At 40.8% G+C, this 144,179-nt stretch overlaps 1 protein-coding gene across 2 annotated transcripts; it reads right to left on the reverse strand.

The window, feature by feature from the left end:
- Window positions 1–4,266: 4,266 nt before the first annotated feature.
- Window positions 4,267–81,844, reverse strand: SLC1A3 (solute carrier family 1 member 3). 2 transcript variants are annotated; one of them, XM_025867380.2, is made up of 10 exons: window positions 81,615–81,841; window positions 79,713–79,992; window positions 60,401–60,538; window positions 21,177–21,381; window positions 19,126–19,168; window positions 15,052–15,344; window positions 12,193–12,426; window positions 11,437–11,631; window positions 8,341–8,475; window positions 4,267–6,505 (listed from the first exon to the last, which is right to left on the reverse strand). In XM_025867380.2, the coding sequence occupies exons 2-10, from the start codon at window positions 79,891–79,893 to the stop codon at window positions 6,301–6,303; spliced, it is 1,629 nt and encodes a 542-aa protein (XP_025723165.1). In that variant the 5' UTR covers window positions 79,894–79,992; window positions 81,615–81,841; the 3' UTR covers window positions 4,267–6,300. The 2 variants fall into 2 exon arrangements, with proteins under 2 accessions (XP_025723165.1, XP_073747092.1); XM_073890991.1 differs by lacking the exon at window positions 8,341–8,475 and having other exon boundaries at window positions 81,615–81,844.
- Window positions 81,845–144,179: the final 62,335 nt, after the last annotated feature.

The raw sequence follows: 144,179 nt of genomic DNA on the forward strand, positions 1-144,179 counted from the left end.
GGTGTAGCAAGTGTGGATTCTGCCCAGCACTGTGTGCAAGTTTGCAGGCAACCACCATTCTGAAGAAAAGGCCTTTAGGTTTTAGGACAAATGAAGCTATTTTTAGTCTAGTTGTTTTAGTTTTCTAACTCACTTGTGGACTTTCTCGAGTTTGTTTCCTTCCCACTTCTTTGGCTAATAGCTCACCATCAACTTAAATGACACAATGCTTCACAGAGGCCCTGCAGTGCCAAGGCAGTGGAATTTGGTGACACTTTTCAGACTGGCCTTGCTGACAATCTGTGAGTGCTAAGTTCTCCCCAGGGCAGACCCATCATCAGTTCCTTTCATGGCTGAGCTGATCCCTGGATGGTCTTTATTTCCTCCTGCCATGTCTGCAGGCTCCTGGCTGGCTGCCTTCAGGCCTTTTATGATCCCTTGAACCTGCAGAGTTGAAAAAGAAATTCACAAGTTGTCATTTGACACCATTTTCCAGAGACTCAGTGCTATCTTTAACATGCACATATGTGATGATTGGGAAAGAGTTTATGGCTTTTAGGGGCATATTTTGTCCTTCTGCAGTATCCATGGGGCCCTGCTTTTCATATGCTTCAGCCTGTGGTTTAAAGAAGGGGCTTTTGTGGGAATGATGCCCATCCTTGGAGGCTGGAGTTTCCTAAAGAAGCTTTGAAAAATGCCTCATTCCCAACTTTACAATGACTGGAAAGTGATGGTCTTTGAATAGCTCAATATGAAAAAAATATGGGCACTTTCCTAAAAGGAGCACCCCAAATGAAAAAAATGTGTTCACCATTGGAAAAAAAATTTTCAGCCCTGTAATGGATTCCAGAAAATTTTTTATGTTGGGGCAAGGGGTGGTGGGCAAGAGGAAGGAGTGAGGAAAAAAAAAACCAACAAAAAAGAATGAGAAGAAAAGAAAAACAGATGTGAATCTTAAAATATTTCAAACATAGATATCTGAAATACTGTTTAATGTATTTAAGACTGTTCTGTGAAATCTTTTTTTTTTTTTTAAGAGAGATTGTGGGGTGGGAGATGCAGGGGCAGAGGGAGAGAATCCGGAGCAGACTGCCTGCTGATCGGGGAGCCCAATAAAGGGATTGATCTACGGCCCTGAGATCATGACCTGAGCTGAAATCACAAGTTGGACGCTCAACTGACTGAGCCACCCAGGCGCCCCAAGACTAGTCTGTGAAGTCTTAAAGGTGATTGATCAGGCTTTTTAAATGGAGCCACCAGATTTACAAGCACATAATGAGTGATAATGTCCCCAGAGCAAATAAACAGCAGGAAATGTCCCAGATCTGGACTGCCTTTTAAAGCAGTGTTTTTGTTTGTAGAGAGAAATTAAAAGTTAGGATGATTATTTTTAATAAAATCACACAAACTTTTATCTACAGCATCACTTCATTGAGGCAAACACAAATTGTCTTGAATTCTTCATTTCGCTTATACGTTGGTTGTTAGATTAACAAATAAAAATACAGGTTGCCCTATGCAATGTTTTGGGATGAACTTACACGAAAACATTGTTATTTAGTACTTACACTAAAACACTGTTACTTATCTGAAATTCAAATTTAACTGGATGTCTTGAATTTTATTCAATCACCCTGTATGTGCAGATTCAGTAAAATGTGACTTTCCAAACTGAAGTTTGAGACAAGAGCTTTGCGGCTGTGATGAGGGAAGATCAGCTGGAAAATGTTACCACTTTCTGAGTTCCTGTCTGTGCCTGGGAAACATAAGTGATGGAATGGAAAGATGAGAACTCGGAAGAGGATAGCAAAAAAGACTTTGGGAGGGGAGAGAGGCAGGGCACACGGAGACAACACGGAGAATAATGCCCAGAAAGGAAGGGGTTCCTGGGAGAGACTCTTGGAGAAGCAGGATGACTAGAAAGAAAAGGGAAATGTGGGCACTGAAAAATTTTTAAACAGCTTGATGGCTTTCTCATATGTATCCTCCCTCTGCTCTGCAGACCTTGGAATTCCTTATGTGCTTATCAAGCGAGTTCTCTTTAAGAGGAAGTTCAGTCCTTGCCCCCCAACCCCCGCCGCCCCGCAACGAGCTCCAGGCTCCCCCTGGTGGCTGTCGTGGGTATCGCCCCCCCCAGCCCCTGCCTCATTTATCCCGGAGAAGCCTCATCTCCCACTTTCCCTCTTAGAAGCTGCCCATCAGCTTCCTTCGCTCTTTCTGTCTTGCCCTTTTTTATGTCGGCTTATTCATTCGGAGCTTGCCTTCGGCGTCACACTTCCCAACTGTTCTGGCCCCCGGGAACAGGCCACACAGAGCTGGTCATTGTTGCCCCAGTTCGGGGACCACCCGGGTGGGAGCAGAGACTGCGCGCCGCCGCGGAGGCCGGATGATTGACAGCAACCTCGGGTCAAGTGCCCAGCGGCCGCCCGGAAAGAGGGCTCCCGGCCCCCCCCCCCCGCCCCCGGCTCCCCTCCCCCGCAGGATGCTCTTCCCTGGGCTCCCAGCGCTTCCTCTAAGCCCCCTTCAGATCCGCGCAATTAACAGCACTAAAATCCCTGTTTTCAGCATGGTGTGTATGAATAAAGACTTACAAAAAAGGGTTTTATTTGGAGAGTGAAACTATTTAACTTGGGAAAGGGAACCCTGCTGGGAGCGAGCCAGTGGTGCTGAAGGGATAAATATGAGAAAGGGAACACACCGACCCCCAACTTCTCAAAGCGGAGGATTTAAAAATTTTGTTAGAAATGTATTTACTTACCAGAAACATTTTTAAAAAGTTCACCCGAAAAATTTTCAGTTAAGTTTGTGAACAGACATGTTCCCTTCTTCATCATCTTCTGCGCCGCCCCACCCCCCCACGCCCAACAGGCCATACAGTCACACCTTGACAGAGCTGCTGTATCCCTCAACCCGTAATGGCGCCTCCGCAGACCTCCCACAGGCTGATGACCAGCTTCTCAGGCTTGCACTGTGGAGGGGGTGGGGGTGGGGAGCAAAATCCAGCTTAAGCGGCAGAAGTGAGAAAAAGGCTGGTGATTGCGGGAGGAAGCACTTCCCTGGATGCTTTTGTGTCCAGAATGTCCTACAGGTGTACAGATAGGGGTCCCCTCAAGGTGGCCAGAGCTGGTTTGTTTCCCTCAGACTGTGAGCAGTCTCCTTCCACTTCCCCAGCCAACTATTTGAAGATCACAGATGCCTTGGAAAAAAGTTAGGATGTACTGATCAGTGATTTGTAAATTTTTTGGCCAAAAGATCCTTCAGACTACCCTGACTTTTGTGTTAGCTTTCCTCTTCCTAGCTGTTTTCCTTTTGCGTGTTTCTCTGAACAATATTTTGGGAATCTGAAAAGTATATAAGTGAATCTAAAGATCAGTTTGGTGAGCATTAACTTCATCATGATATTAAATCTTTCTATCCAAGAATGTTGCATATCTGTCCGTTCATTGAGGTCTCTCACAGTCTTGCAATAAAATTTTATATTTTTTCTCAGTAAAAAAAAAAAAATCCTTCACAGAAACAGATGGAAATTAAAATGTCAACCCCAGAAAAAAAGCGAACACACAAAACCTTCCCCACAATTTCAAGGGCTATGCAAACTCATTCAAGTCTTCACAAGGATGACCTAAGGGTTTACAGACCCTACTTAAGAACCTCTCCTCTGTTACCTACAGGTAGAGAGAGAGTCAGATTAAAGAGTCTCCAGACACAACTTCAACCTGGGCATTCCATATTATCGTCTGCCAATTCTTTATTAAAAGCCTGAGGGGAAAAGCAGTAGTCCAAAAGTTGTTCTTTATGAATAGAAGGAGTTCCCAAGCACAGGGGCTGCTTCTGAAACATCCCTTGAGATCTTATTTGGCTCTTTTCACAAATGGCAGCACAAATCACATAGATAAATCTACCTAGTTTGAAGGCCAGACAGGAAATTACTTTTTTGGAAGAGCCAATGGTGGTGTTACCCTTTTCTAATCCTCACATGGAAATGATCCAATTTATCTGAGAAATTTATGTGGACAAGTTAAGTGCAGGCCGACACAGCAAAGTGCTTCCTTCACCAACTCTCCTTTCCGGCCCCAGTTCTAGGAGTTGGGCAGGGAGAGAGCACGTATCCTCATTTGTTTTCTGGTGCCCGGTTCCCCCAGCTGGTCCTTCCATGATGTTACCGAGTATCGTCTAGAAAAATCTGCATGGTATCCTCTCCCAGCATTGCCCTGAGCTCACTACAATACTTCCAGGGATGGAACATGGATTTTCCTTCAGGGAGAAGAATAACAACAACATACACAATTATAATGTAAAACTAATTTTTTTCTTTATTGAAAATACATCTACAAAGTAATGTTTCTCAGTCCCCACTGGGTGCATGCAGATGCAGAGCCTGTGATGGGCTGGCAAGAGGATCATCCTAGAGGACTTGTTTTCCATAAGAAATGGTTAGTATAAAAAAAGATCACACTGTGTAACAGAATTAATTTGACATCATTAATTTTTTGCTCTACTGGTGTCACGAGAAGCCAGCCATGGATATTAACTTTTGTAGTGTATTTCCCAAATAGAGCCTCGGCATTAAATGGTTACTCCACCACAGCCTAACGTTAACTTTTGTACACATACAATGCTCACGATCTATAGAAAAAAATATCTCTAATTGTATATCGGAGGGTGGATGTCTAGATTTTCAGTCTGTTAGCATAATTAAGTCCACTCTTTACCACTTTAGGTTGGAAACTCAAACACAGCTGATATTGTCTGATAGCTCTACTCCAGGTCTTTGAATGAATACTCCTCAGGAGGTAAAAAATGAATCTCCTCTAAACCTGGGAGCTGTCTCGCCTGCAACTGATGCCCCTTCTGGTTTTTTTCTTAGAACCACACTGGCAGTGTCTTTATACTGATTCATCTTCTACCATTTCTCTCAGGGACACAAAATAAAACCAAACCCCACTCCCGCTGAAGGGTTTGAATGATTTGGTAAGTGGAATTCCAACACAAAGAGATATCTTGTTTCTCTCATTCTGAGAACTTTTGATTATAGTCAAAAACCTTTTCAAATCAGAGACCACCCACCCAGCTCACGGACCCTCTATTAGAGAGAGAGCTCATTCATTTGACTTCTTTTAAAAATATATGAGAAGTGACCTTCTATGTTGATAGGCAGACTTCCTTGGGGGATGATTCTGAACTGAAGAGAAAAAGCACTTCAGGTTTAAAAAAAAAAAAATGAACCTCTCCATTTTAAATTCTTCCTTAAAGATGATCTATAATCTTGGTGTTTTAAAATCCTGTCTATAATGTCAACCATGCTCCATTCTTTCCTACCTGGCTCTTTAGTGTTCCATAGTAAGACCTTGGGCACCCTTGCTAGTTGCTAGTCTTACATTTTACTTCCTAAAAGTCTACAGTCAGTTGAGGAGTGGTGGGAGACACCCTTCCCAGAGCAGCCCCTTCCGTTTGGGAAGACTAGGAAAGAAGGGAATATTTCCCCTGTTGGGAAGAACTGAGCAGAGTTTCATGGATTATTCCACTCCTGGAATGGCCTCCAGCCTGGTGACTTGCATAACTGACATTTTGGACACAACACCTGGTAAACCGTACAGCCAGCCCTCCCCTACTTAGAAAGGTTCATTCCCAGTTAAGTGTCCTTTCTGAAAGTCCCATGCTCCATGGGATGACACTCGCTATGGGATGTTCCAAGGGGGAATAGAGGGCAGTCTCTTCCATGACGTCACAGGATGTCTGGGCCAGAACAGACCGTAAAGGCGTCCAGGGAGCTCACTCATTTTCTAGACGAGAACACTGAGGCCTGGAGATGAGATGGGACTTGCCCACAGCCACATGGAAAGTTCACTTTATGAGACTCCGCACAGCTGCTCTGGCTGTGTATTCATGCTGCCCTGCTATTAATAAAATCAGGATGCAAATCAGAAGAGAAAGGGGGAAAAAAACCCCTTCTACTCTCCCATTGATAACCGATTGTAGTTTATCAAGTTGATTTGATACTAAACCTGAATTGTATTCCGAAGGATTTTTAACTTTTGAAAGTTGATTTAAAAGCATGTTTTAGCCCACTATTTGTTTGACTCTTCAGCTTATAAAAAATCACATTTACAGTTTTGTGTGCCACAGAAACTTGTAAGATCTGATCTGACTTGCAAAATCCTCCCTTGCTTTTGGATGAATGGTTCCCAATCCCATCAGAGCCCGCAGGAAAAGGGAGGTAAGGGGCTTCCTGGAGAGAATGAGTTGTAACAGATGGAAACATTTTATAATGGTTTGCAAATCACCTGCTGCTCAAGAAAACATTTTTGTGTGTGTGTTAGTCTACATCTTGGTTTCACTGTCAATGGGTTTCTCAGTCTCACTTTCCTGGGCAATCAGCTGATACGGTTTCTTCATTTCATTCTCTTCGATCACGGAATTACCCATTTCCATGTCTCGGTTCTTCAGTTCGTGTCGTGACAAGTACTCCACAATGCCCGCTCCAAGGGAGTCTCCCAGCACGTTGGTGGTGGTGCGGAGGCGGTCCCTGGGGTGGGGGTGGGGGGGCAGAAAAACGGGGCTTCTGTGAACATCACGTGATTTCAGCTCATACTTTGAACCGGCTGCTAAATCTTTAGAGGCATCTTTTAAAATTCGGCTTGGTGTCTCCACCAACTGCAACATTACATAGCAGACACATAATGTTTATCACAGTAGTTACTAAAAGTTATAAGGACACATAGATGACCAGTGTTCAGTTACTATGTATGTATGTGTGTCATGTTAGAGTACCAACCGTGGGGCATGACCCCTCCCCTTCTCCTTCTATTTAAAATTTCTCTTTGCCTCTCCTACAATTCACTTTCCTTTATACCAGTCATTCTCAAAGTGTGATCCAGAGACCCCCGAGGGCCCCTGAGGTCAAAACTATTTTCATAATAATGCAAAGATGGTTTTGGCCATTTTCATTCTCCTTTTCTGATGAATGCCTAGGTGGGGTTTTGCAAAGACTACAACACAACACAAGAGATACCACAACAGATTGAATGCAGAAGTAGTTAGCCAGCTGTCTTGAATTAAGCCAGACACTAAGGAGATTTCCAAAAATGTAAAATGGTATCCCTCTTGTCCCTAAATTTTTGGTTTGGCAAATGATATTTTTTTTCACAAAAAAATGTCATCTATGTTAAGATGTAATGAGTTTATTATTGTAAACGCTAAGTGAATTTAACACTTTTTAAAAATTTTCTGTTTTCCTAATATAACTATTGATAGCTCTAACCCACATAGATAAAAGCTTTTTGGGTCCTTGATAATTTTTAAGTGTAAAGGGGTCCTGAGACTAAAAGCTTTGAGAACCACAGCTTTAATACTATAACAGTCCTCATGGTAGGTGAGTGCTGACTGTGGCCCAACAGTGGGCTGAATGCCAGGCATCGCTGCACATAATCCTCAAGCACCACGGGGAGGTGGATGACATTATCATTTCCATGTTACAGAGCAGGAAACTCGGATGGCTGGGGAACCTGCCCAAAGTCACACAGGGCTGGGACGCGAACACACATCCAAGTGACTGTGGGACTCATGCTCTCAACTGATTACCCCCTCCCTCTTATCATGCCTCGAGCACACCCCTCAACTCTTCATAATCCTTCCAGTGAAGGCAACATACAGTTGACTCCAGCACCTATAGTAGCCTTCTAGGCATTCACTTCGGGCATCCTGTGGAAAAGTTTTTTGCAAGTGAAAGGGAATGTATGAGAGAAAAGATGTCAGCTAGAAGGGCGAGGAGACCATGGAAGAGGGATGGGCCCCCGAGATTAGGGTCTGAGGGGATGGAGGGTGTCTTTCTTGGAACTTTCCCCAGAGCCCAAAGTCAACTCTACTTAATGATGCTAGTGCTCTTCCCACTGCATGACTGTCCCTCTTCCTGCCGGGTTCAGATGGGAACATCTGTGCTGCATTTACGCTATTGGAATGGGAGGCACAAGGAGGAGGGCCTGAGCCAGTGTGTGAGGCCTGTCATTCTGCTCTGGCCACCGTGGGGATGTGTTGCGCAATTCAGAAAATGCCTGGCTGATTTATGTTGGTTTTGCAGACAGCCCGTTTCCCAATCGCTGAATGGCTTTGTGGAGTGAGAAGTGTAGTTGCCAGATGTGCCCCACGGACTGCTACGGGCGTGCGTGCGCGTGGTGTCTGGGCCTCGGTCTCTAGATAAGGGCAGGGACTAGGGTGGCAAAGACAATTTAATCACAAGCCACGCTGCCCCTCTTGGTGGAGCCCTTTTGGCAGGTGGGCCAAGCTGCCTGGTACCCTGGAATACCGGGGGGCGGGGGGGGACGCTTGGGACAGCAAGCCGGAAGGCAGTCCAAGCTGACTCACAGGAACCAGTCCACGGCGATGATGAGCGTGATGTCGTCGGTGGGCAGGCCCACAGACGTCAGCACGATGACCATGGTGACCAGGCCCGCCTGAGGAATCCCTGCTGCCCCAATACTGGCAGCTGTGGCTGTGATGCTGTTAAAAGAAGTTCCAAAACATAAAACATTTGTACACGTCCCCCCAAACAGAGAGTATGCCCGGCAAGCCACGCACGGCGGTGCCAGTGTCTGACTTGCCAAGTGAACAGAAGAGGCTACGCTTTAGAGAAATTGAAAGGAGACTGTGAAAAAAACCCCACTGAGCTAACACTAATATTAACTAATATTTATCAAGGGCTTATTAGGTGCCATCTGATATGCTAAGCCTGCCTTATCTCCTTTGATCCTCACAACAACCCTTAGGAAGTCGGTCCTATTATTATAGCCATTGTTTAAATGAAGACACTGGGGCTAATAGACTTTTTCACATACCTGAAAATGTTTTATAAGGTCTAAAATATTGTATTGCTACAATAACAATTTGTTTCCTATAATTCCTCTATGCAAGTCGAGGATTGTAAAGATACTGAACTTGTATGATTAATGTGGTCAGGAAAAAAATTAAATTTATTAATTCTAAAGCAAAATGATTTATGAACAAAGTTCTGTACCACTATAAATATTTTTTATGGAGGTAGTGTAGGCCCGGTTTGTAAGGCACACAACCTTGTCTAGGACTCTGTTAAATACCTATTTGATATAGTCTGATGTGAGGATGTGAAAATGTTTTATAAAGAGTAAAATATTACCTAGGTATAAAGTAGAATTAATAAAAGTAAGTCTGTAGAAGAGACTATTATGGTTCCCTTATATTGTTCCTCTTCTATTAGGTCCTAGAATGTTTAGCTGGTCCATGGCTGCCCAGAATGAAGACTACATTTCCCAGCCTCCCTTGGAGCTTAGACTAAGTTCTGGTCAATGAGATATGGATGAAGGTGATCAAGTGCCTTGCAGACTGTGCCCTCTTCCGCTTCCCAGTGGCTTAAGATTTGAAGGTGCTGATAAGCCATCTGGGCCTTTTGGATGAGGGTAATACCTCAGGGATATTGGAATCAAAGCCTGGGTCCCTTACACTGTATAAAACACCTACCAGCCTTGAGAGCTTTGAGAAAGAAAGTCACTCTTATTGTTATTATAATATTTTGCTCTGTCACATGCAACTGAGCCTTTTTTATAACTCAGGGCTTTTCAACCCAGTACACCAAGGTATGCCCAAGAATAGGTTATGGTCACTTGAGATATTGATCTCCCAGCCCCAGTGTAGTTAGACCGTGCTCAGGGCTCCCAGAACCCTCAGACCAGTCACGTCTGGCTGAGATCAGCCTCATTTTTTAATATCGTAACGCATCCTACAGCTATTATTATTTTCGAATAACTCAAAACATATATACAGAGTGTATATATATATGTATAGTATATATAACATAACTTATTTCTAGATACACATATAGGTACACATACACACACACACACACAAAGTGGGGGGACTGACAGAGATTAAAACTAGACTAAAGTGACATGAAAACCAAATGCAAGCCATAAATCTGGATTTTATCTTGGTCTAGGGGAAAGAATTATAAAAGGCAATTTTGGGGCAACTGGGGAAATTTGGATATAGATTGGATATTCTGGAAGTATTTTAAAGAATCTTACTATTGTGGTTTTGTAAAAAATGATTCTTATTCTCAGGAGATGCATGTTGGACTATATACACGTAAAATGTCATGAAGGCAGAGAAAGAAGCAAAAATGGTAAATGTTATCAATTATTGGATCTAGGTAGATGTTTGTTGTAATATTATTTCAACTTTTCCGTTTGTAAGATAATTTTTATAATAAAGAGTTGTGAAAAAACCTGACTTATTTTGATATCCGAAATAAATTGCTAATAAACACACACACACACACACACACACACACACACACACACACACACACACAGAAGAACAAAGTCCGAACTGGCTTGTGAGGCTTAAAGTCTCCCTTACACTTACTTATTGGTCTATTGTGCATAACTGACTTTCAGTAAGCAAAAACGGGATTATAATCGCATATGCATATACGCGGGCTATGTCCAGAAGAATATAAAAGAAATTAGCAAGCAACAGTGGCTGCCTCTGGAGAAGGAACCTAAAAAATTAGGGGAAAGTATGGAAAGGAAAATTACCTTTCACTAGACACCTCAAATATAATAGTTATAAAAGTAGTCCACAGAAATAAAATTCTCAACTTGTTTGTCAATGGGGTCTCTTATCTATTTTATACTGCCTCAAAATTAACCTAAGAGAAAATGTTAATCCAGTTTTTCAAGTGTATTTTAATTTTTTTGAAAGATTTTATTTATTTATTTGACAGAGAGAGAGCACAAGCAGGGGGAGCAGCAGAGGGAGAGGGAGAAGCAGGCTCTCCGCTGAGCGGGGAGCCCGACGTGGGGCTCGGACCTAGGACCCTGGGATCATGACCTGAGGTGAGGGCAAACGCTTAACCGACTGAGCTGCCCAGGCGCCCTATATTTTAATTTTTTAATACTGGCAATAAAAGCTGACATGTCTTAATTCCTTTTAAAACTGAAGTATAATCTAACATTTTTTTAGAAAGAAATATCCATACTATGTATTCTGTAGATTCTAAAAGGAAAGAGCTAGGTGTTTTATCGATGGTATATTGATAAGTCAATCCAGCAACAAGCAGTACGTATGGCATGATTCCATTAATTATACAATGAGAGTGTGTGTGTCTAGGTGTAGGAAAAGTTCTTTATACCCCAAACATTAACAGTGGTGACCTACAGAAAGATGGGGGGTGATGGTGGCAGGGAAGCACATTTTTTTAACTTCTACATTTCTATATTATTAGAATTTCATTATTAATAAATGTATATATCTGTAATTTTAAAAAATAAATAAAAATATCTAAATATCAAAAATAAATCTACTGCCACAAATCCCCAACCTCCTGTTTAGGTTTGATCCCCTTTCCAAACAGTTTCTTCATCCAATCCCCGATCACCGTCTCATTTAAAGTCATTCTTAAGAAAATGTGTAGAACTTTCTTCATACCTGATTGTAATGATCTGTCCAAAGTTCAGCTCAAAGTTGTTAACTTGAGCGATGAAAATGGCAGCCAAAGCCTCGTAGAGGGCGGTCCCATCCATGTTAATAGTGGCCCCCACTGGGAGCACAAATCTGGTGACACGTTTGTCCACGCCATTGTTCTCTTCCAAGCATTTGAAGGTGATGGGTAGGGTAGCAGAACTGAAAATGGTTAAAAAAGGGCGTGTCAGCTGACTGTCCAGATCTTTTAGACCATGACTACGTGTTTGGTATTTTGGACAGAGATCCTTCCTCTCCCATGTCCTAATTTAAAGGGAACTAAGTCAGCACTTGTATAAAGAGGGGAACAGGGTTAGGAGAGCGTGGGTTGCCTCCCTGGGTTATTTGGCAGCTCTCCTGCTCCTGGGGTCTTCTGTGAGGCATTGTTTGTGATTATTCCCCTCTCCCCACACCTGTGCTGAGTGACTCTGCCATCTTTCCCTCAGGCACAGGTCAGCTGGAAGAGAGAGATGACAGTGGGCAGGAAAGGAATAGCTGATTTCCATTTGTCTCCCCAAAGGGTATACGGCCAACCATTCCCTGAATCCCAACTAGGTCTGATGAGCACCTGCGTGAAAATGCCAATTCATATGCCCTGAAGTTTGAAACCCAGAACCATCCCCGCCCCCCCAACCCCTCACCACCACTACAGGATTCTGGATCAAAGTTAAGTTTGAGATACATTTTCTGATGGGGGTAAGCCACACCTATGTACATCCCTACCTGGAGGAGGTTCCGAGGGCTGTGATGAGTGCTTGCAGCAACCCTCCGATAAAAACCCAAGGGTTTTTCCGTGTTACCAAGAAGTAGAGCAGGGGCAAGACAATGACGGCATGAATGAGCAGGCCAACGATGACTGTCACCGTGTACATGGCAAGCTGCCCCCCAATCACTCCCATGTCTTCCATCTCAACAATTTTCCCCGCAATCAGGAAGAGGATGCCCAGAGGGGCGTACCTGTGTAGAAGCAACACACGCACGGTTGGAAGTCTGATTCCCGAAGAGCTATTCCACAGAAACAACCAAGTGGCAAGAAAACATGACAGAGAGTTGACTGCCAAACTTTCTGTACCTAGGATACTATTAGAACTTGCAGAAACTGTGAAGTTCTTTTCTTCTTTCTTTTAAAAATATAAATAGCACATAATAAAGCTTTCCTCTCACTCAGAATTTCTCTAGGTCACATTTTTTTTTTCTCCTGAGCCTATGAAAAAAGACTGGTACAGAGGTTTTTAAACTCACCTCTTTTTCTAGCTCACTCTCCTTTCACTGCACCTGGGGTCACTTTTGTGGTCCTCAGATGCCACCCAACTCCCCCTGCCTTTTGTTCTCCTTCCAAGTACCCCAAACAGCCAGAATCCACTGAACCAATATCCAGACTTTTAGGAGCATTTCCCACATCAGAGCTGATTTTCAAGTTAAAGCAAGATGCACACAATGCCATTTCAGTGTTTTAGATTTGTAGTCATCCTTCTTAATCAAAGTCTGTTTTTATTATTTTTTTCCCACATTACACACCACTTACAATATTACTTAGCATCAGTTTTCAAATCAACTCTTAAATAAATTTACTCTAAGAATAAATTTTATGGGAGGAGCTTGGTGGCTCAATTGGTTAAGCGTTTGCCTTCGGTTCAGGTCATGATCTCAGGGTCCTGTGATCGAGCCCTGACTTGGGCTCCCTGCTCAAGGGGGAACCCGCTTCTTTCTCTCCCTCTGCCCTTCTCCCCTGCTCCTTCTCTCTCACTCTCTCTCACTCACTTAAGAAAAAGAAAAAAAAGAATAAATTTTATGATATGGTGCAAATGGAAAACTAGTACCATTTGCCATAGATCAAAGGCAACGGTATAATAAATTCAAAGCTACTAAAATTAATAACGTGCATGTACATACTACCACGATCAGGTTATGGGTGTTCTAATTAAGTAATTATCACCCACAGGCTGCTACTGACATTTGTGATCTTCCCCTGGCAGACTGGCAAGAAAGAAGAACTGAGACACAAAATAACTCGTAGGTATGACAACCTTTGTTGCATAAAGGTCCCTCTGCCCCGCTTTCAACTCCCTCTGTCTGACGTGCATAATAAAGCGCAACCAAACTCACGTTACCAAAAATAGAGGGGCCAATCACCCTTAAGGAGAAGGGTCTGCTGGGAACTGTGGAGGTCTTATTTCAAGTTGAAAACATAATGCTTCTTTTTAAGAGTCCTTTCAAAACACAGGCCAGGAAATTATAAGACTACCTGTTTTCAGAAAAGTAATAACTCAACGTTGAGTGTGCAGGCGAATGTGCAGCTTGAAAAGCTACACGTGAGGTTCATTCAGCAGCCTTGAATGGGTTTCTTTCATAAAAGACGTGAAAGGTGGAGGCATTTTAATAATATGAAGATAAATGTCCACTTTCAGCTCTGCCAGGATTTCAAAGGAGGGGCCCCAGGATTTCAACCGAGGGCTCCTGTGGAGACCACATTCTGATCAGCCTTCGTGCCCAAGTTCATATCCACCTCGTACAAACTCCTGAAAAATGGATTTCTCTGGGCTTTGGTGGCCATAAAGACAAAGGATATTTTTAATCGTGTTGGTGAGTGCTTTTCTTAGAAGTGGATGCCTTCCTCCTTCCAGTGTCTAGAAGGAGTCTGGATTAGAAATAAAGGATAAAGGGAAAGCAACCCCCACATGAGGCCTAAACCAATCAAAGGGTTCTCTCCCAGCTGGTGAGAATTTACTTTCCAAGGTCAATGTTCCTCTGTGGATTTAGTCTTTTCCTTTGTGCTCTCCTCTCAACTTTATTTGAAGGAAGTTTTGTTATGACTTGTGGATTGGCATTCTGTAACACTTCCCATGAGTCCCTCAGGCAGGCAGCAGGACTGCCATTTTACATTTTACATTTCTTTCTGAGGGCTAAAAACGGAGGAGAGGAGATCTCACTTTTTCTGATGGTCAAGGGGGCCTCTAGGTCTGCTTTGCCCTCTACTGTGAATGCTCTTCTCTTGACCCTTTGTGTGGCTAGTTTCTCCTAGTCATTCAGATCTTAGCAAAAAAGTCACCTCCTCAGAGGCCAAAATCCAAGGCAAATTTTGTGCTTCCTCCCCAGTCACTTTTTATCACATAACGTAAAATAAAATCTGCTGCTTTATTTTTTTTTCACAGCACTTGTTACTAAAGCATTTGGTTGATTTGTTTATTTTTCTATATCCCTTAAAAGACTGTAAGTTCCAGGACATCCTTGTCTGTTTTCTTCATTGCTATGTCCAGAGTGCATGGCATTGTATGCCTGGTATAGAGTAGACACTTATAACTAAATCGATATAAAATGAAGGAATGAGGAATGGTATCCCACCAGCCCTGGAGTAAAGAAGTAGACACCTTGTAAGAACAAGGAAGCAAACTTATTAAGAACAGCTTGCAGATGGGATCCAAGGCTACTACAGGCCCTGAAAATCATTGATTTTCTTGTGCTTACCCAAGTGAGGTTGTTGCCATTGGCTATCCTGCCTGGTGGCATCTTCCTCAGTACAGAACCCATGTTGGTGGCAATAAGCATCTGTATACAGCATAAATAGCAAATGGAAATACGTACCACATTATCACCGCTACCAATCTCATGATGGCTTCGTTAAGAGAATCAAAGAACTCTCTCAGGGCTTGCCCCTGCTCTTTCATGTTGCCAATCACAAATCCAAAGCACATGGAGAAGACAACTAGTCCCAGGGCATTGACCCCATTCACAGACCCTGGAACGGGGACCAACTCCTCTGTGATCCTTGTAAGAGTCTCCATGGCCTCTGACACATTGTTTATTACGGCGCCCACGAGTGTTTCATTGGACTGGATGGGCACTTTAAAGCTTCTCTTCTCATAGTTGGTTTTAAACTTAAAAAAGAAAAGGCACAACAGGGATTAGAGGTGATTTTTGTTTTCTTCTTTTTACTTGCCTGTTGTCCAAATTTTCTCTAATGATATACATTACCTTGCATTCAGAGAATAGTGTTATAGAAGGTATCTAGCATCTATCTAATGTGTGACAAACCTCTACTACTTCCTCAGCACAGACAGACAGACACACACTCAAATATAAGACAAATCCTAACAGGAAAGAGGTATCTAGTTGAAGAGTCTGAACTAAGAAGAGTCTGAACTAAACATACACATGTGCTTTTGCTTTCTTCTGAAATCCTAATAAAATGGCTAAAATGGGCTTTTAAAAAACTGTAAATCCAAATGTTCACATAGTCCCTTTACTATCTATAGGATCATGCTATGGGATCATGGACAAATCACCAAACACCATTTTGGTCTTACATCTGGGAAACAGAAATAACCACAGTGGTTCTACCTCACAGGGTTGTTGTAATGATTAAATTAAGCATAATATATGAGAATACCTTGTAAATTTTAAAGTACTACACTAAGTTTGGTTAATGGTGCTCAGTGACAAAGCCCTTTGGGGACTAGACTTAGCTGGAGATTTCAGTGAATATTAAAAATTTAAAACCCCCCTTTGCACCCCTAAGTTTATAACAGCATTATCTACAATAGCCAAATTATGGAAGCAACCCAAGTGTCCACCAACAGATGAATGGATGAAGAAGAGTCCACACAATGGAATATTATTCAGCCATAAAAACAATGAAATCTTGCCATTTGCAATAACATGGATGGATCTGGAGAGTATAATGCTAAGCAAAATAAGTCAGAGAAAGACAGATACCATATGATTTCACTCATTTGTGGAATTTAAGAAACAAAACAAAGGAAAAAAAAAGAGACAGAGACAAACCAAGAAACAGACTCTTAGCTATAGAGAACAAACAGATGGTTATCAGAGGAGGGGGTGGGGGGTGTAAGAGTTGGGGCCAATAGGTGATGGGAATTAAAGAGTACACTTATCATGATGAGCACTGAATAATGTATAGAACTGTTGAATCACTATATGGTATACCTGAAATTAATATAACACTGTATGTTAACTAGATTTAGTTATTTATACACACACACACACACATATATTTATTGTTTATACATATACTAATTCTAGTATACTAGTATTAAAAAATTAGTGAAATTTAAAAAAAAATTAAAATCCAGAACAATGGCATTTCTGACAATATCAAGGTGTTTCTGGTAATATCAATAGATGCTTGATTAATAGTTGAGGACAACAACCCAGTTCTCAAGTCTATAAAGGAATTTCTCTTCTTACTCAAGTTAGTCTTTTCCCAACAGCTTCTGCATAGATGTCCCAGACAGAAGACACAGAGTATGTAACTGCGACCATATAAAACAATTAAGCCCATCCATCTAAGATTTTAATGACAGTAGAATTCCTAGCCTTTATGTTGATAGTAGTAAAGGATCAGAGAGTAATGATGTACGGATGTTGACTGGATCTACAGTCTAGGGGAAGAACGCGCAGCTGTACATGAAGTGCTGGGCCATTTCTCTACCAAGAGTGAATGGGAGACTTCTTTGTCCAGTGGGATCTCTAAAGCAAACAAAATAAAATTCCAACCCCATGGAGGCCCTCAAACAAGGACGTGGCGAGCTGTCAATATTATGGACACATCCCTGAACAATCACTGATACTGCTGGTAATTCTAAGTAACAAAGAAACTGGCCCGTTTTGGTCTCCTGTTCCAGTCAGCTCTCAAATCTCTATTTCATTTGGATGCTTAGGCATTTTATGGATTGTCTAGGGTAGAGTTCCCATCCTGATTAGTCTTTCCTATGGCTCTAACTCTTTCCCCTTAGACACAGTTTGTAGCCTACAGAAATTGCAACCTCATTTGCATTCTGGTCTAAGACAAATAGATCTGGGAGGATACATTTGCTTCCCTTTCAAAATCCTGTAAATGCAATCCAAAACCAAATACAATAAATCTGCTCGAGTCAGCACTTTCCCCGGTGCTGCTAGAAATCAGCATTTTTGATGTTGCCCAGTGCCAACTGACTGACTAGAATAGTCAGCCCCATGGTACTGGGGTTGGCTGGTTGGATTGAAAGGGGTTTATTATTTATGGTTATTGCAGGTTTTGAATAAAGAAAGTTTGATTTTGGCTTCTTAGACTTTTTTTTTTTTTAAAGAGAGGATTCTGTTTTAATTTTGCAGTGTGTGCACACATTACCTATTAAAAATAGTCTATAACATGTGGTATGTCAAGGGTATGTGCTATGGTGAGCGCTGTGAATTGTGTAAGACTGTTGAATCACAGACCTGTACCTCTGAAACAAATAATACATTGTATGTTAAAAAAAAAAAAAAGAAGAAGAAGATAGCAGGAGGGGAAGAGTGAAGGGGGGGAAATCGGAGGGGGAGACGAACCATGAGAGACTATGGACTCTGAAAAACAAACTGAGGGTTCTAGAGGGGAGGCGGGTGGGAGGATGGGTTAGCCTGGTGATGGGTATTAAAGAGGGCACGTTCTGCGTGGAGCACTGGGTGTTATATGCAAACAATGAATCATGGAACACTACATCAAAAACTAATGATGTAATGTATGGTGATTAACATAACATAATAAAAAATAAAAAAAACAAAACAAAAAAAATAAAAATAGTCAATAAAAATTTAAAAAAAAAGGTGGGGGAACCATAGGGTGACTTGAATGTATAAAAGTTAGTCCTCCATGGGGTTGGAGTTTTATTTTGTTTGCTTTAGAGATCCTAAGCAAAAGGGTTAGGGAATTACAACTAGGGCGAAATGACACCATCTGGAGAAATGTCCAGGAACTATTATTTAACCCAGAATGTCTAACTGTTTTCCTTTTAATACTTTGGGCAACAAAGCTTTTTTATTCAGGTGAAGTTAGAATGAACTTTACCCCCTAACAGTAAAGTTGTATTATTAACACAGAGAGCCAAGCATTGCACGTATATGGGCTAAGAGGAATTGGACCTCACTATAGCCTCCAGGCGGGTGTTTCATCCCTTTCCAGGAAGCAGAATGTAGGAGCAGAAAAAGGATAGAATTTGGAGTCACACAATGGTTCTGAATTCTGGATCTACCATTTATTACTTGTGAGATCTTGTGCCTATTAAATACTCCTTCTGAATTATCATCGATGAGTTGCCTCATCAATGAAATGAAGACAATGATACCCATCCCATTCATGTGAGGACCAAATGTAACATTAGTGCTTGGCACACAGCAGGCATTCGAGAAATGATGATGCCATTTCTGATATGGTTCCTCCTTTAGAATCCATAAGGCCCTTAATAGACTTTTAAACAACAACCTACTGATTTTTTAAATTAAACCCAGAAACTTGAATAATATCCCTAATCTTTAAAGCAAGTTGAAAATGTGTCTTATACTGGAGTTGGTTTGCTTGGTGGGCTTTTGTGTGTGGAATGTGGGGGAGCATAGAGAGGGAGGGAGTGTCCTGATTGGCCTTCTTAATAATTAACAGAGACTCAGTGAGTTTTTTTGTATGCAAGACTTAGAGTATCTGGCAACTAATTACCTTCAAAACAAGGTAAGACCTCCCCACCCCCTTCAAATTCCTCAGAAAACCCTAGTGCTTTCCATCTGGTTGGCAAAAGAGTGTTTCTTATTGCAGAGAAATGGAAAAAAAAAATAAACAAGAGGGTCCCACTCTGTGTGGTAGGCCAAAGAGGAATTTCAAAAGTGATTTAGTGGCTATAGAGTGTTTACCTGTTTAAAGCAGGCTTCCACCAGATTTGGAGGGAACATATTCCTGCAAAGAAAATAATGGTCATTTGAAAAATTTCTCAAATAATAAGTTTGCTTCGTAAATACTTTTTCATTGTGTCCAAGGTAAAGATTGTATTGAACTAAGCAGCAAATGGATAAAAAGAAAGGTTTTGGTGGATTTTATGACTTGAAGTGGGACATACGGTTATCCCTATGTGGGGCCCACGTTCTTCTTTTTCAGGGAAGTCGCAAATTCAACTCATCTGTCCTTTTGTCAGACAATGGGATTTTTAAATTTGGTCATTATCTCGTCAAATCCTGCTCCCAGGAAGAACCAAAGTGAGAATGGAAACACCTTTGGTTATAAACATTCTGGTTAATTGAGGTGTTATTTAATAGTGGCCCTTTTGATATTGTGCCATGTGTCCAGGGACCAAATGTTCTGAATCAAATGTCATGGTCAGACTGTGGAATTTTGTTCTCCATAAAGTCCTCCCAAAGGCCAGCTGGGGGATGGGATATTGACTCCGAATTGCTGGAGCTTTTGAGGCTCTTTGGTGACCAATGGAAATATGGTTCACAAAATTTAAAATTGTGGTCCATGTGGCAAGGTTTGTCACTTTCTTAGAGCAGTGTTTTGAGTTCATGGTGGAGGGGGCCACAATCTAGCTGCAGAGTCTCTAACCAGCTGTGTGAACTTGGCCAAGTCACTACACCCATTTAGGTCTCTGCTGATTTATCTGTTGAAGAGGAGATTGGAATAAACTATCATTAGGGCTCCAAGGTTGAAGACTTTGGGCCAAGGAGACATGGCCCAGGAAGTTGCAGAGCCTGAGATTCCAGCAGTTGTGGGCTATCAAAGTCATGTTTTAAGGTCATCAACTCTTGTCCCTTTTCTTCTCACTGCCTAGACAATCCTGTTTCCTTTTCCTTCCTATCTATGCTCTCTGGGTCTGTTTATATAAATCTTGATAGAAATGTGAGTTCAGGAGATGTCAGGAAAAATACTCGAGCCAAATGACTAGTGGGGATAGGCTACTCACACACCTACCACTGGGGCAAGGAGAGGCAGAAACATATAGCACTCTGATGGGCCAACCAGACTTGGGGTGACAAGATCCCAATTCTTCAAACAAGGAGTAGAAATTATACAGAAAGAGAATATAATAAAATACTCCTAACCTAACCTACCTGATGGTAAAGTTCATGGAAAAAATGGTGAAAAGCCTTACAGCTTCCTATTGCTGGTGGTGCTTCACCATCCCTTGTAGGTTCCCTTAACCCTGCCTGTACCTTTCCAAACCCCTTTCGCTGATTCTTTTGAATATGCAATATGCTTCCTGCCAGGATCTGACTGACGCAAGGACAGGTGTGTAGAGAGGGCGAGCAGGAAGGTGCCGGGATCCGCCTCTGGTTTACTTCACAGTTCTGTGTGAGATGACTCTACCATCAAGTCTGTTTCAAGTATTAGATAAGACTCATTTGCAATCAGTGTCTGGTTTGTACACAAAACAATGCTAAAGAAGCCATCCTTTAATCCTTTATTGCTGGTCTGCCAAATCCTTTCTTCATGACTAGTAGAAAAGGAAGACCTTAGAATGGGTATGATCAGATGATCCTTAAAGTCCTTTCTGGACAGAAACTGTCGTGCCTAACGGATGATGATACAGATGACAAGTTCTGCATTAAAAGAGTCCAATCAACAGGCTATAGTTGAATAAAAACTAGCCTTAAACTGCAAGACAGTAGGGTAAGACTTATTAATATTCCCAGGTAAGCTGCACAGCGGAGAGAACTGAGTGATCAGATTCTGAATCCTAAAAGCAAGGCGCTCAAAATCAACATCCCCTCTCTGCCCTTCTCACCTCTTTCCCATTAGATTAGAAAACAAAACCTGTAACTTCTGTTAGAAAGAAGTAAAAATGTGACCTTCATTTCAAGCCCCGCAAGGCTGGTTGAGTTAGACAACTATTCTGCAGTCTGACTAGCTGCCCAAAAAGCGAGGCTGGGTGTCAAAATATATCCAAAGGGGTGGGCTTGCAAGGACATACCTGATCAAGTCCAGGAAGGCGTCTGCAGCAGTCACTTGAACAATTTTGCCTTCTCTGTGCATGTTTTCCTTTGTGCCCTTCCCGGGATGGATGATGATGACAATGATTATGCCAATCACCACAGCAATGATGGTTGTAGTCATGTAATAGACTACCGCTCGCATTCCCATCTTCCCTGACGCCTTACTATCTAGGGCCGCCATTCCTGGTGAAGGCAAACAGAAGGAGATTTTCAGGAAGTCAGTCCAAAGAAGTCTCCAGAGGAAGGTAACGGGGACAGTAATTCCTTCTACACCCCCTTACCCTCATTCCACCCAGCAATGGGATTTTTACATAAGTTATGAGAACTTGGCATCAGATTTCATCAGGGCATCATAAAAGGTGAAGGAAAAAAGCCAAAGAACGGCCAGTCATCAGCCATGGCAGCAAACATCTGATCACCTGTTTCCTGACTCAAGAGTTGATTTCACGTGGCTCTCTAATGATTTAAAAGGGCAATCAAATTCTTTCCTAGGTTATTACTGGTTCGGGAAGCTATGAGTGTAAATAGTGAGTAGTGTGTGTGTGTGTATCTGTAGATGAAGAGATGCTCAAAAAAAATTTCTGGCAGGATAACCTGAGCATATCTCAAGTCACTGTGGTGACTCACACGGATAAACTGGCATTAAATTATTTTAAAAGACTTATTATTTTATATGTGTACTTGGGAGTCTTTTCTTTGATGTTTTTACGCAAAATGTAAGCCATTATTCTGATCACCTAACAACTTATCATCAATTTGCATTTAAATTAGCCATTGGATTATAAAACCAAAGTTCTCAAATAGTTTCTCTGTGGTTTCATTTCATCTCATCTCAACAAAATTAAAAAAAAAATTCTCTTTTTTGGTGGGGTTCTTCTCATGTTTCCACCTTCTCCCCTGGGCATGGAGTACCTCATCTCATGTTAAACATCTTCGCCCTCTCGTTTTCAGAACATCTTCAAAGTCTACCTCCGGCGAGGTGTTATCCTAGGTAAAAAAGGAGGTGTGACTTTCAAGATTTCCCTTCCTGCTCTAGCAAACGGAACATATCTTAATGTCTCTTGGGGTGGTAAAAAATTGGAAATGACACAAACCCCTCAGAAGATTAGATTATACACAGACCTGTAGCCCTGAAACAAATAATACATTATATGTTAATTAAAAAAAGATTAGATTATAATAATATGGGCTCTGCTGTTTCATTAGCTATTTCTTCACTTTTCTTCTTTCTTTCCCTTCCCTAATCTCATGGAAACACTAAAATCCAAGGATAGTATAATCCAATCATAACTAAGGGACTATTTTCTTTACTATTTAAAAATTGCATTTTTATAAATGTATTAGAAGGTAATACTGTACTCCAATGATCAGTATCAGATTCTAATAGTGATTTAATCTTTTAGGTAGTGACTCTGTTCATATCAACATATTTAGAGTAAGGTAAAATATTAAAAAAAAAATAGTATCCATGATTGGGCTGGGTTTGCCCCCAAGATGTGATATAATGGTAATTCCCATGAGAATTGAAGCCAGGGCTTTCAATTTATAATTTCATTTATATTTGAATCATCTCATTCATAATTTTCATAATAAGCACTTACTTAGTACCTGATATGTTCTTATTTTTAACAACAACCCATAACACAGATTAAAAACCACTTAAGGGACTAAGGTCTTAGTCAACACCAAGTAAAATGGAGTGGGTACTTGAACTTTGCTCTTATGTCACTAATTTTCATATACTTTCTGCCCCTGAGGAGACCAACTGCAGCTCCCACAAAGGAGGCCAACTTTGGCTTTAATGCATGAACTTAGCTTCTCTTACCCTTGCCCTGGGTTTCTTGAAACCCAGGGCTAAGTATCCATTTACTGGGATGGTGCCACTTCAACACTTTGCCAACCTTAAAAATGGGCTAATCTGTTCTCAAATGTCCCATCCCCCCATTTTCATCCCCAGGTCTGAATCACATCTCAAATATCTTGGCTTCCTGCACTTGCAATAATTTCTCTCAGAAGGGGCCCACTCTTTTTCCCATTATTGCCTGAGCTTGTCACCACTGAAGCCTGAAATTCTTCGGCGGCGAGTGGTGTGGGCACAATAGGCCGGATATCTCTGCTAGGGGTTACGAGGCAGCAGTATTTTCTTCCTCCGAGATGCTTTTTTTCCCTCTCGCCTTCTATTCTGTGGTGCTGTTCCGTTCTCACGCCAAGTCTTCTCTGACGCTCCTGCCCACTACTCCCGACCTATAGCTATTCAGAGAGAGCGCTAAGTGGTCAAGGCAGAGCACTGGAAACCAAAGTGGCAAACAAAGGAGGAGGCCTAAATCTCCCTCCCTCCCACTGTGGGGGTAGGGATGGGGGGAGTTATCCCAGAGTCCACAGCTACAAGGCTATCAACTCGAAGAAACAAAGATTCTTATTTATAGGATTTTTTTTATTTTAAAAAATGAAAACCAATATGAAAGTATTTTCTCCACACCTTTAAATTCTGAAATAGCTGAAGACAACCACCAAGGCATTGTTTTTAGCAGTGAGCCCAGAAGGAGAATTGATAGTCAAATGAGAGGCCTCACCAACCTCTACATATTGACCCTTCTCCTTTGCAAGAGAATAAAGCAACAGCTGCTATTATTTCAGCCAAGGAAGGAGGGGTGTGTGTGGGGTAGGGTGGAGTATCGTCATGAACCAATTCTCCATGTAGGTCCGTTCCCGAGAGGGGGCCCTGGTGTCCCACATGGGCTGCTTGCCTACCTCTGTCCCTGGTCCTCCAAGCCCTCCTCCCCACCTGCCAACTCTGACCACTCCCCTCTTCTCTGACACAGGCTCGTAAAACTAAAGGGACCACCACGAACAAGGTCACACACTGTCGTGAGGGCAAGAACAGGATGGATGTGGACAATCTGCCAGACACAGGGCCTGAAAGAGAATGGTCCTGATAATGGTGGAACCAGGAAAATGGAGGACGAACTCCGGAAGACAAAACCTAAGGTGAGCAATGTCTCTCTTCCTCTCCTTAACTTCCCTTCCTCTCTTGCTCTCCGTTACTCAAACCCAGTGACCATCTCTGTGCCCTAGCTTCGCAAAATCCGAGACAAAGCTCTACGCCAGACTACACACAAATGTCAGAGTGTCTGGGGGCGAGGGAAAAGTACTAAATCACTTTGTGGAAAAGGGAACTTTGGCAGGAAGGGCCCTAAATATTTGGGAAGGGAAGATTTTAATTGAGCCTTGTCACTTCAAAATGGAAGAAAAGGGCACCGGGGCAGGGGAGACAGGCGGTCACTTGGGTGTGTAGGTACTGATGGGAGTGTGTTACAACAACTATGTGTTTGTCTAAACATACATTGGAGAAACACATTCCAGAGCAAGTAGTAAAGATAATGATCTAGGCTGGTCTCTTTTTCTTCATTTGATCTGGGTTTAGCTAAACCAGACCCATTCAAGACATCTTGACATCTTTATTATGAAAACAATCTGCCATCAGAATTGAGACCCTCTTGAAACCCAAGAAATACTATATTGCACAATTGCTACAAGTACCCGGGCTGGTCTTCCAATTATAATGACATGTTTGTTATGTTTATATGTTTTATATATTTTGAGTTAACCTTTGTGCTAGTTCCCTAATTTGCTCACAAAATCCCACCCCCAATCAATGGCACATACTCATCTAATTTCATGACAACTGGAGGTTGTAGATGTCACTGATATCATTTTAAAGGTGAAGATACACAAGAGCAGAGAAGTTAAGTAACTTGTCCAGTGTTGCACAGCTAGCAAATGGCAGTGGCAGAATTCGAACCTGCACTCCCAAGGGATCACCCTTTCCCCCTATACCTCTCTTTTAATGGACAGGCTGGAGGAAAATTCCATGGCGGTAGATAACTGAAAAAAACTCTAGCACATTACTCAGCATTCCCTACCTTCAGAGGAAGTGCATTACACTGGTCACCAGAAGGACTAACTAGAGAACTAACCAATTAGTACAAATTTCTCATCATTTCTAGAAAAACAGCCAAGAGCATGTTCTAATGGAGCATGGAGGATCACGGATACTTGCTGGCTGTGGGTACATGAATCTTACTTTCCTTTCTAAAAACCAACCCATCAAAACCAGTCATCAAGGAAGCAATCCATCGATCATTTCATGTTCACCGATGAGTTAAGCATCTAAAAGGGGTTAAACAGACATTTTTTAGAATGTAAAAGATAAAGACTTTGCTTCAGAAACCTGGGTATTTTAGGCAGCAGTCACTTTGAAGAGAGAGGAAGGAAGAGAAGAGGGTTTCTTAATGCATATAGGCAAAGATGCATTTACTTCTTTATAAAAACAGTCTTTTGGTAATCAGTTTGGCATTAACAAATACGTACAACATTTGTGGGTTTTTGCAGGGATGGAGTAGGGAGGGAGGGTCTCATAAATATGTAAGTGGAACTCTCTAAGTCTGTATTGTAAATTAGATTTCTTTTGGTATAATATTTGGTATGACTTCTTGGATAAATGAAATACACATTCAGAGAAGTATAAAAGGATAACATATAAATAATGTCAGGTTCTTTCTTATTTGCATGGATTTTATTCTCCCATCTGCTAAAAATCCATGTCTTACCCATTCATGTGTTTTACTCCACTTCCCCCAATAATTCTTGTCTCTGGTTTTGAAAACTGAAATTTAAGGACGAATCCTTCTGTGATGAATTGTCTTTCTACTCATTCTCATGGTGTTTCATTGTTCTTCCAGGGACTGGACCAGGCCCAGAAAGAACAGAAAATCAGCAACTGCTGATTCAAGAATATTGTCTGTTTCGGTTTTTGTTTTATTTTAGAGGCACTCCTTCTCCACAATGGGCTTCTCAAATGCTCATGTAATGAAAGCCGCCTGTTCTCCATCCTCCTAGAATTTCAAGATGGGCAAACTTACAACAAGGAAGTCAAGGATGAGCTCCAGCATGTCATTTCACTGTAAGGTGCTGATTTTTTTTAAGGAAAGTTAAATTCTAAAAATACAATATACTTCCTATTTACAGATTGAAAAATGAACTCTTGTATCCTAAAGCAACTGCCCACTGCTGGAGGAAAGGGCACACTGGAACCCTCAGAAAGGACGGTGAGCAGAGGGTCAAAAAGCTCAGAGGAGAGGGAGGGAAGGGAGCGGGGGGGGGGGGCGCGGGGAGCAGTGGAAGGAGCAAGCATATAATAAATCATTTTAAATCTGTCTAAAACTATATTACGTTTTTCTTCACTAAAATATTTTCTTCTGGCCCCTTTATAGACTTGATCGTAAAACAAGTAAAGTTCTATGATTCTATGGGTTGTAGAACAGAAGAATCTTTCAAAGTTAGGTTTGCTAATGATTGTATCACAATTTTGAATCACAATTAATAAGCAGGATACAGCCTCAGAACTTAATCTCAAAGACAATAGTTAAACTACTTAAGGCCAACCTCAGGCATTTTTGGAAATGTATTCTTTTTTTTTTTTTTGCTCAGCGATTAAGAGTTTAGGCTCTGAGGTAAGAATACCTGGATTCCACTTCTGGCTCTGGTAGCTTATGACCTCTGTAAGCCTCTGTTTGCTCATCTGCAGTATGGGAATACTGACAGCCCTCTCACTGGCTTTTCACTGGCATTAAAGGGACTTCTGTTCCGAAAGCACTTAGCATAGAGCTTGGCACAGAGTAAGGATTCAACAAATGTTAGCTGTTATTATTAAGTAAGCAGAAAAGTAATAAACAAGCTATTCACTAAGTATTATTTGCCTTCTTTAAGCCTCCATTTCGTCTAGACAAGAAGCTAATAATATTTATACTGCAAGCTTAGGGAAAACTTACATGAAGAATCCAGACAAAGCAGGTTCTTGATAAATGCTACTTACTATCACTGTATGTCTCTCTTTACTAAAATTTTAGTGCCAAGAGAGCAGAGCCATATGTTTTATTCACTAATGTAGCATTAGTGGCTATAGAACGGTGCCTGTACAAGAAGGCACCCAAGAAATATTTGTTGAATAGTCATTCTTATCACCGCTGTTGTTGTTATGCTGGGGAGAGGCCACACACTTTTTTTTTTTTTTTAACATTTAGGTTAGGTTACTGTGAATTACAAGTACTAAAGTTGCTTCTGTTTAAAATACTCTGAAATTCGGATTTGTCAGTTTTAGTTGCTCTTCCCCCAATTAATCCAAAATCGGTTCATTCTATCTTGGAGAATGAGAGACAGCCCTGGTGGGGAAAGAGCGACTCAGCATCACCTGGAGTTTCATTTCCAGAGCTGGGCATGAGGGGTGGGGTGGGGAGGAGGTGTCACTCACAGCAAGGTGTCCGGGATGGTCAGGAAGGCAGAAGGCTGGCACACCTCTACTACTCACCACCAGGAGCACCCTCCCTCTTTCGCTTCCTTCTCTCTCTCCCACTCCTATATTATTTTCCCCCTTTTACTACCATGAGGCAGTCTCGCAGATGAGCCTATATAAGTAACTGCTGAAGTCCTATCCGTCCACACGTTAACAGAACTTTGAGTGAATAAGTGAAAAACACACCGAAGGGAATGGAAGAGCAGGATAGGGGTCTAACATGTGCTTATGATGCGGGTCATGAAATCAATTCAGTGGGTTATGACTAGTATTGTTTTTCATTAATGAAAGAGAACAGAACAGAAAATACTAAAGGGTAGCACCTGTGGTAAAGGTAAGAGTTTGTGAAACTTTTTTCAGCTGTGTGTATGTATTGTGTGTGGCTGGGTCACAATGTAAAATACATTTGTGTTTTTTTCCCTTTTTTTGGAGGAGCACCTAGATATGAATACACTTGTATTTTATCTGTAGGTTCTAGTAAAAAAAAGTAGTTTGCAAACACTGGTAGATACCCAGTTAATAGTAGCGGCTTTACAAAGGAACCATGAGCTATGGTCTCTCCTTCCTGTCATCCTTGCTTCCTATGACTTTGGACTGTCCACAGCACCCAAGGATTTATTTCACCTAGCTAGTAGAGACCAAGGAAATAAGGGGGCTGAAGTCTAATATCTGGTCAGTTGAGTTGAACAGAAATTCTGTAGACGTTGTAATGAGGGGAGAAGTTTGAGAATAGATTCGCTTCATGCAATTTTGAGCAAAGAGGCATTTACTTTAATCAGTGATTCTTAGTGAAGAAGAGTTAAACCATCTCCATAAGCAGATGAGAAAAATTTTGTGGAATTCACAGTCAGTTAAATCACAAGTATCTTCACAGAGGTTTTCGCCCTGGCTTAAATTTCCTTCCCATATAGCTGTTTATAATGTCACAAAACTTGATATTTCATTCGCCTATAATATCACTTAGTTTTATGAGGTTATATTGCATAAGAATGACAAAGAATCTTCTTTACGAATTTATTGCTTGTGATAGCATATAATTTGTCAGGCAAATTGATTTTTTAATTTGACCCTTAAAACTGTCAACAAAAATCTTTCTTCGAGTTCCACTGTTCACTAGTAAAACGAAGTGTGGAAAGACAAAAAAGAAACATTCTATTTTGAAAGACTGTTAAATAGAAAAATCCCAGGGGAGCAGACATATTATTAGTGGCATAAAAAGTCCCATAAATCACCCTTTATCCTCAGTCTGGTAGGACCAAGCACACAATCCCTTTTCTCTGGTTATTGCTGTCCTCCGAAAATGAACCCTCATATGGGGAAGCAGTGAGGGGAAACTGAGGCCCGACTTTAACTGCTGCTACCTCCGATATCAAAGAGCATCCAGTGGCCTCCTTGACCTTTGGGGTGGAGAATGTTTCTCCTGGGTTACCAGCTGGTGAGGTCCTCTGAGTGGTCAAGTTTGCTTTTTTCTACACTAGTCTTAACCATCCAACAGACTCTCATTACAGCCTACCACAGCCCTGCAGTCACTCCAGTGATGCGATCTGCCAGGGAACCCACCACGGGGACTTCCTCTCTCTCTCAGCCAAGGTCTCAAGAAAACCTCGGAAGAGCCAGCTCTGAGATTCACTTCTCAGGCACACAGCTGCCGGCGCAAGACCCACCAAGAGGTGATTTAGATACCCATTTACCCTTCACATCAGTCCATCCTTCGCTCACAGTATTGGAATGTGCTACACAATATGCTTTTCTGAAGAGGAACCAGGGAGTAATTCATCTTCTTTATGTGTGCTAAGCAGAGCAAGAGGGAGAGGCGAGCGGGACCCATGATGAGCTGGGGAGTAGTGATTAGTAACAGCTGACAGCCTCAGACCAAGACCCTTTCTTTGGCTACCTCATTGTAATAGCCGAGCACAAAGGAATGACTGTCCTCTCGCCAAGATTTAGAAACCCAGGACCGCAGAAAATAGCAGCTAAAAGAAAAAGCGTGGGTTGGGCCATGGAGACGAGGGGCTGATCAGACCAACTCTTGGTTTTACCTGTGAAGCTCGGCTTTGAAAAGAGACCTCTATCATGGGCAAAGATAAGATGTGCCAACACACAGTCGGCTGTCAACCAGCCCCCACCAGGACCACCGATGTGACCGGGGAAAGTAGGTGACTTCACTCACAGTAGAAAGACTGTGTGGGGAGCAGCAAATTGCTTCAGTTTAAAGAGAGGAAGTTCTTTGAGGGCCGGAGCTCCAGCCCCCTCTGCCCTTTTCCCCAAAGAATCATGACTTACAACCAACCACTGGATGAGTAGTTTGCAGTTTCTTTGCAAAGCAGCTCTCTTTACTTTGGGTTGAATTACTTGCTGTGGAAAAGACCTCTACGTTCTGGGTCCCATGCGACTTTCTTAGGAAGATGATGGTCAAGACAGCCTGTTTTCCAGCTGACAGAATGCTGAGCAGGACTGAATTCCACAACTGGGCCAGACTTGTCCAAAGTTAATCAAAAGGCATCTCAAGCTGACTGCAGAACATGTCAGACTCAAGGGGTTCCCTTTCTTCCCACGGAAGGCCTGTCCCTCACAGGAGAAAAGGAATTGAAAGCCTCATAGACATTGAAAGCAACACATGGACATTAAAAACCAATTCGACCTGGCCCCGATTCCCAGGAGAACAGTTGAGACAGGAGTGTGTCTCCACGCCCTGAAATGAGGCTGGGAAGCAGCAAAGATTCCTGGGGCCAAAGGAGCCATCCCCGCGGTTGCAACCCAGCATCCACCCCATTCCTTGCCATCAAAAGATTCTGGAACCATAAGCCAATCTGGGAACTTGGAAATGGACTGAGGTTAAGTTTGTGGCTTGAAACTGAAATTAACATACTTTAAAAAGATACATTTCTTATATAAAAAAAAGAAATGATTGAGGATAAAATGCGTTCCCTTCAGCTATTCTCTAAATTAAATCCAGGACATGGGATCTTATATACAATATACAAGAACAATTTTTTTTTTTTTTAATTTTACTCCACGTTCTGGCCAGTGAAGAGAGCATGCCATTGAAGTCTTTGGGGGACAGAGCTGGGGTTGATAGAGCTGGGATGATAGAAGGAGAGAGAAGAGGGAAAGCGTGGAATGGAGAAAAAGTTCAGTGGGTGCTTTTATCTCAGTCAGCATATTTCTTGGGCTGTGGCCAACACACCCCTTTTCAGTTCTGATTAATTTTCTCAGCATTTAAAACTTCATCAGTTGTTCTTATCTAATCTATAAAGGAATAGTCGCACCCAGGGAGTGGGAGATTATGCTCCCAGCTACCTGACCCGAACAATAAAGCAGTATCACTTCACTGAGTGAAAAAGACTGTCGCAAACTCTAGACGTGGTTGGCTTCCCTTACCTCTGCCTGAAGTGTAGTAAGAGAACATTTTCTCCCTGAAACAGGAAAAGCTGCATTTTTGGCCCCTGGGCCAAGGGCGACAATGGAACGGAGTTATTCCTCATATAGCCCACCAGGAATGGTGCGAGACTGTTGCAGCTTTTCCCTTCCCCTGAACAGGGAGTTGTTTCTGCTTATTCTACCTCAGTCTTGTAACACCTATGTATGTAGTTTCTATGTGCTTCTCAGTTTCATATTTTGATGCTTTTTTCAAGGGGTATTCAAAATTCCTGTAAGTTCTCCAAAGAAAACTACGGGCAGCCCTTTCTCTCCAACTCCACTTACCCCGAACAGACTTCAGGGATCCAGGAAAGTGGCAGAGACAGAAAGTGAAATGGTGTTTGGTTGAATTGAGACTGATGTTGCGTAGGTTGGATTGTAAAAATTATTCTTTAACTTGGAAAATGGGGATGGGGTGGATAACGATGCAATCGCCAGTGCTTGGGGAAAAAACAACTACTGGATGGGTCTTGAGTAAAATCTGGTAACAATAGATGGCAAAACACCCCCCAAACCAAAAAAAAACCCCCACAACAACCCCAAAAATCCACCACCAAAAAACCCATCAAAAAACGAGAGAGAGGGGAGTGAACTGGGGACATTGTTGTTAAAAAAGGGATAGGAGATAAAAGATTTATAAATAAGGTAAATGAAAGTAGGGTGCAAAACTGAATTCAAATGAATGATCTTTCTTTAAAAAAGATTTATTTGTTTGACAGAGAGAGAGAGCACAAGCAGGGAGAATGGGAGAGGGAGAAGCAGACTCCCCACTGAGCAGGGAGCCCAATGCAGGGCTTGATCCTGGGACTCTGGGATCATGACCTGAACCAAAGGCAGACGCTTAACCGACTGAGCCACCCAGGCGCCCCTCAAATGAATGATTTTAAATAGCCAGGGGCGCCTGGGTGGTTCAGTTGGTTAAGCATCTGCCTTCGGCTCAGGTCAGGATCCCAGCGTCCTGGGATCGAGCTCCCTCTGCCTGCCTGTCTGCCTACTTCTGATCTCTCTCTCCCTCTCTCTGTCAAATAAATAAATAAAATCTTAAAACACACACACACACACACACACACACACACACAAACAGCCACCACAGCCCCATCACAAATCATGGAAAGAGGCAGTAAGGTAGTGAAGTTATATTAAGGGTAACTTGTTTAACAGTGGCTATAGTCATAGCTTCTACAATTAAAATAGTTTCACTGATTCATGCGTTCATTCAACTTTTATGAAGGAACTTCTCAACGCTCCGGCCAAAGACATGATGGATGGGGCCCTCATGTATTTAGTATAATAAGTAAGATTGCAAAATATATTTTTGTGAAACAGCCCTGAACAAATAAAATGCATAAAATTATCCAGCAGCATGATTTGGAATGGAATTGGGAGGAAAAGCAGGAAATTTGTTGGTCTGTATTGGAAGGAAATAGTTGTAAAAAACTCTAGAGTTTACTTGGTTTGAATCCTGGCTCCCTCACTCATCAGCCTGTGACAGGTCAAAATATATAACCTCTCAGTGTCTCAGTAAATGAGGGATAATAATGGTTTACTTCATAGGGTCGTTCCAAGGATTAAATGAGTTTAACGTGTGATGCTTTAGTGTAATATCTGGTACATATAAGTTAGCCACAATGATGATGATGTGTTTGTTTTTGTTTTATAAAAATATTTTTAACTCTGAAGGGGTCCTTGGAACACGACTGTAAAATGTGAGAACTCAGTCCGTAAACTCTACCTTGCTAGGCACACGCTAAGGACTTCATCTCATTAAATCCTCCCAGGCTGGGATAACAATGGTCAATCCCCATTTACAGATTAGGAAACAGGGAGGTTCAATCACTTGCTCAGGATCACACAGTTAGTAAGTGGCATTGCTGGCATGTGAACTCAAGTCCTTCTGCCCCCAGAACCCCTGTTTAATCCCTACATCGATAGGTCTGGTGATTCTTTGTAAAATAAAGTCTCCTTTGCACTGGACTTAAATCAATTGTTGACTTGCATTTGATTCACCTAATAGGGGCTTCTGACAAAAGTCTGTCAAATTCATATTTGAAAGGATGCTATACATCCCAGCCAAAAACGATGGTGCAAATATTGAAAAGTAAAACACTGATGATGAGTGGCTACCGTCAAAGCACTAAAATCAGTCTGACATCTTATTGAACTGCGGAGTTCTAACATGCCGGCTTTATTCAGAAGTTGAATCAAAGAAGAAAGAAAGAACACTTAACCATTGGTAATTCCGCACTGCAAAGGTCTTGGGTAATTCCTAGAACTCCCACGTCTCTTGGCGAAGCTGCAGATTCCCCCACCCCCACCCCCATTTCCTTCAGAGTATCTGTTTAAATTAAACTTTCTCTGAGCCTAACCACAATGGTGCTCACCATCTCCTCAGCCAGCTCTTCACTGTTGGGTAGCTTTCAATTTTAAAACAGAAAGAAGCTCAGAAAGAAGCAAAATCTGGTTCCTTATAACCCTTTTCTCCTGAGATAAAACTTTCCTTCTGGAAGAGCACAAAGTGAGTCTGGTTCACATTTATCAGAGGGACCTTGGTCTTCTTTTCTCCAGACTAAAGACTCAACATTTCTCCAACTGATCCTTATGTATCATGACTTCCAGACATTTGCCAACCTGTAATACCTCCCATGGCCTACCAGTCAGTGCCCTCATACTCTGGTCCAAACCTTCTTTGCCCACTTTTATTGCCTGCTAAGACCTACCCCATTCTTCCAGGCAACTTAGTATATTCATCATTCCCTAGCCCAGCCTTGAGTTTTCCTGTCTCTACATCTTTGCTTTAAGGCTTCCTCTGCCCTCGTCCTCATTTCCTGTGGAAATCCTACCCTTGGTCCAGCCCCTGAATCCCCATAGCCCTTTCCTTGTGCTTTTTGGCTTCCTAGTCTGCTTTGTTCTACAGTCATGCGCGTACCTGTCCAGCTCTCCATTTACATTTTCAACTCCTTGAGGCTATAGACTGGCAATGTCTCTTCAAATCTTTATTCCCCACATCGGTTAGCATGTTGCCTGCCCCAAACAGGAGCCCAATAAACGTGTCTTAGATTGGATTCGACACCCTCTCAGTAGCTACTTTGCTTTGTCGAAGTCACTCTTGAATGTGCTCGGAATTAACAAATCACTCCCGGTGTAGTGTGTACCAGTGCAGAGGACGGTGAACTATTAATAATTATAACTGACTAGATTCATTCTTTTTTAGCCACCACATCCTATTGTTGGGTCATATTAAGCTTTTAGTCACATGAACTGGTGCCAAGCTCAGCCTTTCCCCATCCTGTAATTGCGCAAGTGCCTTTCGAATCTAAAAGCAGAAATATATATTTACTCCCCCCCCCCCAGCGCTCAAATTTATTGTGTTGGTTTCCACCCAGCACTGCAGCCAACTGAAGTCATTTTGAATTATGATCTTAGGCACATGTGGTAGCAGCCATTCTTTTGGGGTTTATGTCATCTGAAAACCCAATGTAGATGCCTCCTAGGTCTTTAAGTTTTTGATAAAAATATGAACAGGACAGAGCTTTTGTAAGAAGTACAACAGTGCTCTTCACTAGGTGTCCTTCCAGCTTGATACGGGGCCTTAAACACTCTTCAGGTGTGAATGTTCAGCCATTTTAAAATCGACTTTGCTATTTTATTAAGTCTTATTTTACTTTCAAAAGTATCACAGGAGACTCAAAACTTTTGAGAATGACCCAAACAAACAGTAACAGGAATTCCACAGCTAAATGTTATAGGAAGGGAGTATTTTCACAATATAAAGATTCCTCATAGTGCCTGGAACAAGCTGTTTTGTGGGAATAAAGTAAGCCCAACTTTAACTTTAGGAAACAACTCTCTTTTCCTAAAAGAATCAGTGGTATCAATCTAGAAAGGTATATACTGATAAATATCTTTTTTCTGCGAAATGGGAATGTAATATCATTTGAGTAAAGATATAAACACATCAAGAATTAGTGCAAACATAAGTTATTCATATGAGAAAGAAATAACATAATAATTATTTTAAGCTTCAGGAAAGTTTATTGGATAGTTCACTGGAAAAAAATTCTGGATGTGCTCTCCTGATCATCGAGAAGTTCCTTATTTGATTATATGCCTTTAATTCATCTTTGCTTTTACTCCTTCCATGGTAACACGTCAGCTTGTGATTTTCCAGGTTATAGCCTTTCCATTATAAATATACACGAAGGCCCATATTTATTGTTATACTCTCAGTGGCTAACACAGTAGGGACTCAATAGGTATTTGTTGAATGAATGATGACTGACATAGTCTGCAAATTCAGCAGGTAAGACTAAGCAAGTGTAGTCAACCCACAAATCAATGAGTTATTGAAGTAACATCTACTACAACACAAGCTCATTGCTGCAACCAGTGCTGGGATGCAGATGTACAAACAGTAGCTCCTATCCCTAATGGAGCAGACAAGTCATAGTCTCACCAAATAATCAAATGTTCAATCACACCTGACGTAAAAAGTTAAGTGCAAAGAATGGGAAAATTGTGGAAAATATTTAGTTCATGTGGAAAGAAGACTTTACCATAAGCTGTAAAATTAAGGCAATAGATGCACTTTAGTATTATAAATTGATCCAGTACAATCTAGAAGCCACACAATATTAGGGGCTGTGTGGCACTACAGAGAGGGGGTTTGAGTGACAAACGGATGTGAGTTTGAACACAGATTCAGCTCCTTGCTAGCAGGGAAAACTTGGGGACGTTTCCTTGTCTGTAAAATGGAGACAGTAATATTAGGATTTTGTAGAAGGGATAACAAGTATGTGTGTTCAATGCCTGGCATGTCTTTTATACTCAATAATTGTTAGCCATTATTATGGCAGGTAAAATAAAAAAATGTCAGTGACCAATCAAAGAATAAATAAATCTGCAATCCAGATGATCATTTTATGACTTCAAGGTGAGAGTAAACATGATTTGAATGACGATGTCAATGATCTCATACATTTTCAGCTTCAGATATAAGCTACACATTATGTGGCTAATTATTGAAAAGTTACCATGTGCCAGGCTCTGTCCCAAGCTCAGTAAACCATGGAGCATTGCCTCTAATTTGCACACATCTTGATGCTATGGAAACTTGATTGTAGAGAACACAATCCCACAGGGAATCTGCGAACCACCTTGGAAACCAAGTCTATTATCAAAAAGCCAAAATTAAATGCCTAAAACTGGGTCTAAGTCATGGCTGAGGACCTCCAGGTTTGGAGAGTGAGGCCAAGAAACCAAGATTTGTCCATGTGATGTATACAATGATACCACTGGTTAGTGGTGAGGCTAAAGCGGAACGAAAGCTTCACCAGGCCTTCTCTTAATGCGACACAGTTCAAAGCTTTGCTATAGCACACCAACACGAAACTAAGTTTATAACAAGCCACATTTTCCCAATCTTGGAAGGTTGGGAAAGTGGGTTTTTTGGCAAGTGGGTTTTTTATTCTAACGTAGAAAATATAGTGACTTCAGTTGCTTACTCAGGCTCACCCACAAAACAGTTTTCTCATTCAGAAACGCAGATAAGCGGCAGTGGGCATGATGTAGGAAGCAGCCAAGTCCGCTGAAAGGAGGTGAGGTTACATGCGACAGGAGTTCTGAAACTGGCTACCACTCAGTGCCGAAGGCGACATGGGCTCAATGAGGATGCCTCAGATGGCCTGGGCCACCACTAAGGAAATGATCCTCTCTGGGCAGACCCTCCATGCACAAGCAAGGAAGGGCCTTGAACCTGACACTCACCAGCAAGGAAGCCAAAAGGGCCTTCGAAGTTGACGTTCATAGTATGGATGCAGAATCTGAGCGGCAGTATTCGCTCACATTAGCCTAGTGCCTACAATTCACGAGCAGCATGCTCACAGCCACCATCTCAACCGAGCTCTCGTCAGGATCCCCCATGTGGCATGGACAGCCAATATTTCGCTTACTATCACCACTACTATTTCCACTCCATAAATGAGCCCTGAGTGCCAAGGCGGCTCCCCCCCCCCGCCCCCACCCCCCCACGGCTCATCAGTACCAGCGCCGTGTACAGAAACTAGTCCTAAGAACCAAATAGAGATCAGCACAAATAAACAGAGCCAGAGTGAGCCTCCTCTTTAACTTTTCAGTGTAAACATCACGTCCTTGTGGAGGAGGTGATCCAGGCTCCGGAGGCCGCGTGGGATGGCTCGGTGACTTCCTTCCTCGGCACCTAGCACAGCCCAAGGAAGGGAGCTCGGTCCTGAGCGAGTTGTCAACCTCAACCAGACAAGAGCGGCTGTGCACCCACGCAGAGCACAGACGCCGGCAGGACCAGGAAGGGAATGAAGCGTGAAGACAGACGGCAGATGCTGTGAGGACTGCTTCGTGTGGACGCGGCGAGAGCGCATGACCACGGGAATGAAGGACACGGGGCAGTGTGTGCCCCCTCCCCCGCAGAGGTGTATCGATGGGCTCACGGAGGCCGCCGCACAGGTGCTTGCCTCCTGAATACTTGCGGAGTAACTCTCCAATGAGTAGAAATGTAAAATATTTCAAGTAGGGAGATAAACTCTGCAAAGATGCGAGGCACACGGGATAAACCGCCCACGGGGGAATCAGTAACCAAGACAGCCAGACACCCCCTTCATCCACCACTGAGTGTTCTGAAGCCTGAGGACCTTTCCACCGGCTCCTCCGACCCACTGTGGATTTTCTGTAAGCACAATTTTCTGTATGCTCCCTAGCGGCCCCTACAGGGGCACCCGAACCCCCTCAGAGGTGGAGGCTGACCTTAAAGCAGACTGACAAGAAAATATTAACATTTTCCTTTCTCTTGGCTCGCTTGAGATAAATTTATTGAACCCTTATTGTATGCCAGGCTTAGAACTACAGATGGAAACACAACCTCGTGCTTGCTCTCAGCGCTCACAGGGCAGGCGGGGCAGGGGTGCAGGGGGTGGGGGGAGCCTCAGACGGGGGAGGGGGCTGCTGAAAGAAGGGACCGGTGTGTGGCAGAAGAAGAGAAGGGCCCTGGAGAAGGGGATTTAGGGAGAGGTAATAACTTATTAGCCGGGGTTCTGGTAACACTTATCTTTGCTGTCAGGGACAGCTTGAAAAGTACATTTAGAGAGAAGAAGCAGTTTCAGTGCCAAATCAGATCTGCCTGTGCACGTTTACCAGACTGGACCTTGAGAGCCAAGGATTTAGTAGTGATGTTGTCAGAACCCATAAACGGGTTAGGAGAACTGGTGAGGGGGTAAATGTGGAGTCAGAGGTTAGGTATTTATGTGAACACTGGAACACATCGAAGGCATACAGGCTGTTGAAATTCTAATTATGAGACATGAAATAACCCGAATTTTGAAAGCTAGGACCCCTCACAACACTGCCAAACACCTAGCATCTGTTTAAATCTATTAGGAACCATTTCCTCAGGGAGGGAACGTGAAAGAATTGGAAGCAGCTGCCAAGAAGTGTGCTTGCAGGGGATGCCACATTCATGCCATAAATTTACGTGTGACCTTATTCATTAAGTAATACCACTGACCATGGACACGCCGCAAAATGGACGATGCAATCGTCCCAAACCCATGTGAGGTCAAGGCTTCCAAGAGGTCATAAAACAATTTAAGAAGTACCTCTTAGAAAATGCACTAAAGAGCAAACTAGCACACCAGTCTGACTGGTCACATTTGGTTTCTGAAGCTGAACCTGTATGCTCTGCAGTGGACGCATTGCAATTTTCAGGATGCTCGTCCTATCCATTTCCAAGCCTGCAATTTACAGTAGCTGGGTCAGTTTCTCTAATTCAGCCTTTAGCGGGTTTAAGTATTTTGTTGGTGGGTTCCTAAGAATTGTTTTTGGTGACATTTTCTTCCACCGTGCGCTTCCTCACAGAGTCACTTTGGAAGGAGAATAATCAAGCCACGTGACACAGCTGTGTTAGTAACACGTAGCTATATTGGGTTACTTTCTTTTTACTGAACATTTTAGGCCCAGTTTTGCTCCCTGCGTAACTCTGGGAATTCTCCAGAGGCGGGCAGAGACGTGAATCTAGCTCTTTGTTATTTGTAACTGTACACCTGTTATTGATGCAGAGGATGAAAAGAAAACACCAAACACACATTGTTCTATTTTTAAGCCGTTGTACTCAGTTCCAGGGGAGGGAAAGATGATGCCCTTTCTCCCCTTGAAAGTTACCAAGAGCCAGCTATTCTGTTGTAGTGAAACTTAATTTCCCAACTTTCAAGATAGATGATCTTAAGGACTGAGGGAGAGAATATGCAGTGTGTGTGTGTGTGTGTGTGAGTGCTTGCGTGTGTGTATGTGTGTGAGCATGCGTGTGCATACCAGTTGGAGTTAGAGGTGCCAAAATAAATCTTTCCTCACATCCGGAAATGCCTATCAGGGAAGAGAACTAGCTGGCAACCAGAAACCTCTCATGTAATGCTCCCTGTTTTAACCGGCACACACTCTCATGTCCTGGGGCAGAATTGCTTGCATGTCATGCCTTTAGCAGGCACTCCACTAAATGTGAACTGAAAGACTGAATCAGTGAATCTTTCCAGGAATAGCATGGCAAAGCACTCTGCCTGTTTCAAAAGCAAGCAAGCAAGAAAAAAGCCAACCGCATAAATTGGCAGTAGGGTGCAATATTTCTCTGTCAAGAGTCCAAATGTTGGCTTTACTGTTCAGACACTGCTCAAGGAAGCCGTGTAGTAAGTTTCAGGAACAGCGAGGTCACCTTGGAATTTTAACCCTTCTTCCCCTATTATGTGCACATCTCCAAAAAACGTTATGTACTGTGTAACCCTGTTTTACACGAAAATGGAGGCTTCCCTGAGACTTTCTTAATTGAAAACACTCTGGGATCTCAGAAAATGATTGTTGCCAGCCTCTGGGGTTGGAGAACCAAACAAAATGGTTCCTTGCTTTCATCAAAGTTATAGTTGGGTGGAGGAAGTGGGGAATGACAATGGGGCCACCTGGTTATACTTCAAGGGTAGGAAAGGTTTCCTGGAGAAAGTGACATCCCAGGGAGGAACTGAGGGTAATGGGGGCGGGGGTGAAGAGGCTGGAGAAGAGTCAATGCAGGCACAGGCCGTGGAAAATGAGACAGAAATGGATAAGCAGGAGCCATACAGGACACACTCACAAGTTTGACCTTCATCCCAAAAGCAATGTAAGGGGTAAGTTCAGAGTTGAGTTTTAGTTAGACTATACAGTCTTCATGTAAAAAAATCGGCAGGGGGACTAAGCAGGGGAATTGTTACAAATTAGGATTGAGACTCTGTTGGACTAGGGTAGGGGACGGAGGTCTTGGTCAGAAGTCAGAGTTGGGGGAGTAGAATTGACAAGCCTGGGGGTGGGGGAGGAGCCGGAGGAGGAGACTAAGCTTCTGGCTTAGCTTCTGGTTTCTACATTTCATTTTGATACAACAACAACAACAACAACAACAACAACAACAACCCTTTTTAATAGTTTTCCTGCTCTTTCTTTCTAAATTGAAAATTGCTGAATTCCCCCCTCCATATTTATATTCTTTTACCAGGAATAAATTTATTCTATATGAACTCACTAACTTCATAATAATGAATCAGCTCTTTAAAATCTTAGTAACTTGGGATGCTTGGGTGGCTCAGTTGGTTGAACACCTAACTCTTGATTTCCGCTTAGGTCATGATTCCGGGGTTGGGGGATAAAGCCCCACGTTGGGCTCTGTGCTGGGCATGGAGCCTGCTTGGGATTCTCTCTCTCCCTCTTCCTCCCCCCGGCCCCACCATGGTTGCTCTTTCTCTCTCACAAGGAAAAAAAAAAATCTTAGTAACTTGGAAGGGACCAGTGGGCCCTTTCAAAGCCAGGAGGAGGGTTTAGAATTATGAAGTCTTTACTGGGCCTTTAAGCTTATTTTGCATACAGTTCTAGTTATGCATATACCTGTTAACTCATTCTGTAACTCTTGTCCATTTTGAGAGGAATGAAATAATCCCATCCTCAAAGGGTAGCCCTGCCTAACTTGATATTCTCTGGCCAACTGAGTTTTATCAGCTCCTAAAAGCTGTGGTCACTAAGATCCCTTCAAGGCCTCTTTCTGCTACAGACTTTTAGAGCTGGTATCTGTGAATCTCTGGACCTGAAACCATGGTCTGAGGGACAGAGAAAGATGTCACACAACACTAGAGAGAGATTATCTCAGATTGTGGAAAGTTAATTTTACATGACAAACAATCTGATCTCTTCAACAAAAATTTGCAAAAGAAAAGGATGGGACAGAGAGAGAGAGCGAGAGAACCTATAGGTTAAGAGATTTAAAAATACAAAACAAATCCAACCTAAGATGTAGCTTGGTTCAAACCAACACATTGTAAAAAGAGAGGGAGAAAAGAAGGGGGGGGGGTATTTGAAAACCCACTGGTTGATATTATTAAGAGATTACTGTTAATTTTCAAACTAATGATAATGGGCATTACGGCTATGTTTAGGGAAAAGAATTCTCTTTTTAGACATAAATGACTTCAACGGAAACCAGACTTTCCCTCACACTACAGAAAGTCCTGAACCTGTATCAAGGAGAGAAAGCTTTCACTCTCATCCCAGAGCTAGTGGTCAAGGTAGAAAGAGTGAATAAGTTCACCTCACATTTAATCTTATTTCCCCACCTGCCTCTACACTAAGAGTTGCATTGCCCCAGACAAAAACAGAAAGGTAGACTGATATTCCAACTTTCACGTTTGCCTAACAGTTTATTCCTGAAGAAACTGAAAGCGAAATCAATGATCCTAAAAGTTTGAGTTAAATTTTAAATGCACTAAAGCAATCCACGGTGGAGCATTTTATAATTCATTAGTTTTGGAAAATGCACAGTTATTCTCAATTGGGAAGGCACATCTTTCTCAAGGGTTGGGATCAGGGAGGGGGGAATGAGTCTCAGGGTATCAGAAAAATCTTTAAGGTCCTTTTAAACTACAAAGGTTTACATAGCTCCTTCTGCTCTCCCCACACCAAAAAAACAAAAACCAAAAACCCACAAAAACCAGAGAGATTATATTAGCTACTATTAATTATTAAGAAGAGTGATTTTTAATCCCTCAGGTATGTTGGGACTGAAAAAGTTTTGAGAACCTTTGATCTGGACTTTCCTTTAGGGTATTTTCTCAAGGTGAACTATACCTTGATCTTTCAACAGTCAGAAATTGTTTTAGAACAAATCTGTTGGAATGAAGTTCTTGAAAGAGATAGGAATATCTTTCTTTTTAACAAATAACGAGCTACATTAAGGTGAGAGCCCTGCTCTTTATGTCACTTTTCAATCTTGATATTATGAACCAACAAAAAAGATAGGATTTTTTTTTCTTTGAGAATCTCCCAAATAGGAATTTAAGCCAATTGCCCATTTCTTCATGATAGAGATAACAAAATACAGAGCATCCTATACCCATGAGCTAATCAGATAAACTCATTCAGTTAGGATTGACTTGGTGACTTTTATAATTAAACATGCATAAAGACTATAATAACTGAACTGTACAATTAGGGCTGTTCATTATACGTAGCAGAAAAGTATATATTTGTGGTGTTTCTTTTGAATGGTTTTTGTTTTCATATTTTTTCTTCTACTGAAATCTTAGTAACCTTTGAGCCACAGGTCATTTATGCAGTTGGAGTCTTGAGAGATCAAATCCTGCACTTCTGACGTTCAGTCTTTTGGCAATGTATGAGGTTGAAAGGAATAAGAGAGAGAATTGCCATCTGTAAAGACCAGTAACACGCTGGGCCTGCTCATGCTTCAAGAAGTTCTTTTCAAGTCCCTTTCCCAATGAGGCTGCACTTTTTGAATGTGGATTTCAACTATCTGTACATATGGGAAACTGGTATCAGTAGCTCCGTGTCACGAGGACAAGGGGTTTATCCTATAAGAACACCGTGATTGTGAACAAAGCCCGTAGAAACTATAAATACCTTCCAAGGGTAACCAAAGCTTCTAAAAGCCCAACTTTCAGACTGCACAGAGGGGGAGACAGTATGAAATATGGTACAGAGTACATTTGGAGGGTGTTCAAAGATCTGATTAATTATGGGGACAAAAATGGTAGATTTTGCAGGCTCAAATTAATTTAAGAACTGTGTTCCAAATTATATTAGTCATCACTAAAAATATCTTATTGACACAAACCTCAAATTCCTTGGAAAGTTTCTAAGTTAAAATTTTGAAACTTAAATTTGTTGCTCAGAGTGGCATAGTCCTACGTAGGTAAAAAAATCAAACATAGAAATCTTTTAAATTTTCATCTCAACATGGAGACAGTGCAATGATTTTTAAAAGCTTAATAATGGGAAGGTATTTAGAAGATACTATTTCTTGCGTATCTATGTGTTTGGTCTTCAAAATAAAAAAAGGATAAATACAAACCAAATGGTAAGTTTGAAGTTGATTAATGCCTGATTAAAAGAAAATTCTAAGTGATCACACAGAAATGCAGAATAGTTTACATTAATCCTAATTCTATAGAAAATAATAGTGATTCAGATAACAGGACTCTAAATGCTCACTACTAACTCATAGCTCTCAGAGCCCAGTTTAGCCTCCTCTGCGTAAGGGTTGGGATAAATTAAAAACAAGAAACAAAAAAGCCATGAAATTACTGTGATAATTGTGATAAAAAAGAAACTCCTCCCTTTTAAAACATAGTAATGGTTGTCACTGCTGCCTCTTCTCAAAAACTGATTTTAGTTGTAAAAATAAAATAAAATGGATGATTGGAGTCTGGATGTTTGTTAAGAAAATAGTCTTTCAGTCAAAATTTGACCACAATCTCTGCCTTTTTCTGGTGCTGACAAAAATATCTTTCAATGAAAGAATCGTTGATTTAATCTTAACTTTTATATGTACTCTTTCGTGTTGAGTAGACCAATGGGTAGATTGGCAGGAATAATGTACCAAAGTAAAGTTGATTAAATTTGCTCTAATATATTTGATCTCTGTTCCTCTCTCTCACCTTTTCTGAGCAAAGTTGGAAATTTTGAATGCCAAAGAAAATGTTTACTTAACAAAGATACTTTGAATTTGAGTGTATGTTGATTGAATGTCCAGAATGAAAACATTTATTTGGAAGGATCGAGTATGCTCTGCTCCAGAGAAATTCATGGCAGCTAATTTTGCCTTTTGTACATCAAAAATAATTAAATTATTTCATTCAAGTTCTCTTAAAAAGTTGCATTATGACTGGCATGTGGCTAAAAATAGAAATTGGTTAACAGTGAGTGTTTGTTGAGTACTCACAGGACTCATAAAGTATTTTAAGAGGAAATGATCAACTTAGATTTTTACTTGAAATGACCAGGGAAGAACTACACATTTCCAATAGGGTAATCGAAGAAGACGAATGAAAATTAAAGCTTAGCTGTGCCGAATCATGAAGCTTTCTTTGCATCTCTCATGTGAGTCTGACGTAGGCAGAGTCTAATTCTATTACAACTCTCACAAATATGTATTCTATAACATGGTGTCATGTGGGATATATATTTTATTAGAATAGATACATTTTGGGCTGTGGACAGAGATGATTTCAATGAGAAACATACCATGGGACCATTTCTATCCCTAACTCTTAGATCCCAAAAGCACAATGAACATGGGATCTCTGCTTCCCCCACAGACACTGTTTGTACTCCACCAAGGCAGGAATTACTTGTACCTGCAAAGTTTCAAAGAATCTTTCTTTCCTTCCTCAAAAATTCCTCTCTGAGCATTATTTGTGAGTAATGTAATTTCGATTTCTCGTAATAAGAAATATTGAAATACAAAGTTTTCAAAGACTTAGGAACCACTCAACAGAATTTTCTCCTTAAAGAGACCACAAATATGATGCCACAAATTGTTTTTCTTCTAACATCCAATTCCCTGTCCCAATAGGATGGTTAAATTGTCATTGTCAACGTGGGCAAACTGCAGCACAGCACGACGCTGGGGGCACCTACTGAGGAGCTTGGCCACAAAGCTTAATCAGAGTGGAGACACACTGTCTGCCTTCATGCAGCTTGCATTTGGAGAGGACACTCTGGCCCTGAGCCACTAAAAGCAAATCACAGGGCTGAAAAATAAAGCCGACACACATACCAGAGTGTGTTTTTGTCCAACCACAGGGAGCAGACATTACTGGACCATGTCTAACATTTAGATTTCCAAAAAGCTTGGGATGTTTTGTTTATTTTTTTGAGGGTTTTAATCTTATGCTCCTTGTGTGGATTTCAACACAGAAAGGATAATCTGAAACAGCAAAATAAACAGAGGAAACCAATTGCTAGTGAAAAAAATCCAGCCCTTGCTATCAAGGATAGTTCATGTAATACTCTATTCGTGTTCTTTAAAATTCCAGAGTTCCCTTGGTTAGAACAAAAATCCATCCTGTGTCTGGCAGCAGTGCCAACACTGCCCTCAGGGATAGTGGCTTCAAAAGACCAACTAGCTTTAGTTTTCCCTTAATAATATACCTTTTTTTTTTAAAAAAAGAAGTGTTCAGTGGCTTAAATTTAGCTTATACCAAAGAGTTTTGGGGAGCTTTCTTTAATGGACAAAAACGAATGACTTATAATTAGTCCGTACATTATGTCTACCTCCATAAAAGGATGTCAACATCAACCCAAGAAGTTGCTTGGGCTGTAGTCCTATTGGGGCATAAAAATTAGCAATAATCAGGATCATGACAAATTAGCTCATCAAGTAAAAGTAAAACTTGCTGCTGGGAATTCAAGAAATGAGATGGAAGCTGAATGAAACAATCCTCTAACTGAGAATGGTCAGTTGGCAAACATCACTTTGGCTCTCACTGATGGCCAAAGGGCTGTAGAAGTTACTCTTCAAAGATGCAGAGTTAGGATTTGGATTTGAGGTCTTACTAGTGCTTTAAAAAAGGGAATGTCTTAAAAACATAACTTGAGGGGCTCTTGTAATCACCCAAATGCAGACACCTAAGGAATGCAAACATTTACTTTCTGAATTGAACATAATTGACCCTGGAATTATAGCTCATTATAAAAAGAATGATAAGAAATATGTAATCCAATAGTATTGTAAAAGATCTGAACAGAATTTTCACCACTGGGGCACGGGGCCATTCCATAAATTGAGATGTACCAGGCCACTGAGGCAGCTCATAAAATCTACTTCCCACTCCAGTATCAGCACTGCAGTCTTGGCATCCACATTCCTTGAGTTGGGGGCCTTGACCATGTCATCCAGAGGTTCTTTTGCTTTAGTCTGTGTCTTCCCCAACCTCACCCCCAACCACCTCCTCAAGGCAACCACAGGGGCAGCTGAGGAATATGTCAAGTTAGAGAGATTATCTGATCGTGGCCCTCAAGAACTTACATTCTGGCTAACCCAGGTATCTATACTACACATTTCAAAAAGTGAAATCCAGGCATAGGGAGAAAGCTTTATGACTCAAGCAGTGTATGATGTCCATTGAAAGCTTTGTGTAAAAACTGTAACCGCGGTAGTTTAGAATGTTGAGCAAACAACCACTAAGAGTGTGCCTTCCAAAAGAATTGACATTAAAATGTTACAGCTCCCTTATTAAAAAAATTTAATTGTGTTAAAAATAATTTGACATAAAATTTATTATCTTAACTCTTTTAAAATGTACAATTCAGTAATGTTAAGTATATTCACATTGTTGTGTCACGTGGCTTATTTCTAAAATTAGCTTTATTTTTATTCACTATAACTCAAGAAATTAACACATTATATTTTAATGTAGCAAAAAGTTATAATTGATTAGTCTACATATATTCTAAAGGATTTCAATAATATTTTAATATAGCTAACGATTTAACATTTGAATTTTACTGTTTTTGGAATGAAAATGCACAGTTATAATGCCCAGACTACATATCTTATGACTTCAAAAGTTTTAACTAAAACATAGATTTTTACAGGTAAAAGCAAAAGCAAAAAAAAAAATAGCAAGGCTGACAAGAATGTAGAGTAATTTGAAGCCTCATATACTGCTGGCAGGGATGTAAAATAGTGCAACTACTTTGGGAAATAGTCTGGTAGTTCTTCAAAAGATTAAGCAGAGTTACCATATGATTCAGCAATTCTGCTTCAAGGCATATACCCATGAGAAATAAAAACATATGCCGATAAATGTTCATAGCAAAATTATTCATTATAGCCAAAAAAGAGGTGAACAGCCCAAATGTCCACCAACTAATAAATGGAGAAATACAATGTGGTACATCCATACAATGGAATATTATGTGGCCATAAAAGGGAATGAAATACTAAGACGTGTGACAACATGGATGTACCTTGAAAGCATGCCAAATGAGAGAAGCCCATCACAAAGGACCATATATTGTAAAATTCCAGGCATATGAAATATCTTGAAGAGACAGATCTCTAGAGAAAGAAAATAGATTGGTGTTTTCTGGGGCCAGGGAAATGGGGTATTTAGGGAATGATGGCTAAGGAGTGTGGGGTTTCTTTCTGGGGTGATGAAATGTTCTAAAATGGATTGTGGCGATGGATGCCCAACTCTGAATGCACTAAAAGCCATTGAATTATGCACATAATTTGGGTAAATTGCATGCATGTGAATTATATCTCAATAAAACTATTAAAAAATAAGTGCCTTCTTGAAGGGGGTACCTGGCTGGCTCAGTTGGTAGAGCCTGTGACTCTTGATCTTGGAATCATGCGTTCAAGCCTCACATTGGGTATAGAGTTTACTTAAAAACAAAACCAAAAACAAACCAGTAAATCAAAACAAACCATATTTATGGTGCGGCTAGCTGGCTCAGTCAGTAAAGCATGCAACTGTTGATCTTGGGACTGTGATTTTGAGCCCCACATTCTGTGTACAAATTACTTAAAAATAAAATCTTAAAAAAAAGTGCTATCTTGAAATAAGATAAGCCTAAATCTATCAATACCAATGAATAATTTTAGAGGCTTCATAGAAATAAAAGAACCCCCCCCATGGTAAAAAGGCTTATATCATTTTGCCTATCTATCTATCTATCTATCTATCTATCTATCTATCTATCTATCATCTATCTATCATCTATCATCTATCATACTGCATCCAACATGGGGCTCAAATTCGTGACCCCAAGATCAAGAGTCTCACACTCTCCAACTGAGCCAGCCAGGCACCCCTAGCTTCCATCATTCTAAGGAGCAAGGGGAGGTTAGTGGTGGATGGCAAAGTTTTGCAGCAAGAGTCTCTAGCAGTTGAAAGTCTGATACATGTTGTTATGTAACACTCTTTCACATAAGGAAAGCATGCTTATGTGATGTATGCAGCACTTTTCAGGCACTTGACCTCACTTGGTAGTTGTTAAGTTACTGTTCAGGTATTTATTTAATAGGAAGTTATATAGAGACTTCAAGCCATGTTCCCATTGAACATCTGTGTTGTGTTAAGCTAAACCCAAATATTTTCTGCTAAAAGCAAATGATACTGGGTGCTTAATTCAGAGGGAAAAGTGATGAATAAAGTCGATAGATTGAATTCTCTCAGTTTAAAATTTTTCCATCATAAAATTTTTTCTTTCTTTTCTTCCCCCCCCCCTTTTTTTTTAGAAAGAGAGAGTGCACGCAGGGTCGGGGAAAGGGGAGAGGGAGAAGGAGAGAAAATCTTAAGCAAGCTCCATGCTCGGCATGGAGCCCCACGTGGGGCTTGAACTCATGACCCTGAGATCATGGTCTGAGCGGAAATCAAGAGCTGGATGCTTAACTAAGGCACCCAGGTGCCCCCACCATAAATTTTTCTTAAGACTTTCTTAACTTCTAGTGTTCTGAATGCTGGCAGATAAAAGGGTTTGAAAACTATGAAATACTATACCTAAACTTAAAATTGCCAATCATGCTTAGGTTAATAGCTTATACATGGAAATATGTTTATAGTTTTGCCCTTATACTGCATGAGAGCCATATTGTCTTATAGTAAATGTGCTCCTATATCATACAGAATTTAATATGTAAACATTTTTTAAGGTACCCATAAAAGTGTTATGAATTTTCACTTTGTTATTTCTAGATATGATTAAGAACTACTACACTGCCTGGCTCTGAAACTGTGTTTGGGATCCTTGCCAAAAAGGAACGCTTGCAGATATGTCATTAAGCATACGTCCCAAGATAAGACTCCCAAACTCAATTCTAAAATAAAAAAAATGGCAAGATTCCAGTATAGAAGCACTAATGTTTCCAACTTTTCTTAAATACTTAGTGTGTAGGTTAAGTGTGCTGATATTAAGGATTTTTTTTTCTTGTATGTATCTCTATATTATAATTTGGGGAAACTTTTGTGACATACTTTTTGGTAGATAGCTTTAAAATAATGAAACTTCACCTCCTAGCACAAACATCCTTGAAAACATTGCATTCGTATTATAGCTTACCTAGAAATAATCTAATATAAAAACAAATTTTGGAAAAGTTTTAAATGAAAAGAGTTACCAACAGTTGAGGCACTGACAGACTTTTTTGAGTTAGAAGGACCTTGGAAAAAAGAACAAACATACAAAGCTATGTGTGCACATACACACACTCATATTATGCTCTAATGAAGATTGTGCCCCCAAATTTCATAGTATAAACATCTACTGCATCATCCCCTACTAAAGACATATCTTGCTCTGGTTGCAGAGGAGTTTAGTAATCGATGTAAAGCACTGGAAGTGGAGTTTGTACCATAAATGGAAAGAAAGTAAATTGCTTGGTTGACAAAACTTTCTTCAAGTGATTGACAGCTCTTGGAGTATGTGTGTATGTGTTGGCGGGTGGCACAGGACATTAAAGAAATATAAAATGTGCTAAAATCATCTTAAAATATTATACCTATCTTATGTTTCCTTTGCTTTTAGAAATGTAATGAAGTATCTGGCATTTGCTTCAAAATAATCCAGTAGTGGGACAGAGCAGAGGTTGGGGAGGCAGCCCAGGGATACTACAGATGAAACAAGACTGTGTGTGTATACATACAGATATTTTTGCTGGAAAGTACTGATAAGTTCCAGCAATATGGATGTTGTCTTAGCAGGCTGGATCTAGGAGACCTATAGTCAGCTTGATCTTATGGAATATTTTCTGAAACATTAGCCAACAGCTCCTGCTGACTTTTTTGCTTGTCTCCAGAAACTCAGACACTGGCCACCTTTCCTCCAACACCCCATGAAAGGAAACTCCCTTAGTAATTTAGGGGAATTTTCTTTCCTCTGAAGAAAACTTGGTTGGAAACTCAAGCAATTGTTGAAAATAAATAAATAAATATACAGATGGCAAAACCTCTTTCCCCACATGAGGAAGTTCAGGAAATGGACGTTTAAAGACAGTGTTACACTGGTATTGTAGATATTGATGGGTTCATAAAGCAAGTGTGATCATGGGTTGTGTACTGGCTTGCAGCCTGGGGATCTGACATGATGAGGTAAACATTGTCTTCATGAGGAAACTAAAAAGAAGTTTAAAACCTAAAAACCTAGATTCTACCCAGATTCAAAACTGGCTGGATTATTCCAGCAGATCAGTCCTCCAGCAGAAAGTAATACTACCCCAAAACCTTCTTCCTGCTTATCATGACACGCTCTCTAAACATGAAACAGAGGGATAACGGGGTACTTAGCACGCCTGGAGACATACAATCCATGACGCTGTCACAGAAAGCCTTGTCTGGCTCTAGAAACTCTCTCTCTGTGTACATGTGTGTGTATGTGCATGCATATGTGTCTTTCTGTTGGTAGACACTCCAGCATCTTTTTTCTTGGCTTTCTGGGATACAGACTTTTATTTATTTGTTTGTTTATTTAAAATTTTTATTTGTTTATTTGAGAGAGAGAGAGACAAAGAGAGGAGCAGAGGGAGAGGGACAAGCAGACTCCACACCCACCGTGGAGCCCCACACGGGGCTCAATTTCACGGCCCTGGGATCATGACCTGAGCTGAAATCAAGAGTTGGAAGCTTATGGTGCAACCACTCTGGAAAACAGTATGGAGGTTCCTCAAACAGTTGAAAATAGAGCTACCATACGATCCAGCAATTGCACTACTGGGTATTTACCATGAAGATACAAATGTAGGGATCCGAAGGGGTGCGTGCACCCCAATGTTTATAACAGCAATGTCCACAACAGCCAAACTATGGAAAGAGCCAAGATGTCCGTCGACAGATGAATGGATAAAGAAGAGGTGGTATATATACACAATGGAATATCATGCAGCCATCAAAAGGAATGAGATCTTGCCATTTGCAACGACATGGATGGAACTGGAGGGTGTTATGCTGAGCGAAATAAGTCAATCAGAGAAAGACATGTATCATATGACCTCACTGATATGAGGAATTCTTAATCTCAGGAAACAAACTGAGGGTTGCTGGAGTGGTGGGGGGTGGGAGGGATGGGGTGGCTGGGTGATAGACATTGGGGAGGGTATGTGCTATGGTGAGTGCTGTGGATAGTGCAAGACTGTCGAATCACAGATCTGTACCTGTGAAACAAATAATGCAACATATGTTAAGAAAAAAGAAAAAGAAGAAGATAGCAGGAGGGGAAGAATGAAGGGGAGTAAGTCGGAGGGGGAGACGAACCATGAGAGACGATGGACTCTGAAAAACAAACTGAGGGTTCTAGAGGGGAGGAGGGTGGGGGGATGGGTTAGCCTGGTGATGGGTATTAAAGAGGGCACATTCTGCGTGGAGCACTGGGTGTTATGCACAAACAATGAATCATGGAACACTACATCAAGAACTAATGATGTAATGTGTGGTGATTAACATAACAATAAAAAATTAAAAAAAAAAGAGTTGGAAGCTTAACCGACTAAGCCACCCAGGTGTCCCCAGATAAGTGTTTTATAACGGACACAGGTTCCCAAACATTTTCAGGGGAAGTGGTTCTCCTAGAAGAAGTCCATTCAAATCAGAATCAATAGACTGGGTGTCTCTGTGTGCTTGGGAGTACTTTCATGGTTTGCTCTATATATTTCTATATGGTTTTGCTCATACAAATGGTAAGCATTCATTTTACTTAAATGATTTTAACTAAAATCATATGGAATAAATCATGCTATGCCTTTGGGAGCATGTATTAGTAGGGGCGAGGGAAAAGCCAGAGAATGCTTCCTGGAAGACAGGGTATCTGAACTCCTAAGGACCTGACATAAGTGGTCATACCCCCAAAGAACGATTCTAGAAAAACTGCGAAGTGGTGGTCCTTAACCCTGGTGCATAGTAAAATCCTCTGGAGAGCTATAGGGAAACATCAATTCCCAAGCCCCATTTCAGACCAATTAATTGAAGAATTTGGGGGTTGGGGGAGGGCGGGTGATGCCTGGGCACTAGGTCCCATGTAGTGCAATTCACCTGAATGGGACAGTACAGACTCTCAGACTGTGACCTCCAGAAGTGAGCGGTGCATAAGATGCTGTCTCACTGTAGAAGCACCCACTGCCCCCAGCCCCCACCCACCACTTCCAGTCTTTGAGCATAAATCTCCAGTCAGAATTCATCAGGTAACTTACTCTCCCGGAAGCCATTATGACATCAACAGAAGAAAAACATCTATTCCCAACACCTCCCACCCCAGACCTATAGTTCCAGAGTGGTTTGAAGGAAATTACCAAATTGGTAATATAAGGGGGAAAGTTTATTTTTCTTAGAGAGTGATTTAATTTTACAGGAAGCTTTTAAAATTTCTTTCTTTTTAATTTTTTTAAGGAAGCTTTCAAAAATTTCCTACAAACCAGAACTGATAGAAACCACAGACTAACTTGAAGCTTCTGCAATTTACAGATAAGAGTTCCCAACTCATGCAGGCCCAAGCCTTCTGGAAGGTTGCATCTGACAGAGAGCCTTGAGCCTGTGGCCTCTGATCTTTCAACTCAAGAGCTGTTACATTTTACACCACAAACATGTTTCCACAAACGCTCAGTTCTTAGGTGACCACAGGCTGAACTCCTCTGAGCTACTGGTTTGTTGCAGCTGATACAAAAGCTTGCCCAAACCCAGCCAGTGTGAGCAGAGGGTTGGGTCCAGGTCAGGGTCCCTACCCTGTCATGTGACATCTGGAGCACTGGGTTCAATTCTGGGAGTGGGCTACAAGGGAGGGCAGCCAGGGTGGTGAAGGGCTCGGAAGACCTGGGACACTTAGCTTGGGTTTAGGTGTCCTTTGGACTGTTGGAAAAACTGTCATCCTCCCCTGCTCCATATAGCACAATTAGGACCACTGTGAGAACCTTACAGGAGACAGACTTCTCAACAGTTTGGACCATCTGAGAGTGGAACGTTCAGGTGGCAGCTGACAGCCACCTTCCAGGGGTGTGGAGCGGGGGGTTCCCACTGTGGGTGCCAGGCTGCCCCCTATCACCTCTGTGTGCCTTCCAGCTAGGAGAGCCTCAAGTCTCCAAGTCTCCCTCCTGAAAGGGACAGTTTCTGTGGTCAAAACCCTGTCAGGAGACTCTTCTCTCAGACTTCACATCCTTGAGGCCACATTCCCGGGGCGGGGGAGGGGAGGTGATTTTTGTTGGGAAACTCGCAGGGCCCCACCCCTGGCTCTTACTACATTTCATGGGGAAAGAGTCAGGTGTGAGGAAAACAATGAGCAACAACCACAACAGATGCTCCTTCTCTTCCGCTGACAGAGTTGTGTCCTGCTAGGGAGCACTAGTGTCCTGAACCCTGGACAGTCCGGAAGAGGGATGGTTGCATTGCTCCCGTGTCCTTTGTTTCCCACCGGGCTCTCCCTGCCTAGGTCACCACTACCCTGTCACACGGCAGTCCCAGGCCTCTCTCCCAACCAGATTCGAACTCCTTAAGCTCAGGGGCCTTGTCTTCCTCGTTGTGGTATCCTCAGGTCCTAGAAAAGTGGCTGGCACGGGAAAAGTCTCCACAAATGTTTACTGAATGAAGTTGTCTGTAACAGAGACATAGACTTTTTCTGAGATAGCTAGGCTTACGTGATTTTGTCTACATTCCAACAAAACCCCAAATCCACTAAAATCTTTTTAAATAAAATGTAAAAAATAATTACCCAGATTTCCTTTCAATATGATGCAAAAAAAGAGAAGAAAAAAAAAAAGCCAGGCGATCTCTACCCCACAGACGGGTCTTCCCATTATATCCTATGCCCTCCTTCTCTCGATGGACATTCCTTGCCTCCCTTTCCATGTTTCTGAGCAGCTCTAGAAAGAAAATAAAGCAGGACCAGCCTATTGGCCTCAAACGAGCTGCGTTGGGGCTTCTTTCCGGCTGACTTGTTTCCAGGCCACCACGAAGACCGTGCGCGTCTTGAGACAGAGACTCGGTTTGTCTCAAGTTTTGGTTTGCGGGGCAAGGCTCTGCTCACAGCGTGTGGAACCTGGGGCCCTGTGGATTCTGGGGTACCACACACCCGGCCCGAGTTTCCCAGGAAAGACTGCGGAGTTGTATAACCCATGAAAATATTTAGAACTGTGCAGCTGGGATAAGGGGATCACATCCCATGCTGGAGGGCAGAAACCAATCCGCTCCAGTGGTGAGGAAGGCATTCTCTCCGGCTCCCGTGTTGTTACTTGATTAACTTCACGGTTTCCTAAATTGACCTTTAATGGGAAAGTGATTATGGCGAGGATCACAGGCAGGACACAGTCTGGAGGCTTTGTGCCATGCCTCTGAATGGAAACTGGGTTCTCTTGCTCTAGAACTTGAATTTACACAAAGCAGACTACCAGGACAGCTCTTACTGATGTTACTATGATGGCCAAAAGTTACCGCTAACGGAGCACCTGCTCTGTGCCAGGCATAAATCCTCACAACACAGGTACTGTTACCACCTTCGTTTTACAGAGAATGAAAAGGAGGCCCAAAGACTCTCCTCCCCACCTACAATAGACACTTTTTTCTTCTATAAAATGTATGCATGGGGAGAAGGGGAGAAGTCTACAGTCCCTTTTCTCATATATAAATGCCTGGAGTATTTCAAATAGGGCTTAGCTATAGCCCAGGCCTGTGATAATCAATAGTTTAAAATATGAAATTTTTCTTAAGTGATTTTAGCTTTCATTTTTGCAAGCCCTTAATAAGCCCTTCACATGTCCAGGTAATCGATTAGGAATTGTCTCGTTCTTTTTTTTTTTTTTTTTTTTTTGCCCTCTCATGTTAAAAGAAATGACAAACCTTTAGATTATTCTTATTGTAACTGCCATTTTTTTCTGAAGCCAGAGAGATATACTTTGAGGTACAACACTTACTGTTCTTTTATTTTCTCAGGCAAAAGAGCCCTTGTTGGTGACGGAAGCTTGTTGGCCTTAACGATGGTTAAGTGCTATGTTCCACCGACTACACTGGTCAATAGATTGGGGAGGAAGCTGCCTACGGAATACGTGGCATGTCTCAGAGCTTGTCACATGGGGGAGGAAGTACAGGGAGGCAGGTAATGTTCTGTTTTTCTGGATTTAAAAATACTTGTTTGTTTGATTTTGGATATAAACGGAATTGTTAGTTTCCCAAGGACAAATGGCTTCCAAAGATCTTTTGTCCTTGGGAATGTTTAGGCAGAAGCTGGACAGTGACTTGGAGGAGATACGCCAAGGCTGGTTGCACCAGAGTAGTGTTTCCAAAGTGGAGTAAATACAGTGGTATTTATTTATTCTGGTGGGACAGAAACCCCTCCTTAATTAACATTAAATCACATAAGGAGAAAGTCATTCTTTTCAATTCTCTTTCAGTCCTTGTATTACAGGAAAGGTAAGTCTTACTGTGGTACTAAAATGCATTTAACACCACCCTGGACCCCCCCCGCCCCACCCCCACCAGGCACCTTTTTATAAACAGTGAGAGCCCAGGTCTCAGGCTCTCAAAACCTTTGGCAGGCAATAGTAGCAATCCAGAATTTTATTAGATTGTAATTTATTATCTCCACAAGACAACTAACAGGAACTTTCTGTAATGATCTAAAGCATTGGAGGAAAAGTATATTGATTTCAAGAACATTTTAAGGAAATGAGAATAGGGGTGGTAGCCATATACCTTTGGGATGGAGATGCCATGACTCAGAAAGTCAGATTTGGGTCTGACTTTAGATCATGTTCCTAAAATCAATCAAATGTCTTTCTTGTTGCCCTGGTTGCCCTCCCTTGTACCCCGCTCCCAGAATTTAACCCAGTGCTTCAGATGTCACATGACGGGGTAGGGACACTGACCTGGACCCAACCCTCTGCTCATACTGGCTGGGTTTGGGCCAGATGTTGTATCAGCTGCAACAAACCAGTCGCTCAGAGGAGTTCAGCCTGTGGTCACCTAACAAGAGGTTACCTAATAGAGGGCCAGCCTTATTCCCTCATAGTTGAAATTAGGATTTGCTTAAAATATTGTGTGATTTCAGAGATGCAGGGAAGCTCTCCCTCTCGACCCAACATACATCCTCTTGGGGAACCGTATCTTTGTGTTCATGTCTCTCTTGTGCCTAGCTCAGTGTCTGACATAGTAAGAGCTCAAAAAAATAGCTGTTAATGAATGAATGAATGTTAAAAGATACAATTCATCCATCTCATAGCCTCAACTCCAGAGTGCCCTGCCATGGGCCCCAGACACTGCCCCCACTCTATTGCTGTTGGCCTTCCCCTACTACTCCCCTTTTACTTACACTATACCCAATGCCACAGAGATCATTGGTCAAGTGATGCTCCCCGCTTCCAGAAAGCTGGAGAAACGGTGTGAGTTCAGTAATTGAGGAGGAATACACATTTAGATGAGAAAAGAAGAAAGTACTAGTTTTCTGAAAAGATGAAGGAGGAGGTGATAGTTGTGTCTACAAAGCACAACCTGAAATGGAGTTTAATTATTATCCAGTAAATTTAATCAGGCTAAACCAGCCAAACCAACTCATATTTCTGGCATCAAATATCTAGCTTGGCTGCCTATGCTGACCAAATCAATAGAAATTGGCACCAAAGCTCTATTTTATTGTGTGGTGTGTTGGCACAGACTTACTCTTCTTGTTCAGAAACACAGGTACTTGAGTACAAATCCAGCCATTAGGCTTGCTCCCAGCTTCTCTCTGGCAGCTCTGGAATGCTAACACACACCAAGGGTATTCGGAAAGATTGGAATTTCAAATTTGGGAAGAGGAGGACACGGCTTATTGGAGCTTTAGAGCCCCAATTCACAAACGTGGATGTTTCAAGTACAAAAACCTAACTTAGATTTCTGAGTTTAAATAGGACTTTAATATAATTAAATGTACAGAATCTCCTAAAACAAAATACTTAATCCAATAAATGCAATAAGGGCTTCGAGTATTTCAATTTCTGTCTGAAGAAACTCTGCGAGTTTCGACTTAAAGGCAGTGAGTCTGTCAAATATTTTCCCACTGGGAAATATATCTAGGGGAGCATGAGCCCTGAGTTCTGATTCCGGTGTTCCCGTCAGGTGCAGGAAAGATCGGCACAGCTCTGACACAATGAGGTTATGCCCAGAAGACGGAGAGAAGTTTTCTAATGGCTATTCGTTTAGGTGGGAATAAATGTGGTGTCTAGTAATATCATGTCGAGTGGAGCTTTGGCAAGGAACTGTCAATAGTTGAAGAAGGTCATAAGGGAAACCCAGTGATCTATGGGTGCACCCGGGTAGCAGTGCATCTCTTACAAGGGGTAGCACCGACGTTCAAACCTGAGTTCCTATATTGGTAGCCCAGGAGTTGGTTTGGGCCTGCAGATGAGCTTTGTTTGGCTTGCAGTGTTTTGTTCTGTTAATTGTAACAACATTGAAAAATCTGGAGGTTCTTAAAAATTTTTTAATTTCTGGACTCTCTTGAAAAATCAGCAGATTTGACAGATGGCAAAAATTTTGTCCCTTTCTACACTATTCTGTAGCTAGATCACTTTCCGCTTATCATCACGCTTGTCCCTGTTACTTCTCCTGTCTAAGAAAACTATTTTTCTGTATCCATGCCTCTACCAAAGTAAGAAAACAAAAAGTAGCCTGAAAGGGCAGCTTCGTATATAATCTCACCTGCTTGGCCGTGGGAGGCATTTGAGTTTGCTTTTCCATTCTAAAATAATGGCTCTGACTTTGTTCCCTTCCTAGGCAACACATTCTCTGACACTTTCTCCACATTCTCTAGCATCTCCCAACACACACAGGGGTCCTCCAGGGATGCATGCAATCTGCAGAAGTCCCCCCACTCTGTTCCTCATTCCCATTGGGTCATACCCTCTTGCCCCCCTTTTGGCTTAGAATCACTTTATTTAAAACGCTGAAGGAAAGTCTTATTGAATCAATCACTCATCGTAATTGCGCATAAGTATCCAAAATACTATGTAGCTTGGAAATTACTGCTTTGAGGTTAACACTTTAAAAAGATCTTTGGCAAACTAAATTATGTCCCTTATCTTAAAACAGTTGTGGAAAAGGGCTGAGACTCTTTCATGGTCCCAAGTGGCAGCATCCCCAACTTGCAATTGGGTTACATTTTAAAAGTGCATTTAGTATTGGTTGCTTGCAGCTTATAATTCCTTTCAATATTATAAATGTTGCTAGTTTTTCCATGGCTTACCCACAAATTTCTTTTCAACCATGCAAAGGGACTGTCTGCAACATAGTGTTTTTTTTCTTGCAAAATCATTCAATGAAATTTGTATTCCTTCAATAAAGTTGGTGTACTAAGGGTTAGAAAACATCAGGAAAATCCACTTTGAGGTAACTGTCAAGTAAGACTGCTACTAAGGGGAAGTAATATTTTCCCTAATTGTACCAAATGAGGGCTTCCTCTTAGAACGAGTGACACAGTGGGTTTTTAGCACAATTACCAGAAAGCAGAAGCCTCTAAACCCTGGTCTCACCCTTGAAGAGACAGTATAGAGGAATCCAGAACCCCTCAAGTTTGTGTCCAGGAAGACCGCAGTGACTCAAGTCAGACGCCAGCCAGTAGGACTGAGCAAGAGGGATGCCCTGCTCCACTAGATAAAATGACACATGTGAGTGTATTCCGTCCTCTTAGTGCTACTGCAAGAACTTGCTTCCCAGAAAAATGTTAATACGTGGATAAGAAAATGAGAATGTAAGCTCACATCAGCATTAATCTAGCTTCTCTGATAAGAGCTGGGGCTGCTATGGTTACCCCTGGTCAGCAATGGGCCAGGTCACTTCGGTGACAAGCACCCCCATCATCCTGCCTACATGATTATTTTATGGGCACTTTCTCCTCCAATGGGAGACTTGTGTACAGGCAATCACTTGTTTAAAGACCTGAACAATGGAAGCCAGTAGAGATCCGCGAGGCATTGGGGGAAAAGCTGACATAGTTCCTGTCCAAGGAAGGCTAGCCCTCCCAGGCATGTAGTAATCAGAATCTTGCCCCATGACTTTTGAGTTGTGCTATGAAGTTCTTACTACACAGAGATCTTGAAAAGAGATTATAAATATCCTTGAGAACTCACTGGGAGGGGAAAAGATGCTCAGAGCCAGCTCACATAGAGGGGGAGTGATGTGCCCAAGGAGGGGCAGTGAGCCAAAGGTGGAAAAGAGAACAGGTTCAGGAGTACCTGAGTTCTGGGCTTTAGCTACAAACCCAGAAACCATCCTGCTGGGACAGTGTCTATGGACATTCTTTCTTCATGTCAGAGGTGTGCTGTGGGGAAAGAGAAGAGTGGGCAGGAAGGAATGGATAGTAACTTTTTTTTGCAACTTCTTGGCTCTGTTGGTATTCACCAGTCACATGTACAAATGACTCCTGAAGCACTTCCCATGCAGGAGTCAACAGCTAGCTTACTGTCACAGAAAATAGCTCCTACCCTGAAGAGCTTCCACTCATTGAAAATCCAAGTGTCAACGGACAAAATATCCAGATGGGGAAATCTCCCGCCCCCTCCCCATTCTCCCACCGGCGTAAAAGGTAACAGGGGTGGGGGACAACTGGAGAAGGAAATGAAATCATGCGGGTTCACCAGGAAAAGATAAAGTGTTGGTAGCAGCAGAGTTGGTGCGTGTGTTGTGGGTATTACCTCTTGATGAGGCTTCCAAGAAGGCTCCCGCTCAAGTCCTGGTGGCTCTGAGAACAAGCATTCTTGCATCAATAGCTAATAGGCTGTCCAACCAGATGTTATCTGGGTGGGATAAGAGGGTGAGAAAACAGACCTGTTGTACGCTGTTGTCAACTATATCGCTGTGGTCAGAGAAGGCTGGTTGTGTAGTGTTTAGCAAGGTGCCTCTTTTGTAGTGAGGCAGACCAGATTACGTGGTTGTTCAAATCCGTTTCCTCTTGTGATTGGTAAAATACGAGAGTTACAATCATTCATGCATTACTAAAGCCTCCTTTCCATCATTTTGAAGGGACTTTTTTTTTTTTCTAGAACAGAGCATGCATCCAGCAGAAACCTAACATGTTTGCTTTTCTAAGCGATCTTTTGCAATAAGCACACTTTAAAAAAAAAAAAAAGGAAGAAAACCATACTGCATAGGGTACCTGTGACAAGACTGGAGATGATAAGCGGTAACACCAGCATCTGTAACATCCTCATCAGAAGTTCCCCAGGAAAGGAGAAGTACTTGACTTCCCGGTAGCTCATTTTGTAGGGTCGGAGGGTAAATCCAAGGATTGTACCTGAAGGGGGGAGGAAACGGAGAAAAACTGAGTCTTTTTTAAAACTGAAGACATAGTCCTAGAGAAATGAGGAACTATTTAGCTGATGGTCACTGCTGTCAGACAAGAGTACATTTATTTAAGCAGCAAATATTTGTGCAGCCTTAGGAGCAAGGGGTATTCCTGTCTCTTTGGTTGTAGTCTGGAAGGGTCTGGCTGAGTCCAGGGCTTTCAGCAGAACTTAGAGAAAAAATGTTATTGGCTTCAGCAAATGAAACATTTCTTTGTCTAACTTGAATGCAGTAGAACCCATTTTGACATGGCTCAGTACAGAGTTACAAAGATAGGGGCATAACTAGGAGACAAATCACATGTATCCATGAACAAGGCAATATAGGAAAAAAAAACCCATAATGAATTTCCTTTGTAACAACAGATGTTAGGACTGCTAGCATAACCACTTATAAAGGGTAGTGTAATTTTATTTTTTTCCAATTAAAAAAATTCCTCTTGTTCACATTGTTAATCCATTTTCATCATCTCCCTGTCTGCACACCATGCTTTCTGTCTACATGGTCTTGGTATTACCTTGGCAACTGTATTGTACAGACTTGTTAGTTGCTGGCAAAAGAAGACTCCAAAATGAGCAGAGACTTTTTTCCAAAAATTTTCCCTGAAAACTTAGGGGGGAGTAAGAGAAAGAGAAGGCAATTTTCCCCTTAATTTTCCTTCTGCTCCTGGAACTTTAAAATATATTTAAAAAATAAGTTTATCTGTAAATTAAATTATGCACGATAGCTTTTGAAGTGTTCAGAAATCAACAAACACATTGAATAAATTTACTCCCTCCCCCTTCCCTAATTTACTTTCATTGCCCAAGAAAATGTACTTATTCCAGTATTGTAAATATTTTCTAAATTTCTGTCCCGCTATTACTAAAACATGTGAGCTACAGAGAAATATTGAGTTACCTAGAAGCTAGAGGTTGGGGAAGGGGGAGAGAATACTGGGTAGACATAAGTTTTTCCAAAGGAAGCAAGCAGTTCTTTAAGGAAACGGAATCATCCTAACTTCTTATGAAATGGGCTTCTTCTCTTAGGAAATGAGGCACAAAGTTCATTTCAGCTGTCACAGCAACTCCAATTTCATTTCTTGGGTCTCAGCAACCATGAAGTATCCATTCTTTGATTATATACTGTGATATTCCAAGGAGGAGTCTGAGTCTATGTGGCTAGAAAATCTGGCTGATCCAGTTTTCAGGGCCTTTGGGAAAGTATTTATCGCGTTTTCCCAATGCAACAATAATATGTTCAAGAGAGAAAAGGGGATTTGGAAAACGCAGAAAAGAGAGGCAAAAGCCTGCCTCTATTGGTTCTACCACTTAAACAGCAAATAGCTAATGCTCACTGAGCTCCTGCCATACGCCAAGCATTGTCAGTGTTTTACTTGTGTTGGTATGTATACTTAATCCTCACAGAAACCCTCCGGAGGTAGGTATTATTTTATCGCCAAAGCACTGATGGAGAAATCTAATCACAGTGAACTTCGAACTTGCCAGATTCCAATAGCTATTCAATACCAAAGTCAAAAAGCGACTCAAGTGACAGAGCTGGGATTTAAACCCAGGCATTTGGACTTGGAGCTCACATTCCTGACCACCTCCCAGACTACCTACCTCTCCAGCAGAGCTTAACAACCACTGTTAGGGCTTCTGTGAGTTTCTTTTCAGAAAGTTCTCATACAGAGCTAAATATATGGAAATCACACAGAATATACTTTTCATATACAGTCACCATAAGCATCCCTTTTAGCCTCATGATATCAGATCCAATGATTGTACCAAATTTACTTAATACTTCCTTTGTTGTTGAGCAGTTAGGTTGGTTAGCATTTTTCCACTTTTATGAAGAACACCATGATGGATGTATGAAATCTGTTTTAGAACTAGGAATATTTTTTTAGTGCAGTTTAGAGAAAGGAAACCTGTGCATTGAAAACTATGATGACCTTGATTGGTGTTATCAAATTGTTTTCCCAGTGGGGTGGCCCCTCAGTTCAATGCTTTGTTAGTGAATGAGAAGGCTGTAGTATTATCTCTGTTGCTAGGAGCTGAGAGAATTATCATAAAAAATTGTTAAACGGAATTTGTGAATGTGATGAGTAAATAGTACATGTTTCTTATTTCCTTTCAATTTACTTAACATCTAACGAGGTCAACCATTTCTCCTAATTGTGTATTCTCTAAGCATTTACTAAATCCTAATAGTTGAAGAGTTTATATGTGTATATGTGTGTATTTATAAATTCTTTGCATAATAAAGATAACTACCCTTTGCCTATGTGTAAAATATTTGCTCTGTTTTTCTAATTGCTGGCCATATATTATTACTCTAAAATACACAGGTATTTTGCATTTTTATAAAATAAAGTCTGCACACCTTTTTTATTAGGAGATTTCTTCAAGAGTTATATACTTTAATCTCCCTCCTTCTTCCCAAGTTAGATAAATCTTTAATTCATTTTTCCTTCTTTGATTGTTTGCTTGCTTTGTTTTAAAATATTGAAGCTTTAATCTTCCTGGAACTTGGTTTGGGGTAAGGCATTTAATTCTAACTTTCAGTGTGCATTATTGCACACCGCATCATCAACAGCACATAGGAATTCTAAAAGGCACTGATAACATCTAGTTTTTTCCTGCCTATTTAAATAAAGACCAAGTCACACTGAAATAACTGCTTCATCTTATAAGTAAGTAAATAAGTAAGTATTCATAAACCTTACTTTACTTCCAATTAAACATAATTTTACTGGAATTGATTGTTTTCTGATCTTTATTTAAATGCATTTAAACACTTGTCATTCAATTATAACATAAAATGTGCACAATAGACACAAGAAACTCATTTTGGTCACCTGGGATTTGACCATATCAAGATATTAGGAATTTTAGATATCTAATAACCAAATAACAATTTAAGACCAGGCTTGGTTTTACAAGTTCATTTCTAAGTTGGCTGTTTCATTAGAAATGTATTTACTCAAATATAACACTGTTTCCAAGGATGGGTAGGATCCTGGCTAGTCCAGAAGGTATTTATTAGTTAAATTATTTAAGTTGGTTAAGAAATTTAAATTATTTAAGTTATCATTTAGAATGATACAGGTCCTAGGAGGAAGAGACAAGCCAATATTGATGAAGGAAGGGGATTAATCTTTCTAAATACTAGGTGCGTTAGATCCCGTTTCCCAAAGTCTAACCTTCGCCAACACTGATTGTATTCTTCTCTCTACAGCCATAGCAGCCGTAGCCAGACTCTCTCTCTCTCTGGGAGCTCTATGTACTTTCTCTCTTCTCCCCCCATCAAATCCCACATTTATCCAGTGCCACCAATTTTCATTTAGGTGCTAGGAGGGGAAGTAGGCCAGCTCAGTGAGTGAGTCCTGGGCAGTGACGAATGATGTCTCTTAACTCCAGTCCACCAGGTAGATGTCTGCCAGAGCAGTAGAAAAACAGCCAGGGGGCAGAGTCTCAAGAGGTGATATTTTTCTTCTGTTTTTCCAGTCAACAAGCTTCTTGCTTGGAAGCATAGTCCTGGCATCAGCTACTCTAGAATGTCTCAGTTTCTTTACATTCTCCAATACGGAACCTCCATTTTCTTAAAGCTCTTCTTTATAGTTGGGACAGCAGATAGGAGTCACCATTTATTTCTTCATAAGGGATAGTTTCAGGTCAAAAGCTTTGAAGAGAAGAGTTATTTAGAGGGATAGCACATTGCAAATACTCTTTGAATCAGTTTTGCCCCTGACTAAGCTTTGATCTGTTTACTCTCTCTGAGTTTACCAAGTGAGCCATTTCTACTCCTAGGAAAGAGGAGATTACGTTGGGAAGGGGAATATTTATTGAGCCCTTAATGGGCTCAATGGTGGCCTGATCCTCATCACAACTTTATGAGGTAGATACTATCACGTCTATTTAAAAAAATGAATACACTGATTGATGCTCAGAAGCTAGTTAACTTGCTACAGAATTAGTAAGGGCTTGACTCAGGAATTTTAAAGAAAACCCAGAGCTCTTTCTACTACACTCTAATGCCTCTCAAACACAGACCTATCCTTGTAGCCAGGGCCTGAGGACAGTTCTCAAATCAACCTGGCTCCTGGGTCTTTAGCATTCCTACTTCCTGAACTCTGGAAGCACTTGAGTAATAATCTTGGATCTGCTAGTGATGTCCCAGAGGCACCCAGTCCATGCTGAAACCCATAGTAGGTCCCAATATGGTTATCATAGTACTAGATCACTGTTTAAAATGAATCCACCAAATCCCTTTTGGTGGAATGATTTAACTCAACTTACATAAAACTTATTAATTAAAATAGCTTGCCTCTTCACCCCACTTCACACATCGTAATCCTTGGAAACCATCAGTAACAAAGCTGGAAAGGACATGAAGTGAAAACATGCTTCAGGCTCCCATGTTTAATGACAATAGCTTGCAGTCATCGAGTACATGCAAGATGCTGAGCCCTCACGAGCACATTGCAGAACCACAGAGGCCGGGAACAGTATTACCTACACCTCACAGATGAAGAACTGGAGTCATCGAGAGGGTAGGTAAACTGCCAAAACCTCACAGCCAGTACAGGTTGGGGCCACGGTCAATGCAGAGAGGGGTCAAGCTGCTTCCCCAATGCCAGGGGAATGGCTGAGGTGGGCTTCACACCCAGGCTCTCCAGCTCCAGAGCCTGGACCCTCACCTACTCTGCTGTACTCCTGGCCTCTCAACAGTCATGGTACTAATTTAAAGAGCCTAAGTTTAGGACGCAAGTTTATTTCGCCTACCTTTTCGTTCCATTTCGAATTAGTTTAACTAACATAGAGCCTGAGGTGGGCAAAGATTTTGTTGGTGTTACTTAATGAAGTCAACATCCAGCTTTTTTCACTTCATTTGTTGAATGAATAAACAAAAGACTTTTTTTTGGCTTTTGCTCTGCCAGGCAGCATTAGAGGTGAGGCCAGGGTGGTAAGGTCAGCTGGCTGTCAAATCAAGAGGAGCAAGGGCTCTGAATGCGAAGACTGCTTTTTTGGGGTAAGCAGTTCAGGTTTCTGATTATGCAGCCCAGAGATGAAACGAGTCTTCCCTGAAACATCCTCACATCCTGATGCACAGATTTCTCGGAGGCCTCTACTCTCTGCCCTTCCGACCAGTTAGAGGCAGGGGGGGGGGGGGGGCTGGCCTTCTTCAGTGTGCTAAAGCTGCTCCCTCACGGCCTCTGCACGTCCTTGAATTGCATTGACTGAGGTTCCCAGAGCTAATAAAAACCTTGATGGCCACCAGATCTTTAATGCAAGAGAACAGATCCTTTATTATTGATTACTCTGCAAAAACAACGATAAAAATCAAAATAACCTCCCCATGGGATTTGTTACAGCTGAAGTACACTTTGTAGTTTGGCGACATTATATAATACACGGATGTCACAGTTCAATTCGGATTGCTCATTCTCAGTCAACAGTCTTCTATCATTCCTGTTTTGGTATTTTACTGGATTTTTGGAATCTAGGAAATATCTTAACTGGAACGTTGGAGGTGATCAAAATGAACTGTGCTGGCTGAATTTGATAAACAAAGATGTATTTTTGTTTAAAGATGTTCTCCTAATACAAAGAGCTCAAGAAGTGAGTCCTTCAGGGGTTCACTGTTTCCCCTAGAGGGTCTATACCACAAACACTTCTTTGGAAGATTAAATATCACTTCGCTTTTCTAAACTAACAGGCAATGTGCATACTAGAGCCTCAGAAAGAACACACCACCACAGGCTTCCTTTTGAAAGCCAGGCATGAATAGCAAGTTAAAAGCCAAAGACATCTTTTAAGAATTTGGCCCATATTTAATCTGATAAAATTAATGAAAATATTAAGAAGCCAGAAAATATGTAAGAGTAGAAAAATGAGGCATAATTGGAAGTAAAATTTGGACTGATTCAACTTTTAACTTTTGATAAACATTGGAGTTTGAAACAGTAAAATTTTACTCAAGTTCCCCCACCCTATCTCCAAACTGTCACCAACAGATTGGCAGACCAAAGCTTTCTAGAATTACTGCTCACCATACAAAATTCTCCAGGAAAAAGACAGGTTGCTCCCAAAGAGCTCAAACGCCCAAAGGGAATCTAAAAGTAATAGTGGCACCGATCTTGAAAGGAAGATTTTTCATTTTGAGGCCACCCTATGAAAACTACCAAATGTCCACCCAGGATGAGCCAATGAGCTCTTCTAACATTGACCCTGCAAACCAGTCAGTGGACATTCAAACTCCTACCCAGAATAAGCTTGGCCTGCAGATCTTTAGCCAGAAAGGGTACCGATGCTGTTCACTCATATGCAAGATGGCACGAGGAAAATAATGATTTCAAAATTTCTGTTGATAGCACACACTGGTTTTATGTGACAAAATACTACTATTTCCCAGGTAGGATCTTTTCATTTATGTAGCAACAATAACAACAACAAAAGACCAGCACTACTTTGTCTCAAGGCTACAATGATCAATGTATGAGGCAACAAAAGCACAGGAATGAATCCACCACTTTTGCCACGTTCTATTGGTTGGAAGCAAGTCACGGGTCCCACCCACACACAAGTGAGCTGCCCTGGGCGGTTAGGGGCTGTCCAACGTGTAAACGTCTTTTGGTCTCTTTATCAAGGGCTTCTCCTGTGGTGTAAACACATGCATAGAGAAGATGCTCTATAGATGTTTGGTGAATGAATGATGTTGCGATTGTAGTCCTAGCCCTGCCTTTAACTCTTAATGTGATCTTTCTTAGGCCTCATTTTTCTTTTTCTTCCTAATTTATAAAGGAAGAATGCTCCAAGACTCACACATCACCCTCCTTCTTGCCTGGGCCTATCGCATAGCCTTCCAACTGGTCTCCCTGCTTCTGCTTTGCTGTCCTACAGCCTCCCCCTGACATACTACCCAGAGGTATTTCCAAAACCCAAGCCAGAGCGTTGTTCCTCTCTGTCCCCTCATGGCTCCCTACATCATGTGGGGTAAAAGCCCAAAGCCTTGTGATGGCTGCACCTGGCCTGCTTCCCCAGCTTCACCGTATTCAGAACTCACCCCCCACCCCTCCACCCACCCTGTTTCAACATTTGCCTCCTGGTTGTTGCTCCACCATCAGACATGATCCCGCTTTATGGGCCTGGTGCTGGCTCTGCTTCCTGCCTGGGACACTCTTCGCAGGGGTTCCCATGTTTACTTCCAGACTTCATTCCAATGTCAGCTTCTTATTGCAACCTACCCTGAACTTTCTTCTCCCTTGGCTGGCTTTGTTTCAGGAGTTCTTATCACCTTCCAAAACGCAATATAATTTTCTAATTTCGTGTGCTTGCTGTTTATTGTTGTCTCTGCCTCCTCAAATACATGCTCCAAGAGATCCAGATTTTTCTTTCCTGAGGTATTTGTTTTTGTTCTGATAAGCCCTTGAAACAGTGCCTGACACATAGTAGGTGCTCAGTGTATTGCTGAATGAATGAACAAGCAGCATGGCTTAGTTCTCTTTCAGATGATCCACACCCGGCAGGTCCTGGCCACCCCCCCCTCTCCGCCGTGCTGCACACATTTACCGAATGGAGGAATTTGGAGGAATCACTTTGCTCTGTGCTTCACAGTAAATCCCGTTTCCCACTGTGTTCTGTGAGCTCAGTGGGTAACCCTCAGGAACACCCCTTCCTCCAAACCGTGATTTCTCTCTCGTGATCTGTGAAACTGGGTCTCAACTGAACCTCGATTTCTCATACAGCTTAGGTTTTTAGATTCACAAACCAGGAGTGATAGCTCCTGATTCCTGTTTCTTCCACAAGGCTTGATTTTTTTTGAATATGAAGGAGAGCCGGTGTGAGGCTCTAGAAAGATCATGGAGTGAGATTTCAGAGATGAGGTCTGGGTCTGACGTTGCCAGCAAATGATGCTGGTGGGTACTTGACTTAAAAGATTGAATCTTCATATCAAACGTGCAGGATTTAATATTGCCCTCTTATAGAGGAGGAGACTGCACCCTTGAAAGAGGAAGCCTCTTGTTCTAGGAGACAGGGCCAGTGACTGATGTTGGCAGAATGGGGTTGCGAACTGAGGTCTGCCCATTTCCACAGTTTAGTCTTCAAATCATGTCATCTCTTTGGACCCTTTTTTTTTTTTTTTTGTGGTCCACAACATGGGAGGGATAAATCAGAACAGGCAGTATCTAAAATCTTCTTGAACTTTAATATTCTCGGTGAAAGTTTCTGAGTTTAAAAGAACCATGTAAACCGAAAGCATTATAAATCTTAGCTGCTATATTATGAATGTATCTTGTTTCTTCTCATGAATTCTAAAGTCCTTGATAAAGTGTAGGAAAGCATTTTTTAACACGTCAAAAAATGCTTTGTCAACTTGGCCATTATAGTTATCATGACAGGTAGGCAATAAATAATTATTTGAGAGATCAAATTGAAGTTTCTATTTTAGAACTGGGCTAGCGTGTAGCCCAAGCTGGAGAAGTCATAAGTCCGTCTCAAGCAAGCCTGATGAAGCGGTGGGCATAAAGTTCCATTGGTTTATTTTTACAAGAAGGGCAAGGGTGTAATGGGGACTTTACCTGCTCAGGGTCTGCTGCTCCCTGTCTTTGGTTTCACCCCAAACTTCCAGGCATTTCCTGGAGAGAAGCTACTTTGTGGGAGGCAACCTTTCAACCCTCCCCCACTCCTCTGTTCCCACATCCTACAGAGATTTGGGCCCTGGCTTGGCTCATTCTTTTGTCCTTTGGTATTTCCTGTTGCTGGAGGTGGGAAATACCTGCTCCAGCCTTGTTCTACCAGTGGTGCCCAGGGGAAATCAGCCCTGGGTAACCGATGCAGACAAATCCACATGGCAAGCAACTCAGAGAAGACAAATCTATCAGAAGGACCCTAGGAGGGGCGCCTGGGTGGCTCAGTCGTTAAGCGTCTGCCTTAGGCTCAGGTTATGATCCCAGGGTCCTGGAATCGAGCCCTGCACCGGGCTCCCTGCTCAGCGGGAAGCCTGCTTCTCTCTCTCTCCCACTCCTCCTGCTTGTGTTCCCTCTCTCACTGTGTCCCTGTCAAATAAATAAATAAAATCTTAAAAAAAAAGAACCCTAGGAGTTCTGAAAAGCCTGTGCTTTCTGCCTAAAACTGCACTAACATAGGCTATGTGAAGTAGCAATTAAATTTGCAAATAATCCTATAGGTCTTTCAAATGTCCAATCCATGGTCATTTAAAAAATATTCTACTAAAATCATTAGCACCTGGTGCATTCCTTTCTGGTAAAAAATAAAATAGTGTTATGACTGAGTAGAAACTGTAAGTGCAGTGTCAATTCTGGGGATGTTTCCCACAGATACACTTTACCTGGGGGAAATAACTTTTGTACAGGATTATTCATTGTACCATTTAACAAATATATCTAAAAGTTGGAAATCATGTAAGTGCCCATTCATTGGGAATTGCTTAAATAGGTGATGGTACACCCATCTAATGCACCCCCAAGAGAGAAGGAGGAGGCTTTTTATGTGCGAATAAGGCACGATATCCAAGGTATATTGTACAGTTAAAAAAGTAAGATGTAAAGCAGGCTATATATATTATGCCAGCATTTGTATACAAAAGGCAAAAAAGGGATAGATACGTACTTATTTTTATACTCATAAAATAATTCTAAAGGCACACAAGAAACTGATAACAAGGTATTTATATCTTTTTGTACTTTTTTATTTTGGGCAATGTAAATGTATTTCATAAATAAAATAACAAAATAAATAAGCAAAAAAAATTGGCTCACTTTTTTTTTTCTTTTTTTTAATCTGACTGAATTCAGCATGCCTGGATGGCTCAGTCCGAGAAGCATGTGACTCTTGATCTCTGGGTCATGAGTTTGAGCCCCATGTTGGGTGTAGAGATTAGTTAAATAAATAAAAACGAAACTTAAAAAAAAAATCTGACCGAATTCCAATCTACGTTATTTCTGCTAGATGCTTGGATCTCTTTAAAAAGTCACTTTGGGTCTGGGTTAGTTTCTCCTCAATCTTGCTTTAATTTGTTTTAACAATGGGTTTACTTAATTTGGGCCATGGAGAGGAAAGTCACGATTTGTGCTCAGATTTCTAGTAAGTGGAGCACTTTCTGACCTAACAGTTCTCTTTTTTCTGGAGACAAGGAAGTGAATCTGAAAAAACTTTGAACTCAGTCATTATAGGATCGCGTCCGCTTCCACATTAGCCCTTGGAGTAACGAGTGCACCAAAGCTGCAAAGTCACCCTGTGAACCACTAGGCAAAGGTAACACACTCTTTCATCATCCATCATACTGAGCAAAGCAATGCAACGGCAGAACTGACAAGGTCCTGGGAAGTCTATGGAATCTCAACTTCTTTATATGACTATTTCATTTGCCTTAAAAAAGCAAATAGAAGTCTATGGAATCTCAGCTTCTTTTTTTTTTTTTTTTTTTTTTTAAGATTTTCCTTATTTATTTGTCAGCAAGAGAGAGAGTTAAGGAGAGAGCGAGCACAAGCAGGGGGAATGGCAGGCAGAGGGAGAAGCAGACCCTGCTGAGCAGGGAACCGGATGCGGGACTTGATCCCGGGACCCTGGGATCCTGACCTGAGTCCAAAGCAGATCCTTACCTGACTGAGCCATTGCGGCGTCCCTGGAATCTCAGCTTTTTTATATGGCTATTTCATTTGCCTTAAAAAAGCAAATCCAAGAGGACAAAAGTAAACAAATAAAGAAGACAGCTCTGGTCATTGGCAGTCTGTTAAAAGACTCAGAATTTCCTTCTCTATTCATCATTCACATTCAACAAGTTGAAGGCAGCAGCAAGCACACGGATCCCTGGGGTTTTGCCTTACTTGCTTTAAAGATGAAATTTCCAGGGATGCAATGTGTCTAAAAGGATGAGAAGGGCAGCAATTGTCCATCTCTCATTAGGGACAGATGAGCTTCATCTTACAAGATTCTGAATAGAAAGTCTCTCGCTAATAGCCTATTGTTTTCTCTCTGGGAAGCAGAAGCGGGCTGTGGCCTGGAATCATTGTTGGAGAACTGGAGAGTCTCTTTGGGTACAAGAAGAATGGAGGTGCCCTTTCTGGAGACAGAGACTCGGTCTTGAAATTCAAAACTTAAGAGTGCGTTTTAACTCACTGCTCCTATATTTACCTTTGAATCTTTGAGACAATACACAGCGTGAAAAAAAGAATGCCTTTCCCCCTCTTGTCTTAATTCATCCAGGGAATATCTTCCTTTATCTAGTGTGGGGGATTTTAGTCTTCTCTTTTTGGTTTCAAAACCACCCGAGGACCTCTCTTGACTGGGCCCAGTGATGGAAATATTCTTGGGTTAGGGAGCAAGCGCTGGGCAACTTTGATAACCCTGAAGCTTGACCTAAAACTCTTCATTTTTATACTCGGCACACACAATGGCTACACTTCGAGGCCTCAAGTGCTCTGTGTGTTTCCTCACCTCACAGCAATGATACAGCTCACCCAGCTGCCAGACCAAATAGTTGATGAATGATAGCACCCCAGTGTTCCATAAATATCAAGTGCTCCAACACCTGGAATGCACAACTTGGACAAGACAGGGCTTAAATTCCAGTTGCCTTTTCCAGAAAATGTAGGCTCTTCCCTGCCTTCTTGGTTCTACGGCAAAAACAGAGACTTGCCACCTTTCTCCTCTGATTTATGAAGGATGGGCAGAAGATTGCAGGGCAGAGGAGCCTTCAGCAGAGGCCTGCCTCACCTGTGGGCTCCAACCTGGTTATCCCACCCAGAGTGCAGGAACATGATGGCCCTCAAGAATTTAGTGGGAGAGAAGGGGGCTGCTTGTGGATGGGAGAGACTGGCTAGAACCGGTCGGGAGATCAACGGTATGGAACAGAGGTCCCTGCAATTGTACAGCGTCAAGGAGTGGAGAGAAAACATGGCGTGTTTTACTCCATACATTCTGCTTTAGAGGAAGGCAGAGCAGACGTTAAATGATGGAATTTTGAAGTGGGAAGCAGACATTAGTCGAAACATGATTTGCTGACGAGGAAATCTGAGGCCCAGAGATTTGTCCTGAATCGTAAAGTGAGTGAGTTGATAGCAGAGCTGGGTCCGTAACCAGGACCTTTAGACTCTTAGTGCTTTCTCAGCTGTGTTCCGGACATGTGCAGATACTGCTCGGAAGGAGGACTGACTGGGCCCTGGACTCGCATTGCTAGAGAGTGCACTGGGCAAACGCTTTGTAAACTGGAGCACCGCAACAATGGAAGGTATTATTACTGCAGGTAATGGTTCCGAACACACCTGCTTATTTGATAACCTACTTAAAAGAGAAACAAATTTGAAGTGCCTGCTCAGTTTTCTCATTACCTGAACAAACAGGAAGAAAACAGCAAAGTAAAATCCAGAGATAATCTTCGAATGACATCAAGCCCTCTTACCCCATACCAACTCTCTTAGGAACCAGCAACACTCCTCCCAGGTTTCCAGAACCCCTCAACTAGCCCAACCCAACTCTGATAGGGATGGCAGGTAATGGGCAGTAGATCCCAAAATGCTGGAGAAAAGGGAGAAACCAGGGAGGTGGTGAACTAGCAGATTGGTCCCAAGTGGTAAGAACAAAAATGCACGGTTGAGTAGGTTAAAACATTTATTGAAAACATTTTCTCAGCAGCTCTCCTTGCCCGAGACATCTACTGTCAGGCACACCCTCCACTGAGCAGTCTGTCTTGTGGTAAGGGCTGGGCCCAGGGATTCCTTTCTGCTTGGGCTCAGGAGGCCAGGTGGGGGAGGGACAGATAATGACAGCATCCCTTACTCTAAGCCTTTCATCTCTGCCTCTCAAAGCGCTTTACAACCACTAAATCTCTTCCTACAAGTCTTCTTGGCTCTCTTCTCTAGCCGAGGAAATAGAAGCCACTTCTCCTAGACCTCAACCGGGTGGTCATCTTCTCCCCTTCCTTGCACCCCTGGCTCTCAGGTCTCTAGCAGATAGCGTCATCAAATCAGTGTGTATTTGCACTTTGGTGCCCCAGCAAAGATGCAAGTGGAAGATGAGGGGTGTACAGTTTCTGTGGATATTCTACCTGCCCAGCCCTTAAGGAAATTATTAAAGTTTACATGGTTGTATGTAGCGGAGCTGGGATATAAATCTTGGCAGAGAGGTGTTACAATTATTCTATTTTATACATGAAGGAACAGAGGCTCAGTTCCAGAAATGGGACAGAAACCTACAAGTGTCAGACTCCAGACTCCATAGCCCTGATCCACTCCCCTATACGGTCCTGGACTACATCCCCACTATAGGAGGCAGCTCCCTGGAATGCTTTTTCGAGAATGAAATTGAGGGCCAGGATCCAAGTGGGCTGTGAAGCACATGTCAGGTAGTTATTATTGCTGTCCCTGACAATTTTTCTGTATTTCTGCTCCCTGGGGGAGAAGACAAAGCAGATGAAAATCACTAGTCCCTACACCCTACCTTTGTGTCCCTTCTCCCGAGCAGGGCATGGTGAATCCATGGCTTCTGAGCTCATAAGGCCTAGCCCCTTCCCTCCCAGCCCTCTGTCCCCAGGAGCCTCTGGGAGGAGCTGAGCTCTATAGCACCAGGGAGGACCTACTCCAGAAGCCCCCTTTCCTCGTAGCTTCCTGAAGCTCCCTCTCTCTCTTCTCATTTCCAGGAAGTGTTGAAGAAACCATAAATCCCAGCCCGGAAATCTTTCACCATTCTTTGGATTCCTGCTGTTCAGCTGGGTGGAGATGCTTGTCTCCTGGTAAGCAGAGAGGCTACCTGCACGGGGGCCACATGGTGCCCGCACCGCTAACTCCAGCCGTCGGCCCCTTTGGTCCCATTACCAGTCACTTCATTGTGGCAGCTGATGGTTAACCACATCACTAAACATGTGTGACTGAACTAACTGACTCAGCTAGAGAGTGTGTATGTGTGCAAGGCACAGAATACCACTACGGCCTCTCTGAGAGATACTCACTTTATTCATAGAGAAGGGCCCAGGAGTTAACAGTGTTCTGAGAAGATCTCACTTACACAGTAGCTTATGCAGGAGGACAACCCACTTCAATGATCATTATTCACTTCACCCTCAAAGACAGAACCTGTCCTCGTTCAGTCTCAACATCAAAATACCTTCAGAAACTCCCTGTATAGCAAGCTTCTTGCACTGTATCTCTGTTGTGGCATTTGCATCTCAAAATCAACACGTCCAAAAAACCGAAGTCCCCCCTCCCATTCTTGCCCCAATCTTCTTCCTGTATTCTACCCTTCCTGGTAGCACCAGCACCTGCAGTCACCCAAGTCAGAAAGCGGAGCAAAGGCCTGCAGTCCAGCTCTTCTGCTAATGCTCACAGGCAAGCAATGGTCGGGACGCAGGAGTGCCTCGGGTACTGAGGTCTCAATTTCACCCCTCCTTTCCGTCACTCCTGTCTTTGGGTTAGTGCACACCCTTAGCTAATCGATGTCATAAACAAGAAGGGACATGTCCCGAGGGCAGGGACCAGCACTCAGAAGAGTGGATGAGTGTAAACATAGGGCCAGATTGGTGGATCTGAATCCCGGTCAATATGCATCAGCTGTGGGAGAAGTCTCTGAGCTGTTTCCTTATCTGTGAAATGAGAATAAGGATACCTCCCTCCCTGGCTTGTTTTGAGAATTAAATAAAACTAATGTGTTAACAACATTTACAACAGTGTTTGGCACACAGTGTAAGTGTTTGCAATGTATATAATACGTGTAATGGGAGATGAGGGGACCGAGGCTCAGAGCAGTTAAATGCATCCTCTAGGATCATACAGCTATTAAATCATACAGTTGGCATATAAATCCATGTCTATCCTTCATCAAAAGCCACACTTTTTTCCCCACATGATACATCTAGGACCCACATTGTTTTTTTTTTTAGGATTTTATTAATTTATTTGAACTAGAGAGGGGGTGAGAGAGAGCTCATGAGTTGGGGGACAGAGGGAGATGGAGAAGCAGGCTCTCTGCTGAGCAAGGAGCCCGATGCGGGGCTCGACCCCAGGACCCCGGGACCAGGACCCAAGCAGAAGGCAGACGCTTAACCGACTGAGCCACCCAGGTGCCCCCCAACCCCCACGGGTGTTAATAAGAAAGTAGAACCTCTAAAGTATCAACACAAAAATCATATATTATATAGAACAGTATGGATAATACGATCTCACTTAAAAAATGTTTAGAGATAATTTAAAAACTCCCTGTTACTGCCTCTGAACCTTGTCTATTCCTTTGTCATCTCATTTTATCCATCTCCCCTACTAAATGACCCGAGGGCAGAGACTCCCCATTGCATAGCACAGGCCAGATACCCAACATTCAGTATTTGTTAAATTGCTGAATAGCACTGAATCTTTAAACAAAACCACACATTTATTTAGCAAACAATAGATAATAGTGGATAATATATGAATGTGCATTCAAACCATACAAAAACTTATTTAAAGGAAAGTAATATTCCTTCTCTTCTATTATTAGACACCCAGCTCCCATCCCAGAGGCAGCCACAATGACCAGTTTCTTATATATCCTTCAGAAATACTGCTGAATTGCATTGAATTATAGTACAATTTACATTCATTGCTGAAAAGTATTAGGGAATGATGGGAAATGCTTTATACACATTTAGCCAGTACGTTTTCTTTTCTGAAAAGTCACCAATTTTTCTCAAACCCATATAAAGGACAACCCAAACATAAAAGGTATGTGTGTGTGTGTGTCTGTGTGTGTGTGTGTGTGTGTGTGTGTGTGTGTGTGTGTAGACAAACAGCAGAGAAAGGTGCTGGTTGCTGTGTTCAGGAATTCCCTCAAGTAAAACCACCCTCCAAGTCTACGCAATGCTATTTAGTTTCCTTCCCCTTGCAGCTCATCTTATGACCCATTTCTTCAAAAAATTTTTAGCCTGAGATTTCATTTTTATTGTGCTATTCGTTCCCTGGACACAGAAAGATGGGCATTCTGTGACTTGAACACAACAAAGGACTCTCCCTTTCTTTCAGCAAGGTGTCTGAGGTCACTCTCATCCCACTTACCACAGTTTGAAATGAGAAAGTGCCTCCTGGAGGGAGAAAGATAGTAACCACTCTCCTCAATGTGGTTTTTGTCAGACAGATGTCTGCAACAGCCCTGGGAGACACTTTATCTCATGCTTTAATAATGAACCCTCTTAAAGGGACTTAACACTTGGCAATGCATGCTCGTAGGTTGCTAATTTGCACCCATTACGTCGCTTTGTCAGAGCATGGCACATTCAGACTTTGACATGGCTTACAAAGGACATTAGACATTAGGTCTTTTTTTATTAAAAGTGATTAAAACCTAAGAATTTGGTTCTTCTCACCTCCTCTTTGGAGAAAATAACTTCTCTTCTTCCTTCCTAGCATCTTCCCAGTTTTTTCCTATGCTGCAGCAAACGGATTAGAGAGCTGAAGCCCAGACATGTTCTTATTATTCTTTTAGGGCTGATGTAGACATGGTACCCAGTGACAAGCTAAATGGTGCCTTTGTTTCCACTGGGCCCTCACTGGAAGACACACCAAGAGATAACTGAAGGATTCTTCCTTCTTTCCTTAGTCTGTTTGCTACTAAGTAGTCTATTTGCCTTTCCAAGTCTTCGGTGGAGACTCAGTGGTCTGACTGTCAATGAGCTCTTTTTATGTGTTTCTTTGTTAGTGCCTTCTTCTTGTAACTTCTACCTCTTCAGTTTCCATCAGTAAAGCCAACCATGAGGACATCCTGCCAAGTTATCTACCCCAGCTCGGCCAACTCATTGCAGTTCTCACAAATGTTAGGAAAGTCCTCACGGGGCTAGGAAATGATCCCAGAACTCATAGAGAAAATGGACTATTAAATCCTGGCATTATCTTCCTTCTAGTGGAGATTTGTCTTTGTAATCACTTAGGAACTTGCTTCTCCATCAGTCTGCCTCCCATGTGTAGGTTTTATTACTTTCCATTCCTCTCTTCTTTAACTGAAACATTTCTGTTCTAGAAGTCGAACTCTTCTTGTGTTTAGAACACCGTTTTGATTAAGTGTTTCTGCATCTTTTCCAAACATACTCTAGTATCACTGAGCTCTATTATTAAGGGTGTAAGATTGCTGAATAAATGAGTATTTGTTAAATAAATGAGACGGTTGTGGCTTAATCATTTGTAGGAGAATTGTAAGTTTTCTGCTGATTTAACTGGGTAAGGCATATAGTAAAATGACAATGCGATGTGAATGCATCTAGCATTGTTTGCTAATTGGCCTCTACCAAGTCAGAGCAGCATTTCTCTTCCTGGCATTTCTCACAAGACACCAACTAGTTCACAGAGCAGGAAAGCGGGATGGCAAAGTGGTTAAGAGAATGGCCTCTGGCCTGGATAGCCTGAGTCTGACTTTCAGCTCTAGCATTTACTATCTGCATGACTCTGGGCAAGGTGCTTGATCTCTTCATGCTCAATATTCCCATCTATAAAATAAAGATCATACCAATCATACCTACCCACTCACTCATAGGCTTGTTTGAGGATTAAGTAAGCTAATAGAGGCAAAACACCTAGAAAGTAGTTGGAATAGTACTATATAAATGTTCACTATTATTATTTGGCAGCTACTGTTTGGCTTGATGACTGTCATTCAGGCATTTTACATGAACTTCCAAGACAATGACACAGCACTGAAATACTTCTCCCAGGAATGTATTTAAATCTGGGAATCTGAGGCGCCTGGGTGGCTCAGTCAGTTAAGCATCTGCCTTTGGCTTAGGTCATGATCCCAGGATCTTGGGATAGGGCCTTGAGTCTGGGCTCCCTGCTCAGTGGGGAGCCTGCTTCTCCCTCTGCTCCTCCCCCTGCTTGTGCTCTCTCTCTCAAATAAATAAATAAAATCTTTTAAAAACACAAAACCACAACAAACCTGGGAACCTACTAAAGAAAGCCATTGCTTCCCTGAGTCTATCAGGACCTTTTTTCTTTGAACATCTCTAAAATTAGTTGAACAGTCATTAATCACCAACAATTACTAACAGGAGCAAAAGATGTTGAAATGGAATATATCTAAAGTCTTGTGACAAACTATTCTCCTGCTGTATTCCTATTTGTCTACAATTTAAGAATCCTATTTTTTTGGATCAAGTTCTAATTATATTTCCAAGCTACAAAACTTTATTTGTTTTTAGTGTCATTACCTCTTTATATTTGATGGAGATCTTGGCAAACTCCAAGGTATTAAATCTGTATACAAATACCCCCTCCCCCTTTTGGGCCACATAGTAGAAATTTGAGTTAGGCAGTTTTTACAACATGGCCTTGGCTTATATGTTTACCAGCCTAAGGATATCTATACTGGTTCAGTCGAAGATTCCAAGTAAGTAGTTCCTTCAGCTCTATTTTAAAGTAGGATCAATGACACCCGTAAGTAATAAGCAATAATTTCAGATATCAATAAATCAAACAAAAACAATGTTTTATTAGTACAGATTGCTGTTAACAATGCTACATTTGTAAGAGGCTGAAAAGTTTCAGAAAAGGGACAGCTATTTATGGCCAGAAATGAATGAAAAAGATCCGTGTCAACATTTTTCTCAATTTACTCTTTCTAGTCACTGGATGGGGGAGTGCAAACACATAAAAGATTCAGCCTCTCCCTCCAGGCATGATACTCAGCTTCAGGTCAGTTAGAGGATAATTACTATTAGGAACCTGTACCTCATTTTGGGTGTACTAATTGTATAAATTAGTTTTAAGTGAAAGTGACATCCTATAATGATTACATTTTGGCCAAATCTAGCAGGCATGCTTGTTTTTATTGTTATTTAACTGCTCAGGCCTAGTGATTAAATTATCACTCTTTCATCCTTACAGGAGATGGAAAAACATTTGATTTGTTTCTCTTCTCCACACAATCAATTGATTTGCATAATGCCTAATGATGCTTCTTTCAGATTCCCATGTGTTTACCATATATTGCTCCAAACATGCCAACAGACTGTCATTTAATGGGAGAAAAAAAATCTTCCAGTTCAGATGAAAGCCTGGACAATTATTTTGAATACCTACAATCAGTCTATCTGATAATATGCTCAGGCAGCCAGATGCCCCAGAGAAACAAGATCCTTTTTTTTTTGGTTGTTATCAAATGACTTACCCACAATGACTGCAGTGACAGTGAGCAGCACAAAAGCATTCCGAAATAGGTAACTTTTAACATCCTCCTTTGTGAGGTTCTGCACTTTCCTCTTGGCCAAGAGTGTGCGCTTACGAACTCCTCGCTGGAACCTCTCCATCCTGCCCCCCATCCTGGGCTCTTCTTCATTGCTTTTAGTCATATTTTACTTCTCTAGGAGAGGGAGAGTCTCTTCTTTGCACTTCGGTGTCTCGGAATCACCCCCGGAAAGCCAAGACCTCTTTGGTGTTGGAGAACACAACTAGAATGAGGAGAAAAGAGACGAGAGTTACAGCCTGCAGGGGTGAGAAATGAGAGCTGCCCCACAGCAGGGCAAGCTGTTGGCACACTGCATAATCTCAGCAGGAATCAAGGGCTAGCGAGCCGCGATGCCAGCTTTCAAGGCGGGGATGTGCATATTTTACTGGACCACGTGTGAGAGATGTGCCTAAATTCAGACTATACGAGTAATAAATAAAGAATATACCTGCAGAATTGTGTGTTCTATTTTAAAAAATTTGCCCTTCACATTCCAAGGAGACTATAAAAGGGTTCATCAGAGCCCTGAGTGTGACTGAGCAGGCCCCACCCCCTCGTCTCCCCCCAACCTAGCCAAGTGCTTTTTGCACAATGTTCACCCTCAATAAATGTCTAATTGAATTGAATGCACAGGAAGCGCTCAATAATTACTTGATGGCTTATGTCGTGTACATGGTGAAGGCATAACCAGGTCGATAAAATGAATTAAGATATTGATATTTCACCATCAGAGCTTTCTGTTATATATAATAAAGTAACGATTTTCTTCATTAAGGAAAAAACATGATAATATCAGTTAACAAATATGGTCATGAAAAGAATATATGCACAGGACTTCGGAAATATATTTGACTATTTTACAGGGTCACTTTTTAATTTTCTTCTCCTGAGATAAGCAAAGATATCCAAGCCCATCTATACGTTATCTGAAATCGTAATTCATTTCCATTTTTATTACAAGTAGAAAGTAGTATCTGTCCTTGTGGCAATCATATTGGAGTTTTCTGAGGAAACCAACAGTGACTTCTGGGTATTTCAAAATTTGGGATTTCTAGAACAGAGGAGATGAATCCAATTTTCATTCCAAACATTACAGTGTGTGGTTTCTAGTTTCTTTAAAGTGCTCCTAGGTTATTCAAATATATCTAAGTCAATCTCTCCTGGGTGGAAATCAGTTGTTTTGAAGAAATCAAAGGATTCCTCCTGTTTTATAAGATTGGTGATCCATAATCTTTCCCGTGATCAATCCAAGTAGAAATCCGTGGTGCCTGTGGACGTGTGTATATGACAACGCAAGCAGCCAGCGCGGGCGGCTGTGGGGGAGGTCCCTGGGAAGCAAAAGTCTCCTCCGAAGCTTTTGGCAAATCCAAGTGGGGAAAAAAAGACTCGTCTGAACAGTTTTGACCTTTAAATAAAATTGCAGGTTGGGGTCAGTGACAATACGACCCACAGCTTGCTTAAGACTTCACAGCAGATTACAAGTTTAGGGAGAAGGGAAGGAGGGGTGACACGAGAGACCAGATTTTTTTTTTTTTCTTTTCACTAATCTCTGGTTCCCTTTCCAGTCACTTTTTAAAACAGACCAGCTCAACCTTGATTCTTTTCTATCTCTGGAACTACAATCTACCCCCAATCCAGCCCAAATGACTCAACTCCAAATGAAGAGCGGACACGGCATAAATACACACCACGCGCTGGTTACATGAAATTACTAACGTGGACTTTATCTACCAAAATGGCTAGCTTTTTACTCTCGCTACTCCTCCGCGGGGCGAAACAAAATACACTGGTGGAGAAGGGCAAGGAGGAGTGAAGCCCAGCAGGAATACAGGACGTCAGACTTACCTTCTCTGATTTTGTAACGGGTGGCCGGAACCGCAGGCAATGACAAGGTGAATTCCGCCGCAGGTACCGCAGACTAACAAACGCCCGTGAGCAAGGCATGCACGCGCTCTCTGAAACTGCAAGTTACTATCAGGGCAACTTAAGAAAAGGGGAGGAGTCTGCGCCCGGGAAAGGGGGAGTGGGGAAAAATGAAAACACCACAGGGAAAGAGGGGGCAAACCCGAGGTTTCTGGAATATTGATTAATCTTGGCTCACCAGAAGCATGCTTGCTGGCTTTGTTTTGCTCCTTAGACCACTTTCACGCTTTGTCAGTTCACTTTCATTAGGAATGCAAAACCGGGACCAGGAAGAATTGCAAAATAAAGCTCACACACACACTCAGAAAGCTGGAAGTCTTGATTAGAACGTTTCAAAGAAGACTTTGCTAAGACTAAATTTAATTATCTCACACTATTGCAGGTTTCCTCCCCTGAAGGAAACACGAGAGTGTGCTCTTTTGCCTGGTTGTACAACTGTTATAAAGAGTCCCTCTTTTTAGAATTGGGGGAAATAACTGACATTTCTTGGGAAGACCCAGAATGCAACAAGTATGGAGAAAAAGAAATGCTTACTACAATTCTGCAAACTTGCCTAAAGTTACTCAAAACACAAGATGAGGCATGCCTCTGTGTTAGCAGTTTAACCTCTTATAACAAATCTAATTTAGCTCAAAGTGCCTGTATTACAAAGACTAAAAAGGTAAGAAACACACAGAGACCAGGATCTTTGCTGAGCTATAAAGTAGAAAGCATTTTAAGACCCAAGAGTGTAAATGCACACTTGAAGGTTTGTGATTTCAAAACATAAGTTGCTGTACAGGTAGATGTTTCCATTTTAAAGGATGCTAAATATCTCCCACCCCCCACAGTCCCCGCACCATTGTTTTTAGGAATTAGAAAATTCTCATTGCACTTTTAGCCCACTTTTCTTCGAAAGGAAAATAGATTGTGGAAATAGATTTTTAAAAAGGAAAAAAAAAATTTTAAGCCTGACTCAGCTCCGAAACTTAGAACTTGTTTAGCATGAAGAACAAAGTTTGAAATGAAAACCCATACCAAAAATTATAGCCAGAGTTCTGTGTTCCTGTTCATTAAATCTTGTATTCTCCATGCAAAATCTGCTTAGTTCTTGGGTCTGTCATCAGACAGGAAGGTGTGTTTTTTCCCTCATTAGCAAACCCAGGGAGAGTCTAAAGACTTGTCTCCTGTCTCCTGCCTTCTTAACCGTTTTGTGTGTGCCCTTCCCAACTGGTTGGAAAGCAATGGCGAATCATGTAAATGATTTAAAATGACAAACGAGCAGCATTTGTTTAATGAATCATAACAACTTTTAAATTTGGTGTAATTTTAAGAGTTTATTGAAAATATATACTCTTGACAGTCCCAGCCCTCAGGAATCTTTTCTCTTCCTGTGATCTCCTCGGTCAATTAGCATCTGGGCCACATTGGTTAACACTTAATTACACGCTGTCTTCTGCTAATCCTGTCTTTTTAAAATCATGTTAAGCTTTGGCTTCTCAACTGAATTATAAGTTCTTTGAGGGCAAGAACCAGTCCTATGCTTGATATGTAGTAAACATTAAATAGCCCTATTATTAATGGGTGGCGTAATGTAAAAGTATGAAACAAAATGCTTTTCAACCTTCTGTGTTAAAAGAAAATTCTTTCTTTTTATGTTGGTGCCTCTGGCCTAGGTGCATGGAGCAGATATCATTTCTTAACACCATGAGTACATTTGAGAGCATTTATTTACTGCCCTAAGTCCTATCTGAGCCATGGGTTTAAGACTAATTTGTCCATATTTCTTGTGGAAGTGACTTGGATTTTAAGAGCGCTAAAGAAAGAAATCTTTAAGTGATTTTAAATGGAGTTTCAAGCCAAGTGGCATTTACGTTTTTAAATTCTGTTTTTACATAGGCAAGAAAAAGGCCTAGAAAAACCACACTTTGGATAGCATCAAGATGAGAAGGCCCTACTGCCCTTTCTTTTTTCCTTTTTTCTAATCCCTAAGGCTTGGTTAAAAACCATTTCATTATTTTAGTTTGCGCAGACATTATGGGAGTCTGGTGTACCCTTGAGAAGGTACACCACTGAAAGTTTTGTTGGCTGTAATAAAACCTAATGAGAAAATGAGATGCAAAGAGTCTCAGTTCAGAGTTCATCTGCATTACAAGGTTTTAGTCTGGGGGGGAAAGATTGGGAATTACTTCTTTTAAGCGCCACTTTCTCTTTGGGAAAGCTATAACAATAATGCCCTTGGGGCAACCTAGGTTTACTCAACACACATCTCTACCTTTTCCCTTACTTCATAAGTAAGACCCGTAAGCGTTAAAATATTTTTTCCTTCATAGAAATACGAAATAAGTGAAAGATCAAGAAATTATGAACAAGCCTCTATAGGCCGATTTCATTTAAAGCTACTCTAGGTAGGAGACACCACAGAGCCAGGGAATCATATTAATTTTGGTATTCCAGAGTGGAAAAAAAAATTACATGGGGCAAACACTGCTACTTTTGAAAAATCTTCCAAGAATCCTCTGTGAACATACTATTATAAAGTATGCCGTATGTACATTCTTTTTTATTTTTTGAGAAAAAAAGTCACTGTAACAATCACCAAATCTAATGTATTCATAAATGGACTGTTTCCATTCATTAGTCTGAAGTATGAAGGATCATGATTAACGAGTAAGTGCTGTTAACAGAGTACAGAACAATTAAATTTCAGCATTCAAGATAAGGGCATTCTGGAATTAGAAGAAGAAAATGGATTAGAAAATATTTTAACATTTACCAAATGTTTTCTACTTTTATTTTTAATTTCATGTTTCATGAGAGATTTTGTCATTCTTTATTCAAATAGCTTACATTTTAGGGCGCCTGGGTGGCTCAGTTGGTTAAGCGACTGCCTTTGCCTCAGGTCATGATCCTGGAGTCCCGGGATCGAGTCCCACATCGGGCTCCTTGCTCAGCAGGGAGTCTGCTTCTCCCTCTGACCCTCTTCCCTCTCGTGTTCTCTATCTCTCATTCTCTATCTCTCGAATAAATAAATAAAATCTTAAAAAAAAAGAATCTTTAAAAATAGCTTACATTTTAGGATCATCATACGGAGTGTCAACTCAATAATTTAGAAATTATACAATGTGAGGACATGAACGGGAACTGATTTAACCTGAATGGAAATGTTAGAGTTGTAGTTACGGTAGAAGTAGAACTTGTGGTAGATGGTCTTTCATTTTGTCTTGAATTTTTTCTTTCTTAGGCTTGAATGTAAAAAGCAAAACAAAAAAATCTGTGGTGGATTCTGGTTAGTTGGGTTTTTTAGCTGACTGGGTTTATTTTAAACCCAGATGAAGCCTGAAAAACCCACCTCTAGGGGTGGATTATGATTAACCTTTATCATATTCACTCATTCATTCATTCATTCATTCATTCAACAAACCTTGAGCAAGTATTGTGCTCCAAATGCCAGTCCCTTTCCTCAAGGAGCCCACAAACACACATCTGTAATTATTAGGCAGTGGGCAAGGGGAGAACCCCACAGGGAGTTATGGGAACTCTGTGTTGGGGCCTGTTTACCAGGTCTCTCTACAAGGCTGAAAGCTCCCGGGAGGAGAGCTGGCTTCACATTGTATGTACAGAGGATCCAAAACACTAAATTAAAGAACTGGAACTCTACTCCCAGGCAAGACAGAGGCACAGGATTTAAGCACAGGAGTGATTTTAAATTTGGGGGTGTTGCAAATCCTTTAAGTGAAGAAGACTTGAGTCAGGAAGTGGAAGGGAGGAGAAGCATTTACCAATTGGGAGAGTTCACACCCACATTAAAAGGAATAGTTTCAGTTGAAAAATACAATCTCACAAAATTGAGGCCCTTCCAGGGATAGGCAGTCATTGAGTGAGACCTCCTGCCTTAGGTGAGGTGTGTACTTCCCACGTCACTGGTCTGCCCACTTTAGTTTTCGTTTCCTTGAACATACTCTAATGTTTGGACCTTTGAAGTGGTTTGAGCAAGGGCGGAGGCCTAGAGAATCCCAACATAAGGGGGAAGAAGAACAAGAGGAGCCCTCTAAATAGACTCACTCATGGTGAGAAATTACACCACCCATTTGATCACAAGTTAGCTAAGAACTGGATATAATGGTGGTTTAAAAATTGAACACATTTTCTTCATCCTAAAACTAAGATGATCCACTTTTTAATGAAGATTTCACAATTGCTGTTGCTATTAATTGTGACATATTGTGAAATGACTTTTTTCCCAGTTGCTCCCAGTTGCCAAACCTCTGAAGGACCATGTAAGTTAAATGGAATTAAAGCCTTTGGCTGAGTGTTAGCAATAATAATAGTGAATATTTATATAGTGCTTCATAGTTTTATAAGGACTCTTATACATGTTATCTAATTTAATCTTTGTGACAATGCTTTAAGGTACATTCTATTATTACTAGTCCTGTATATCGAGATGTTGATATGGAGTTTCATAGGGATTAAGCAGTAGGCCCAGGATTACAGTCAGCGAGGGACAAGAGTTCACAATTCTGAAAATTTAGTTTCTTGGGGCGCCTAGCTCACTCAGTCGGTAAAGCATGCAACTCTTGATCTTGGAGTTGTGAGTTTGAGCCCCATGTTGGGTGTGGAACCAACTTAAAAAAAAATAAAATATTTTTAAAAAGAAAAAAGAAAGAACTTTAGTTTCTCATCTTTTTCCAAAAGAAGTTCCTTGTAGATTTTATTAAAGATAAATAGAAAAGAAAGTAAAGTACATTAAAAGGAAGGCCTACCATCTGTTATTTCTTCTGGAAAGTCAATCCTAAACTTCTCCTCACCCTCCTCTCCACCCTCCTCCTCATCCTCCAATCCTTGATAGCTTGGTTGCCTCCTATGTGTTCCCAGGGCTCCCTGGGCTTAACTCTCTAGAGTGATTACCACTCTGTTCTGCAACTTTCCCTTTCTAGACTGTGGGCTCTTTGAGAGCCCGTATATACAACCACTGCATACTCAGTAACCAGTACAGAAGGTCCTCAGTGAAGAGGTGCTGCATGGATAAATGACAACACAGCCACACATATAAGAGATTACATCGATCCATCTCTAATCCTAAAACTTGGAGAAAGGACTATCAATTAACATCAAACTTTAAAAAGTAGGGAAAAAAGCCAATGAATTTCTTTTTCAGTCATTACAATGTAAAATAGATCCAAGTGGGGCTGCTCTAATAGAATGAGTGGGTGGTGGGTGTCATGGTCTATTTCAGTGTCCCCCTTTTCTCTTCCTCAGGTAGGCCCTGAGGTACCTCATCAATCCATGGATTCCATCCATCGTCCTTGAGAACAAGGATGAATGATGAAGTCAGGTTGGTCTCTGCCATTGTTCCTTAGGGCCAGGGCCAGGTTTAGAACTTGGGTCCCCCATTCTTGCTCCCATGTGTTTTCAGTCACTAAACCACATGTTTCTCCCCTCCTAATTTTGAATGTCATCTGTAGGATGAGGTTGGACTACATTATTTTTCTCAAGTTGCTTTCCCTATTAACATTCTATTATTCTAGATCGTGTCATGCTAAAAATGGGCTTGCCTTATCCACTTCTGCCTATTTAGTTAAAGACACAAATTTTTATATGCTCTCAATGATTAATGGCTTCTCATTAGATTTCTGTGCCACAAATTAAACACAAACACATAAACAGTCACCAAAGGAAGCTCATTGAAGGGCACGGGTTTTATGAAGCACAGCGATGACATGAATCTTTTATAACTGTTTGCTGGTATAGAATCATAATTACAGCAATCAAGAGAGATACACATCTTTTGTAAGGAAAAAAAGTAATTATAATTTAAAAGCACAGAGCTCAAAGTTGCCATCACAAAAACGACTATTATAGCAACTATTTCACATTTGGACATTTTTTTGGCAGGCAGTCTGAGCATTGTTTATTGTGAGTCAGAAACAGGCACTGAGAAAATATGCAAATTTTTTAAGCAAGAGAAAATGCAGCTTTGAGTTGAGAAAACAGGGTGAATGGTGGAAACTGTCTGGGCCTTGAACACTAATCAACCTTAGCTGCTGAAATCATTTTTGGTCATTGGATGCTGTTATAGCAATCTGGGGTAAGGTCAAAATAAAGTTATTTTATGCTTTAAAACATACATTCAAGATTAGTGCTGTGTGCCTGGGTCAAAGTCTATCTTCTGCTAATGCTGTGTTTATGGATTGATTCTGTGTAGAATGACCAGGGAAGAAAGCCACTGGAATGCTCATGGATGCCATTTTCCTTGGCCAGGCAGGGGAACTGTTGTCACCTGGTGAGGCAGTTCACCTATGGGTCACAGAAGAGGCAAAGGCAAGCCTCCCTCCTCACCCAGCTCCTTCCTCACATAAGATCACACCTGCTGAAATGAAATGAACTCAGGGTGACCAGTTCATTCCTGTCAGCTGATCTCAGTTGTGAAAAGGTGTTTCTATTAGAACCGCATTAAGTTCAGTCCTTAAAAAAAAAAAAAAATTCTTAATATCAACAGGTGAAATGAAGGGAGATAATACGGCATTGGAGAAAAATACACTAAAACTGGGGTCGGGGTATGTAAACCTTAGCAAAAATTGTGGCCCTCCCCTCCAAATGAAAGGTGAGACAAGCACAGTGTTTCAAAAAAATTTTTAACCCTTTGTTCAAATAAAATCTCAGTGATGAAACCAACAGCAATGTGGCACATCAAGGATAAGCCACTAGGTTTGCCCTTCCTCTGGCTTCCCCTTCCCCTCCTCCTTTCCTCCCCTCCAGTGCCAGCATCTGGGCCCCGAGTGGGTTCCCAGGGTCAGACATGGAAACAACTGAATCAGGTAACTCAAAGTACTCAAATTCTAAGAATAACGCTCTCATAACTGGAATAACCTCCGAGGAAAAGACAAAAGACATAAAGTAAACTCTAAGAACCTAAGTTTTAGTGATGCCTCAATTAATAAATCTTATAGAGGCTGACTCATTCTAGTAAAGTCCACAATAGGTAAGATGTGTGGGCTTATGTGTTTCAGGTCTCAGGCTTAGGTCTAGGGGGTTGAGTGGCGATGAGACAGACTGGACTGAGGGGCTGGTCATATTTTTTATGGCCTTATGACCTAGCCAAGCCCTGGGACAGATGTGAGAAATGAAGCACAGCAAAACAAATGGTTTGTCCCAAATCAACCAAGTGAAAATCAGAGTCAAGACCAGAACCCAGTGTTCACTCTCAGTTCCAGTCATTTTCAGAGAAACATGTTGTCCTATAATCCCAATTACATTCGGTGAAAGCTTTGTGTGATTTGATTCATTCATGAGGCCAATTTCTTAAAATCCAATATTATAAATCTGTGTTTTCCAATATGGAAGCCACCAGTGACATATAACTATTGAGCACTTGAATGCAGCTAGTGCAAACTGCGATGTGCTGTAGGGTAAACTATACACTGAGTTTTGAAAACTTGATCCAAAAAATAGTAAAGTATCTCATTAATAATTATATTGATTACACACTGTAATGATAATATTTTAGGTATTGTGTTAAATAAAATATATTAAACATTAAAATCAATTTATCTGTTCTTTTTGTTTCTTTAAATGTGACTAGTAGAAAATTTTAAGTTACATATGTGACTCACATTCTATTTATATTGGGCAGCACTGTTATAAAATGGTCATTCTTTATAGAGGAGTTCTTGATCTTTATAGAGGAGTCCTTGGAATTGGCAGAGATGGCAAAATCTCTTCTCTAGCCCATTATCTCCCAATTTATTTAAATAGATTAATGTAAGGTGAGACTATTTGGTCTCTGCTAGTGGTAATACTACTACTAATAAAACTAGCTACCATTAGTTGAGTCTTTTCTACGTGCCAGGCACTGTGCCGAGTGCTTTACATTTGCCTCATTTACTTGTCACAACAACCCTATTGTCGCTAAGTTTTATTATTCCCACTTTACCAATGAAGGAATTGAGGTTCAGAGAGAATTAGCAACCAGCCAAGGTCATAAGCTGGTTAAGTGGTTGTACTGGGTTTCCACCCCAGGCCACTCACATTCAAAGCTCGGGCACTTGAAGGCCACACAATTCTTTGCCAGAACTAACATTCCCAATGAAAATACTGCCCTCAGAATTCTACAAATTCCCACCGTGTTTAAAGGCACTGGAGGGAAGGTGGGACACACAGAGAGGGCCAAAATGGTCGCAGTCCTCAAGGAAATTACAATACAGTAGGAGAAAGCAAATGGTCAATGAAATATAAAACAAAATAAAACCTGGTGAGAGATTTAAAATGAATTTCTTTAGACAGGAGGGGGATTAATTCCAGTTGTAGGGAAAAAGAGTTTCATGGAAGAGACAGCATTTCAGAAGGAACTCTGAAGATGAGAAAGTTTCTCCCACAGTTAGGAATAGCTTGGGGGAGTCATTCCAGGTGGAGGAACGGGCAGGAACAAAGACACAGAGTGGTGTGAGGGGGCCAGCAAGGACTCCAGATGGGTTCTTCATACATGGCTAAAGGACATAGAAAAGACCAAAGAGATAGAGTATTCCATGTTTTGGACAGGCAGAAAGGTGGGATGAAAGAAGAAATAACTTGCATACCTAGAGTTCTTGACAATGCAGTTGGAGCATTTCCTAGGTTGAAAAAAAGTCTTTAGGTGTGACTTTCAAAATCAAAGAGAGTTTTACACTAATGCATTTTGTAGAATGCTAAAGGCTTTTTTTCCTAGAATCTGGTATAATAAGCAATACCATTACCACCAACAAAATCAGCCCCTAAGACCTTCCAAGAACTACCCAACCTTCACGAGCCAAAAGGAATATATCCGTATGTAACAAAGACACCATGGGAGTGACCCCCTGGTGGCCAACACTCTTCCATATTCCGGGATTTCCATCAGCAGAAACAGAATGCCTTCTCCTTCCCCAATCTCACCCCAATCCACACTCTGGTCAAAATCTTGGTTCTCTATTCCATTAGAGGAAGATGTGTCTTGGTGGCAATAGATTCACCCAGGAATAAACATTGCTAACATTTACGAAGCAGACAGAAAAGATTAGAAAAATGAAGCTTTCACCAGATGTAGAAGAGAGTGAATAATTTTATCAGGTAATTTGTCGGAGCCCCTTTTTAGATGTCTGCTATGTTTTTCAGTTGTAATATATAAGATAGAATTCACTCCTCATGCCCTTGACATAGTGGCTGGCGTTTTCCCTTCCTCTAGGGCAGCTTATACTTGCGTCTTGCCTCCACTAAATCCGACAGGACTCAGAATTTTTGCTGTTGGTTCTGTGTTCAAATTCTTCTGGACATTGGAGCCACCAGGTGAAGCCGGTTGTTCTGGAGTAGTTTAGTGATTAAAATGTGGTCCCAATCTAATTCCAGCCTTGTGGTTAAAATGTATGGGGATGGGATTAGAGAAAGGAGGCATGTTGAGGGTAAATTTACCCCAGGTTAACTACCCATTGCACTTTTTACTTCGGACTCATCACCATTAGCCCAGCACTAGCAAATCTTACTCTTCCTGGGACTGGCCCTATTCCAGAAGGCATTTATTGTCAATCCTGGAGCTACCCTTCTGATATTCCTTTTATCCACCAGAAATATCTGGTTTTCCCAACTTCTTATCATAGAGAATTCATTGCTTCCTTGCTGGCCTTTTAGAACTGTTTTCTTGGGTCTTCTTGATGAGATTGCAGTCTTTGAGATATTGGGCTTTATGGAAGAAGCGCCTTCCTACAGGCTTGTCTTGAGCTGCTGAGAGCTGTCTAGAGATTTTATTGTTATTTTTATTTTTAAAAGATTTTATTTATTTATTTGACGGAGAGAGAGACAGTGAGAAAGGGAACACAAGTAAGGGGAGTGGGAGAAGGAGAAGCAGGCTTCCTGCTGAGCAGGGAGCCCGACTTGGGGCTCGATCCCAGGACCCTGGGATCAGGACCTGAGCCGAAGGCAGATGCTTAAGGACTGAGCCACCCAGGCGCCCCTGTCTAGAGATTTTAAAATGCACATTGACTGCCTGATGTGATTTGTGTGATTAGGGTGAGAAAAAGGAAAAGAACAAATGAGAGAGTGGACAAGGGCACAGATAATCTTCAAAAGGATAGAGATAGGCTATGGCCAAAGCTGGGATTTTGTTTCTCATTACAAAGGCCATGTAGACTGGAAGAAGCCTCCTTCCTGATCTTTCTCTTGAGGTTGATGTAACATTTTCAGATTCCTCAGCTCCACTAGCATGGGCCCTGCAGATTTTTTCTCTTATTCTAGTGCCCCTTCAGTCTGGTATTGAGCTTGCTCTTGTTGACACATTTAAATAAATTTTTTTTCTCTTTAAAATGTTTAAAGACTTGGGTCCTCAAAATATCTTCTCTTCACAAAAGAGTAAAATGTATAAAGTTCTTAGTGTTGCCTTTCTACACTTCCTCACGTTCTCAGCCTTCACTCCCATTCAGATGCTTGTTCACTCTTCATGCAACAAACATTAATTGAGTCCCTACTCGGTGCCCAGCACTATAAAGTTGTGAAAAAAGGAGAAGAGTTTTGGCTCTCATGGAGCTTACGTTCTGGTTGGGAGGAGACAGACCCTGTACAAATAATTGCTCATTGCTTCTGGAAAGGGCTTTGGACCTCACGCTGAGTGGGATAGGAAGCCATTGTAGGGCTTAGTTCCATGCAGAGGAGTGGAATGCCTTTAAAAAGGCTGACTCTGGCTGCTACATGAAGAGTGGTTAGCAGTATGGAGACTAGTTAGAAAGCTCTTGGAAGAGCCCAATGAGAGATGATGGTGGCTTAGATTAAGGTCACTGACCAGAGAGGTGGTGAGATGTGGTCCCATTTGGGGATGTATCTTGAAAGAAGAACTGTCAGGATTTAATGACAAATTGGACAAAGGGTATGAAAGAAAGAGAGTAGTGAAGGATGGAACTAAGGTTTTAGGCTTGAGTAAGCAGGTAATTAGAGTTTAACTGAAATGGGGTGGAGAGCCTAAGGTTCAGGGTAGGTGTAAGTGAATGAAGAGTCCTATTTTGGATCCTCTCAGATCTCCAAATGGAGCTGTCCAGGTGGCAATGGCATCTGAGAGAGAGAGAGAGAGAAAGATGGAACTCCACATTTGGAACTTGTCACACACATGGAATTAAGAGCTTCAGTTCTGTATAAACGTGCCAAGAGAGTGCGTGAGAGTGCATGAAGACAGACAAGATTCATAACTGAAATGGAATGGAATAACTAAGAATTGAATAGTTGAGGTTATTTTGTTTAACATTATATGCGCTAGTACACCAAACACTATTACAAAGGCTAGAATTATATCTAATGGAATCTCTATTATTCTGCCTCATATTGTTAGCCAAATTTTTATAAGCATTTAATGCTTCAAAAAGGATGACACCAAGATTTTTGGCCTGAGAAACTGGAAGACTCTAGTCGTAATTGACTGATTTGGGGAAGATCCAGAATAGATTTCTGTGGGGTGTGGTCAGGGCAAGAAATCAAAACTTGAGATAATCAAATGGAGATGTTGAATAGTCTGTTAGATATAAAAGAAGGAATTCAGGGGAAAGGTCTGGTTTGAGATTAAATTTGGTATAATCAACATCTAGATAGGGCTTAAAGCTATTGTACATTTCAACAGATGTCATCTCCAGGAGTGTGAATGTAGCTAGAGAAAAGATAATCGAGGACTGGCCCTGTGGGCTCTCCAGTGTCTAGAAATGGAAAACATATGGAGGAATTGGATGAGAGACAGTGAGGTAAGGGAGGAAAAAACAGAAGTGTTGTCTAATATACTAAACTACCTTAAACACTACAAATACTTATAATATCATATAGTCACAAATTCTTTTAAAACTTAACACAAGCAGGGGTGCCTGGGTGGCTCAGTTGTTTAAGCATCTGCCCTGGGCTCAGGTCATGATCCTAGGGTGGGATTGAGTCCCATATAGGGCTCCCTGCTTCTCCCTCTGCCTGCTCTGCCTGCCTCTCTCCCTGCTTGTGTTCTCTCTCTGACAAATAAAAATCTTTAAAAAAAAAAAACCAAAAACTTAACACAGGTTTATCAGGGCTCCTGGGTGGCTCAATCGGTTAAGTGTGTGAATCTTGATTTCAGCTCAGGTCAAGATCTCAGAGTGGTGAGATAGAGCCCCGCAACCAGCCTCTGTGCTGGGCATGGAGTCTGCTTGGGATTCTGTCTCCCTCTCCTGCTGCCCCTCCCCCTCCCTCTCTAAAACAACAACAAAAAACCAACTTAACACAAGTATAGAGTCCAAAAAATTTGTCATCCAAATAATTTCAAGGTTGCTTTCCCAAAGGAATATTTTGGAATTATGTTTGCAGCTATACATTTCAAGCTAATCAGTGTCACACACTGACCAGAAATTTTGGCAGGGTATGATATTGAAACTGCAGACATCATGGCGTGGCTTCTCAACCCTTGACTGCCATGCTGAGGTGCTCTTTAGAGTCTCTCCCTCATGAGTTTAGAGGGGAGAGGGTAGGGTGGTCACATAACTCAACTCCCAGGGGCTGAGTTTCTTTATCTAACATTCAAGTCAGGCTGGAGTCTTTAAGCTACCACAGGGGAGCGAGAGCATTGATTGCACTCTGCATTTCTTTATCTTTTACAGTTATGTCAAGGTCTTTTGCTGGAATTCTGAACCTAGGGTTTGAAAAGCCTTCCAAAGTGTCTTCTGGGGATAGAACCCAGGGATCTGTGAACTTGGGTGGGGAAAGAATAAATCACATTTTTATTTTCATTAACTTTGAGTTGAAATTCAGCGGTTTCTGCAATTATGAACGGAGGCAACAAATCACATTCCTATCAGTTGTACCCTGACTTTGATACCAATAGGAAACACAGATATTATCACATTGCCCTACAATGATTTCAGGTATCTTAAAATGTTATCTATGCTCCTCACGATTTCAAAATTGCATGGTTATTAGACCAGACATTATGTTTTTTTTTATTGTTGGTAAAGAAGCACAAATACATATAATTGTATTTCAATATAATTGGTTCCCTTTGTAATCTTTTGCAGTTTATTTATGTACTTACAATTTTTATTTTATTTTGAGGAGGGACTTTATTAGACCGCCAATGGGAACAATGGTGCAGAGAGGTGGAGAACCTCTGGTGTCTCTGAATCTGTGTCTTAGCATTCTTTCCATATACATCTCACTTCTTGGCGTCACATGACTTAGAGATAGTGTAATCATCTTTTACTGGATGCCTTGGGAATTTGGTCAATGACATTATCTTTGTTCACAGTATCTTTTCTCCTCTGAGGTTTTAAATTTTAGGTAGTACAGTCTACTATTGTTACTTTTTTCTCTACGGCTTCCAGGTTATGAGTATTTCTTGGAAAGATCTTCCCCACTCCAAAGTTATAAAAGTACTGTTCTATATTCTCCAATGTTTTCTTCCAACATTTTTTATATGGTTTTTGTTTTGTTTTTTATCTAGCATTTTAATCCAATTGGAATTTGTTTTTATGTCTGGTATGATGTGTGAAACAGAATAAAGGAAACCTCACTGAAAACAGAGTTGGGAGGCCCAGAGAGCGAGCTCTCATGCCCTACCACTTGTTGTCAGTTGCAGACCCCAGCAGGAAGAGGCCTCCGTTCTTTCCAACTCCAGCAGGAGGAAAAAAAATTTCTCTTCACCCAGCAACAAGCTCAGCCAATGAGAAACTGTCACCACCCTAGACTTTGGCTTTCCTCTAATGGACTTCCATTTAAAACGGCACCTCCCAACCTTCGCTTTTTCTCATAAAGTAACTTTCTTCTCCTTTTACCTCGGATTTGCCTATGGTTTGCCCTGGCTTACATGTCTTGGATTGCAATTCCTCTGTTCTTCCCAAATAAATCCATTTTGGTGGTAAAATAACTGGCTGTTTTACCTTTAAGGTCAATAACTTTAATTTGTTCTCCTAAAATGATAACGAATATTCCAAAACCATTTATTGAATAGTCAATCTTTTCCTCGTGTACCATTTTTTAGAAGCTTTGCTGAATTACAATTGATACACAATAAACTCTACATATTAAAAAGATACAATTGGATACATTTTGGCATATGTATACACCCATGAAATCATTACCACAACCAAGATAGTGAACTATTCTTATTTCTTAATATCTTCAATTTTACTTATTTATCTTTTGAATAGTCAACATATTCACATGGTTGAAAAGGTAAAGACATAAAATGTTTTTTTACAAAATGTTTCATTACTCATACCCAATCCCAGCCTTGATTGTTCATTTCCTTCTCTAGAGGCAATCAGTGTCTTTAGTTTCCTTTATATCCTTATAGAGATGTTTATTTATACATATATTTATTTTTTTAATTAAATTAAATAAATTTTTTGGGTAAACCCTACCCCCAACATGGGGCTTGAACTCACCTCCCTGAGATCAAGAGATGCCTGCTTTACTGACTGAGCAATTATATATATATATGTGTTTATATATACACACACATATATATATAGCAATTATACCTCAGAAAAGTTGCTGAAAATATGGTAAATGAGGAAAAGATCGACTACCCAAAAATAGAAATATTTGTGCACATAAAAGCAAATACATATACTATACACACACAAAATAGTATATAATACACATTGTTTCTCCCCTTCCTATTTTTCCCTAATATATTTTGGACATCATTACATACCTATATTTAAAAAAATTCTTCATTCTCTTTTACTTCTTAGAATTCTATTGTGGGGCGCCTGGGTGGCTCAGATGGTTAAGCGTCTGCCTTCGGCTCAGGTCATGATCCCAGGGTCCTGGGATCGAGTCCCGCATCGGGCTCTCTGCTCCTTGGGAGCCTGCTTCTCCCTCTGCTTCTCTTCTCTCTCTCCCTCTCTCTCTCTCCTCCTCTGTCTCTCATGAATAAATAAATAAAATCTTTAAAAAAAAAAGAATTCTATTGTGTGTGTGTATATATATATATATATACTCAACAAATATTTATTGAAAACATACTATATGTGAAGCACTTTTCTAAACTCTGATATATTAGTGAACAAAACAAATTCTTCCCCTCATAGAGATTATATTCTAATGAGATCTATCATAATTTATATAATCAGTTTCCTGATAATGAATATTTAGATGGTTTTCAATCTTTTGCTCCTATAAACAGTGCTGCAGTGAATACCTTGTATATGTCATTTTACACATGTGCAATATATTGAAAGAATACAATTCTAGAGGAGAAATTTCTGGGTAAAAGTGTATGTACATTTGTAATTGATATGATCAAAGTACTCTTGGTAGAGGATTATCAGTTCATAACTTCTACCAATGTTATTTTGATGGTGCTGGTTCTCCACGTACTGTTCTATGTGGAGTTTTATTTTTGCCAATTTAATAGGCAAAAAAATGACAAGTCATTGTAGAGTTATTATATGTTTCTTCTGATTAATGATACTGGGTGTTTTTTCATATATTTAAGAATCATTTCATATTTTTTTTCCTTTTTACCTAATAAGCTGTTAGTCTTTTCTTGCTGATTTATAGAATGCATGTATTAGGAAATTTTGGCTTTTCTTCTGTGATTTAAATTTCTAATATTTTGACCAGTTTGTCACTTATCTTTTGATTATGGTTATTATGGATTTTGCTATACATAAATTCTGATTTTTATAAAATTGAAATGATCAATCTTTCCTTTTGTGGCTTATGGGAGGTTTTTATGGTACTTAGAAAATTTTTCCCCACTGCAGGATTATAAAAAACTGCAATGATTTCTTCTTGAATTTTTATTATTTCATTCTTTGAATTTATTTAATCTACCTGAAATCATCTTCTATAAAGGATCCGGCTTAATTTTTTTTCCATATGGCTGCCCCAACACAACTTATTAAATAATCTTTCTTTTCTCCATTGATTTAAAATGCCATCTTTATAACTACTAAATTTCCACATATATTTCCTGCTTTTCTGCTCTGATCCATTGATCTGTCTGCATATTCAATGTGCCAATACCACAGTTTTAATTACTGTAGCTTTATAATATAAAACCCTTTTCTTTTTTTACTACTCTTGTTTTTCACAATTGTCTCAGGTATTCTTGCTTATTTCCATGTATACATTAAAATCAGCTTACATATTCCAATATCTAATTCTTTTATTGGGATTTCCCAGGAGCTCAAAATATAGCCTTTCTCTTCTCTGTCTATGTTTTGAACAAATTGAGAAAAAAGGTAAAGAGGCAGATGGGAAATAAAAATACAACCTTTATTAGAGACCAAGGCTGAGCTGGATAGCTAAGTATACTTATAAATAGGCTTGTGAGCTGAACCTCAGAGCTAGGCAGATACCCTGAGCCAGAGGTAACCTTTTGAGGTAGGAGCTGTCCAGGCAAGACTTTGGAACCAATGCTCCTTGTAGTCTGCTCACTTCCAAAAAAAAAAAAAAGAAGGAATGAATCAAGAAGGTCGAGTTTATTCCTCCCAAATTTGTCAGAAGACAAGAAGGAGTGAGTAAAGGGTTGGAAAGACGCCTTAAAATTTACCCTTCCCGCCCCCCTGCCATGGGAAAGGAAACTGAAGTTTCCCTTCTAATAATTTGATGCTGATAGGAGTAAATTATTATCCCCCATTTTAAGATGAGAGACATAATACACAGAGATGTTAAGAAGTGATGCAGACATCTTCATCTTCTAGCTTGGTTCATTCCATAGGCAAAGCCTTTCTTGCCTTTGACAAACCCCCTACATTATTTATTTTGAAATATTCTTTCACCCCAACATAAACATGAGAGAAATGATAAAGATAAATTTCTCCCTTGATCTTTTTTAATTCAATTAAAATGATTTCAAATGATCTTTAGTATCATCTCACAGACAAATCCTCAATTCAAACTTCAACGGCTTCCAGCTGCCATTTTACACCGAGCTCAACTTTCCCCAGTGGGACTTATTCTAGGACAGTATCATCTACCTTTCTTGGCACCTGGTTTGGCTCTGACTCTCTCACCTCCGATTAAGTAACCCCAAAGGGGATGCCAACCTGCGTGCCTAGTTCCCTCTGCATGGGGTGTTTTCTAGACCTTGACGGTGTCTACGGGATTATTGCTATGGATCTAAAACTGGGAGAGGAAGACCCAGCACCTTTTCTGATTTGCTAAACTTGAAGCTAGAATGATCCAGGGCTAATTATCTACCCTACGCCTGTTCTACTACCCCATGAGATCTGGCTGCACTAAAACGGACCTGTCTTTTGGAGGAACGTATCTCTTCAAGGATCCCCGAGCTCCTCCTAACCCACACGTTCCTCTAGGTGTAGATCCCCCTTAGCCCTCCAACTCTTGCGCTCCACCTTGTGACACATGACTCTCTGGAATTCCAGGGCAGGGGGCTTTATTCCCAAACATATGCTCTGAAACAAAATAACGCTTTTATATTGCTGTTAATATGGCAGGTGCCCACAGGAAGAGAAAGAATAATCTTAACTGTATGTCATTACTGGAATCAAAAGAGAAGAGTGAATTTATTTTTGAATGTGCTGATGGAAAGGAATTCAGCTTTATTGCATAACCTCCTAAAGAACTAATGCAAGTCATGATTACAACAGGCTTTTATGGTCTTTTGTGTGTGTGTGTGGTTTTCTTTCCGTGTCTTTCTTTCTTTCTTTTTAGTTTTAAAAATTATTCTCTATCTTTGTGCTACCAAGTTCAAACACACTCCACTTAAGAGCTAGTTCATGTTCATCACAGCATCTGTGTTGTATTTTGGGCAGTCCATGGAACTTAATTAGAAAGAAAGTTGGCTCTAATTTCGTCTTTTAGTACCCCCCCACTTGAAAAAATAAAGACTGGTTGTTTGAAGATCCTTTAAAAAATTATTCTTTAGTTTCCTCTTGACTTGTGTTTATTGCTCAAAGCCTTCCCAGGGGAGGGCTGGAAGCAACCATAGGCCAGTTCAGGCGTTCTGTTCTATTCCTTTTCTACCGAAGGGCTCCAGATAACAGCCTCGAAGAAGGGAACACATTCAGGCCTCACAGCAGGATGTCGGTACTTTATAATAACCTCTCCCACAGCCTGAAGCTCCCAGCACTATTCACTTTGTACAAGTACCCTTAACCCAGCACAAAGGAAGACTTTGAAAGTCCCTGGACCCCACATCCCTGCTGAGAGCCTAGGATGCAGGATACTGCACAGCAGTCTTCAAAAAGCCCCCTAATTTTATTTCCATCTCTGATTTCTGGGCCAGAGTCTTCTGCTTGAATGAGGGGGAGTACAGCTGTGTAAATAAATACAGATGACTGCAACAAGCTGAATGCTTCCCCCAGCTGCCTGCTATACTCATATAGGCTCTCCCCTGACTATGTAGGATGGGTAACGACATGGACCAAAAGTGCCGCAGTATATGGTATTCTTCAGGGAGGAAACTGGTGTTAAGCACCCGGGAGAGTGTTCTGTATGATATAGGGATGCTGGGCTGCCAGGTAATCAGGAACAATTAACTGAATCCTATTATTGTACTTAGGAACTTTCAAAAAGCCTGTTTTCCTAAAACCAATCAATCATTCATCCAGCAAACATTTGTTGAGTTATCTACTACACGCAAAGCATGTTGCTAAGTGTTTATGGGGACACTTGGCAAACCTCAGTAAGGTCTGTCTGTGCCCTTAAGCCCCTGTGGATCAGAGCCAAGGGATAAGTAGTGATTAAAAGTATAGTTTCTGAAGTCAACTGCGTAAGGCTTGAGTTCTAACTCCATTGTCTCCTCACCATGTGGCCTTGGGCAACTGGCACACCCTTTCTGAGCTTCAGTTTCCTTATCTCTAATACTATTTTTCCATATAATATCATTGTGAGGATTAAATGATATAATGCACAGGGTCTGCCCCATAATAAACTTTCAATATAAAGATTAGCTATCCTATTAGGGCATAGACTAAGCTACTATAGACAAAAAAACCCCACCCCAAATTTAGCAGCAGAGCAAAACAGAGGTTTATTTCTCTGTCTAGAGTCAGGCGGTCTGGGGCTGTAGGGGTATCTCTGTCATTTTCAACATGTGGCTTCATCTCTGAGCCAGGATGGTGGCTCCAGCTCTTAACCACATCCCTGCCTGCAAGAAAAGTAGGGGGCCAGGGGAGAGCATGCTTATTCCTTTTAAAGGTACCACCCAGACGTGGCACATGCTGTTGCTTGTTACATTGCATTTGCCAGAACTTAGTCATGTGATTGTGTCAAGCTGCATTAGAAGGGTGGAAACTGCAGTGTCTAGCTAGCCTTGTGTTCAGCTACAATTCTTCACTGCGGGTGTGTGAGATGGTGGGCCGCAAACCATCCTAGCCACTGCTGTCTTTGTTAGCTGGCCATAGGGCTAGTGACAATCGTTGCTGTAGGAGCCTGGGAAGATCATAGGAGGTAGACCCTTGGACACATCGGTTAGGAAAAAAAAAAATTCCAGTGGAGGGAAAGAGAGCTCAGAGACATCAAAGAGTGGATTTGTTTAGAGTATATTGGGAAGTCTAGATTATCTGGAGTGTAGCAGGCAATAACAGAACTGTGTGGGAAGCCAAGCCAGAGCATAGGTTAGCAGCGGCTCATGAAGGGCCCGAGAAGTCATTTTAGTAAACCAGGGATAAGATTTTGAGGGCCTGCCCTGGGCTCTGGTTGTGGCGAGATTGTGGAGACAGAGCCAGCTGGGAGGCACTTTTGGAAATAGAATCAACAGGCTATGAGAACTGACTGAGTATGGGTGTGAAGAAAATGGGCCAGGGCGGCCCCCAGATTTTCAGCTTTGGTTTTCATCAGGACAGTGATGCTATTAAGAAGGACAGGGAAGCCAGGAAGAGGGGGAGAGAAGAGCTAGGGTAGGGTAAGATTTTGTGAGCAACTGAAAGAGAGTTTCATGGTACTCTAATAATTATTTATTTTTTTGATAATTGTTTAATGTCTGCTCATTCCTTCACTAGTCTGTAAACTCAACTATAGCTGCAAAACAAATCATCTCAAACTTTGTGGCATGAAACTAGCAGAAAGGTCATTTATTATTATCTTTCATGGTTCTGAGGGTTGACTAGACTCAGCTGGGTGATTATCACTGAGTCTCTTATTCGGTTATAGGCAGACAAGGATGGGAGTTGGAATCATCTCAAAACCCCCAGGGTCTGGTAGTTGATAGTGGCTATCAGCTGAGACCTCAGCTGGGACTGTCGGCCAGAACATCTATATGTGACCTCTCTGTGTGGCCTGGGTTTCCTCACAGCACGGTGACTGGGGTCCAAGAACATGCATCCCAGAGGAAGCCATGGAGGAGTTGTATTGCATTTATCACTGTGTCACTGAGGGGCATTTCTACTGCATTCAGTTAATTCGAAGTGAGTTACTAAGGCCACTCATATTCCAGGAATTGATGGGGAGAATGTGAAAAATCTGTGGACTTGTTTTAAGCTCCCACAGTCTGTGAGGCCAGGGCCCGGACCCTGCCAGTTTTCTAAACCACTATATTGACAATGCTTAGGAAAAAGTAGTATGTGGTGTGGTCAATGAAAGTTTGTTGAACAAGTGAATGAAGAGAAAAATCAAAGGGTTTCAGTGCCACAGATTATTCACGACAAAGACTAGGGAATGTTGGCTCTTACTGTTTATTATTAGCAGGCCAGCCGTGTGGCCACCATGTCTATGTGGGAGACTCGATTTTCATCAGCAATCACCAACACCACTGGGGGAGTGAGAACATTATACTTAGGGGGCCGTTGGCTCCTGAGTATGGCACAAGTGGCTCTGAAAGGTTAAAAGATAAACTGAGGCATATTAAAAATTTTAAGTTTATTTGAGAAAAAATTTGCTCAAATGGGCAGCATCCAATCTAGCAGACAGAAAGGAGCTCCAAGGAGCTGTACAAAACGAAAGACTTTTAGGGACAAAAGGGAGCAGGAACAAAGAAATTCTGTGAAGCCAGAAAGCAGATTGGTTATTGCAAAGTTTCTTTCCTTTAGGGAGCGACCGGGTTCTCTCAGGTGGATTACCCAACTGGTGCCGATCAGGTGATTCCTGATTGACTGAGTTAAGATTCCACTTTTCAGAGAGCACAAACTAGAACGCTCAGTTTGGTGTCACGGGGCATAGCATAAGCTTCTCCAGTCTGGTTTCTAAGTCAGACCCAGTCTCACCCCAAACCCAGTCCGGTTTCTAGTTGGACCCAGCTCCACCTGGACCAGTTTCTAAGTCGGACCCAGTCTGACACTGGCCGGTTTCCCACCAGCCCACCTCCAGATGCAGGGAAGCAGCCAGCTCAAGGGACTCCACAGGTACCTATGTTTGGTTGCTCTGTTGCTCCTGGGGACCCTTGGGGTCTCCTCGGTTCCCTCTTCTGATACTAAAACTGTTGAAAGATAAACCGAGGCATATTAAACATTTTAAGAGTTTGAGCAAAAATTGATTTAAATTGGGCAGCATGAGGTCCAGGAGATAGAAGAGTTTGGAGGAGCAGCACAAAACGAGAGGCTCTTATAGACAGAAGGGAGCAGGAATAAGGGAGTTTTATGAAGCAAAAAAAGCGGGTTGGTTATTGCAAAGTTACTTTCCTTTAGGGAGCGGCAGGGTTCTGGCAGGCAGATTACCTAACTAGTGCTCATCAGGTGATTCTTGACTGACTGAGTTCGATTGCATTTCTGGAAGAGCCCAAGTGAAGTCTCAGTTTGGTGACCTGGGGCTTAGCACAATTATTCCGCTTTGGGCCTGTTGTCTTGTTTTTAACAGGCAACACCTGAACCAAATGCCTGCACCTACTGGTGTAGTTTTTGTTTTTTTTTTCTGATGCATAACAAATTACCACAAGTTTGGTAGCTTAAAACAACACTCATTTTTTTTTAAAAGATTTTATTTATTTATTTGAGAGAATGAGAGATAGAGAGCACCAGAGGGAAGAGGGTCAGAGGGAGAAGCAGACTCCCTGCTGAGCAGGGAGCCCGATGTGGGACTCGATCCTGGGACTGCAGGATCATGACCCGAGCCGAAGGCAGTCGCTTAACCAACTGAGCCACCCAGGCACCCAAAACAACACTCATTTATTAGCTCATATTTCTGTAAGCGAGAAGCCTTGGGTTCTCTGCTTAGGGTCTTCTAAAACTCAAATCAAGGTGTTGGTCAGACTTCATTCTCCTCTAAAACTTAGGGCACTCCTCCAAACTCATGAGGTTGTAGAAAAATCTAGTTCCTTGTGGTTGTAATACTGAGGCCTCTGTTCCTTGCTGTCAGCTAAGGGTCACTCTCAGGAACAAGAGACTGCCTGCATTCCTTGTTGTGTGACACAACCCCCCTCCCCATCCATCTTCAAGCCGCAATGGAGATTTTCTCTCTCATTGAATCCCTCTTTTATGCTTCAGATCTCTCTGGCATTCTGTCTCTGATCTCTAGACCCAGATTTAAAGAGCTAGTGTAATTAGGTCAGACTCACCTGGATGATCTCCCTATTTTAAGGTCAACTGATTTGAGGACTTAATTACACCTGAAATCAGTATTTGAGTAACTAGGAGTTTGCAGTATTAGTGTCTGAATAACTGGGAGGTATGTGTACACCGGGGCTGGGAATCTTGGAGGCTACTTTAGAAGTCTGTTACCACAATGGGAAATTCCCCAAACATAGGAAGGTGTATAGATGGTTCCAATATTAGGAAAAAAAAAAAACTTTACAAATGTCTACCACAGGAAGAAAGAGGACAAATGAAGACATAGGAAAACTAAAAGGTAAGCATCTGTGATTGAAGTTATGAATTCTACTAAAGAACTACAGATGGACAAAGGAGTGAGTATTGTTGAAAGCCAAGCTAAAGTTGGATGTAGAAAATGGCACTAGAGGCCCTTGATGTTCTTAATGAATTTCTTAAGCAATTAGCTGCAGCAATGAGTAAAAAAAGATGAAGCTAGAGAAATTGAATGCAGGTGTTCACATAGTATGAGGATCGGCACAGCAAACAGCATCGGTCATGGAAATAGAGGATCATGGTAAGAGCACTATTGCAGGAAAATAAGCTGGAGGTTTGAATTCTCCTTATCTGTAAGGGTTTTTCTCTATACCTCAGCAATTGCACTACTGATTTATCCAAAGGGTACAAAAATAGTGATTCGAAAAAGAAAAGTGATTCGAAGGGGCACCTGCACCCCAGTGTTTATAGCAGCAATGTCCATAATAGCCAAACTGTGGAAAGAGCCCAGATGTCCACTGACGGATGGATAAGGAAGATGTGTTTTTTATACACATGTGTGTGCACGTGTGCACACACACACACACAAAATGGAATATTACTCAGCCATCAGAAAGAATGAAATCTTGCCATTTGCAGCAATGTGGATGGAACTAGAGGGTACTATGCTAAGCAAAATAGATCAATCAGAGAAAGACAAATACTGTATGATTTCACTCATGTTGAGCTTAAGAAACAAAAGAGATGATCATAGGGGAAAGGAAGGAAAAAATAAGATAAAAACAGAGGAGGAGGGAAACCATAAGAGACACTTAGCTCTAAGAAACAAACTGAGGGTTACTAGAGGGGAGATGGGTGGGGGTATGGGGTAACTGGGTGATGGGCATTAAGGAGGGCATGTGATGTAATGAGCATTGGGTGTTATATGCAACTGATGGATCACTGAATTCTACCCCTGAAACTAATAATACACTATATGTTAACTAAATTGAATTTAAATAAAAAAATACAAGTAATTCAACTAGAAAAAAAGGAAGAGGTGAGGGTTTTGCAATGGATAATGTTCTACCGCCGGACACTGTAGCACCTGTGACTCTATGGTGTGGCCCCAGGGTCCTGCTGAGTGGGAAAGCAAGGAAATAATGCTAGTACAGATAAAGAATAGGGATTGGAAGTTATGATGAGGACAAAGATTAGGGTCATTAGGATTTGATGGAATAAGAAAGTGTAAGGGTAAGAGGGTTAGGTAAGAAGTTGATTTTATGCTACTTCCTGTAAACTTTTAAAAGTTTATGGTAATATATGTCCTTTCCCCCATACCTTTCTTTGGTCTATTATTGTGGTAGATTTTACTTCTCTCTATGGTATAATCCTCACAGTACTTTTTTTATTTGTGTGCTTAAAGGTTAATTACCATTTAAAGACTTTAGCAAGTGAAAATAAATGTCTTTTATATTTATCTGTATATTTACAACTTATGGCACTATGCATTATTTTGTGTAGGTTTGAATTTCCATCTGATATTATTGTCCTTCAGCCTGAAGCACTTTTAAATATTTATTTTATTTTATTTTATTTATTTGACAGAGAGAGACACAGCGAGAGAGGGAACACAAGCGGGGGGAGTGGGAGAGGGAGAAGCAGGCTTCCCGCGGAGCAGGGAGCCCGATGTGGGGCTCGATCCCAGGACCCTGGGATCATGACCTGAGCTGAAGGCAGACACTTGATGACTGAGCCACTCAGGGGCCCCTACTGGCCTTTTCTTCTGTAGTGTTCATCAGCTGTTAATCTCATTCAGTAAATTTTTCATTTTGGATATTGCATTTTTCATTTCTAGAAGTTCCATTTGGTTCTTTTCTTATACATTCTGTTTCTCTAATCATTATGTTTTTGCTTTTCTTTAGATCCTTGAGCATATTTGTGATATTTTAAAGTTGTTTTAGGGGCGCCTGGGTGGCTCAGATGGTTAAGCGTCTGCCTTTGGCTCAGGTCATGATCCCGGGGTCCTGGGATCGAGTCCCGCATCAGGCTCCCTGCTCCTTGGGAGCCTGCTTCTCCCTCTGCCTCTCTCTCTCTCTCTGTCTCTCATGAATAAATAAATAAAATCTTTAAAAAAAAATAAAGTTGTTTTAAATCCATCATCCACTAATTCCATAATTTCTGGCATTTTTGGGGTATATTTCTATGATTAATTTTTCTCCTAATTATGGGTCATATTTCCTTGTTTCTCTGAATATTTAGTGGTTTTTGTTGGGATGCTGGACAGTGCATTTAGGTGTCTGGATGTCTTTATCTTCCTTAAATGGAAGAGTGGAAAGATTTTTTTCTGTCATGTAATTAATATGTGGATCAACTTCATCATTTTGAGGCTTGTTTTTAAGATTTTGTTAAGGCAAATATAGAGTACCTTTAGGATTAGTCTGGCCCTAACTCTATGGCCTGCCTTTTATGGGGTCTTCAGTGAAAAAAAAAAAATCTTGTTATTCAGTGAAGTTTCTGTTTTTCTTTGACTGGTGTCATGTAGTATTGCCCTAAGCATGCACAAGGTTAGTATTACCCTGTGCATGCAAAAAGTTAGTATTCAGTCAAATACTCAAAGAGACCCCTGTGCAGAGTTCTAAAGCTATATCTCTGTCTTCAATGTCCTGCAAACTTCAGCCACCTCATCTTAACGTAAACTTCACAGAAAAGATCTCTTTCACTCAGTAAGAACACTGTGCTCTGCTTGTTTTCCACTTCCATGACCTGGAATCTGGTAAATGCCTTCAGAGAAAAATATCATAGAAGTCATCATCAGAATCATTTGTTTCCCTTCTCTCGGGGGTTACAGTTCTCTGATGCTGGTTTCCCACTGTCTCAAAATAGTTGTTTCACACATATTTCCCAGAGAGGAAAATAGGCAAGGGACTCTTGTGCCTACCTCTGACCTTCCTGGCCTCTTCCATAATACCCCTTGTGCAACATGTGAAATTCTGAGTACAGGGGTTGAACGAGTTCTTGGAGTTAAGAGATCTGAGGTGGGTGCTGGTTTCTTACTCTCCAATTAAAAATGCAGCATAGGGCACCTGGGTGGCTCAGTCGTTAAGCATCTGCCTTCGGCTCAGATCGTGGTCCCAGGGTCCTGGGATCGAGCCCCACATTGGGCTCCCTGCTCAGCAGGAAGCCTGCTTCTCCCTCTCCCCCTCCCCCTGCTTGTGTTCCCTCTCTCGCTGTGTCTCTCTCTCTGTCAAATAAATAATAAAATCTTAAAAAAAATGCAGCATAGAAGAGGAGACTTCAGCATTTCTCATTCAGAGTGCTTCTGGGGAAATTATGAACTGGCTAAGGTAGGTGTTTTGGTGGTTGGTGATATGAGGCAAGCAGCAGCTATCTCCCTCCTCTAGGTCCTTCCTGAGTTGGGAAGACTCTCATTGATAACGGGAGGACCTGAGCTAGAGCTTGGGGGAGGTGGGAGCAGGGTGTAGGCAGCAAGGGGGAAAGTCCCTTGGGGGCTCAAACTCTCTGACTTTCCCCCTTGCTTTTTTTAAGGGATCCCCCTTCTTTCTCTCCCCCCTCCAGATTCCGATTATGTATTGCCATTTCCCTGAGAGCGATACCAAAAAAACCCTCTTTTACTGTGTCTTAAAATAAATGAAAACAAATAAGAGAAATATTTATTCATTGTAGAACACCTGAAAAATACTGAGCATCCTCAGAAAACTGCCTTAGATGGTGTTTCCTTTTAATAAAGTAGTTGGTTGGAATAATGTAATGCATGAAGTTGTACATCCAATCTTTAAAACCTATCATTCTAATCATTTTTCTAAAATTTCTAGCTCTGCTTTTACTTGTTGTGTGGGCTTGGATGAGTTACTTAACTTCTGTGAGCCTCAGATCCTCATTTGTAAAATGGAGATAACAGTTGTACCTCCTTCAGAGATTGATATCAGGACTAAATTAGAGAGTATATGTCAAACTCTTAGCTAGTTCTTGATTTATGGGAGGCACTCATTAACTGTTAGCTAATACTTTCTCATGTCATGCAGGAATTCATTATATTATCAAAGTATGACTTTTCAATGAGCGTATTATGTCATTGTATAACGGCATCATGACATTTATTTTGGGTCAAGTTTTTGCTATTTCAATAATTTTGTGATGAAAGGCCCTTGAATATACAACTGTCTACCATTTGTGTGAAGGTAAATCCCTGGAAGTGGGAGGAATAGTTGGGGGAAAAGGAAACAGAACATCAGTGGAGGTAGAGTTTCCTTCATCCATTTCAGCTCACTCTCCTCACATAAAGCCTCAGAGAAAGGACAGCAACCTGGGGATGGCTTCCAGAGGAGCCTGGGCTGAAGGAGAAAGGAAGGTCCTTTGGAAGATTTCTGTCTTTCCTCCTTTTTGTTTCAAATTCTCAGAGGGTTGGGACTCACTGAACTGGGGAGACCTGAAGTCTATATCCAGCTCACTGGCCAAGTATGTGACTTTGGGCGTCACTCAATTTTCCTGGGCTGCTTCTTGGGTAAAATGGAGGAGTTGGGCTTCACTTCTAAAGTTCCTTTAAATGCTAGCATCCTACAGATCTAGACTCTGACGACCTCATATCCAATATCAACTTACCCCACTTCCTATTTCAGGTGGAGAATTTAGTTCGTGCAATCTTCATTCATTTATTCAGGAAGGATTTAACCAGTTCCTACCATGCATCCATCACAGAGGTGAACTACATGGTCTCCAGTCCTTGAGGAACTCCCACTCTAGTAGGGAAATAGGGCAAGGAAAAAATTATATTGACACACTGTGATAATTGCTATAATAGAGGCTATTACTGAATCCCATGGAAGGACAAAGGAGGAGATATGTGTTATGTTTTTAATAGTGCTGATTGGGTGGGTCAGATGAGGAGTGGATCACCTAGGAAAACAGGCAAGCTATCTCCAATCCCCTTTATGTATGAGCCTGATTCTGAGTTTTAATGAAAGCTTTCCTGATATGAGACCATTGTGTGTCTTAAAACATCTCCATAAGGCAAATATTGTTGAGAAACTCCAAGATGAGAGAAAGAAAGTTGACTGTAGAGATGAGCAAGGCATTGTCTTTACCTCCTAAATAGTGATGAGAAAAGGCAGCCATGGAAATAATCAGTATGGAAAGTAAGTGTACAAGTAATAAAAATCAGCTATGGATGGAGTGATTTTATTCCTGAGAGATCTGGGGTAACTGTTCTTTCTGGTTTGGTGGAAAGAATGCTGGCGTTGGAGTTGGAGTGGCCAGGTAGCTCCAGGGTCTAGGACAAGTTGCCTGATAGTGGTGAGCATCAGTAAACAGAGCCAGGAAAACTTACCTGGAGATAATGCATGTAGATCTGGGGTGTATATCAGACACTGAAGAAGATGGTCCTTTCTTCCTGCCTCTGGTTACTAATCTTTTAGAGTCTTTGTTCACACATCCTAACGGTGTGAATAGTATTTTTCCCTGAAGGAGTATAGATGAAGTAATGAGTACAGGGGCATTTGGCACATGCCAGAGTAATACTGTGGTTCTGTAAAAAGGATATGAACTGGAATCTTAAGGAACAGACTTATCCAGTAGACTTTTTAGGGATGATTTTGGCATTCACCAGGGAGTTGTGCTCATTGGCAGAAGGGCACTGTCCGGGTGCAGTTGTTGGAACAGGGCCTGATGCTGCGTGGTAGTGGCGAAAGCTCTCACAGGAGAGAAAAATGGAGCAAAGGCAAGGGGGGACAGGGCCAGCTGACTACATCTCAGTCTGACTTGGCCCAAATGCCAGTAGGGAAGGGGCACTTAGGCAGGGTGGCATCTGGGGGTGGGTGGCTGCTCATGAAGTGCTGGTCATCTAGCACCATGGAGAATGTGATGAATAGTGGTTATCACTCCTCCACCTCTGTCCCTCCTTGTATTCCAAAGGGAAAAGCTGTGATGAAAGGGTTAAAAAAAAAAAAAAGTAGGGCAAGGGAAAGATAAACCAAGCAGGGGTTGCCGGGACAATAGTGAACAGACAGCTGGGTTGAGTGTTTGGGGCTGTGCAGTGAGGGAGAAATGCCCTGAGAAGAGCTGTGCTTTGTTCAGAATTCAGGCATGATGTGCAAGGTCCAATGTGACCCTCCCCACCACCCCTCCATCCCGCCACCCCCCCTCCAAGTCCACCCAGACAGGGAGGGAGGGAGATAGAGGGGGGGGAGATTTATTTTGGTGTAGGGTGCTTTGAAAGCAACACAGAAGAGAGAGAAAGTGAGCTCAGAGAGAAGGAAAATGCAGGATACCCTAGGGCACCTTCCCAAGGCACCAGGACAGGAGAGGGCATCACAAACAAAGCTGTGCACTGACCGTTACCTCCCCATGTGTGGAATGCCCACTCTGTGTGTGGAGTTGAAATAGGCAGCTTTTTTGAACAGAAGAGCATTTGGTTCATTTGCTGCATTTGGGATGTGTTATCTTAGAATGTGTTTCCTATGCTCACTCTCTGTGGCAGCAGATTTTTCTCCCAGTAGGTTCCCTCCAGGGTCGTGGAGATGCCTGCATGAGTCATGTAGTATCTCGTGCAAGCTGAGTTACAGCATAGCTAGCGGTTAAAAACATGGACTGTGGTGCCGCACTCTCTGGTTTTGTGATCCAGTTCTACCACTTGGGCAAGAACTTAACCTTCCTGGGACTCAGTTTCCTCATTTGTAAAATGAGATAACAGTAATATTAACTATGGATGGGATTAGATGGGCTTCTACATGTGGGGCACTGAGGACCTGCCTGGCACATGGTAAGAACGTGAAGTATTGGCTATCATTATTAATTATCTGGTGCTTAGAAGGTATTCAATAAATGTTTGCTGCTGTCAGAAAAATCATCATATCAAATACTTCCTGAATCCCCATGTGTCCATGATGCTCTCCTCTATGCTTATTTATGGTACTCAATTGAAGACATGTTTTCTGCCTGGTAACTTACTTTCTGGGGTGGAGACACTGATTTGGACATACACAAAGAATTGAAGAATAAAATGGTAATAAGGCACAAAAAATAATGCACCAAAAAAATAAAGATGGTGAGCATAAAAAACCAGCCAAAATTTGTGCTTACTGTCTTAACAAAGTAATCTCATTTTTTATTGGTAGGGATTTAAAATTGGTTGTTAATAGGTCAATTTGCAGCTATTAAATAGTCATATGCCTTCATGGAAGGAGGTCTCAATTGGGATATCACAGAGATCATTCTTATCCTGGTATATCATTTTCCATAAGAATATTTTATTATTATAACAAATGATAAACATATTTAATGTTAATGTTATAATAACTCATATTACAGAAATATTTTATTTCTATAATATTAAGGGATATACCAGCTATTATGTCATTTAGTCATCTCAAGATCCTGCGATACCAAATATTTATTGTTATTCCCATTTGACAGATGAGAAAGTGGAGACTTAGTTTGAAATTGCCCAAGTCCATATAGTTAATGAAAGGTAGAGCTGGTATTTAAACCTAGAACTATTTGAATCCAAACCTATATTCTTAATGACAAAGAATCCAAAGCTAATAATTTAGATGATCAGAAAGATCTCAAAAGACATAGAGCTATGGACTGAAACTAACAAGACTAGATAAAATGGGGGCACCTGGGTGGCTCAGTCTTTAAGTGTCTGCCTTTGGCTCAGGTCATGATCCCAGGGTCCTGGGATGGAGCCCCGCATCGCAGCGGGCTCCCTGCTCGGTGGGAAGCCTGCTTCTCCCTCTCCCATTCTGCCTGCTTGTGTTCCCTCTCTCGCTGTGTCTCTCTCTGTCAAATAAATAAATAAAATCTTAAAAAAAAGGACTAGATAAAATGGGGATAGATGGGAAATTCTAAATGTACTTCATAAAACCAGCTGTTTGAGTTTGAAATGGAGAAACTATGGCTTAATAACAGTTTGTGTGAAATACGCTTGGGTTTTCTTTCTTTTTATTTTTAGATTTAAGTTTAATATGAACCAAGAAATATATAACATGGCTGCCCATAAAAGCCAATTGCTGTGGTTGCAGCAATAGACGTATTATCTGCAGAAACACAACCATACAGGGACAGGAACTGGCAAATAGAACACTAAGAGAGCATTCACATCAGTGAAGGATCTGGAAAATACGTTCGTTTCTAACAATTTCAACAACAAGGAATTACTGAAGGAATCATAGTGGTGGTGTTTTGTTTTGTTTTGTTTTCCTAGAGAGCAGTAATAATTATAACGCTTAATTCTGATAAAACAGTCTCCTTGACCCAGGCATATTTATATGTATTAACTCTTTTATATCTTACAACAACTTCATGAGTAGATCTATTATTATTTTTGTTTTATGGATGAGGAAAATTTGTTATGCAGCATAGAAAACTAATGGAGTAGCTCTCCACCTTGTGCTTCCTTCCCCACCCTCCGCCCTCACCTCTTGCTTTTAGCTTCTGCCATGATCACACGTAAGATGCAAGTGCAGTGAACAGAGTTTTGTTTTAACATGTGGTTAATCTGAAAGAGAACTGATGAAAACTCATATCTCTTTTCCCAACTCTATCCAGTAATTAACCCCTCCTTTTCAAGAATAGCATGCAAAGGGGTAGCTGTTAAAAGGAAATGCTTTCACACATGAGCTAACTCTTTTTACTCTTTTTTAAAAAATGTTTATTTATTTATTTATTCATGAGAGTCAGAGAGAGAGAGGCAGAGGCAGAGGGAGAAGCAGGCTCCCCACCTAGCAGGGAGCCTGATGTGGGGCTCGATCCCAGGACCCCAGGATCATGACCTGAGCCGAAGGCAGATGCTTAACCATCTGAGCCACCCAGGCGCCCCTCATTTTACTCTTTGACAAGAGGCTGCCTCTGCTGGTCAGTGTCTACCAGCCAGGTGTGCTCAGGTATGTGCCATGGCCAGGTATGTGCCATGAGATTGTCCCATCAGTGGGAAATGCAGGATATTACAAGTTAGGTATATGCAAGATATGTGCTGGATATAATAAAGGCTGAACAGTCCTGACACAGACAGATATACAGAAAATAGTGTAAACTCTCTTGCTATCATGGTTTTGACATTTGTTACTTGGTAACTCTATTTAAAAATTTTGCAAGAAGTACTTTCAGCAGCAACAAGCTAAAAAACAAAAGCAACAACAAAACAAACAAAACCCAAGAGGCTGAAAGAGTATATTTAATGAAAAATAAGGTCCCGAATGTTCATTTCTCAAGTTTGTTGATGATGAATATAAAACTTGCACAAAATGTTTGTTGACATCAGGGGTTCAGTGATATCATTAAACACATGAAAAGCAGAGACACACATCTGCTGAAGAAACAATAGCACCTACCTCAGAGTTAGAAGTTGTTTTAAGAGGATTGTGTCCAAAGAAAATAATTTAACATGTGCAGTTGCGGAAAGGTATGTTTACATATCACTCTTTGAAGTGTGACTTTTCGTTTAGATCAAATATCTGTTCTAAATTAATTTCAATCATTTCAATCATTTTCAATTTCAGGATTTCTTGTGTATTTACAAAGCAATGTTAAAGTGTTGGCTCTATTCTATTAGCAATAGAATAATTTTATGAACAGTTAAATAACACCAGTTTTTTGTCAGGGTCATCAGATACTTCAAATAGGAAATCAGACAAGTTAATTCCAGTTAATGACTCAATTCTTTTTCCATCTGACAACTCGTGAAATCAAAGTAAAGCTTTCAGAAGTTTATCTGTTGAAGGCAAAACATCTGATATAATGGTGAATACTGTGATAAATTTAGTAAAAAATTTAACATTGAAGATGAAATTATTTGTTGCTGTGGTGATATTATGAATATATGTTTTGGTAGAGCATAGCACCATGATAAAAACTGTGTTCTCATTATGACATCTGTGGAGCAGAAATATAATGGGAATTGATTTTGGTGCATACACAACTCCTAATTGTATTCAAACAAATTTCAATATTTTACCAGTTGAAGTAGGAACTGACAGTTGTTAAATTTTACAAATATTTTTATATGTACACAGAGGGACTAAATTAAAATTTTGTATGTGCAGTGAAACTGACATTAAAAAACAGAAACTTCAGCTTAACAGTATGTATTTTCTCTTAGTCATGCATCATCAATTGAGTCTTATAAATGTTTGAGTTTTTGAAGAATTACTTGGAAAATCAACTTAAGTGTCAACCATGGGGAAGAATTTCTCTAAATTTTGATTGCATTTTATCCAAAATCAGTTGGAAATATTTAATCAAGTTATTCAATAAGGGAACAACCAAGATCTTTAGCTTTTCAAGTTTATAGCAAACTGAAATTATTAAAATCAAAGCTTGCAAACAGGGTGATATTGATATTTATCCGTACAAAAACAAGGGAGGAAGAAAACACCTTAACTAATGAGAACTCCAATGGTGGAATAGCTCAATGTGTGAATAGAAAAGATTTGAATTTTGATTTGGTAAGTGTATATTGAATTGGACTGAAATTGAGAAGACCTGTGATTTTTTACAATCTCAGTTTGATGAACTGTTTAGAAAAATCATTAGAAAACACCTTTTAAAATGAATTTTATCTAATAAAAAATGTTTGTTGAAGAAGGTACTCTGGGGTAAAAAAAAAAATGGGGACCTCTAAAAAATGTGGGTTGAAATATGAACAGATCTTAATTTAAAAATTAAAATCTGAGAATAGGCTCTGTTTAGCAGACTTTGCTCAGAGTTGCCTGGAGAGTGCACAGCACCTGTAGAGAGGAGTTTCTTGGATAAAAATATGGTCAGAAGACAGGGGTCAGTGGAAGCTGTCACGAATTTCAAATTTATTAATCATAAAATTCAACTATGAATAATACTGAAGGCAAATTTATGAGAAAATTAAAAATAATGGTTGCATATTTGAAAAAATTCTTCACAAAAATACCAGTGACAGGGTCTTACAGGCAGATAAAGCTAAAAATTGATTAAAAATATGAATGTGTACTAAGGATAATTATTTCACTTTTATTATTTTTAATGTTCATATAATTAACATAAAGACTTAAAGTTTGTCCTAATATACTCAGATACATTACTTTTAACTTTTTAAGAAAGAATTTCATTTATTTTCTTAAAAGATATATTCATTTATTTGAAAGAGAGAACGCATGCGCACACGCAAAAAGGGGAGAGGGGCAGAGGCAGAGGGAGAGGGAGAGAGAATCCTCAACCCTTCTGAGCAGGGAGCCTGACCTGGGGCTCCAACCCAGGATGCTGAGATCATGACCTGAGCCGAAACCAAGAGCCGGCCACTCAAATGACTGAGCCACCCAGGCGCCCCGAAAGCATTTTATTTTTGAAAATAATTTTTAATAAAATAATTTACAAGTTCTCTAATGAAAGAACACTAGTTTGTTGGCCACTTAATATTTCAAAATAGTTACATAATTTTAATTATTTGTCTTAGGTTTTTATTTGGATGCAATTTTGAACTTAGAGAAAAGTTGCAAGAATATTACAAGGAGCTCTGGTATTCCTTCACATTTCCATTTTGCGCCACTGACTTTAACATTTCCCTTTTCTCTTTCTTGTTCCCATATCAATGTGTGTATGTATATGAAATCTTTTATTTTCTGAAACATTTGAGTGTAAGCTGAAGACACCATGTCCCTTTTCTACAAAATCATTTCATGTGGTTTTTCTGAAAGTAAGGTTATTGAATTCAGGAAGCGTAACATATATATAACACTATAAGCTATAATTCATATCCAAAGTCCATCTCTTGTCTCAAGAATGTCCTCTGTCCCTATTTTCTTCCTGTCCAGTTATCACAGAGAGCAGAAGTGGTCAGGTCTCTTTGGTATCCTTCAATCTGAAATAGTTCCTCAGGTTTTCTTTGTCTTACTTAACCTTGACATTTTTTCAGAGAACAAGCTAGCTCTTTTGTAGAATGTCCCTCAGTTTGGGTATGATTAATTTCAGGCCATGCATTTTTTGGCAGGGATAACATGGTAAGTCCTTCTCAGTGCATCACACCTGGAGGCACATGGTGTCAATTTATCCCAATATTAGTGATACTGACTTAGATCATTTGGATAAGTCGCTGTCCACCAGATCTCTCCCCTGAAGGTATAGATATATTTTGTAAGAATTAATTGGAAGTCATACAAATCAAATTTTTACTCACTGTATTTAAATAACATCAGTTGATTTTATCAATGGTCCTAGATTTGACCAATGGGGCTCCTCCAAGCTAGCTGGCTCCTTATTCTTTTGGTATGATCTCTTTAAGCGTTTCCTTAATTTTCAGCATGAGGTATTACAGGATCATCCTGTACTCTTACTGCTTCAAGACTGGAATCAGCCTTTTCTCCAAGTATCCCTGGCCTTTTAGTAAAGAGTGGTATTTATAAACCAAGATCTGACAACTAGGTATGCTTCTTGTTACATTTGAGTCATTGCTTATAAGCCCTCTCGGTGGTAGTGCTGATACACACATACACGCACACATATACATCCACACACATATATACAAGCATGTACATATATGAATTCCTCTCTCTGTCTGTATGGGTATAGAGCCATAATTTATGCTGATACTTCCAATTCAATCCAACACCGCAGGACACATGCTAGTCTTCTCCCTCTCTGTATCTATAATATATAATTACTATATATCTATATCTATAGATATAATATATAATTACTATATATCTGTAATATATAATTACATTTGTTCATGCCTAGGATATACAGAAAATAGCTGCAGAATTGTTCAACAATAGTGCTGTGAAAAGCCAACTTATTAGCTAGAATTTAATATACATTTATAATTTTATTAGTAAATATTACATATATTGAAGTGTAGAATCTCAAGTGTACAATGTGGTGGGATTTTCAAATGGATATACATGTGTAACACAATCCTTACCAAGATAAAGAGTATTTCTATCACTCCAGTGAGTTTCTTCTTGCCCCTTCACAGCACATAAGTCCCTCCTGCAATACACATAGTCAAAGGTATTTTTTTTCTTTCCAAATTTTAAAAACCGCCTTAATTTAGTTTTTACCTGCTGTAAAACCTCATATGCAAGGTCATGAAGATACTCTCCTAGATCTTCCTAGAAGCTTTACAGGTTTAGTTTTCATTGTTAGGTCTATGATCTATATCAAATTAATTTTCGTGAATGATAAGATAGGAGTTAAGGGTCACTTCTTCATATATATGTATTGATATATCCTTCATATATATGTTTTAGTACATGTATTGAAAAGGCTTTCCTTTTGTTCTCATTGCATTGCTTTGGTGTCCATGTTGAAAGTAAATTAATTGTGTAAGTATAGTTCGGGACTCTCTTGTCCTATTGATATTTATTTATCTTTATGCTATTGTCTTGATTATTGTAGCTTTGTAGTAAGTCTTAAAATGAGGTAGTATAAGTCTTCCAACTTTGTGCTTTTTTTTTTAAGATTATTTTGGTCACACTAGTTTTTTTTTTCATTTTCCATATACATTTAGAATTATCTTGTCAATATCTATAAAAATACCTGCAGGAATTGTAACTGGGATTGCTGTGACTCTATAGATCAATTTGTGGAGAATTGACATTTTAACAATATTGAGTTTTCCAATCCATGAACATGGCATATCTCTCCATTTATTTAGGTCTTTAATTTTTATCTCAGTGTATTTTATGCTTTTGGGTATAGAGGATTTGCACATTTTTGCTAAAGGTATTCCTAAGTATTTTATAGTTTTTGATGCAATTGTAAATTGAATTTTCTTAAATTTTATTTTTCAATTGTTTGTTGCTAGTAATAGAACATAATAAAAAAGTCATTTCAATAAAAAAAAGAAATCCTACACAATAGATTTTTAAATATTGACTTTTTATCTTGTGATTTTGATAAAATCACTTATTAGTTTTACAGTTTTGTAGCTTCCTAACAGCTTCCAACTTAACATTTATGATGTCTGTGATTGGGGATTGTTTCATTTCTTCTTTTTTAATCTTTTTGCCCCCTTTTACTGGCCTTATTGCAGTGGCCAGATGATTACATAGTTTTTTTTATTGAATCTGTGTAAGACTGATGTTATTACCTCCTTTGTTTCTGATGAGTAGTCTACCATCATTCATACCATTGTTCTTTTAGCAATATGTTTCTTTTCTCTAAATGCTTTCAAGATTTTCTTTTTATCTTTGGTTTTCACTTGTTTGATTAGGATATGCCTAAGTGTGTTTGTATTTATCGTTAGGGGTTTGCTGATCTTTTTGGGTCTGTATGCTGTTTTTCACAAAAATTTAGGAAACCTTTGGCTATTATTTCTTCAAATAGTTTTTCTTCCTTATTCATTCTTTTCTTCTGGGGAGCTTTAATTACATTAGTCTTGTTGACATTGTCTTCTAGGTCCCTGAAGTTTTATTTATCTTCTTTCAATCTTTTTTTGCTCTTTTTATATTGGATAATTTCTAATAACCCCCTTATTTAATTCATTAATCCTTTCTTCAAATACCATATTCTGATTCCTCAAACCAGTAAGACTGGGACTTTTTGCTTATGCTGTGGTTGCTTTAGGCTTGTGTGGACTGGGGAGTACTCTCAGGCAAAAACCTATATAAACACAGATTTTATTGAATTCAGTTGTCTTTCAAAGATTGACTCCAATCCAGTTTCTACTGCTTTTGATTGCTCTCCAGAGCCTTCAAATGGTTGTTTTTAAATAACTTTTTTCTGAATTATCTGCAGAAAACACAAACTACTTTGCCAATATCAGTTATGGAAGCAGTAATACAAATATTATTCCCTAATTTACCTAATAAAGGAAAAATATATATAATTAACAATTGAAATAGAACAATAAGTTATGAAAATAAAAATTTTAAAAGATTTTAAAAGACTCATATAAATATTTGGGTTACACTTGGCAAACTTAACCTTAAAATATCTCACGTGTCAACCTGAGCCTATTTCATCACTAGAATGTAGCTCATGCAGTTCACCCAAATCAACAGCCCCTGAACTGCTCCATTTGCTGCTTAATGAGCTGCGTCTACAATTATGTACTTGAGTATTATGGCTGCATCAGATTGCTATCAGGGTGTCTAAATGCATCCTCCAATGTGTACGCGTCTCATGGTGGTTCAGCCACATGTAACATGTATCCCAGATTGGCACAAGTCTGCAAAATGCATGATGAGGAGTGCTGAGAGACATGACATTCTCCTTGGCACTGTGGACAAACCCCTGCAAAACAGCAGTGTATGACTATTTAGAATAAGCCAGATAACTAGTAAGTGTACCCTTATTGTATAGTGAGTACTGCTGACCTTAACCCATCTTTCTACTCTTTTGTAGTGTCCACCTTGGCAGAATTCCTGCCAGACTCATGGCATAGCTGTTCATTGGTGTCAAGGTCTCTTTCTTCAGAGGATTGGTGGCCAACACAGATATTATAAGTCACCACTGTTGCAGCAATAACCAAGTATTGCATCTCACTATCAAACCGCCTGCTTTCCACAGACACTCCGTCAGCAGCAACTGCTGCAGATCCTGGCACCCATCAGTGGATGGACTCCTCATGGTTTTCAATTTTCTTCCATCATGAAGACAGTAATGACTCCTTGGATTTTTTTCCCTTGGCATGGGAGGTGAGACACCGTGAAGAGGTAGGCACACTTTTTCACAATACAGGAGTGGGATGCACAGTTATTTAATTTGAATATTAAAAAAGCCCTCTTTTATGCCCCATTTTGGTAAAGAAGGACATATCAGTCACAAAAAGAGTTACATCTAAAACTACAAGCAGCAGAGTCAACAGTAACGCCAGAACTATAGTTTGTATTATGATCTTTGTAAATATTGGTGCTTTTAGGGCAGAAAGTTTGGTTGAGAATGCATTGACTAAGTGGATAAAAATCCTAATTTTATTTGTATAAATCTCTTTCCTAAAGAAGTAGAATTTTATTATGTCCTATTTTTTATGGTATAAACTTGGGCTTCATTACATGTTGAGACCAATGATGAGGATGTTTGTGTGGAGAAAGGAACATGGAGACCTAAATTTAACTGGTTTAGTTTACCAAGCATTATTGTTTTTGTGATCTGTTCTTACTCTGTTCGGGCCAGTGTGTTGATTTTGAAATGTTTATCTGCCCTTGGAGATTTCAGTGATGAGAACCTTTTAAGAACTCTTAAAAAAATGCTGTAGTTCTTTAAATGCAATCACCTGTTGGCATGTGGTCAAGACATAATTCACAGTAAAACATTCGTGTTGTGGGATTAGTCCATATCCATCAGGCAAAAGCTTGTCTGGTCAGTTGCCTTTCCCAAAGGTCCTCATGGGGAGACTTGCTGTCTGTTTTGTTTTAAGATGACTCATATGAAGGGTTAAATTCCTTGATCCTTCCTGGGGTCACGTGGCCAAGCTTATGCTAGGTATGGTATTTTACTTTTTTTATCCAACAACAGAGGCCAAGGCTCTCTTCTCCCTCCAAAGTTAGGACTAACCTCTTCCTCATTCCTCCCTTCCCATTCCTGTTCTCTTCTACTTTTTCACATTCCACTCATGGGCTGCCTGCCTGGATGAGGAGGCAATGAGATTTCCACTTTAATACCTTCATGTAAAAATTTTAGGTGACAAGCAAAGAATGTACAGTCTGGCAGGGAAGATACCTAATGGGAGACGGGTGCTCTAATTAAAGTGAGCACACACTGTTCTGGTGCATATAGGAGGACGCTCACCTTGAGAAGGTCTGAGAAAGTGTTCTCTATTAGAAGATATGTAAAATTAGAGCACAGAAGTATAATTTGAAAGATAAATAGGGGCTAAATCATAAAAAAATTTGACGTGTTAAGGAATTCCATCTTTAATCTGAATTATGAGGAGCCATAGAATATTTTTAGTGGCACATAAGGTTAATATCTTTGAAAGCTCTCTCTAGTAGCATTATAGAGGATGAATTATAGACAGAAGATCTAATGGGCCACAACTGAAGCAGAGCAGGCAACAAATTGTAAGGGCCCGAAAGTAGGGGCAATGAATTTGTATAGGAGGAGAGAAAGAACACAAACTATTTTAGGACAGACTCCATAGGACTTGGATTGGCTTAGATGAAGGGTGGGCAGATGAAATAGGGCTGGAAAGGAGTTAGGATGAGTCTCCCAGGCTTGAGAGACTGATGGAGAGTAGTGGTGCTGGCCAAGAGGAGGAATATAAAAATAGAAACAAGTTAGTTTGGGGGTGTTTGGAAAAGAGATTCTGAGTTCGGTCTTGAGCACACTAGTTTTGAGGTATCTATGGGGGAGGTAATAATAGGTGTCTAAACATGGAATAAAGGAGAAGAACTTTTGTTTTGTCTTCTGACAATTGGTAACATTGAGTAACTTTTCAGTCCAGTGTATTTTTTCCATCATAGTTGTATTGTTACAATTTTCTTGATCTATTTAGTCACTCATAGATATATTTCAGTCTCCTTTGAATTCATATTCTGTGATTTATTTTTGTAGCATGACTATTTTTGATTAGAAATACATTTTACTGTAAAATATGCACTTAAGAGTTTCTTTTGTTTGCATTATTATTTATATTTGAGGTCAAAACACTTTTTACATATACATTTTTTTTCTCCATGCAGCAGTGCTACAAGCAGGTTTATCAGATAAGGAAACTGAGACTCAGAGGTGGCAGGCAAGTACTTGGCTTGTGCAGAGAGAGTTCACAAAAATAAAGCCGAAGAAGTGGGCCGGCTGTAGGTCTGCAGAGGAAACATAACCAGAAACGAGTGTCAGAGCTGCGATAAGAAGAAATAGTTTGCTGATATGGCAGAGCTGGAGGGGTCACTAACCAGCATCAGAAACAGCAGAATATTGCCCTGGGTTGGGCTTCTCCCCATGGGGGACAATGTAGCACCTGGGTCCATTTCAAGAACCTCTAGGCATTCACATTTAATCCCACATGTTAATGGAACATCTATGTGATTGGTGTAAGGTTAGGAACTGGGGATATAACAATTAAATAAGACAATTCTTCCCCTCCAGGGGCTGGGAGTTACATCTGTATAAATAGTTGACTATATACAACTGTTAAGTTCTAAAATAGAGTGAAGAATCCTATACCTTGGGACTAAGGGAAGAGAGAGTAATTCATATTGTCCAGAAGTTCAGTAAACGGAAAGTGAAGAAAGGAGTTACATTTGAGCCAACATGAGAAGGCTGGGGAGATGTCTACTAGATTGGAAAGGAAGGCAAGGGTGTTCTAAGTACCAGGAGAACAAGGGCAAAAGCTGGGAAGTAGAAAAGTGTATGGGGGTGGGTATATGTTGGGTCAAGGGGACTACCAAAGGTAGAAGCCCTCATGGAAGAGACCCACAAGGAAAGGTGGACATATTATCACCATTTTGTGGAAACTTTTCAAAGGCAGGGCCAGGGAAAATAGGTGAGGGAGGAACTCACAGACCACCGCTCTCGGTGGTAGAATCAGCAATTTGCTAGGTTGCTGACACCTGTGATCTAGACTGTTTAATGCTCTCTTAGGCCCACAGGTCCTAGGAGGTGTGAGAAGACTGGCCATGAATGAAAAGTTTGGTAGAGAATACCCTCCCTTTCTCTTTACCTTGGAGAAAAGGGAAGGTTTCAAGCAAATAGTTTTCTACAGGTTGTTAGATCGGACACCACAACCTTGGTGTCATTTGGGACTCCCTGCAGTAAAGAGATCTATGAAAAATGGGGTAGAAATCAAATGTTAATCAACTGTGGGAGAGAGAGCTGCCTGAAAAAGACAGCATCAAGTTCACCCTGAGGGGTAAGTAGGATGAGTAGGTCCATCCAGCAGAGTAGATAGTCTGTGGAGGTCAATAAGATACCTGTTGAGGGAACGTGTGAAGCTGGCCTCCAGTGAACAGCGCACTATGTCCAGACAAGGCTCATGTCAGCAAGGCTATTTATAAAGTGTTTATATCTGATGTGTGGGTGGGGGAGGCTTCTGAGCATTGGGTAGTGAACGAGACCTTTTAGGGAGATTATTTGGATGGATGGAGAGCTGGGAGTTTCTGATTATATGTACATTTTCAACACCTGGGTTCTTATGAAGTAGAAGGAGCCTTCATATCATTTTCATGATAAGCAGACCCATTTGATACCCATCAGACTCTTCTTCACAATGGAAGTTTCTGGTAAGCATAGGAATGAGTTGAGGAGAAATGGCACGAAGCCTGCAGTCAGTAGCTGCAACCAGCAGGCATTTTATCATCCCTGTGCCATGTGCAATGGCTTTTCCCAAGTGTTTTTTATCTGTGTTTGCTTCAACCTCAGAGGACAATCTGTTCAGTCACCAGAAGGGATACCTTCAAAGAGTTTTCTTGGATAAAATCCACTCATGTTGTCAGCTGTGACCTCATCTTACTGCTCCAGGGGCCCTGGTTTGGACTTGATATCTCAAGTTCCTGCTTGAATGGGAAGCAGAGAGGCCTTTCTTTTTAAATACCTCTCGTTTTGGAACACATCAGAAACCACCAGTTAGCTTGTTAAATGTTTTTCCAAATTTTTTTTTTCACTCTTAAATAATTTAGCCCATTGCCCTGCTTATTGTCAAGAGTCATTAAAGACAGCCAGCCAACTGCTTATATTCTTTTCACAAGCAAACACAAACTGGGAGGTTTGGGGAAGTGCAGGGTGGGGAGAGGAGGGCTTTTCACTTTGCTGGCACAAAATCTGGAACTGTAGAGAAAGAAGAATAGAAAATACTTGCTCAGATTTTCCTAAACTAAATTGCGAACTTGATGTATCTACCAGCGACCATAATGCTCATCTCCTGGAAATAGTCACCTTTCTCTTTCTTAGCTGTCTCTTCAAATTTGACACTTGTTCTGAGAGGGCTCCACATCCCCCCATGTTATTTATTCTCGAAAGCAAGGTTCCCAGGCTGAATCCCACAACTCCCTGGAGAAGAAGCCATGGCCAGGGCATCTTTCTCCTGCCAGCTGTGGATGCCAATCCCAAGCCCTCCTCTACTCACATCCTTCCCCAGTAACTCAATGGCTTGTGCAGATTGTTTGAATAGCAGCTGAGGTGATAGACGGGAAGGGTGTGAAGGGGTTGGGGGCAGGTCTCTTGTTAGGGCCCCAGAGAATGAGGCTATGTATGGGACCAGACCTGCTTCCAGAACAGGCCGCTGCTGCCAGAAATAACTCATTCCCTCAAGAGCCTCTGACTCATGCCTCTAATAGGACTATTATGGTTTCCTGGCTGCAAAGTGGTCCTTTTGAAATGCAGGGGTTTTTTTCTTTTTGAAATTTGAATTCTGAGTTATGTGTGTAGATGAATTCCCCTCTTTCATGCTCTCACAATGCTTTTTGAAGCTCTCTTCACAATATCCCTTTGCCTGACTAGATTTTAAACTTTATGTATGCAAGGACTGGTGTCTGCTCTATATGCTACTGTATGTCCAGTAGCTGGAATAGTAAATGGAGCACTGAGGCACATGATAATTGTTTGTTGAATGAGTGAATGAACAGATATGTTTTGCCTATGCAGCCGTACCAAGGAAGAAAAGATTTTAAGAAGCATCAGACCCCCCCCCCCCGCCAAAGCAATAGCAGGGGACAACTGAGGAACATGTCCCAGAATTTCACTAGGCTTTTCTTTGGGACACAAGTCAACAAGTATGGTCATCTGATTTCTATGCTCTAGTAGAATAGAAGTAGATTGGAGTAGGGAGGTAAGCTACTGCTAGAGAGAGGTGACTCTAACAGAAAAAGAGGAAACAGACTATAAAAGACAGGCCAAATTTTAGCAACGGGGAGGAGTGTGAGGCTAGTGATTGAAGGGGCCTCTCACCCTACAAACGTCACAAGCACTGAGATCATCTCTATATTACACTAAAATGTAATAATTTTACTGGCAGTGGCAATGTTCAGTTGTCTGGGAAGCTTGCTTATGTCAGCTAGTTTATTTCCAAATGGTGCTGGGCCCCTTAGGTATTAGCATGTTTTGGAATGCTGATTTTATTTCTTCAAATCCTTTAGAAAATCTACCACTTTTCTTTGACAAGGGTAATAATAATTGTATCCTATTCTGTTTCTACTTCACAAAATATAGGACAGGTTGTTCCTCAATGGCCATAGGTTGGCCAGTCTTGTGAGGAGGAGAATCTTTTAACTCATAGTCTTTGTGCACAGCTATATTGGAAATTCCCTTCAATCAGAAACAAAAAAGAAAAAGTCGAGAGAAGAAAACAATGAAAAGAAGCTATGCTCAGGGTACAGAGATGCAAAGAATTACAGTTCCTTTGTGATGTCTTCTTTGATCCACTGGTTGTTTAAAAGAGTGCTCTTTATTTTTATTTATTTACTTATTTTTAAAGATTTTATTTATTTATTTGACAGAGAGAGAGTGAGAGAAGGAACACAAGCAGGGGGAGTGGGAGAGGGAGAAGCAGGCTTCCTCCCCAGCAGGAAGCCCGATGCAGGGCTCCCTCCTGGGACCCTGAGATCATGACCTGATTCAAAGGCAGACGCTTAACGACTGAGCCACCCAGGCTCCCGAGAGTGCTCTTTAATTTCCAGAAATTTGTGAATTTGCCAGTTTTCCTTCTGTTATTCATTTACTTCTGAATTCATCCTCTTGTGGTCAGAGGAGATACCTTGTATGATATCTATCTTTGTATTTACTTACTTAGTATTGAGATATATTTGAGGTATAATGTTTTATTAGTTTCAAGTGTACAACATGATGATTTGATATTTGTGTATATTGAGGAATGATCACAATAAGTCTAGTTATGAATTTTTTCTCTTGTGATGAGAACTTTTAAGATTGACTCTTTCAAATATATGGTACAACATAGCCAATTTCAAATATACAATACAATACTATTAACTGTAGACATCATGCTGTACATTATATCCTCAGGACTTATTTATTTTGTAACTGGAAATTTGTAGCTTTTGACCACCTTCAGCTATTTTGTCTACCCCTCTACCCTCTGCCTCTGGCAACCACCTGTCAATTCTCTGTGTCTATGAGTAGTGTTGTTTTGTTTTGTTTTGTTTCCACATATAAAGATCATATAGTATTTGTTTTTCTCTTATGACTTATTTCACTTAGCGTAACACCCTCAGGATACACCCATGTTGTCACAAATGAAAAGATTCCCTTCTTTTTTATGGCTGAATAATGTTCCATGATGCCTATATGTTTTATTTATCTATTTATCCACTGTCGGACACTTAGGTTGCTTCCATGTCTTGGCTGTTATAAATGATGCAATAAACATGGGGGTGAAGACATCTTTTCCAGCTGATGTTTTTATTTCCTTCAGATAAATACCCAGAAGTGGCATTGCTGGACCATATGGTAGTTCTATTTTTAATGTTTTGAGGAAACTCCATACTATTTTTCAAAGTGGCTACACTTATTTATATTCCTATCCTTTGTCCTAAGTTTTAGTAATTTGGGTATTTCAATGAATTTTTCATTTCATCTGTTTTGTCAAATTTATGGGATCCAAATTGTTTGTGATATTTCCTTATTAGCTTTTTAATGGCTGTAATGTCTCTAACTAGAGATTTATCCATTTTACTCTTTCAAAGAGACAGACTTTAGGGCTGCCTGGGTGGCTCAGTCAGTGGTGTCTGACTCTTGATTTCAGCTCAGGTCACAATCTCAGGGTCTTGAGATTGAGTCCTGCCTTGGACTCTGCCCTGAGCGTGGACCCTGCTTAGGATTCTTTCTGTGCCCTTCCACCTGCTTCTCTCTCCCAAACAAACAAGCAAACAAACGAAAAATAAAGAAACAGACTTTGTTTTTATCGATTTCTCCCTGTTATTTTTCTATTGGCAGTATCACTAATTTCTGCTTTTAACTTTAATATTTCTTTCCTTATGCTTTGGATTGAATTGGTTCTTTTTCTTGGCTTAAAGTTAAAGCTTTGCTCATCGACTTTAGAGGTTTCTTAAAAAAGCATTTAAACAATTAATATTGTTTAAATTATCTTGTAAGACTGTTTTATCTTCAACAAATTTTGTGGTATTTTTTCATTTTCATTCAGTTAAAAATATTTTCTAGTTTCTTTTGTGATTTATTCTTTTATCCATGGGTTTAGAAATGTACTGTTAATTCCAAACATTTGGGTATTTTTCATATATCTTTCTTTATTGACTTCTAATTATTTCCCTTATCGTCGCAGATATTACTCTGTATGATCTTAGTACTTTTCAGTTTATTGAGATTTATTGTATAGCATAGTAAATGGTGTTTCTTTATAAACATTCCACATGGTCTGAAAAGAGTACATATTCTGAAATTGTTGAGTATAGTGTTCTATAAATATTAGGTCAAGTTGGTCTGTAGTGTTTTAAGCTCTGGTATATCCTTAATGACTTTTGTTTAATTGTTCAATCAATATTTATATTTTTATCTGAAACAACAACAACAAAAAAACGCATTTATCTGGTTGCTTAGAGCACTTTTAAATAGATTTGGAGCACATCACTAATCCTTTTTACATTGATTTTTACCATTTCAGATTCCTGAACTCTGAACTGTTTTGATCCCTTGCTTACTGGGCTAGATTTCATCATTATGTAGGTTTTTGGAAGATATGTTTTCTTAAAAAAAATTATTTAAATTCAATTTAGTTAACATATAGTGTATTATTACTTTCAGGGGTAGAATTTAGTGATTCTTCAGTTGCATATAACACCCAGTGCTCATTACATCAAGTGCCCTCCTTAATGCCCATCACCCAGTTACCTCATCCCGCCACCCACCACCCATCCAGCAACCCTCAGTTTGGTTCCTAGAGTTTAGCATTTTAAAGAAGGCTAAGATTTTACATGGTTGAAAATTTCTATCTTTGTTTATGCTTGTCTGACTGTATCTGTGGACTTACTCTCCAGAACTTGGTACACATTAATCCAGTGTCTTCTGGAATTAAATTTTCTAGGTACAAGTCTTGGGTCATCCTGAATTTTTGCCCTTATTTATGACATTTTTTTTCCCGTCCAGAAGTCTTCCTTTATTTATTTTTTAATTTACATAGTTTGTTATGAAATGTGGTACACACAGAGATACTTTTATTCCTGAAGTTTAGTAGTTGAACCAAACTATGTCATGATGTCATGTATTAATTTTACCTTAGTGTGCCCTTTCAAGTTGATGGATTCCGATCTTTCTTCATTCGAGGGGAATTTTATATGATTTTACATCTCTGAATACATTTTCCCCACTATTGTTTTTTTTCTTCAAGGACACAAATATATTTAGGATGAATTGTCTTTGTCCTCTCAGTCTAGCAAATTGTCTTCATTCATTTCATTTCTTTTGTTTTTCTTACATATTCACTCTTTTTCTCTTAAGATGTTCCTTCATACCATTAATGTAAAATTTAGGCATATCTATTTCATCCTTTGCTGGACCTTGGTTACTTATCTGATATAAATGGGGAGGGTTTTGGGGTATTTTTAATATGCTTTTATCATTCTGCATCCCCTTTTCCATGCCATGTTGTTATATCATCTTGTCTTTGTATTCTTATTTTACTGAAGTGATATTCTTGTTAAATTCTTCTATAGTACACACTCTAAGAGAATCTGCTTCTGTTTCTTGAGTTCTATTCCACTTTTAGGAATTCACTTGTCTTTTGCATGTATATTCCTTTATCTTCTTTTTGTTGTATCTCTATACAGCTTCTATTTAATTTCTTTTAGTCTTGCTTATGCCTGGGAAGCTTTTGTCCAAACCTCTATTTTCTGTATTATAGCATGAGACTTGACACATATTCTCTTTATAGCAGATGCTTTTAATGCCCCACCCCATATCACCTTCTCTCACCTGAGTATACCTGCAGCTGCAGACAGTTCCTGGCACGCTGACAGCTTCCCTTCTCAAGCACCTGCATTTCTCTTTACTGCCGAAGGCCTTCTTTGATAATATGGGAGTTTGCTTGATTGTATACAAGCACACTTCAGAAGTGTGGGTGGAATTTTGCTTCTGGGGGAAACTTTTAACTGATAGGGGATAGGAGTCAGTGGATAAATGGTCATCAGAGAGTATCCACCACAGAAAATACACTGAACAAGTGGACACGATAACTCAGCCATTAGAGATCAGCCGGTCTGTCCTCAGCCACCATGCTGCTTACACAGTGGGCCCATGAAGAGTGTGGCAGTGGTGTCATGCATAGATACTCTGTATGGATCCAACTGTTGTTGCACTCTCTCTCACTTGGGCTGATCTAGTAATTGCCATTGCTCAATGTTCAACATGTTAGCATAGGAAATATTTTTGAGCACTTGATCTGATACTACCATTCAAGGATACTGACCAGCTCGTTGGTTGCAAGTTGATTCCATCGGACCCCTTCTACCATAGGGGGAAAGTAATTCTTTCTACTTGAGATTGGTAAGTTTGCCATCTCTGTCCACAATGTCTTGGCCAACACCTAATTGAAAATAGAATTTCTGGATTACTGATGTAAGATCCTGCCTAATGTTGACTTGGATCAAGGGACCCAGACATTTACTTTACCATAAGAAAGTGTGACAGTGGGCAATGACCATGGAATCCATTTGTCCTACCATATATTACATCTCCTAGAAGCTGCCAGCATGATAAAAAGTTGGAATGTCCTCTTAAAAGACACAGACAAGGCTCCAGCTTGGAGAATAACACTTTTAAGGGTCAAGGTATGTTACGTGGTGCTTTGTCCCCAGTAGACTATCACGTGGAGCTTTGTCTTCGGTAGCTAAAATACAAGGTTGGAACCGGGGGGTGGAAGTTGAACCAACTGCCCTCACTCTCGCCATCACTGTCCCAATTAGGGAATTTTTATTTCCTATTCCTACAACTTTAGGGTCTACAGAGTTAAAGGTCCTGGTCTCCAAGGAGGTAACACTTCTACCAGGGGACACAATTAGGGTTCCACTGAATCTAAAGTCATGACTGTTGCTCTCATGTCAATAGACTATATAAGGCTAAAAAAAGAGTATACTGGTGGTGGTAGTCAATACTGACAATCATGAGACTCTAATGTTTTTGTTGTAACAGTGGGCATGACCTGAAATCAGTAGATCTATCAAGGAGCCTCTGAACATTCTGTGCCTGAAGGATTGGACAAGGTCAAGGATACCAGGGATTCAAACATCTCAAAGATCTGCATTTGTCTTAAGGAAAAGCATCCTAGGATGGCAAAAGTTCTGACTAAGTGTGAGATCCAACTAGAATGGATGCAAGGAGAAGGAGAAAATAAAATAAGTTGCTTTGGGTCTAGCTGAGGCCAAAGGGACTTCAGGTTTCCCCATTAACTGTCTTAGCTGCAGCAGCAGGGACTCTAGCTTTTACCCTTAAGCATCATTAAGAGAGTAGAATCGGGGTGGGGGGGGCATGAGCAGATCTGGGAACTACAAAGAGTGACTATGGTAGATGCTGCTAATAGCATTTCCTATATCCCTTTGACCCACCAGAGTTCACCTGCTGCCGTGAGGAGGCAGTGGATACCCTCAATGCCCTAGTCTTCTTGTCCTTCAGTGGGACAATTCTGAGGTACATTCAACAGGATTTCTCAGGAGGTCCCAAAATATTAAGCCTCAGTTACCTATAGCAGTAACCTGATCAATACCATTGCTCCTCCAGACTGGCTACTTGAAGATGGAGAAGCTGGAGCATTCACCCACCCCACTGTACCTTGTGCTAAATTGGCTGAAAAGTGAATGAAAGTGCTGCTCCCACAGACTGCACTAGACTGTCCCATGAAGGCCCTGGGCAGAATGCAGAAGGACTCAAATGCAGGAGGACGATGTAGTAGGCATGAGAGGGGTACCACCAGTGCAAGGCGAGTCTGAGCCCTTCAGAGCTATCTGCAGATACAGGTGAAATCAGAGGTGGGCCAAGGGTGGGATTCTCACATCAGAGCCATCTGCTACACATGCCTCCTTCCTGTCCCCTGCCTGTCACTACTTTCAATCTCTCTTCTTGCTTCACATCTCAGTGTAATCTATTCAGAAGAATAGGCTTCATCATCAAGCATATATGTTGGTGGGAATGTAAGTTGGTATAGCCACTATGGAAAATGGTATGGTGGTTCCTAAAAAAAATTAAAAATAGAACTACAATGTGATCCAGCAATCCTACATCTGGGTATATATCTGAAGGAAACAAAATCACTATTCTGAAAAGATATCTGCACCCCCATGTTCATCGCAGCATTATTTACAATAGCGAAGACATGGAAACAACCTAAGTGTCTACTGAAAGATGACTAAAGAAAATGTGGTATATGTATACAATGAAATATTATTCAGCCATAAAAAAAATCCCAGGATATTCTGCCATTTGTGACAACATGGATGGACCCTGAGGGTGTTATGCTGAGCAAAATAAGCCAGACAGACAAAGACAAATACTAGATTCACTTACATGTGTAATCTGCAAAAAACCGGACTCAGAGATACAGAGAACAGATTGATGGTTGTCAGAGGTGGGGAGTTGGGGGTAGGTGAATGGGGCAAAGGTGGTCAAAAGGTACAAACTTCCAGTTGTAAGATTAATTAATTCTGGGGATGTAAGGTTGCTGACATGCTGACTGTAGTTAATAATGCTGTATTGTTTATTTGAATGTGTGGCTAAGAGAGTATATCTTAAAAGTTCTCCTCACAAGAGAAAAAAATTGGAACTATGTGAGGTGATAGATCTTAACTAAGCTTATTGTGATAATCATTTTACTGCATACACATGTATCGAATCATTACGTTACACACCTTAAACTTAGAGATAATGTTATATGTCAGTTACATCTCAATAAAACTGGGAAAACATAGAAAAGAGGGGAAAGGTCAGCTGATGCTCCACTGACTCAGTTTACCCAGGTAGCAGCAGCAGGTACTGTAATTTGGATTATGTCCCTGATTACAAGGTCACAGGTGAAAAACCCCTCCCACACTGATATCCTGAAAGAAAGACATTTATCTCCACTCAGAGAAGCTGGAGTTGGTTCCATGGTGTGGAATGAAAAACATTGACCAATAGAAAGAACTCCATGATGATGGACAAATGACATTTTGCTGTAGGATATTTGGTTAAATGTTATTACAAGGAATTCAGACCAAATAAACTGAAACAACAACTATGAACTTTAAGATAATCAGTGTCGAGCCAAGTACTAAGTTCTACATGAAACATTCAAAATAGGAATTTTGTGTCTTTCTACTAAGAGTCTAAAAACTCAAAGGTGGCCTGATCACTGCATGCAGAAAGGAGGTTTTCAGGCACAGGTCCAGGGAAACGTTTTTCTTATGAAATAATTTCTGCCCTTACAATTTTGGCTCCTTGTAGCTCTGACCAATTGTTTTATTTATCAGTATGTGCCAGGTATGCCACACAAAAAGTAAAATGCAGCAAAACAAATCAAAGTAGAATGGCTCTCCTTTGTGCACAACTTCTACTTTCTGGGGCATAATGACTGGTTGCCTATGAGCTCAGGGCTCCAGAGAGCAACCAAAAGTGGATTTTATTAACTCTGCTTATAAATCTGTTAAAAAAATCAAATTCAACCAAGTAAATCTGACAATCTAATTGGTTTTATTAAGTGATTCACGCACCAGGGCAACATCCCATCTAGCCAGTAGAGGGGAGCTAAATGAAAGAGAGGTTTTTAAAGGCAGAGAGGGGGCATAACAAAAAGAAAGAAATTTCTTAGCAAGGAATGCAGTGTTTACGCAAGGTTGCCCTCCTACGGGGAACCGAAGGGGTCTATCAGTACATTGTCTAGTATTGACCGGAAAATTCCATGCTGACTGGTTAAAGGTTACATTCCTAGGGGATTGAAACTGGAGATGAGTTAGGTATTAAGTCTTGGTTTACTGACTTGTGGGCTTTAAGCTAAGTGACATCATTTTGGGTGTGTGGTTTTCTTTTTAACAATTCCCTCTTTTTTTTTTTTTTTTTTAGAACAGTTCCTTCCTTTTGATCTGACTCTTAGTTTAACTCAGAGATGTGATCAAAATTTAAGACTTTAGCACCACTCTCAGCTACCACTCTGTGGTTCTGGAAGTCTTCGTTGATCCTTTGCATGGCATTCACAAGTCATGAGGTTTTTGCCTTACCTCTGTAATATTCATAGGTTACGACTTTAGGTTCACATTCTTTAAGTTGGTCATCCTCTGTGCTCCTTTTCTGATGTTCCAGTTGTAGGGTGATCATTTGCTTGGTGGTTAGCAGCTGGGAACATGCATTTAAAGCTTTTGCCAGGGAGATTATTTATAATTACTGTAAGGAAGAGAACTCTCCATGTTTGGAGTACAGTTTGAGACCGTGGTTCCCAATACCCAAACCAAATAAAATCACATAAGTCAAAGAAAGATCCTGTGGAAAGAGTCACCTTTTTAAGCCAAATGACTTGTTTTGCACTTTTATGGAATTGAGTTTTAATTTCCCGACAGGTGTTAATCTAGGTACAGCAGGTGGTTTTGCCCACAGCACAGACCACTCCTTGCTCAGCTCAAAGATAATAAAGAGCTATTTGTTATCAAGAACAACTTTGACCAGAGAGGCTATTTCTGTTGGGCAACTATTCCTTTAGCAGCAGATTCTGTAATAACTTTAAGAATTAAGGAGAGGTTCTTGATCACAGCCTTATTTACATTTACCCCTAGTCAGGGAAGTTAGGGACCTGCCAAAAGGAGTAAATCCTGAATCATGAAGGCTTCCCGGAACATCCTTTTTAACTTGATGATGTGAATTCAGAGGAGTCAACCAGTGAGATGTGTTATTTTGCCTGTGAAAAGTTAGGGGCACAGTTAGATTTTTTTTTTCCCCTGGCCTGAAATAAAATGTTTTAAATTCCAGAGGTTACTCTCCCCGCCCCCCTCCCGCCACACACACCCTTAGCAATGGCTTGGGAGATGAAGATGAGGCATTATCTTTCTAGGCCAATGCCAGAGTAAAGAAAAGGAGAAGAAAGAGAAAGGGTTTCATGTTCAGTTAAACTATGAAATCTTGATCTCTCGTCTTGAGCAGAAATAGTCTGCCCCAATTTCAGCTACTTCTCTTCCTCATCAGTTTGATTCAGAGGTCTCTGTATACGACCAGGTGCTACGTGGAGCCTTCTTTAGCTATGGTGATGTGAAGCCAGGGCTTGATACCTTCTAGCTCTGTAGCAGTGTTGGTGGTCAGCAGCACTTGGTAAGTTCCTTTTCAATGGGGCTTGAGAGCTGGTTTTCTCTGATGACGTTTCTTTTTTTTTTTTTTTTAAGATTTTATTTATTTATTTAACAGAGAGAGACAGAGTGAGAGAGTGAACACAAGCAGGGGGAGTGGGAGAGGGAGAAGCAGACTTCCCTGCAGAGCAAGGAGCCCGATGCGGGGCTCGATCCCAGGACCCTGAGATCATGACCTGAGCCGAAGGCAGACGCTTAACGACTGAGCCACCCAGGCGCCCCTGATGACGTTTCTGAAATACCTAATCACCAGGTTCTAAACTGTTGATCCACAGAATCCTTTGAATTGGAACCCAGGAAGACTTGTTTCACCTTCTGATTACAGGCTTGAGCAGAAGGCATTACAGACTGGGAATAGGTGGCCCACACCAGCATGAGACAACGAGGGATCAAGAAGTTCGCAAGATTTCATTAAGACTTATATGATTTGCCCAGTGAAGTGGGTGCCTTGGTCACTGGAGATTACAGAAGATATATCCCAAGTGGGAAATGCATTAAAAAAAAAAGATTATTTATTTGAGAGAGAAAGAGAGAAAGAGTGTGAGCAGGGGGAGGGACAGAGGGAGAAAGAATCCTCAAGCAGACTCCCTGACTCATGGAGCCTGACTCGGGGCTTGATCCCAGGACCCTGAGATCATGACCTGGGTGGCTCAGTCAGTTGAGCATCTCAGGTGTCCCTGGGAAACACATTTTTTCTAACAGTTTTCTTTTCTTTTTTTCCTTTTTTCTTTTTTCCCCACTGTGAGAGCAAAAGGAAAGGCTTCAACCCATCCAGAAAATATACACACGGTAACAAGAACATATCGAGTCACACATCCAAAGTGGCAGCTATATGAATGCAGTTCAGCTGTAGGTGTTCAAAGGGTCCAGAGGGAGAAGGTCTGAGGCCTCTGGAGACCAAAACAGTTTTTCCAGGATGATGGACCTGACAAATTAGACATTGCTGGTAGACGGTTTTAGCAATTTTATAGAATTTTCCCCACTAATGTCTACTTATAATTTGAGTCATCTGAACTGCACTGTGGTGGGTAAGGAATACAAAAACCAAAAAATGGGGTTTGTCAGGGAACTGGGAAGAACAAAGCGGCTGTCCCGGTTTTCTCATAGCCCTGACTCTTCATTTAACTTACAGCCAGTTTACCACCTTAATTTTCCTGACTTAAGAGCAGACTGTTGCCATGTTATAAGGACATGAGGATAGCAATAGTCTGGCAACGTGGGGCCATGTTTTGCAGAAGCAGAAGGGACTTCATCTGCATGAGTCACAATCTTTATAGAATCTGTTGTTGCTACCTTGTGCAGAAGTCAGGTGGATCATGTATTAAAAGTTCTTTTCAAGGACTTCTTTTCCACAAACCTATAACTTTCTTTTTAAAGTTAGATTTTGTCTTAAGTTTTCCTTTTTTATTTTATTTTATTTATTTAAAAAGTTTTTATTTATAAGTAATTTCTATGCCACATGTGGGGCTCACACTTACAACCCAGAGATCATGAGTCCCATGCTCCACCGACTGAGCCAGCCAAGCGCCCCTTAAGTTTTTTTTTTTTTAATTTTTATTTATTTATTTGAGAGAGCGAGAATGAGAGAGAGAGAGCACATGAGAGGGGGGAGGGTCAGAGGGAGAAGCAGACTCCCCGCTGAGCAGGGAGCCCGACATGGGACTCCATCCCAGGACTCCAGGATCATGACCTGAGCCGAAGGCAGTCGCTTAACCAACTGAGCCAACCAGACGCCCTTAAGTTTTCTCTTTTTAAATAACCAGTCTTACTTTAAGACAAAGTTACTTTCTTTTTCCTCAACAAAAATGTTTTCTTTTTCCATGCTTTTCCTTACCAAAACATACATCCTACTTTCCTGGCATATAAAATTATTTCCCTTATTATTTCCAGTAGTCCTAATTATATTAATTAGAAGTTGTAACTCTCAGACCCTTAATTTCCAGTGAACGCTTTTCAGTAAGCCATTGTGAACTTTACACGGGTATTCTTTAGATTTGCAAATTTACGAATATATTTCATAATTTTTAGAAGCATATGCTTTTTTCAGTTTTCCGGTGTAGCACTAGCACATTGAAATATCTTTTAGTTTCTTTGTAATAAGAAGCCAAAAGTAGATAAACCTATGTTCACTAATTAATGTTTTAGTATTTTTATCTTATTTGGAAATCATCTAGATATTTAAAGAATTTAACCTATCATTTAACCTCATTCAGTAAAACTTTAAGGTCTTAGGTTACCCAAAAATATTTGGGAAAGTTACTTAAGGAGACATTGCTGAAAAGTTCATTTATAAACTTATCTTGCTTACTTTTATTTAATTCACTTGTTTTCAGTAATTATGTTTAGATTACCTACAAAACTTCATTAAACATTGGACAACTTATTGCAAGCTATTATTTTTTCGGTGGTCAATCTTATAAGAGATCACATGAACTTACTTGGCTAGGAAATTCAGGTAGAATACAAGTTTTATATTTAATGCTGATAACCCTAAAGACATGTCTGTTTTAATTAAACCATAAACCTTAAACTAGCTTTTATATTGAATATTTTCCCAGATCACATGAACTTGAAAAAAATTTGGGTGAGTTTCTATCTTTTTGAGGATTTTATTTTTTTAAAGATTTTATTTACTTGCGCGCGCGCGCGCGCGCGCGCACGCGCGAGAGAGAACAAGGCACAAGGCACGCTCCTGCAAGTGGGGGTAAGGGCAGAGGAAGAAGCTGACTCCCTACTGAGCAGGGAGCCCAACCTAGTTCTTGATCCCGGGACCCTGAGGTCATGACCTGAGCCTAAGGCAGATGCTCAACTGACTGAGCCACCCAGGCAGCCCTTTTCAAGTATTTTTTTAATTAACATATAATGTACTATTTGTTTCAGGGGTCAAGTACTTTAAATTGCCCAGTCCTTACAAATGCTTGTCTTTAAACCCACTAAATAGAGAGCTCTTTCACAAATTAATTTTAGCAATATCCTCCAGAGGTAGAGCAATAACTCACATTTATAACATATATACAAACACACAGATGCAAAGATCTTACAGTTACTAATATTTGTGGAGAAGATTCTTAAGGGAACTGTGCTCAAGTTTGGGAACAAGTGCCCCTTTAGCAGTTTGTATTTGAAGAAGGCCTCTTTCGCTTTTTTCTTTTGGTCTTAGGTGATTGTGGGCTGTGTTTACATTTCAAAGACATGATAAGATGTTTAGCTTCAAGGAACAATGAGAGGTTTCCTAAGGCCAATAATTTACTAACCTTTTGAGAGGAACTAGGGAAGTTTGGGGATTGGCAAGAAATAGATGAATTTTGAATTGCCTCTAGAACTGATTTTTGTTTGACAAAAGATTTGTAAGATCATCGGATAGTTGCTCTCATTTCCTCAAAGAATTGGGTTGTAACTTAAATGACATCAAAGATTGATCTACCTGTCCTACTGCATCATCCTCGATTTGTTTCTTTCCCTCTGGGGACATAGTTTTAATTTTAAATATTTTTGGCCGTATTGAATAACCCCCCCCACCCCTTTGGGTTTAAGACAGGTCCCCAAAGAGGGTGCAGAGGATATTACCTTCCCCAAATCCAGAGTCACCCCCAAAGACAGCCAAGAGAGAGAACCAACAACCAGGGTTGTCCCTGGCAGGCAGAAAGCCAAGCCCAGTTATGCAAAATGAGACAAGAAAGCATGGCTATCTGTGGGAGAGAAAGTGATGCAGGCTGGCTGGGTCTGAGGACCCAGAAGGGGTTCTGCAGGACCAGTCAAAAGCGTCCTTGGTTTCGAGAGGGATAGAAATCAAACTCAGGCAGAGAGGAAGTGAGAGCAGAATTTACTGAATAGTGTAAGTGATAGAGCATAGCAGATGGAGCATCTGGGAGACTCACAAAGGGAAGGAGAGAGAGTCTTGTTTTTGCTTGGGGTCTGGGGGTTTATTGAGGATGGTGGTCTGGTGTATGTATCCTCTCAGGCATCCAGGAACTGGTCAAAAAAGAACAAGTGCTCAGGTGTCCTTCATACGTCACTTACGCCCTGGAGTCAGGGGTCTTGGGAAAGGGTACAAGATGCCTCTGCCTGGTCATTCCTTAGATGTTATCTATTGTCCTGGAAGACTCCAAAGAAATCATTAACTCTTTTACAAAGGAGTTACAAGGAAGACATATATTATCTGAACTATTAGCATGTGAAAAGCGGGGGTGCCCATCTGGGGTCCCCTCCTATGAAGGTAGATATGGGGTTGTCTGCAAGGCCATGGACTTGGAGGAATTTTGTTTACAGTTGTGTAGTCTTTTCAGAGTGGATAAATAATTTAGATTAGAATAAGTACTCAGGAGGAAAGAGGGGAGCAGTAGGTGTTATGTCACTCTTAGTCTTTTACGTTCCTCTCACGTCTTTAATTTTTCATTAGTCTTTTGCAATCAATCTTTCAATGAAACTATTTTGGAATCTTGAAACCTTTTGGAGGCACTTGCTTGCCGATTAAAATAGGTATCCCTTTCAGTTTAATTTGGGAACCCTTTCTTTCAAGTGTAATTCTCAAATGAATGATTTTATCTAATTGGAATATTTCCCATAATGGTTATTGTAATTTTAGCTTGTTTTTAGGAAAATTTTGCCATTTTTATAGATAGTCACCGCTCCCTGCATCAGTTTTTAGACATGAGATAAGCAGGTGTTCCGGAAGGTTTCTTGAGAATTTAAGGATCCCATTAGCTAAGCCTTTATTTACACAAAACAAGTCAGACAAACGTGTACCTTCACACACCAGCAGTAACCAAAAGATGTCATTGTGGACTGGCCAAGAGAAGGCCGTGTGCACCCCCAGCAATTCCCAGCATAGACGAAGTCAGCAGACTCCAGAAACAGAGACTGTGGATTGGAAATGGGGAAAGGATGAAAGCAGCAAATGCCAGGAAATGCGGAATACAGCTGGGAACTGGGGGAGGGATTCCAGTGTGGGACTGTGGACTGAACCAAGGGCTAGGGACAGGTGCTCTGTGAGAGCCTCCTGTCAGTCTACATTGACCCATTAACCTTGGACTGGGAAGCCAATCAGGTTGGTAGCTTGAATGCAAAAAGAGCAGAGCTCAAACCAAGAGTCACCGACAGCCTGCAGAGATGGTGCAAAAGTGAACTCAAAAGGGTTTGCAAGGCATTATGTTTGTTTCTTATTGTCCCTGAGTGCTGGCAAAAGTTCACTTTGGATCCCATTGCTGCCACCAAATCTGTTAAAAACCAAAATTCAACCAAGTAAATCTGAGGCTCTAGTTGGCTTTATTAAATGATTCATGAATTAGGCAGAATCCCATCTAGCAAGTAGAGGGAGCTCCATTGAACTAAGCAAAAGAAAGGTCTTTAGAGGCAGAGAGAGGACATAGCGAAGAGAAGAAACAAGTGTATTAACAAGGAATGCATTTCTTTGGCAAGGTTGCCCTCATAAGGGGAGTCAAAGGGGTCTATCAGTAAATTTTCTAATAGTCACCTGGAAATTCCATGCTGATTGGTTAAAGCTAACATTCCTAGGAGGTTGAAACTGGAGTTAGGTTAGGTATGAAGTCTTGGTTTACTGACTTGGGGTCTAAGTGACACCATTTTGGGCCTGTGCTTTCCTTTTTAATACAACCCTAAAGCTGGAAAACTAGAGTGTAATCTCATTTTACAGATGGAAAAATAGAGTCCTAGGGAGGTAAAGTGAGTTGCATAAGTCAATGCCACCCCCAGACAGAGTTTGTCACAAACTGTCCTACCTTCCCTTCTATTCTTCTAAGGGCCCATTCATCTTTCCCCCAAATCATTTACTCTCTCCTAAGAGGCCTGCATCCCTCCCTCCTCTTTCCCTATTAAGATGGTATTTAATCCTGAATTCTAAAGCCACCTCTGGGATTTACTCATTTTCCTTGCGTATCTCGGGTGACTACAGAAGGAGTAGATGCTAATAATCCGTTTTTCTCCTGTTAATCTCTCTTTCATCACAGGCGTCTCAGCTGAGAACTCAGAAGGGTAGAAGGAAAATGATGTTTTTCTCTCCTGAAAGGCAGATCTAGATTAAAAAAAAAAAAAACACCCTGGGAGACCTCTACCCATCGGACGTCTTTGTGCCTGTAGCACCCACTTGAGGGGTTGTACTGATGAGCAGGTTGACAAAGGAATGGAATTTAAAATAGCCCTTTCTCTCCGGAGGGAGGGACATGTACTGAACTGGGCGGCAGATTGTTTGCCTGGAAGTGACTTCCCTTTTGCAGGAAGTTTCTTTCCCTTGCTCCCTTCTTTCCTGAACTCCGGATTCTGTCGCATTATTTTTCCTCAGGGTCCTTTCAGTTTCTGCCTAATGAGACCGGTGGTAGCTGAGTGTGTGACTGACAGTCGGTATGTACAGCTTGTATTCATCTTCCTGAGAAAGGGCACTGCACAATAAAGGATTGCCAAGGGCAACTGTGTTGGCATTTCTGGGAGCCCCACAGCATTCCCAGCAGCTCCGTTCCCCCCCCTAGGGGAAGGAAACACCGCTGGTGACCAGTGGGTGGAGGGAGGCGGGGCTTCGAAAGTAATTAAAATATTCATATGCAGAGAGACCTTGAGTTCTTTGCTCATTGCCCATTTAGACCTCTTTACTTTTTACCCACATACGGTTTTCCTGATTTCCAGGACACAAAGCCAAGTCTAGGCTGGAGGGAAATACTTTTGGAGTACAATCAAATCAGTTGCAAATGAGTTACAACATCTCAATTGCTTTAATAGATCAAACAAAACTTCACTGTGTATTCCAGGCACCAGAACTGATCCCCCTCAGTGGAGTTCCCCAGCTCAAAAAAATGCAAATCTTTGGCCTGCCTATAGCGAGGTCCTAAGCAATGCCCTTGAGGGCTTAACCAGGACACAGTACCTTGGAAGAGAGCTCCCTGAGCATGCGGCTTGCCAGGATGGTGTAACTAGCAAGCTAGCTGGAACAGGCTCTCTTGCTTCAGGCCAGTGAATACTTATGTCAGGCCAGAAGTAAGGAAAATTGATTTTACTTACTTTGTACCCTGTGTATTGCCTGCGGAGAGGGTGGGCAAGTGAAGCAGTTTTTGTGTGTGTGTGTGTGTGTGTGTGTGTGTGTTGGTAGCTCAGTTGGTAGTTCCAGCAAGGCTTGCTGCCCATACCCTCCCTCTTCCTCTGTTCCACCTTCTCTCCTTGTTCTGTCTTCAGAACAGAATTCTGTGTGCTGCACATAAATGTGCATAGGATAGGCACACAGCTCCGTGTCTCAAGTGGGTCCCTTTTAATTTAGCTGGATGGTCCTTCAAATTCAACCTTCAAAAGCAGGTGGAGTGAATAGAGATTTATAGGATGATCTTTCAAATTGAAAAAAAAAATACCTCCATTTGATTGATAAAAGTGGTTTACTGATTGATACAAAATAAACTGTACACACTTAAAGTATACAATTTGATAAATCTAGACATATGTATATACCCGTGAACTCATCAGCATAATCAAGATAATGGGCATATTCATCACCTCCAAGAGTTTCCTCTTGCCCTTTGTAACCTACCCCTCTCCTCTCTTCCTGGCCCCAACTCACACCGTTCCCACACACTAGGCAACCACAGATCTGCTTTCTTTCATATTAGATTTGTCTTCATCTTCTAGAAATTTATATAAATGGAATCACACATGTATACTCTTTTTTGTCTGGCTCCTTTTACTCTAATGATTTTGAGATTTATCTATGTTGACCGAATTTTTTTTTTATGTCTGATCTTATGTACTGGTTACTCTTAGAAAAATTTCATTTTTGACTGGACCTCAGACTTAGAGGTAGAAGCTCCCAGAGTGGACAGCCTCCATCTCTTGGCAGTCTGTTCCTGGTGTCTTTCTTTGGCTTTTTTCATTCTCTTTGCCAAAAGTTTAGCATATTTTGCAGCCTCTTATTTTTCTTAATATGTTATTTCTCCGGAGCAATATGCTGACGTTTGTGTCACATGATCGGTGAGTAACAAGATGTTGAATCTTGTGCACTTTGGTTCTAGGTTTCTTACTGTCTTTGTTCAGGGGTGAGAACCACACACTGGCGGGCATAATCTTCTTTAGAGAGATCGAAAAGTTTGCGGATTCTGCTAGCTCTTTTGCGTCCCAGGCGACAGGGCATGGTAATATCAGTGAGTCCAGGAATATCCTTCCCACCTCCCCTTTTTTTTTTTTTTTTTTTTTTTACAGTAACCAAGTTGAGAACACTAAGATTGACTTCCACAGCGCAACCTGGAACAGATTTGTGCTTTCTTTCTTCAGTCTTCCTTGGTCTGTAACAGGAATGCCGTGTAGCAGGCAGATACCCTGCTTCATGGGGAATCCTCCTTTGTCATTCCCACTACTGACTGGGACCACACAACCCTTCCATTCTTCACCCAGAGCATCAGCAGCAACTTCTGTGGTCATATGCTTCTCATAAATTTGCATTTATTGTTCCCTTCAACGAGTTTCTGGCAGCCAGTAGCTAGGAAAGAGAAGTTTAGCTTCACCCTGAAGCAGCCCACCACCTCTGAGGTGCCATGAAAAAGAGCTATGTTGAGTGAACTTTGTTAGTTTGTAACTTTCAAAGAATTGGTCAATTTAAAAATTGTTAAATTTATTGGCATAAAGTTGATCATACTAGTTCCTTATAATTCTTTTAATATTTGTAGAATTTAAGGTATAGTCACCTCTGTCATTTCTAATACTATTAATTTTTGTTTTCTCTGGTTTTTCCCCCTGATAATTCTGTTTAGAGGTTCTTCAATTTTATTGATATTCTCAAACAAACAGCTTTCGGTTTCTTTGATTTCTCTACTGTTTTTCTGGTTTCTGTTCATTGATTTTTGCTCTGATATTTATTCCTTCCTTCCACTTCACTTTTTTAAAAAAAGATTTTATTTATTTATTTGAGAGAGAAAGAATGAGAAGGAGAGAGAGAGCACATGAGAGGGGGGAGGGTCAGAGGGAGAAGCAGACTCCCTCCTGAGCAGGGACCCCAATGCAGGATTCGATCCTGGGACTCCAGGATCATGACCTGAGTCTAAGGCAGTCGCCCAACCAACTGAGCCACCCAGGCGCTCCTCCTTCTGCTTTACTTTTAATTCCTTGTTTAATTTGCTTTTCTTTTTTAAAGTTCGTAAAGTGGAAGCTGAAGTCATTGATTTGAGAACTTTTTTCTTTCTAATATAGGTGGTTACTACTGTATATTTATCTCTAAGGACTGCTGTAGCTGCATCCCACATGTTTCTATACTGTTTTTCTTTTTTTCATTTTAAAATACTTCCTAATTTCTCTTTGATTTCTTTTTTGACCCATAAATTATATAGAAGTTTATTACTCATACACCTTAAATATATATAATCTTGTGTCAATTATACCTAAATAAAACTGTCAAAAATGTATATTACTTAGTTTCCAAATATTTGGGGATTTTCCAGGTATCTTGCTGTTATTGGTTTCAAATTTAATTCCATTGTGGTCAGAGGAATACTTTGTATGACATGAATCCTCTTAAATTGACACAGATTTGTTGTATTGCTCAGAATGTGGTTTATGTTCTGTGTGCAATTGAAAAGAATATGTATTCTGTTGTGTGGAATATTCTAGAAATATCAGTTAGGTCAAGCTGATAGTGTTGTTCAAGATGTCTGTATCTTAACTGATTTTTTACTTTTCCTAGTAGAATTATTGAGAGATAGAGATTG

This window comes from Callorhinus ursinus, unplaced genomic scaffold, assembly GCF_003265705.2.
Source record: "Callorhinus ursinus isolate GAN/ISIS: 27379988/994484 unplaced genomic scaffold, GSC_fseal_2.0 scaffold3, whole genome shotgun sequence".
Taxonomy (NCBI): Eukaryota; Metazoa; Chordata; class Mammalia; order Carnivora; family Otariidae; genus Callorhinus; species Callorhinus ursinus.

What these genes read in the sequence shown, in the direction of transcription:
- SLC1A3 (XM_025867380.2), bottom strand. Translation starts at nt 79,893, where the DNA reads ATGACTAAAAGCAATGAAGAAGAGCCCAGGATGGGGGGCAGGATGGAG. An exon ending in TGTCACTGCAGTCATTGTGG is followed by an intron (nt 60,539 to 79,712) that starts GTAAGTCATTTG and finishes TCCCCCCTTCAG; the next exon opens with GTACAATCCTTGGATTTACC. An exon ending in TGGAAGCCTGCTTTAAACAG is followed by an intron (nt 15,345 to 19,125) that starts GTAAACACTCTA and finishes TTCTTTTTTAAG; the next exon opens with TTTAAAACCAACTATGAGAA.